This window comes from Diceros bicornis, chromosome 15 (assembly GCF_020826845.1).
Source record: "Diceros bicornis minor isolate mBicDic1 chromosome 15, mDicBic1.mat.cur, whole genome shotgun sequence".
NCBI classification, from domain to species: domain Eukaryota; kingdom Metazoa; phylum Chordata; class Mammalia; order Perissodactyla; family Rhinocerotidae; genus Diceros; species Diceros bicornis.
In genome coordinates, this window is record NC_080754.1 from 20,834,706 (window position 1) to 20,959,302 (window position 124,597).

Below are 124,597 nucleotides of genomic sequence, written 5' to 3' on the forward strand. Positions count from 1 at the left end.
TGAGGCTCAGAGAAGCTAAGCAATTTGTCCAACCAAGGCCATGGGGAAATAAGAGGCAGGAGCAGGCATGGAACCCAGGTCAACCCGAACCCGCTGCCCGTGTGCCCAGAGCTGAGGGGCCTCTGGGGCTCCGAAGCCGCCATCAAGCGCCTCTATAACATCTCCATCTGAGAGAGGACTGAGGAGGAACACCAGGCACATTGAGGAAGGCTGCAACGGACGGGAGGAGAGTGCGGAGGGCATCAAGGCCTAACAACAACTGTGTATTGGGAAAACAATTTTGTTCAAGCGGGCTATTTTTAGGGATGTTTTTCCTCAGCACGCCCTTCCCCCATCTCCTCCCTTTTGTGTTAAAAGGCGCCTGGCAGATTGGTAAAGGGTTACAGGCAATGCACAGGAAACTCGGGAACACAATGAACGGGGCGGGACAGATCCCCACCCACCTAAGAAAAGCACTTGCTCTAGGATTCGGAGACCTTGGGGGAGACGGAGCTCAGAACTGTTCCTGATCCTTTTACCGTCTTCTCGGAGCCAGAAAGAAGGCAACAAGCCCAAAGGGGTGCAGAGCGGAGTAAACCAGGAAGCAGAGGGAGAATAAGAGGCAACCAAACAAAGTTATTGAAATCAAATAGCCAAGTCATCCTCTATCCTGAGGACTCCCATTTTTTATGAGGAATCCAGGATTTTCTAGGCAAAGTATCTTCAGCTTGGGAACTCCAAAGATCCAGGGCAAGGAAAGAAGTGACCCCAAACGCAGCTGTGGAGAGGGACCCCAGAACCTACTGCTAGGTCCTCAGGGCAGACCCGGCCAGGCCTCTGGGGGCTGCCACCTACAGCAACAGCCCTGGGCATCTTTCCCTCTGAGCCACCGGGCAGAGCAGAGGCCTCCAGCCAAATGGATCCAAATTCAGACGTACAGTCCAAGGCCAGACCCTGCAGATTCAGATGTTGGTATAACTGTGATTCAACCCACGGCATTTGGCTCTTCCTCTGGCCTTGTGAAGTCTCTTCCCCACATGTGACTCTGGGAAGGAAGTTCCCCACTGCTGTTTGGCAGCGTCCAGTGCTGTGGCGGAGTGGGACAAGGGGGTCTTGTGCTGCCCGGTTTGTTCGTCGCTTCTGAAATACCGAAGACTCATTTAGCGCTACACTGTGCATTACAGGTCAAACGTCTTTACAGTTTTTAAAACACAGAACACAAAAGATCTACACCTCTTGTTTTTGAACAACATTCAGTGCAAAGAAATTAGAGTATAGCTAAAATATTGGTGGGGAAAAACTTATGTCTCAAATGATTTCAAACACTGTGTGCAAATGTCTCATCTAATCTCTAGTCCTAACCCCTCAACTTCTACTCAGTCTGGCATTTTACACCATCGAAGGACACTTCCTCCTGAAAGCTGAGATGGTCCTTGATGTATAGAGAAATACGTTTTATGTTTCTCCAAAAGATAGGTTTTACCCTTGCCAGCCCCCAATTTTATAAACTGGAGTCATCTTGGACTCGACTGTCTCCTATACCTAGTCTTTTAAATAAACATCTGAGGTTCTGAACTAGCAGGTGGGGGCACCGATCAATGCAATTTTACTATAAAAAGTTACTAAGACTTCATTTTTTATAATCAAGTCTTTGTCTTTCTTTTTCACTATTCCCTCACCTTCCTCCCTTTATATCCCAAAATGCCTCATTGATGTGAAGCAACTGAACCACTGGGGAAGTGAGGCTATCAAGCAATTTCCCAATGCTTTTTTTTTGCCCTGAGTAAGGCAGTTTTGCAACTCTAGGAACTGAACAGGAACTAAAATGTACAATGCTTCAGAGAGAGAGACAGAGAGAGAATATCATGTATAATAATATCCATGTCTGTTCTTCAACTTTTAAGCTGGGAGCGGAACCTTTAAAACCCTCTTCCTTCTCCATTCTTATCACCCCAACGGCTTGCTCTTGGAAGCCCATTTAGAAGAAAAATTGGCTTCCACGGTTGCAGAGGTGGTGGGGCAATGGGAGGTCAGCTGGCATGATTCAGGATGGACCGCGGGCAGGCTAAATGTTATCCCTGCTTCTAGGACTGGGAGACTGAGTCTGGTTCTCGTTTCTTCTCCTCCCATCAAGTTGAGCTCTCCTCCAAATGCTCTGTTTGATTAGAGATCGGTAATGTGGGCCTCCCCCAACCCCACCAAGGATGCTTATCCAATCTCATTTGGACACTTAAAAGCAACAATTTGCAGCATACCTAAATCTGGCAACCCAGCACAGCGAAATGCAATAATGGGGCTGGGGTACATAACTTTCTAGAAGCCCTTTTGCTCTGGCCATATTCATCCTCTACTGGCTTCAGACCCTCAGGGCACTAGGGGCTGGGCTGAGGGCAGGAACACGTCTTCTCTCGTAGAAGAGCCTCACCCAATATATTAGTCTCCTAGAGCTGCGATAACAAAATACCATAGACTGGGTGGCTTAAACAGCAGAAATTTATTTTCTCACAGTTGTGGAGGCTGGAAGTCTAAGATGAAGATTTCAAAGGTTTGATTTCTCCTGAGGCCTCTCTCCTTGCCTTGCAGATGGCCACCTTCTCGATGTGTCCTCACATGGACTTTGCTCTGTGTGCACACATCCCTGGTGTCTCTCTGTGTCCTAATCTCCTCTTCTCACAAGGACACCAGTCAGACTGGATTAGGACCCATTCCAATAGCTTCTTTTTAACCTAATCATCTCTTTAAAGGCCTCACCTCCAAATACAGTCATATTCTGAAGTACTAGGGGTTAGGGCTTCAACATATGAATTGGAGAGGGGCACAACTCAGCCCATAACACCCAAAAAGCAGAGACAAGACTGGCATCTTTAAGCTGGAAGGGGGGAGAGGAGAGGAAGAGAGAAAATGTACTGAGCAGGAGGATAAGCCAACACTCTAGTATCCAGAATGTAGAATTCAGAACATATTCCTCACGGTCCAAGGACAAGGAATCACATAAGACTATTTAATTAGTCAGGCACTAGGAGAGGAGAGAGAACTCTAACGTCGCTGATTGCTAACTCTAGTTTTATGGACAAATCACGTAAAAGAAAAGGCTAGATCACAGGTGACATTTAAGTCTGCCAATACCCACTCTCTGTCTTCTGTATCTGTTTATGGTGGAGAAGATCACTACCATCCTTGGTGAGTAAAGGAAATAGAACACTTTGACAGGCATCTGTCTTAAACAGCTGCAGATAAGATAAATCAAGGCATGTGAGTGAAGTGCTTTTTTCACCACGATAATCCACTAAAGGCATAATTTATATTATCACCAAATATCTTAATTAGTCCTGCTGGTAAAATTCCTACACTATCTCCATATAACCTTGCTTCCTAGGAAATCCACAGCCCAGTGGAAAAACTCTTTGGAACCCAAATCGGAATTTCTTCCACAGACTCAGAAAAATGTACACATCTTAGAGTAAGCAAGGAGAAAGAGAAACAGGGGAAGAGAAAGAGATAAGTAGAAGAAGGAAAGAGAAAGAAAAACAGAAAAAGAGTGTCCAGAACAAGGGTTAGATTCAAGTTTGGCACCTATCACAATGAGAGAGGACAAGGATCAAATGGGCAGGGGACAGCTTTCTAGCTCCCTGGGTCAGGCTGTCACCATGTGTCATTATCCGGCTTGATAAATTGTAAGTTCTTCCCACCATAAGGTGTAGGTAATTGAGTTATCACATAGAGACAAAGAACCCCCATGTACGCATTTCAAACGTTTGTTCAATCAGCACAGACGTAATGGATGCCCTGCCAGGTGCTGAGTCCTACCTCTCCCCTGAACCCTAAACAACTGGAACCCAACTTCTCATGAAGCAGCAACCAAAAGGCCTCAGGCTGTTCCAGGTTGAAAATTCTACAATTGTGGAGTCCCTTTGGGAAACCCTCAGTAAAGTATATAAGAATCTTAGGACTGTGTCAAGGTCACTAGCTTTACTGGTTCATCTAGGCAGCCCTGTTTTGTGACAACCTACTCCTGCTGGGTTTGGTGGTGTTTAGGAGAATCTGGTACATAGCTAATATTATATTGTTAAGTGTTTTGATAATTACTTGTAAATTACTGTTTCCATGTTTAATTGGTGGACTTCATTGTGAGACAGACCACATTTAATAAAAATTTTATGTAATTAAAAATTAATTCAGGGCCGGCCCCGTGGCTTAGTGGTTAAGTGCGCGCGCTGCGCTACTGGCGGCCCGGGTTTGGATCCCGGGTGCACACCGACGCACCACTTCTCCGGCCATGCTGAGGCCGCGTCCCACATACAGCAACTAGAAGGATGTGCAGCTGTGACATACAACTATCTACTGTGGCTTTGGGGGGAAAAAATAAATAAATAAAATCTTTAAAAAAAAAAAAATTAATTCATATAGGCATAAGGTCTGTTAATTAGTTAATATTATTGTATCAATATAAATTTCCCAAGTGTAATAATTGTACTCTGGTTATATAAGATATTAATATTTGGGAATGCTGGGTGAAAGGTATATGGGAATTCTTTGACTTTTGCAAATTTTTTATAAACTGAAATTACTTCAAAATGAAAACTTCAAAGCATGTCTTTAGGGGCTGGCCTGGTGGCGCAAGCGGTTAAGTGCGCGTGCTCCGCTGCAGCGGCCTGGGGTTCGCCGGTTCGGATCCCGGGCACGCACCGACGCACAGCTTGGCAGGCCATGCTGTGGCGGCGTCCCATATAAAGTGGAGGAAGATGGGCACAGATGTTAGCCCAGGGCCAGTCTTCCTCAGAAAAAAAAGAGGAGGATTGGCAGATGTTAGCACAGGGCAGATCTCCTCATAAAAAAAAAAAAAAAAAAGGATGTCTTTAAAGATTTAAAAAGGTAGTTCACAGGGCTTGACAATTTATCCATAATTTGTGCCCTGGGGACCTAGACCCAGGAGAAAAACACCCCTTCAGCCTTTCTCCTTTGCTGCCAGAGTGATGAAATCCCCTGTAGTCAGATGAGATAAGGAATATGAAAGCCCTTGCTAAAGAAAACACCTAAACAAATGTTAACAGTAATAATTACAGTCTCATGTGGAGATGCTTCTCTATAAATAAGGGAGGAATAAGCCATTATACTAAATACCTTCTGAAGGTTCTCCAAGAAGCTTACAAAATGCTTGGAAATTGCTGTCCTGACAGTAAGAAACAGGGAGTAATTGAGCAAAGCAGGCATATAACAACAGCAATACTTCCAGAAGATTCATCGGGCCATTAGTACACAGGATGGGTGAAGTAGGAAGAGATCGGACTCAGCAAACCCCACTAAGAGTTATTCTGATAACCGAGGAGTGAAAATCCTCACTGAATGGGCCTGGAAAGGAAGAAATCCAGAGGAGAGGCATTCTGAAGGATTCATGGGTCTGGGCAGGACCAGCCTGGAGGTGGGGGCGGAAGGAGTGAAATGAGTCAGTGGTTACTTGAAGATGTCTCGCCAAGATGACTGGGGCAATGCTGGTGTCACTGAGAGACAGACGGGAAAATGCAAGGAAGGAGACACCATACACAGAGCATGGGCTGAGAATTCAAGTGGCCCCAGAGGCCAGGCAGGAGCCAAGGGGGAAGACAGGCAGTGGGGGCTTCACACTGGAAGACTCATCTCTCTAAAGTGGGCACCTCCAAGGGGGCTGTCACAATTTGGCACCAGCAGACCTTGCCATGTGGGAATGCACTTTCGGTGTTATCAGATCTTCCATTTTTACAAGAGAAGCCAGAAATCCAGATCTCTGACGTGAAATCTTTTAACTCATTAACGTTGGCAATTAATTTTAAAAAAATTTAAAGCGTGGTGTGTGCCAAACCAAATGCATCTGTGGGCCAGATTTGGCAGGCAGGCTATCTGTGACCTCTGACAAAGAGAGAAGGTCAGGGGTCAAAGTTCATAAACTGTCACAGTGATACATAGGAAATATAATGAATGTAAAGGGATTTGGCAACTAAAATACTGCACACAAAGCTTTTGCCAGCAATCTGAGCTGAATGAATGTCCCTACCCTTCAAGCCTATATATGGATTTGAATTTATACAGGAAGTTTAATCTAATCTTCAAATGGTTAAATCAGAAGAATTTGAGTGCTTACTGTGTGCTGAGTACACAGAAGTCAAGGAATTTCAAATCTAACTGGAGAAGAAAAAACATGCCGTCCCAAAAACTTGAGACAAATTATGAAACAACCTGGGAGATTGTTGTCTCCACATTATGCTAAAATATCAGAGTCACCTTATATCCTGGATTTCCCCCCAAATCGCTTCCAGTTAGCAAACTTTGCAATAATATTTGTGTGTGTGTGTGAACTTGAATCTGTAACCAGAAATCTGATTTCCCGAGCAGTGGTTACAAAGCGGCAGCCCCCATCCTTTGCTCAGCGTGGAGGGGAGTCAGCGGGGTCGGGGTACCTGGGAGAGGAGGATGGGAGTGGCCGGCGCGAAACCGCTCCATGTCGGGTTTCTCCGCTGCAATCCCTCTCTCTGTTTCTGTCGTTACTCTTCAAGTGTTTGTGTAGGAGAAGGCAGGCACCGAAATAGAAAGTGTCCAAGAGAGGATGACAATAAGGATAAAATCGAGGCAGGACTTTTTTTTTCAGTGCCACCTCGCACCCTCGGTCCAGAAAGCCAGCGCGCCGCCTCCCGCCCTCTTCAAAGAGCCGTCGGCGGGGCAGGAAGCGGCGGCTCGGGCCGCGGGTCCCCCTCGGAGAGCGGCGATTTCCTCCCGGGCTGCCCAGTTATCTCTGGAGGCGCAGAGCGGCTCTCCGAAGAGCGCGTTCTCTCCCCCACCCCGTGCTCCTCAACCCACCCACCTACTTCCTCCGGCTCCATACACACACAGGCTCAGAGCTGCCAAAAATTTCCACCCTCCGCCCCCCCTCCCTAGCTAACTTCCTTCCAGCATTTCCTGAGCTGGATGATCCTAGGATTTGTAAGACAGGAAAAAAAGGAAGGCGTGAGGGCGGGCGAGAGAGACAGGATGCTTGTTTTTCGTTTGACCAAAGCCGTCTGAAGGCACGGCGGCGGGCGCAGGGAGGAGGACCCGCGGCAGCCCCTGGGCTGTCTCCTCGCCCCCGGCTGCTGCCCGCTTCCGCGCTCTCGTCGTCTCCCGGGCATCCAGAAGGGCGGAGAGGAGAGCTCGCCCGCGCTCTGAGGCGGAGGAAAACACCCGAAGACACCGCAGGAGCCTGTGAAAGTCCCTGGGACTCCAAGTGAGGAAGTGACACTCCCAAGCTCGCCGGCCCGCCGCTGCCAGCTCTGCACGGCCTCCGGCACCGCGGCCCTGGAGGAGCGCGCCGTGGATCTCAGGCTCCGCGCCCCGCGGGGTCCATGCGCACCGCCCCGGGCCCAGGTTCTTCTGGACGCCCATGCGGCCCCCCAGAGCCGCGCCGCAGCCAGTGAGCTAACCCCGGAGACCGCCTTAGGCGCGGTGCCAAGCAGAGGGGAGGGGGAGACGGAGGGGCAACCTCTTTGGGACTAACTCATGAAGAACAAGGGTGCCAAGCAGAAGCTGAAACGAAAGGGAGCCGCCAGTGCCTTTGGCTGTGACCTGACCGAATATCTGGAAAGCTCAGGACAGGATGGTAACGTGCCTTCGCCTTTTCTTCCCCTTCTTTTTGTTTGAGGGAGAGATGGACTCTCCTGGGGTGTGTGAGATTCAGTCCACAAGTTAATGTATTCCAGGCCTGTGCGCTCATTGTACTTTTTTTTTTCCTAAAGAACATGTATGATTCTTAACGGTGCACAGCGCTGCCACCCGACGTGCAGAGGTTGTGTCAGTCCTTCCGTTTGTCTCACACAAGCCGTTAATGGGCGGTGCTGGTACAAGTTTAACCGGCTACCTCTGGGGGTTGGGGGTGGGAGCTGGAGAGGTCCTGGTCCTAAACTTTGGATATCAGAGGGGAGGGATAAGGGCTGGACATGTGGGATGGTGATGGCTTCTCCTACTACATGGTTGTGATCGCCTTAGGTGTCCCTCCCGGGATCTCCAATTTCATCCGCTCACATCTTTTTTTATTAATGTGCTGGAAGGCAGGGGGTGCGGTGGATCCTGGCTGGGGGAGTGGTTGCGCAAACATTTTCTGAATTTCTGAACCGATGCCAAATACATAGTACCTCCCTCCCTCCCCTTCCCAACCCCCCAGACCCTCTACCTCCTCTTGGCTTTCAGATTAGCATTTGGTGTGTCAGACAAGAAGAGTGTAGTAAAAAGGTCATTTTTAAATAGTTTAGGGTATGTAAAAGAAAAGGGGAACGTCTCTGTTTTCAAGGTCAGATTGAAAAAAAAGAAAGGGAATCCTGCAGAGTAGAGACAATTTAAACATTTGTGGGGGGAGGGGGAAAGAAAACAATCTAGACTACAATAACAGCATTTGAGGTTAGAAGTTTTTAATCATAGGAAAGTTGGGGAAATTGAGCATTAAATGACTCCTTTTGTAAGGTTGACTGGCCCTGCGCTTACCGGTGACAAAAAGGCCTTGTCTTCAGAAACTTCAGTGAGAGAGAAAATAGTCCACTATATGGGCCGTGTGTTTATACATAGATACAACAAAGGGGGAAACTGAAGAGCTGTTTAACTGTGCAGAATAATTCTGCCTCCAGGAAAATAATCTCAAAAACTATTTGATTAGCTCATATCAAATGTGTGTCTCAAAAACAGGGCAATGCTTTTGTTTCAATTCCGTTTTTTCAAAGACTCAGCACCACCTAGTAATTTGCAGTGGTGTGATATTCCTGCGGTATGCTGGAGTTCAGAGTCTGCTATGTCATTAGGACAAATGGCTCAGTATTTTCGAGCTTGGGGGACCACAGGTTTCGAAACTGCCTCTTTTGAAATGGAGACATAACTGAGTCAATTCATTTACTCCTCTCCAACAATCTGCGGAGGTAGATTTGAAATAAAATTGCTTGGATTGAGTTTTTTGACTGTGAGACAACTCCAAGTATGCATCTTAACCACTACCCGCAGAAGTGCAGAATGAAACGTTGCCCTCCACCTGTTTTTTGCAGGGGACTTGAGGTTAAAGTCCGGGTTCACTACAATGCTCCTGGGATGCCACCTTCCCCCATGTGGGTGTCATTCTGAGCCCTCTCTCCAAAGCTGTGCGAGTTGCATAGAGGTGGTTGCCAGTCGTGCCCCGTTCTTACAATGTCATAGATCATAGGATGAACCAGGAATCCCAGGATTCTGTGAAGACACCTCAAAGGCAGCCTTTGGCAGCTTTTCTTTCACCCGCTTTATATTTTGGACTTCCATCTATGTTTCATTTGGAAGATAAGGAAGGGGGCTACTGCTTAAAGAAAAAATTTGAAAACCAGTACCCAGTGCTCCCTGCCCTGAGGAGGAGAGGAGGAGGCCCAGAGAGGTAAATTGACCTGCCTAAGGTCATACAGTCAATCATGAAGGTTGCAGAGGGCCCTGGCCCACTAGGTTTCTCTCCCCTCCCTGGCTTCCTTTTCTAGGCCAACATTCTCATCTAATGATTTTTTTTTCCTAAATTGAAAGCAGACAACCCTGCCACAGAATCAGCAAACATTCAAGACTGACATACCTGAGAGAGTTTAGCTTTGAAACGAAAGGAAACTGACCCATTTAATGATCCACACACCATTATGATGCCACATGGGAATTAGGCACACATAATAAGCAGCTTATATAAATGAGAGTAATTAGAATTTTTTTTTCCTACCTCTAAAACTACTTAGCTAGTTGTCTCTTATTTTTGTTATAGTGTAGCATCAATAAACAAAGTCAGTGCTAATGGTTTTCTCTAAAACAAGGTGTCCTCCTCTTGGACTTTCTGAAACATGCATTAGCTAATCGACAAGGCCTGGACTCTGCTCCCAGGGAGGAAAAGCTGAGCTGGGCACTGCCCCTTTGCCCATCACCTTGGAAGTTCAGACAAGAATCCTGAGGGTGACAAGTCAGTGTGGTAACCAGGAGCCAGAAGGCTAGGGAGGGCCTCACAAGACTAACATCACGGTTACTGAACTTTGGAGGTCAAGGGTAGAGTGACGGACATAGGTAGAGACAGAGAAAAATGGCTTCACATCTGGGAGCACAAGGACGGAAGGGAAGAGCAGAGATGGAGGGAGGCCGGGAGAGCCCTGTGCTTAAGCAGGGAGGGAAAGCCCCGAGCTGGGTGGGGACAAAGCTGGTGACAGTTAGCTGTGCTCGGGTCATCTGAACATGGGGAAGCTACACCCCTGGGGCTGAGCACAGAGGACGAGTGTCATCTGCTTCTGTAGTTTGATGTGGCCCAGCCCTGCTTCCTTCAGTTGGACAAATCCGACAGGGCAGGGTGTGCAGGTGACAATTAGGCGTTCAGCTGACAGTAGACGTTGCTCAGGGCCAGTTGTCATCCTGCATCTTTAGAAAGCTGATGAAAAACAGAAACCCTTTCCCTTAAACAGACACACGCTCAAATTGTGCATACGGTTTCTGCGGGCATCCTTGTAGATGCCAAGCTCAGACCCTGCTGTTGATCATCCCCAGCTGCAGGTCGGCCTCATGAGAAGGACCAGGTTCCCCCTTTGACTGTGTTCTCCAGCCTGGTGAGAACACCCCAGAATGGCGTGAAGCTGCTCCTGGCTGACTTGGCCAGCACCTCTCCTTTCACTTCCCTTCCAGCACAGTGGCTGCTGCCCCAACCCCCAGCTCTCCCCTGGGAACCAGATAACTTTCTCTTCCTGTCTGGAATGGAGGGAGAGGATCATCCCTTCCTCACTGCTGATGCTGAAAATAGTACCATTTTCTTTTTCACCACCGAGTATGAAGGCCCTTGCTTGCAGCTATGTAACAAAAACCACATCATTTTGTCGCCTGTGATTGGGAGGCCCTGGGTGAAGCCCTGTGAGGCCAGAGTGCATCCATGAGCATTTCCTACCTCTCCCCTCCGAGCCGAGTGCTCTGGGGCTTCCCACAGTGCTGGGGGATGCTGGGGCCAGGAGTCTGGGGATGAGTAAGAAAGCGTCATCGGGAAAGCTGTCTTCTGCCTCCATGCTGGCCCCACTCCTACGGCTGAGGACTTTTTCACCCTTCCAAACAATCTTTGTCATGTTACTCACTCCCTGGTAAAAAGCAATATTGCTCTGGCCCCGTGGTTCACATGATGGTGGCACATTAGAATCACCTGGGGAGCTTTAAAAAAAAAGTTGGTGCCCGGGCCCCCTCTCAGACCAATTAAATCAGAATCTTTTGGTGCCCAGGCATGGGCATGTTCTAGATCATTCTGATATGCAGGCAGAGTTGAGAACCATTGCTCACAGTGCAGGAGTTTACAGACCATTTTCCCCCGGGACAAGCAGCCTTCGCAATTCAGAATGCACCCTCTGAATGTTTGATAAGAACTGGGAGCCTTTTTATTCCTGAAGACTTTTTTCTAGTTCTTATCAGATTGAAAAAGAAAAAAATATATATATTTGATTTGAGGGATGACAAAGGTTCATAACAAATAAATACATAAATGCCCATTACAAAATATAATTTTGAGTTTGATGAGAGTAAGATAACCCCAGCATTTCAAAGAACAAGGATGAGGTAATGGGAATTTTTAGATATAGCCGTTCTACATTTCCGAGGCTAAACTATTCTCTCAGTTTGCTTATTCATTTATTTAACAAATATAGATTAAGGCACTGTGGAGGTACTGTGGGAGAGAAAGAAAAACGCACCCCGGACTCAAGAAATTTACAGGCTAAGGGATGTGAACAGATTTTCAGAATCCAATGGCTCAATTAAGCTTTGAAGTTAGCTGTCACGACTGGAGAGAAAACTGAAAGAGAAAATGGGAAGGCTTTTGTCTACAATCAAATAGACAAGATACCCAAACACAAACAAAGTCTTAGCAAGGAAGGTAAATATTTTTCTGTTCAAGATAAGATTTCACACTGCGTGGAGTACCAGCACAAGGGTATTCTCTTTGTTTTAATTGTTTCCTTCCCAGCATCTTGGCTGGCACATCATTATCACACCTTCGCTGGCTAACTCTTCATCCTTTGGGTCTCGGCTGCTTCTAGAAACCATCCTCCCAAGTCAGATGCCCCTGCTGGGAGCTCCCAGTAGGAGTTCTGGGACCTTACTCCCTGGGTTAGAATCCCAACTTTGCCTATTCCCAGCTGAGTGACCCTGGAGCAAGTTACTTACCCACTCTGGGCCTCAGTTTCCTCATTTGTGAAATGGGGATAATAGGACTGATGTGAAGATAAATGAGTTAGTATGGGCAAAGCACTTAGCAGAGGGCAGGCATATGTTGAGCTGTACACGCAGCTATTCTTGTATAACACCCTGGACTGGGCCTAGCATAACCACATGCCATCCATGACTGAATGAATGAGGGCTCCAATGAAATGAGTCAGTGATATGGTCAGGTGGGTTAATCAGTTACCGAGAGGGATGGGATGCAGATTGGTTGCCACACTGAATGGAGAGGCCAGTTCTGCAGGGATTTGCCAGAGCCAGGGGGAGGGGTGGGGCATCAGTGTACAGTGGTGGAAGCACAGAATGTCAGTCTGAAACTGAGAGGGCCTCAGAATGGTCTAAGAAAGACACCCAGCCCCTCCTGGACCCACAGGGAACTGAAAGAAGTCAGGCGCTGAGCTGAAGTTTGTGGAGATAGAACAACAGCCTCATGGGCTTGAGTTTAGAGGGGCACCCCCAAATCTGGGCTCCCAGAGTGAAACAGGAAGAACCAAAAGAGGAGAGTTACAGCTTTAAACCCAGAGCAAATTGACTGATAACATGAAGCCGAACGGTGACTGACCCTGTATAGTCTGGGTATGACAGACACAACCCACACAGAGAATAGAAACAGCCACTTCCACCTACCCACATCCCTCCCTCCTGCCCACTCTCCAGACCTCTGCCAAGAACCCCCCTTGACCACAGGCATAGCCTCACCCTTCCTCCACCCTTACCCACCCCCACTGTAGCCAGTCAGATGTCTTCCAGACCCAGGAGGCCCAGGCGTTGGGCTGCCAAGGAAGCCCACTCCCCTGTCGCCCCAGACCTGCCCTGGAGCCAAGTGGACCATATGTTGGGGCCCCGGGGGAGCTGAAGGCCTGGCCTTATCCTTGGGGCAGAGGGAAATGTGTTGAAACAAGGAAGGCATTTTCCCACAGATGATGCTGTAAGGGGTGGATGAGCTCCCCAATGCCATTAGAGCTGTGGTTTTCAATGCATTCTTTTTATTTTCCCCCTTGATCCATTAGGCATCTGTAGGCTAGCCTGGAAACCTCTTCTGAGGGAGTGGGGAGCAGGGGAGACGCATTCTGAATTCCAGAAGCTGATTGACCAAGGCAGTTCTGAAACACTTGCTGGGAACTGTTTGTCCCCGGGAATCACCTGACTGCAGAAGGTTTCCTGGGATTTTGTGGGTGTGGCTGTGCAGCAGTGGGTGGGAGAAGCGGGCGGGGCTGAAAGATCCAGGACTCAGTCTGGGGATAAGAAGTGCTCTCCACTCCTTTTCCACTAGACATTGTAGCTAAATATTTCTGGACAAAGTAGTAATAGATCCTTCTGGTTGGGGCTACCTGGTGCTCATACCTTCCAGAAGAGACAGATCAAGCTGAGCTGCGGCCCACGCTGGCGTCTGGGTCTCAGGATTCCACTCCCCTCTACATGGTTCCTTCACGCCAGTCTCGAGGCCCAGGAACATGGAGCTACTTGTTTGTTTGGTTTTTTGTTTTGTTTTGTTTTTCACTCACTGCTTACCACATGTTTAAGCCAATGTGGCATTTTCCCACTTATCCCCACCCTTCAAATTAATTTTCTTTTTGCTGATGGGGGCATGTCGCACCCAATTTTCTGAGCTATTTCTCTCTATGCCCCAAAACAAATGCCATGCTTGAGTTTGACTGGTCCTGGTGTCCCCCAGGACAAAGGGCTGGCCCCGAGTCCTGATCGAGGGGGCCCAGCCTGATGGAACTCCAGGAGTCCAGAGAGCACCCTCTGTCCCTCCTCTCTTCCCCCCAGCACTCAATTTTAGCTAAGGCTTGAAATAAAGAACTGCTGGAGGAAATGTGGTGACCGCAATTCAGAAAATAGACACTGTGCTAGATTTTTTCTAATAACAACGTTTGATGGAGAAAGCTGAGAACGTTAGGCTGCTGGCTGGCTAAAGAGAGAAGGGAGAAGAAAAGGTCTCCTGGAAGGAGACAAGGGACCCAGAACTGAAGGCTGAGTCCCAAATCAGACCTGCTTGCTCTTTTTATTAGTAGCTAGTATTACTATCTGCGTTGATTGCTTACATGAGCCAGCGCCCTTATATATGCAAAGTTATATTTTCGACATGGGTAAGAAGTGGGCATTTTTACATTTTACAGAGGAGAAAACTGAGATGGAAGAGGGTAAATCACTTGCCAAGATTTTAGACGTAGGAAAGGCAGGATTTAAATCCAGATCTCTCTGCCTCCCAAGATCACCAACGCAATCTCCCAGAATAACGTATTTCATAATTTGGCATTTACGTTACAGTTTTGTCAAAAAAAGAACCTGTAGAAAGTAGCCTTTTGTCCCTTTGCTTTTTCTTCGCCCAGAGTAGATCATTAATAGTAATAATGACAATTAATATTGGCATGGCCCTTTACTCTCTGCAAGGCGCTTTTCACACACACCTATTCTAAACCCACCGGCTTTCAAGTCCAATCAGACCCCATCTTTTCCTCCCGGGCCCCTCCTTGCTCAGTGCAGCCACAATCCTCCTTCCCTCTTGAACACCTGCTGCCTTCGAGTCAAAGGCACCCAATTTAGTCTTCATTCTACCTGTTATTCTGTTTTCTAACTGGCTTTGTGGATGCAAGTCGATGGTGAGCTCCGCCGAAGGCAGGTGGCATCACGCAGATGTGGTAGCTCCTAGGCCCCTCAGGGTGAGCCTCATGGCCAACACACAGCAGTTGGTTGATGGACCCTATTTCCTGCTCAGGAAGCCAGTATTAGAGCCCTTCTAGGAAGCTCAGGATTAGGGACATGGCTGATATGCTGGAATATCAGGAATCCAAGATTGTTTAAGGCTCCCCACAAGGGTTCATAGCTACTCCCAGAAAGAAACCGACCCAGACTTTGCACAGGATGCCCCAGTGCAACACTGCCTCTTCCTAGGGCCTCACCAGTCACTCCTTGGTATGAACTACATTCTTGGCGGGGCCCCAGAACCAACTGAGTTTCTGGGATCGAGTCTCAGGCACTCTTTGTTCTAGTTCAAGCTTGGCTGATGCATACCAGGCCCTGGTACCACACCCATGGCCTGATGCTGGCCCAGAATGCCTTTGGGGGCCCCCTCCTCACCACCCCCAGAGGGAGAGGGGTGAATGTCACCCCTGCAAAAAAGCAACATATACCAGCTCTTACTGTTTACAGACGCCAGAAAACAGTTTGACATATAAAGTAAGATTCCGGCAAACTATAAATAAATCTATAGCCTTCGTGAAAAGCAATTGAGCTAATTTGTGTAATTATACATATTTCTGTCCCTGGCTTTTTTCATGGTTTTATTCAGAAACCATCTCGTGTGGGGCTTTCAAGTCAATGCAACACGTATTTAATGGGATTCTAATATGCTAGACATTATTGGGTTTACAAAGATGCTCTCAAGCGGCTCTCAGCCTAGTAGGGTCTTAAGATGGGAAAACAGCTAAAGGAAGTACGAAGAAGAATGCAACGAGGGCTCTGGAGGATGTGCAAGCAGGGGCAGCCGAGTGAAAGAGAATCATCAGAGAGAGTGGGTAGTTCGAAAGGCGAAAATCAGCAAGATGAGAAACAGACATCATCTGACTGTGAGGAATGAGGGAGATATGGGAAGATGGGGTGGCTGTGTTTACAGGAAACCACATGGTTTTGCATGACACTTGTAATTGATCACACCCTCTTGTACCCTGGGGGAGAAGATGCTTCAACTCTTCTTAAACTATAAGTCACTCTCAACTTATAGGGGCCAGGCTTGGCCTGACAAGCTGTCTTGAGTGGCAAGAAAGCAAACCTCCCCTCAGGAGAAGGCAGAATAACAAGAGTGGCAATTGGTTTGGCTGTGTCTGTGCCCTGCCCAAGAGCAGAAGAACGGGCGATTCTGTTAAAAGATAAAACTTTTTAAAATGATATTAACTGGCTACCCTAATTATGTTTCTTGATTAAATTTAGCTGTATGGCATAAATGTGCAACCTTGACTGCTCCCCCCTGCATATGGAAAGTTCTGTTTCCTCCCCTATTTTATATATGAAGACCCACTCAGAGAGGTTAAGTAACTTGCCTAATGCCACCCAGCCAGGAAGTGGGAGAAGCAAGACTCCAACCATGCCTGTCTGACATTAAGTTCCCCTTCCATGACTTTGTCTCCTCTGGACCCAAACAGCCAGAGCTTTGCTGGCCGTAAATCAGGGTCTGATAGGCAGAGCTCCATTCTGCCGTGCCTTGCCAAGGTGATAAGTTCAGTAGGATTCAGTTAGACTTTCATAAAGCTTCTGGCAACGGAGTTTCCATCCCCAGTTTTTAAAGTAAAGCATTTAGGTTCCGCAGGGCAGGATTCTAAGCAGAGAGCATGCCCTGTTACCATAAGTAGCCCCTTCCACCACTTCTTTCCCATCTGTTTCCTGCATGCTGAGTATTATTGGGAAACAATGATGTCAACTCTTCCATATAAATCTACACCTCCCTGCTCACCCCTCCCCTACAATGCATATTTTTGTTCCTCTTTCTGGCTTTTGTCTTGCTGTTCTGTTCTTTAAGGACTCACGCTTTTGGCGTCAATTGTTGGCTTTCTTTTTAATAAGTTTTAGCTATTTAAGCTTCACTGTGGCCTTCAAAGTGCACATGTTTTTTTGGGTCCATATTTGGAAAATCCTTTGTTGGGCTAATTGCTAGAACATGGGCCTGGTGTTAACAGAGAGGAGCCATTTTGCTTTCTGGAAAAGCAGAGCTAGATGCAGGGCTCAGAATCAGGCTCAGAGCAGAGGACACAAACCCTCTAGGGGCGTTCAGGGGCTGCATTAAAGCTGTTTGGACCCCGAGCACAGAGTCTGCAGCTGAAGGTTCTGGAAAGTAGACCCATGGAATAATTCATTTCCCCCACCCCAAGCCTGACTTTCAAATGGGACATGGTTTCCTCAGTTCCCCTTTCTTAACCGCCCCTAAAGACAATTTGGTTTCAGAAAGGAAAGAGGGGGTGGTCCTGTTGGGGGATTGTGGAGGAGTATACGTTTTGAATTCTGGCCCCAAGAATTCTGGTCCTCTCTTTTTCAGCCTCAGGTAGTGATACTCAAACTTTACTGGGCATAAGAATGACTAAATATGTAGTTTTTACTTTTAAAATTTAATTTAACTTGGGGCCAGCTGGGTGGTGTAGTGGTTAAGGTCACACACTCCACTTCGGCGGCCCAGGATTCGGAGGTTCAGATCCCGGGTGCGGACCAACGCACTGCTTGTCAAGCCATGCTTTGGCGGTGTCCCGTATAAAGCAGAGGAAGATGGGCACAGATGTTAGCCCAGGGCCAATCTTCCTCTGCAAAAAAAAAGGAGGATTGGCAGCAGATGTTAGCTCAGTGCTAATCTTCCCCACAAAAAAAATTAATTTAACTTAAAGTTTAATTTCAAAAAAATGTTAGTCAAATTTAGTACACTATTAGAAAGACTCCTTAAATTCCACTTTGGACTCCTTGAAACAAAATGGGCATCTAATAAAAGTTTCCAATGGGCATTTGCATGGGTCCTGGAGTATCTGGGTCTGTGGAGAATGTGCAATTCCACTGAAGGAGTTCTACTGCTGATAGGGATACAAGCTGTGGAGTGCATGTCAGGATTCTAAGGTCAGTCCCTCACGGAATCTGCTTTGTAGGTCTGAGGTGGGGCCCAGGAGGCCACAGTTTTAAGATGAACTCCAGGTGATTCTGATGTCTTTGGCCTACTGACCTCACTTTCAGGAACACTGACTTAGCCCACAGTAAGAAGCAGCTAAGTGAAGCCACACGATTTTTATTTTCTTCATTATAATTTTTATATTGCCTGAATTTTCAATAGTCAACATGTATTTTTACTATTTAAATTAGAAAAAGAAATCTTTTAAAATTATTATGGGAATGGCGTGTCTTGAGTTTTTTCATAAAGCCATTTTGTTTCAATCCTTATTTTTAAAAAATCTTCATAAAGTCTGTTTGCTTTCCTGCCTTAATAGACTTAATAGATGCAGTTGAGTGAAATCAGTTAACCTCTCCTCCGAAAAGCAGTGTAGCAAGGTCGTCAGCATGTGGCTTTTTTTTTTTTTTTTGGAGGAAGATGAGCCCTGAGCTAACATCTGTTGCCAATCCTCCTCTTTTTTGCTGAGGCAGACTGGCCCTGGGCTAACATCCGTGCCCATCTTCTTCTACTTTATATGGCACGTGGCCTCAGCTTGGCTTGATAAGCGGTGCGTAGGTCCATGCCCAGGATGCAAACCTATGAACCCTGGGCCGCCAAAGTGGAGCGTGCGAACTTAACCGCTACGCCACCGGGCCGGCCCCAGCTTGTGGCTTTTTTGCTGATAATCTGCCTTGGTTCAAATCCCAGCTCTACCACATGCTAGCTTTGTGACCATAGACAAGCTACCAAATCTCTCTGTGCCTCAGTTTCCTCATCTGTAAAGTGGGGATTATGACAATAATAATACCTATCACATAGGGTCATTATAAGGATTAAATGAACTAGTACACTGCCTGGAATTTAGTAAACCTTCCATGAGTGTTAACTATGGTTATTATTTCCTTGGTGAATGGAAATCTTATCCTGTTTCAGCCTCATTACTCAGAATGTGGTTCCTGAGTAATGCTACAGATGTGGAAGTTTAGAGAGCTGAGAACAAATATTCCAAGTCTCCCCCATATCCCTAGGGGCTTCTTTTTTCAAAAATTCTCTTATATACACACAATTATTTATTTTCTTTGGTTGAATGCATTTAAATGATAGTTTTAAGATTCTTATCTTTTGATAAATATTTCTGGGGTGAGAGTGTGGCAAACTTTCTAAATTTTACATTTCTTTAGTAATCAGAAAAAGAAAATAACCTAAAAACAAAACTGAAAAGAAAAAAAATGAGCGTTATGGCAAAAGGCTATAATCATAGTGACAGCCATCCAACCTTCCAGTTTCCATCTGAATTTCAGGAGAATTATAAATGTGGAAAATGAGCCTGTTTCCATCATTGATGGAACAATGTAAGGCCTGGGTTTTAGCTGAGCCATCTGGCATTTCACATAGGCCAATTTCTTTGCTCCACAATCGCATTTTGACAGTTGACTGAATGAGGTAGATGTGGCTCAATCTTAGGCTGTATGAACAGAATCTTAGGCTATAGAGCGTAAGGTTCGAGGGATCCACACTGCACTCTTCACAGGCTGAATCAAATATGGAGTCTGTGTTCATTTCCCAGTGCTCCATTTGAAGATGGAAGCTTGTACACAGAAGTATATTTAGGAAGGTGATCAGGATGATAAAGTATAGACCTCCATTACCTCTCACCTCCAGCCGCTGCGAGGGTTTCCTAAATTGTCTCCTTCCTTGTGTAGAAGGAAAATGAGCTCCTTGGAGACTGGCACCATTCTCTGTTCATCTGTGGGTTGGGTGTCTGCAGGGCTGGTTCCTTTCTGGAGGCTCTCAAAGAGAATCCATTTCCTTGCCTTTTCCAGCTTCTAGAGGCTGTCCTCATCCTTGGCTCATGGCCCCTCGTCACATTGCCATTGCTCCCTCTGCCCTATCCTCACATGGCCTTCTCTCTGATCTCCTGTCTCTCTTATAAAGACCTTGTGATTACGTCAGATAGTCCAAGGTAATTTCTTCATCTCAAGATCTTTAGCTTGATCACGTCTGCAAAAATCCCTTTAGCCATATAAGGCAGCATTGGCAAACTCCAGGAATAAGGACATGGACCTCTTTGGGGCATTGTTACTCAACCTACCACAATCTGTTTTCCCCATAGCAAATGGTTGGCTCAATAGATATTAATAACGTGAATGAAGGGAATAGGGTGGTGATTATGGGAGGGGAGGAAGAGATGGACATCAACATTTACTCAGCACTTACCATGCACCAGGCACTGGTCAGCTGGGACACAGGGATGAACAAGCATTGTCTGTCTCTGTGGGGGCTCACAATCCCCTGCAGGAGGTGGACACATCCTCAACTGATTCCCACATCAACCACCATAGGGAGTGGATGACATTAATGCTGACTCAGAGGAGCTGGATCTTCTAAGATGAGTGGAATCTGAGTAGTCTCCGCCTCAAGGGAAGATATTCCAGACAGTGGGAACGACATAAGCAAAGACACAGAGGTGTAAAACAGTATGGCAGAATCAGCATTCTCAAAAGAAGGACAAAGAGAGTAGGGTGAAGCATGAGGTACTCACTTGCCTGGACTATGTTTATAGGAACAATCTGCTTATATTAAGTGACTGTTCTAAATCTTCCAGGGAAGCAAGAGTGATGAAGACAAATGTGCTAATTTAAATTCCAGATTGATAAAGAGGAATCTCGAGCCACATTTAAAGCTACTGTGTCCTTTTTGTTGTTTTTGTTGTTGTTAAGAAAAAATTGTGCCCCAGTCTAGGAATAGACTTCCTCCAGGTGGAGGGAAAATGAGGTGCCCAAAGCAGCTGTAACCCAGAGTTTCAGAGTTTATTCCATCTATTTATAATCTTAGGAAATTTCACTTCTGTCTGTCTCGTGGATGATAACCAGAGTGATGTTTAACATTTCAAATCCAAGCTTTATTTGAGGTGAAAATTCTGTAATGTTCCTTCCCACTCGCCTCCTGGTCACACTTCTACTCCACCCCGTCTCTTTCTTCCAGCTTTCTCTTCATCTGTGTCTTTCCTCCAATTTTGAGAAACCATGGAGCAAATATCAGATCCATTCTAGCCGGTTCTACTCCCAGGTGCCATGTTGAGCTTGACTCTGCATGCTCCCATTCCACCGTGGGATGGCTGTCTCCACCTCAGAGCAGTGTTCTCCCCCACCCTCCTAGGTCCCCGGCTCCGAGGAGACCTCGGGATCCCTTGGAGGTGGTCCTCTCTGTCCAGTCCCTGTCTTGCCCCTGCCAGATTCCAGAACTCCAAGAACTAAAAATATTTCAGCCTCTGCTTCTCCCACTGGCAGGTGCTCAAACTGATTTTGTCCCTTGTGACTGAAAAGCAGAGGCCCAGAAGGGAGCGAGACTGGCACGTGGTCAGCCACTGCCTGGGGGGCTTCTCCCAGACTTGTGTTCCCTCCGCACGATGGCCATCTCCATTACCCCCTCAGGGCAATAGCTCCTCTGGCAACGCTCTGCCATCCCTTGGCTCCTGAGTGGAATGGTAGGAGTCATGAAACAATGCAGGATGCGATTTTAATGAGGAATAAACACCTGCCACAGGTGCAAGTCATCCTCTTCTCTTGTAAAATTATAAAAGTAATTGTCAAACAAAATTCAAACAACATGGAGATTTATAAAGTACAGTCTCTTCCTACATCCTTGCAGTCTCATTCGTCAATTAATAGTCTGAGCTAGATTCATCTAGACAAGTTCTGTCTGGCAGAACTTTCTGCAATGAAGGAAATGTGCTGTATCGCCACCGTCCAACATGGCAGCCACTAGCCACATATGGCTGTTAGCACTTGAATGTGGCTAGTGCTACTGGGGAACTGAACTTTAAATTTTAATTAATTTAAGTTTACATAGCTACATGTGGCTAATGGCTACTGTACCAAACCGAATGGAGACTTTCTCTGTGTATATACTAAAAAGACACACATCAAATGATCTTCTTTGTTTTTCTCCCATAAAGATAAGGTTACAACATACATACGTTCTGAAGTATGCTGTTAAATAACAGTAGATCTTGGAGAACTACCCATTTTTGTAATTATAGCTCGATCTCACTCTTTTTAATCACTGCATGGGATTCTGCTGAATGGATGGTTTTTTAAGTTTAATTTTATTTTTTAAATCAGGTATCACATTCTTGTGGTTCAAAATGTAAAAGACTCTAAACGGTATAGCAAAAAATCTCCCTCCTATGCCTGTTCTCAGCCTCCATGTTCCTTACCCCAGAAGCAACTACTGTTAATTTTCCTGGAAATCTTTCCATAGATACTCTGTGGCTATACAGGCAAATATATGTACTTTCTATAAAATACCATAATTTATTTAACCATTTCTTTGTATAGAAATCTTTCCCTTTTTACAAGTTCCTATGAGGCTTCTCTTATTGTGTAAATACTGATCAATTGATTTAGTATTTATTGAATATATTTTATGAGCCATACATCATTTTCATTGACAATTTCTATTATCTATAACTTATTGAATATTAATACTGCTTCCCTTTGATTATGATGCTAGCCCTCATACTTCTAGTTATACTTTAAACTTGTTCTCCAGTATTCCTGGGGGATGTTGGGTGTTAATCCAGATTCTGTTAGCTGGAGTCTAGGCCCTGGGTTAAGGCTGAGGCTGGGAGCAGGGAATGGTTACAAGCTGTGTAGCCCACACACTGGCATATCCACAGCATCTTGATCACAGTGCTCTGGTCATCTGAGCCAACCTGGCATAGACCACAGAGACCCAGCAAGAGTGGCGAAAGCAGGTGACATGGAGGTGGCAGCCTAAACGGGAAAAGTATCCTGAAGTTGAACGTCTATATTTTTGCAGAAACTTTAGCCAGAGTATATCTTAAAGTAGGACTCGAAATCAATTATATCCATAGATTGTTACAATGGGCAAAAGGAGAATGTCTTGATAAGAGCTTGTCACAATGTCATTCACTAAACCCTTCAATGGCTTCCCAATGCCCTCCAGACAAATATCAACTCTACAAATACCAAGTTTACCAGCCCCTCACACTCAGACATCTGCCTCCTCTGCAGCCTCGATGGACACCACCTCCCCACCCGAGCATCACTCCCGGACACACTGTACTGCTCATAGTTCCTCAAAAGTTCCGTGTTCCTCTCTCCTCCAAGTGTTTGTACATGCTCCTCCCTCTGTGTAGAACATCTCCCCATCTCTCTTTTTAGCTCCACTGCAGGTCTTGCCAACTCCAACCCATCTTTCAGGTCTCAGCTTGGATGGCTCATCCTCCAGGATGCCTCCCTGAGCCCTCCAAGGAGGGGTTAAGTGCCCGTCCTATGTGCTCACATTTGACCTGGTACTTCCCCAACACTGCTCTGATCACACTGAATGCACCACTCTCACCCACCCCCCGCCCAATCTCTGCCTCATTCTAGACTCTAGATGACCCTGGGTCAACTCCCAGATCAGGAACCTTGTCTCCTGGTTCATCATTTTATTGCTGGCGCTTAGCATAATACTCATAAATGTGTGTGGAATGAATGGATGGATGCAGGGAAGGGCAATGCTGTCTAGGGTCTGTGTGGTGGTGGGGTGGGGGTGGGAGGTGTGTTCTGCACGAATATTGTGCACATATGTATGCATCTGTCACGCATCTGTACATATCCAGTGTGGAGACTGTGGAGGGGGAGGAGGAATCCACTGGTGCAGCTTAGGGTGAGTCTTCATTTGGCAAATAGTTGTCATCTGGTCTTAAGCAAATCATCACATTCTGAATCTCAATGTCCTCATCTGAAAGACAGGAATGAGAATTAGATGAGATAATGTATGTGCAAAAGTGCTTTTAAAATGGAAAATGGATACCGTAATTATCAGGCAGTTTAGACGCTTGTGCTCAGGAAGGGCTGAATGGCCCCAGAGGCTGTAGTTAGCGATATGCTGTAAATTTGATGCCTCCTTGTAGATATCATGCACTGCCATATTGGAAGGAAATCAGGAGAGCCATTTCCCTAACGTTACCCTCCCACACACCCCTGGGCCTCCCGCAGCCTTGCCAGCTTCAGGCATCCTCGACCAGCAGACGTTCTTCACAGCCTTTCCGTACGTCAGGCAGGTACACAGCTGGGGCTCCCGTGGCAGCCCCTTTCCCTCAGTGCCAGGATCATCCTGTGCCAAGGCAAACACAGAGATACGTGAACTAGAAGCTAATGTCTCATTTTAGAGCTGAAAGAATCTTAGAAAATTGCTATTCAAACTTCTCATTTAACACATGGAGAACCTGGGGTCCTGGAGTACAGTCATTTGCCTCAGAAGATGCAGCTGGCCCAGTGGCGTTTTCTGGCTGCTTGCTGCTGTTGGCCAGAAATAACAGGTCAGTATGTTTCTCAGAACCATCCAGTACCAGGGATCCCTGAGAGGGGAGAAGAGGCCCAGATGATGATGCCTTTAGGAGAGAAGGAAGATTCATAAGACTACCTCACAGCTTGAGAAGAATATCCTTATTTTTGGTTAAAATAAGGTGGTTAAAATGATGACATATATTTACTGGCATAGAAAGATGTTCAACAATATTTAAGTAAAAAAGTTTACAAAGCAGCATATACAGTATAATTCCATTTTGGAAACTATATACGTAAGAAAAAGTCTAGAGGAATATACTCAAAACTTTAACAATGGCTTTCTCTGGATGGATGGTTTTCTCTTTCTTCTGCATACGTTGCTGTGTTGCTCTGTTGTCTGAATGTTTTTTTTAACGATCAACATATATAATGTTTGTACCTTGAAAAAACAATAAGGTATTTTCATTGTATAAAACCATACAGATTCCCTAAATTATTCCAACTTTCTTTACTCTGATTTTGTTTTCATCAAAAAACTTTTGTCACCTGGAACTTGCTCTCCTGAACGAGGTCCCCATCTATACAGAGGCTGGATGCAATTGTGAATCCCTATAAAAAACAGTGAAATTGCCATTTGACTTTACAAAGTTGTCGCCTCAGAACGTGGTTGCAGAGAACAGATCACTCTCAGATGAACTTGCCAAATTCAGGCTCTGGTTTTGCCAAGGAGAAGACAAAGACCTCAGCCTGTGATGACTCCACAGAGGCCCAGCTTCCCCCGTGCACACACCCCTTGAGGCCCTCCCTAAGACATCAGCTGGACCCACAGTCCTTATGGCCACCACTTGGAGTTCAGGGTAGAGCAGTCTTTGATAGTGCATGCCTGATTCGCCAACATGGCGAGAGAGAGAGCTTCAGTTTGAGGTTGTGCAAGAGCATGGCTAGCTGGCTGCTCTGGCCACCAGCTGACATTCATAACAGACTTGAGCAATACCAAGAGAGAGTGTGAGACAAATTTTTTTTGGTTAGTAAAAGTGAGGTCCAAGTTAATAGAAGGACAGAGAACCTGCCAAGATTACGGGGGAGAGGGGGAGTAACTAACCCTTAGATGGCACCTTACAAATGCTTTTGCCAGATCATCTCATTTGTCTTTCACAATCCTGTGAGTTAGGCAAGGCAGGTCGTTATTACACCTGCTGTATAATGAGCACACTGATGTTCCCCAAGGACACAGAACTGGTGTCGCCAAATCTGTGGCCTTTACTTACTACACACTAGGATGCAATGTTGATGTACATAGCATGCATGTTTAAAGCTCGGGATCAGGAATCAGAAAAGCTATGTATTTCTCATGTGACCTTGTGGAATTCCCTTCGTCTTTCTGAGACTTAGCTTCCTCATCTGTAAAATGGGGATTATAATACCTGCCTAGCTTGTCTCATGGGATGGGGATCTGACAAGATAATGGACACAAAAATATTATGTTTTGAAAACAGCTAATTGCTAAAGGAATATAAAGTATGATTAATTTCCCAGTGCGGTACTGAGGGATACGTGTTTGAGAACAACTTTCTCTAAACGGAACTGTTATTTCAGGACTGGATAAACTTAATACAGCCCACAACAATCCAGCAACCCCAGACAGTTCCCTAGGAGCCCAAATCTTCTGTTTTCACACCTCCTGTCCTGCTCCAGGTAGATTCTCAGCTTTGAAGATAAGTAATCAGGTTTCCAGGAAAGAGAGACATGGCTGACCCGCTGCCTCTTCTCTCTGAAACCCCTGGGTTGGAGTGGGCTTGCATTAGGGGCTCTTCCTCAAATAGTTGTTTGGGGGCCCATACTTTAATCCTAAGAAATTGGGCTTGCCTGCTTACTTTGAGGGATATTTAAGTACAGATAACCTTAAATCTGTGCTATGCTTTTCCGATAGCAGGGGCCACTCGAGTGGCCTAGAGGGAGGGCTCTGGGGTCCCCCAATCTGCTTAAGCCAGAGCACTCTGCTTTCTTCAGTGCTATTTGTTTTATGCTTCGCGGTGAAATTTATCTAAACAAAGCACTTCATGCTTAAAAAAATAAGTTTGAAAACCACTGCTGCTTAAATCTGCAAATCAGCAACACTTCTTTTTTGTCTGAGGGTCACCCACCCAGCCAACCATTTATCTCCCATGCCCCCTCCTGACCTCACAAATTCCTCCTTTCTGAGATCTGTTGCCCTTCGGTTTGCCCTGGAACCTTTCCTCTAGGCAGTCCAGGTGTTGGGTTATGTTTTGTTATGTTTGGGGATAAGACATTTCACAAAGAGCCTGCAGAACACTCGGGTAAAGTCAGTTCTTTGGCAAAAAATGGTCAGCACTCAAAATGTGCTGTTTTATGTTTTATATGATATGTGAAGTTTCCATTTTCAATAAAAACAGTAAAGAAAGAAGGCAGAGATGAAGAGCTGGCATTCATGCCAGTTCTCTAGTTTTCTGGAATCATTCTTAGCCTTCTTGCCATTGTGGATATAGTTTCTATGTGAACACTAGCAACATAGAATAATTTCTGGCACTACAGATGCATCCCAATTAATGTGGGAGGAAAGGGAAGAAAGAAGAAAGGAGAGGGGAAAAAGAAAGGAAGGAGGATAGGAAGGAAGAATGGAGTTGGAAGCTGGTACAGAAAAGTAACTTTAGAAATTTTGAAGCGGCCAAGGTAAGTGGAAGTCCTGCCTTTGCTAATGATGTTTAGTGTGACACGGAGTAAGAAGTATCAGTTTCCCTATCTGTAATATGAGGATAAAAATATTTGCCTTATAGACCTCACAGGGACGTTGTGAGGATCAGCTGAAAATGTGAATAGGAAAGGGACTTGTAGATTTCAGTTGAGGTCACTGTTGTTCCCCCAGCTGAAGACTGTCGTCGTTTTTTTTTCACTGTTCTTTGAACAGATGGTTTGAGGGATTAGGATCTTTCTCTCTTTCAATTTAATTTTGGAGCTTTGAAACTAAACCCAGCTGTTTCTACAGAGTTTTCAAATGCTAGGTCTCAATGGTTTTTCACCGGGTAGAATTCAGAATCTATATAAATTCTCTCCATTGGAACTCTGGAATAATAACTCTTGTAATAAGAATAATTTAAAGATAGCACTACTGACAGAAGAGTTGTACTCTAATCTTTTTTAAAAGTGTCATCTAATAATTTGAATTTTGCCTTAAATGTAACTTTTTCACTCTGCAAATGCAGGTCAGCTTGATTTGTCTTGAACCTCACATTATTTAGAAAAATGAGGAGATATTTTACCTACTGATCAACTAATTTAATCCAGTTTCACAGAGCCCAAAGAAATGATAGTTCCCTCTTTTCTTGGCGAAGGTAGTAAATTTCCAAATGATATAGACTATTTACATATTTTACCTAGACTTCCTAAGACAGCCAGAACTTTTTTATTCTTCCATACTCCTAATGGAATACTCTAGAATCACTCTCTCATTTGTGATTATTTTGAGTTAAACATTCAGATCTTTGTCTAAAAATTAAAAAACTAAGTGCAGCTAGTGTGGAATGTAGTAATAATTCAATGAGCAAATATTTCTGGGAAAAAATTTAAGAAGTAGTGAAAACAAGCTAAACTACATTCCAGTATTAGATGGACATCCATCTCTTGGTCCAACGATCTGCCCATTTTTTTTTTTTTTTTTAATGTACAGGTCACATTGCTCCAAAAAAATGCCTTTTCAAAATAAGCAATGCTGCTGATCTATTCTATCTTGGGACTCATTGTTAAAAATTCTTCCATTCTGCTGCCTTCTTTTGGGCGATACCAAACAAACATTAACAACTGTGGAACAGATGTTCCAACTGGAGAAGATTCCAAAGCTGGACTCAAACGTATCCCCAACCAGAACAAGACATCAACCACAAAGATTAATCTTCTGGTATGGGTGTTATGAGATAAAAGCACCTCTGGATTTCATCACATATTTTTATAAAACAGTCTGCAGAGGAGTTGTGTTTTTTTTTTTTTTAAGGACAAGGTCAGAAAGTTCTTCCATTTGTGAGCCCAAGTGTCATACAAATGCTTATGTTTGGTGTTTGGATTTTGGACAAAGTAAACAGAAATGCTTTGTGTTCCGCTATTATAATTTTTAAATAAGATGATTTCTCTGCTGCCTTCTTTGATTTTGATGGAAGGTATTAAGAAACCATGGCACATTGTAGCATAAGATTTTAAGAAGATAACGTTAACATTTTGTTGCATTCCATGAGTTGCAGGATATCAAGCAAGACAGTTCCCACCTTCTATCTAGGCACCAATACAAAATCATATGCAACCCAGACATCCTGTTCCCTATTTCTTCATTGAACCAACAAGTATTTGTAGAAGTCCTAACATTGTCCTAGTGCTGAAACATCCTTTCTCCTGGTGCTAGTTAGCCTTTAATTTTAAAAGTCTGAAAAGAACCATGAGTGGTTCCTCCTGCCCCCTCTGCCCCCTGTAATTTATTCTAGTGACTGGAAAACAGCGATGAAGTTGGGGAGACTGGAGGGTGATGATGTTGCGGAGACTAGAGTGGGGAGACTAGTTGTCAGGGGAAGGCAGTGAATCCAAGAAGGTCCAAGGTCAGCCCTCAACCTAGTGGGTCCTCCCTCCTCATTCCCAGGGAAAGGTGTACAGCTTTCAATAGGTGGGAGAGGGAAAGTAAGAAAAAGTCCACATAGGGTGAGATCAGCAAGAGAGGTGAGATCAGCAAGGCATCTCCCCTGGCAGGGGGAGAATCAAGAGAGGGGAATTGGAACCACCCAAGACATCCTTAAGCCCAGAGAGCTCTCTGCATATGGTTTGGTAAATTCCACACCCACCGCCCAGAGAATCCTAGATTTCCATCCCAGAACAAGAGCTTTGCCTTCTACCAAAACATAAGTTCTTGACATAGTTTATGTTCCATCAGTTGTTTTCATACAGGATCTAGTGTTAGATTACTTGAAGGATACTGGTGTATTCTTCATTCCACCAGATCCTCACACAAGACTGGACAGTTCTCAAACCAAAGGAAACCTGCTTTTATTAGTTAGCATATATTTTCTGCTGCTCCATAAGGATCTCCTGGAACACACAGTATGTAGACACATGGCTTTCTTGATTTTCTCCCCTTCCTTCCCTACAGAAAAGGAATGGGCCCCAAATAAGGGGCCACTTCTTTTTAGGCATTTTCCAACCCAAAATGAGCATACTCATCATCTGCTTGGGTTGAGAAACAAAATACTGGTATCAACAACCTTGAGCCAAACATGAACATGTTAAGTTCCTTTTGTACATCTAATCTTCATGATTAGAAAATACTCTCCTGATAAATAGCTTTATTGTAAAAGAAACTTTTCATGATGCCATTACCTTACCCTTTGCTCCCTTACCTCCTTTCCTAAGTGATTATGAATGTATTCTTTCCTTTGCCATTCAATCTTCTTCCCTTCCGCCCATGAATCAGCGTGTCCTTGCAATCAGGAATCAGCACCGATCTCATCATTTCCTTTCCGTGTATTCTAAAAGTCAGATATTTTTCCCTCCTCTGGCCCACTGTGGCATGCCCTGCCCTTTCATGAATGTCTTGGACATATAGAAACTGCCCCATCCACTTTAACTTCCACATACCTTTTAAATCATGGAAAATCTTTCAATTAAAATTATCTACTTAAGAAAAAATTGCTTAAGTACCTCTTATCTTCTCTCACCCAGGCCTGGTGACTTTCTGTTCAGTAGGGATTTCATATGTATATATACATATACCCACCCACGCGCACACACACACACACATATATGTATGTTATATATATATGAATATATGAACATATATTCATAAAATAGATAACACATGTCAAGTTTTTGAAATAAATTTTTAATATTTTAATTAATAATACACGCTTATCCTCATTGTAGAGAAATTGGAAGAGAAATGTTTCAGAAAGAAAAAAGTACTTAGGTTAATTCTACCACCCAAAAATGTAATTTCCTTCTAATGTTTTTTCCTAGGTATATTTTCTACATAATTGTGATTATATTGTATATATATAATGTTATGTCTCGCTTTCTCACTTAACAATTATAACCTAAGTCTGTTTTGTTTTGTTTTGTTTTTGTTTTTGTTTTTTTGTTGTTGAGGAAGATTCGCCCTGAGCTAACATCTGTGCCAATCTTCCTCTATTTTGTCTACGGGGTCCCACCACAGCATGGCTGACCGGTGGTGTAGGCCCGCCCAGGATCTGAACCACGAACCCAGCCACCAAAGTGGAGTGCAGGAAACTTAAGCACTATGCCCGGGCCGCCCCCTAAGTCTTTATTCAAGTTACCAACCCTACATTTAACATCGTTTTAAGGCCCTGTCATATTTTTATCACATAAATGTACCAGGTTATTTACTCTCCCCCATTACTGGACATTTAGATTGTTTATGATTTTTTGAAATATTGTAAGTAAGGCCACAGTGAGTATTTTGAGGCATATGGCTCTTTTGTTATAATGTTTCTTTAGAATAGATTCCCTGAAGTAAAATTCCTGGATTAAAAGGTGCGTTATTAGTCAGGACTTTTTTGGTTGAGAGTAAAGGAGCTTGGGCCCGCCCGGTGGCTTAGCAGTTAAGTGCACCTGCTCCGCTACTGGCGGCCTGGGTTCGGATCCCGGGCACGCACCGAAGCACCGCTTCTCCGGCCATGCTGAGGCCGCGTCCCACATACAGCAACTAGAAGGAGGTACAACTATCTACTGGGGCTTTGGGGGAAAAAAAAAAAAAAGGAGGAGGATTGGCAATAGATGTTAGCTCAGAGCTGGTCTTCCTCAGCAAAAAGAGGAGGATTAGCATGGATGTTAGCTCAAGGCTGATCTTCCTCACAAAAAAAAAAAAAAAGAGAGAGAGAGAGTAAAGAAGCTCACACTGCATAAGAAGAAAAGAGGCTGGTGGTTGCTGAATCACAGAAGCACACCTTGGCAAACGGGGGAAGGGGTAAGGTTTGCTTTAGGGAGCTGGGACCTGAGACTGGAATTTTAACTTTCTGATTTTTCCTTGTCCCTAGAGTGGGGTAACAGCATTTATCTTACAGGGATAAATGACAATAGAGATAATGCAATTAAAGTGACTAACCTACAGTGACAACCCTGCACCGTCGTACATCTTTTTTAGAGCCAAGATTCGTTGATGAACTTGCCCTGCCTGGCGGTTCAGCTTCCCCCCCATTGCCCTCATGGCACGTTTTCCCGTTGGGCCAGCTTGTGTTCTGGGTGGGTTTGTCTTGATGTCTCTCTTGTGCCGTCCACACAGCCACCCAGCAGCTCTTCTACCCCACACCCCCATCTCGGTTTCCACTCCCACCGCTTTGCCCAACCATCTCCCTCCCCAGCCTCCCACCAGAGTGCCGAGAGGCCAACGTGGAAAACAAAGGAATCTCTCATGGAGAAATGGCTAGTCTGGGAGGACAGGCTGAGCAGGGGAGTGGGCGGGGGTTCTTCTTCGGCGGGGCCCTCACTTCACCCCATTTCCATCTTTGAGCAGGGCCCCTGCGGTCCTGGCCTGCTGCTCTGTCATTTGCTTGCTGACCTGGGCCCACGCTGCGGCAGGCTCCGTGTCGGGGGTGGGGGAGGAGAAGTGTTCACGCCAACTCAGGCCCAGGCGACGGTCCGCGATGCCCTCCCCTTCGCTCTGCCCACTGCCTTCGTCCTCCTCCTCCAGTTCGCACTCCCAGCCCTGCCCCCGCGGCCCCCGCCCAGCAGGGGACACCGAGAACCCTCCCCAGCGGGCCCTGGGCCCCGTGCGCACTGGCCGCTGTGCGGCCCCTCGAGACTCATCTTCAGCTCTAACAACGTCCCTGCCACGTTCCCTGGGATCCCTCTCAAAAGAAACAACGACGCCTGCTTCTGCTCCGTGCGCCGCGGCTTCCTCTCCGGCCACTCCGCCCACGGGTTTCTGATCCCCCTTTCGGCGGCGTGAACCCGGCGCCCTGCGGCTGCGGGGAAAGCCCTGCGCCCCCGCGCCTCCCGCCGCTTCCCGGAACGCCACGGGCCGCTGAGTCACCCGGAGCCCGCCGGCCCGGCGCCCCCACGCAGCTCTCCCAGGACTGGGGGACCCCCGGGGCAACCGGAGGTGGTCCTGACTCCCGGCCAACGCTCGGTTGACCGGGCACTTGGGGAGGGGGGTCCTCACACCCCAGGGTGAAGGTGCCGACCCGGCCTGCCATTGAGCGAGAATAGAGGCGGGGGCGCCCCTGAACATCAAACGGGGGTCTTGTTTGTTTTTTAACCACATCCAGGAAGAAGGGAAACCTGTCTGATAACAGGAAAGGAAGACAGGGAGAGAAGACATCAGAACGTGAGGAAATTGTTTCAATTGCCTCACGTGACATACTATCAACGGAGAGAGCGAAGCTGATGGAAGGACCAGCGGGGGCTGACGCAAGGCCGGGCCTCGCCATCTGGGCGGGGTCTGGGCCCTGGATCCCACCAGCTCGATGGTCTTGGGCGGGTCCTCTGAGCTTCAGGTTCTTAAGCAAAATGGAGCTAATGTTTAACAGAAAATGTTTACATCGTTTTGGTGCCTTACATCCTTACTTTCAAAGGGAGGGATTAGTTTCACCGTGGAAGTCTTCAAGGACAGGGAGAGAGTCCCCTATGTTCTCTTTGCGTCTTATTTACATTCTAGTTTATGTTCGGGCTGTTGATTCTGTTTCCACGTTTCGTCTGCTTCATCCTTGCCCTGCCCTCCAGGGAACTGGGAGGTGGGTCCCCCAAGACCCCCAAGAGAGTGCACTCCTGAATGAAAAAGAAAAGTTGGCACCAGGGCCCCTTTGCCCCTGTGAGCTTTCTTCCTTCAGGCATAATCTGGGCTCCTGCCGTCCCTGCTTTATAACCAAGGGATGAAGTTCCCTTTGGATCCTACGTGGTAGGGCCCTGTTATCTGCACCTGCATGTAATCAGACGCAAAATTATGGTTGTAGAGTTTTCCTCTCTTCTTTCTCTCCGCCATTTTAGAATATGCCATCTTCTTCAGCCCCCACCCATTTCCAGGACACTAAACACTCTCAATTTCCTTCAAGTCCTCCTAGCTGTCTAGAAGAGTAGCTCACAAATGCAGAGCCATAGGAAAAGTAGGGACCATGTAATGTATTTATCTGTATATATCATCACAGTTTTAAGATTACAGCTGGCCTTTCTTGAAAAGAACAGTCATTTATTCTGAGGTTGTGTTCTTCATAACTTTATTTTGAATTGTCCATTCTATTATGAAATGATGATAGTTTTTATTGTTGTTAGTTGTCCTCTCTCAGAAAAATAAAAAATTAGTAATCCTGTGTGAGTCCCCCAAAATCTCTTAAAATTGATGTATGAAATCCAAAAATCCTGGATACCATTGCTCTATTCAACATCTGGTTCACACCAAGGTGCGAGGGCCTTCTTGTTTCCCCTCCCAAGGGCGTTTGTATCTATTCAAAGAAACTGCCAGAGTGAGAACCTCGAAGAATGTCTAAGGAGAGAAGTAGGGAAAATATATTTGGGCAGAAGGGGTTTCTGTACTCTCTCAGCATCTAGCATTTGGTCCAGATGAAGGCAGCATGGTCGTATCTATTCTTAACTTCTGGCATTTAGCATTTAGTGTGATTTTTAATGGACTACTCCTTTTAGTAAAACAGGGAACCTATTTTGAACGAGCCAGGGTCTCTTGGTCTTGCAGCTTGCAGATCAGCAGAATGGCTAAATGAAAATGCTATACTTTTCCTTAAAAGGTGAAAATCAGGTCACAGGGGTAAGTGATAAGTAGCACTCCTCATTTCAATAGTGGTGTAGTGTTATCTTACGTGGGAACATCTTAAATTAGGACTCATTGGTTAATATTTATTGGACACTCAAAGGCTTTTTGGTGCTAATCAAAATATCCTCAAGTCACAGACACATTGCCTTCTGGTAACCGATGGTACAGCGAGGTATAGCCTACCGGCATCAAGACGGACTCTACACAGGCATATTCATTTCTTTTGGATGCTAAGATAAAATTTTGCTTAAAATTCTTGCTTAGATTTGGGAAGTAGGGGAAAGGCAGATTTTTAAGTTTGAAATGAGTGTCCCAGGACTACTGGATAGGAAGCCATGCCAGCTCTCATGCACATTAATACCCTACTATTTTAAAAACACTTTCACATATGACCTCTGTTGATCTTCCCCAAGACCCCGTGACTCTGCGAGGAAGACTAGAGAGATATTGTTGTTCCCGCTATGCACAGAAGGTATTTAAGTGGCTTGCCCAAGGCAGCTTACCATAAGGACACACTACTGGATGAGGAGTCTGCTTGAGTCTGCCTACTCCCTCTGCCCTGCTGCCGCCTCCCTGCTGTCAGTCTTCACTCTATCAAGGACTCTGTGAGACAGAGGGCAGGGCCCTTGAGCCAGGGGACTAAGGATGGAGGGGAAGCCCCTTCTCCTGGTGCCACATGCCTCAGAACCCACCTCAAGAAAAAAATGACGTGGCCTGAGGCAGGCTGTTTGACAGCTAGGGAAAAACAGTGGGGAGAGGAATTTGAGGGAAATGAGAAAGGAGCTACCAGTAATTCTCAAACTTTGCTGCATGTTAAAATCACCTGGGAAGTTTAAAAAAATCTCAGTACCCAGCTCTTGCCCCTTTCTGATTAAATCAGATTCTGAAGGTGGAAGTAGGCATTGGGATTTTTAGAAGCTTCCCAAGGTTTTCAGGGTGCGGCTACATTTGAAGATGAGTAGCTTAGAGCTCCTCAAACTTTAGTGTGTACATGAATCACCTGTGGATCTTGTGAAGATGCAGATTCTGAATCCGCGGGCAGAGGGTGAGGCCGCTGGCTGCTGGGTGGTCAGAAAGGGCTCCGTGAAGGAGGACAAGTTTGGGCTGGGCTTGGCAGGTTGCGTCAGATCTAACGCTGAGGAAGTGTGGGAAGAGCACTCTGGCCTGCGTGGTGGACAGAGAACACGCAAGGTGTGATTTCGGGGACAATGGCTGCTCCAGCATAACTAAAGAGGAGTTTTTCAATGATCTGATCTACACAATTTAGCACCTGGCAGTTGACTGCCTATTGTTTTGGGTCCAGATGTGTTCTTTCCTCTTCAAGATCCTACGTGCAGAGACCTGTGTTTTATTTCTTTCTGTCACACACGATGTAAGTACTCAGCAGCTGTTCAGAACATGACTGAGGGTTTGCATTTGCACCTGCGTTTCCCTCTGCCTGGAATATTCTTCTGATAGATACTTACCCTGCTCACTTGCTCACTTCCTTTGGGACTTTAAATTCAACTGTCATCTTCTTACTGGGGCTCCTGCAATTTAAACAAAATGTAAAGGAACTTCACCACTCTATTTAAATTGAAGCACCCTCTTTCTTTCCCACACCCCCTCCCACATGCTTCTTCCTGCTTTATTCTTATCTTTAGTATGTGTCACCATCTAATATATATTTTGTTGATCTTGCTTACTGTCTGTCTTCGCCATTAAAAGGCAGCTCTACAGGGCAAAGAATTTTGTTGTGTTGTTCACTGCTGTTTCCCCAGTGCCTAGAACAATACTGGACATGCCACACATATTTATTGAATGAATGAATGAATGAACTGAATTGAAAGCGTATACAGTGCTGTTGCCAACACAAGTCAATTCAACATTTAGGGGCAGGAGAAACCAAAGGAATCCACCTTGCTACTGTTGCATAATAGAAGAGGAAATGGTGGCAGGATTTGGTCACGAGGTAGGAAAATTTGGAATAACGTGTTCATAAAAATAAATTGCCCTCCCTGATGGACAAGAGCTTTGCTTTAAATGTCCCATATTAGAAATCTAGGATAAATGTTTGGCTAATCAAAAAGATCAAGTATCTAAAAATAAAACTTCAAGGAAACCTCATAAAATCATCAATGATTAACTTAAATTGAAGTATTTTTAAATGGAATTGATTCAAGTGAAGAGAAAAAGTAAAATCCACCAAGTATAGCGGATTAAATGCAAATGAAATATTAGGAGGGAGAAATATAGAATCTGAGAGGACATTTATGGTGGTAAATTTACCGGTGAATTGTGGGATTTGGAGGTTGGAAGGGACTTTAAAGATCGTGGAGTCCTGATGCTTGACTCTCCCTTATCACATGAACACCAAGTTCTGTCTCTATTTGGATATCTCCAGTGATGGGAGGCTCACTATCTCACAAAGCAGACTATTCGATCTGTGATCAGTTCCACGTATTGGAAAGCCCTTCCTTCTGCTGAGCAGATAGCAACATCCTTATACTAGTTTTATAAGTATATAGAACTGTTCATTACCATCACATTGGAGAATTGCATTCTTCTTCTGGACAGCATTTCAAACTTTGAAGATGTCTATTATATTCCTTCTTCCCCCACCCACCCCAACGCCTACATGTTGCCAGAAACTCCAACTCTTCTCCAAGACAAATAACCTTAGTTCCTCAGTTTTTCTGCATAAGACATTGTTGAGGGTCCACTTGCCTTCAATGTCAGACTCTTCTGAACGTGGCCCAGTTTGCCTGAGCCCCTCTTAAACCGTGTTCCCAAGAACACAGGGACATAATGTTCTAGGTGTCAACTGAGGTGTGCAGAGTGCTGTTCTCCTCCCTCTCTCTAGACACTGTGCTTCTGGTGATGCGGCCTGAGATATTTCAGTGTCCTTGTCAGCCACATCACACTTTGGACATACTGTGCCTCCTGCCCGGGATAATCAGCAGGACAGTGAGTTGTGCGCTCAGAGATGAAAAAGTGATACTCAAAATCAAATGCACATTATATGGCAATAAAACATTTTTAAAATTCTTAAAAATGGAATGCAGTGTTCGCTTACTACTTTCTCATCTGTATCTATTATTTTCAAGAGACAAGCTTTAGGGTCAGACAGACCTAGATTTGAAAGTTATCTCTGCCCCTTCCTAGTTGTGCATCCTGAACCTCTGAACCTTTGTGTTCTCATTTAGTAAAGGGGATAATAATACCTTTTCAGGATTGTCGGGGAGAGGAAATGAAATCATGTAAGTAGATGTCTCGCATAAAGTAGATGCTTTAAGTGATAGCTTCTGGAAAAATAATCATCATTATTATTATTCCAAGAAATATCTACTGGCCAATTAAATTGCCCACAGTGGGATTTCATGACGTGATCATATAGCCACCTCACGTACCTTGGAAGGAGCCTAAAAATCCTACAACAAGGAAGTCTGTCTGAGAATACAAGTGAGTCCAGTGTATAGAGTCCACAAAGGCTACCCCGAGCTAGAGACTTTGGGGGTCCCTGCCATTTCACTGCCTTTTAGATCATGGTGGCAGGTGGTGACCAAGCTCATCTTTCTCTACTGCTTACTCTCGGGAGCCACATGTCAACACAGCCTGAGTCGAGTCACCTAGGGTTGCCTGATGGTGCCAATGCAGGACCAGAACCACAGGCACGTGCCACATAAACACCGCAGGCTCCGGTCCTCCTGTGTAAAGTCCTGGCTGCCTGTGTGAGTGGGAGCAGCTAAAAGGAAACGTTCAAGAGGTGGTGAAGGGAAGCTGGAAAACGTGGAGCACTTACTGCAGCGGATCCGTCCTGGCTGGATCCTCTCTCTGTGGGCCTGCAGCCCTTCTGCTCTCTCTTTCCAGTTCTTTCCCTCTGTCTTTGCCAGGCCCAGAACCCAGCTCTCCACACCCTTCTTCTAAGGAGTCTCCAGGGAAAAACAAAGGCCCCTCACAGGGCCTTCCCACCCCCATCCAGCTGTATCCAAGGTTACGGTGCGGAACTTGGAAACAGGACTTGGCCTGCAGACAGAGGATGCCCTGCGTGCCCGCTCACAGAGCTCGCGCTCATTCCACAGTGGCCAGTGAAAGGACGGACTGTTCCGTGCCTGCACCATGAGCGGCTTGAGAGGCCGGTCCACAGTGTCCCCACCACAGTGTTAGCTGTCTCATTGTGTGGGTTCTCACTGGTGCTGAGAAACCGGTAAATGAAGCCCCTGTCTGGGTAAACAGACAGAGATGCTGAGGAAGTCGCAATGGGGCAGAGAATGAGTCTGTGTCTAAGCAGAGCGGTTTTTCCACTATCATCAGCAAGCCAGCCAGTTGCTTCATAAAACCAACTAGTGTGGTGGATATTTCCATTCAGTTGACTGATTGTTTCAACTGATCTAATCACCCCAGTTAGTACTGTGGTCAGAGCCTTCAGGAAAAGAGCAGACCAGGCTCAAAGGCAAGAGCCACACATTGGGGAAATGTAGGAGATGGGGTTTGTATATTTTCCCATTTGCATCTTCATATCCGTAGTGGATCAAAACAGCAATCACAGGGAACCCAGGTCTGCACAGGGGTGGAGCATGGCATGGCTAGTCCTGCTCTTTCCAAGCAGGGTGATGCCAGCAGCCTGCTGGCTTCATAGGAACAACCAGCCGTCTTGCATTCCATGGCAGCAGCATGACTGTTCCATGACCCAGTGTGAGTACCCAATGGTCTGTGTTGCAGCAGCCAAAAATGGGGCAGGATGTGCCTTTCTTTGCTGGAATGAAAACCAGGGCTCCTGGCCACCAGTGGCTTTGCCTGTTTTTAGAATTGTTTTGTGGTTGACAGAGTGGATATTTTCTCTCCACCATCACATTGTAAACTCTAGCCTTAGAATCAAGAAACCTGGGTCCTAGGCCTAACTTTCTGACAACACTAAAGTCACCTCCCCTCTTGGAATCCCAGTTTCTTCATCTGTCAAGTGAGGGAGATGGAGATGGTCTGGAAGTGTCTGTCAGATAGGGCAGCTATGGTTCTGTGGGGAAGTGTCTTGCCTTTTTTATCTCTTTATCTTTGACCCCACAGCATTTAGGAGAAGCCATGACTAAATGAGCTTTGAAATGCTTTTAAACAGACGGTTGTGTATACACGACACGCATAGAAACAGACCTATGCTCTATACATGCAATACATTTATAAAGTGTGTGCCTTTGAAAACATCAAAAATAATCTCCGCTGTCAGACTCTCGCCTCACCAGGGCACTTTGAAGCTGCTCTGCTTATCAATGGCTCCTTCAGATCCGCCACGCTGCACATTCCTCAGGAGGTGGCAGGGCTGGTGGTGGGAGTGAGGTTGTTTATAATTTTTCAGATTAAAATGTCATTGGGTGCTCCTCTGAAACTGCTGACATGTCTCAAATGTTCACTTCTGATGGTCTGCCTTGGTCAGATGAGTTCAAGGGCTGCTTGGCTAGAACCTTAGGGTCCCCAAATCTCCTTTAGCCCCAGGGTTCTCATGCTGAATAACTGAACATTGTTTGAGCACTGAATCGCATTTCTGTAATGCTCCATGCTTGAGACGAGATAAATGATGTAATTTACATAGTTGTATTTGGAGGAAAAAGAGCATCGAGGGGTAGGCCCTGTGGCTTAGCAGTTAAGTGTGTGCGCTCCGATACTGGCGGCCCAGGTTTGGATTCCAGGTGCGCACCAACGCACCACTTGTCCGGCCATGCTGAGGCAGTGTCCCACATACAGCAACTAGAAGGATGTGCAACTATGACATTCAACAGTCTACTGGGGCTTTGGGGAGAAAAAGAGAAAAAAAAGAGGAGGACTGGGCCGGCCCCGTGGCTTAGCGGTTAGGTGCGCGCGCTCTGCTGCTGGCGGCCCGGGTTCGGATCCAGGGCGCACACCGACGCACGGCTTCTCTGGCCATGCTGAGGCCGCATCCCACATACAGCAACTAAAAGGATGTGCAGCTATGACATACAACTATCTACTGGGGCTTTGGGGGAAAAAATAAATAAATAAAATTATAAAAAAAAAAAAGAGGAGGACTGGCATGGATGTTAGCTCAGGGCTGATCTTCCTCACAAAAAAAAAAAAAGAGGATCAAAATCGGTCCTTTAATCCGTTTCCTTCTACATATGTGTATAGTATTTCTGCACAAATATGTTTTGAACTTTGGAACCATTTGAGAAAAAAGAATAAAAATGGAAGGGGTTAAGGAAAGTGATATTAACTATTTTTAGACTTCCAATTAAGAAATACTTTAACTTTTGGACAAAGCAGTAATAAATGGTACTCTTTGACTCCAGGTTGGATTTTGAGCGGGGGAGGAAGAGTCAGGGAAGGTGCGTACACAGTACCTGGGAACTCTAGTAAATATTCATTTACTGTAGACTGCAGTGAACATCATCAAAAGCGTCCAAATCTAATGACAGAAGGAAAACAGCTCTAGCCTAGTCATAATTTCCTCTGGCTTTTAATATGTCTTCAGGCATAATCACCCTGATCACCATTTTGAAGAATCTGAGATTTATAAAATATGTTTAAATAAGGACCAAAAATTGTAACAGGATTGTAAAAACGAGGGCTGTGTTAAGGATTAATTGACTGAGAAGGGACCTCCCAGCTGATCTCAGCCCAGCCTAGTGCAGGAATCCTGGCCCCTGGGGTTGCCTGTAGTGACTTTCTCCCATGGGAAGACTTCCACTCAATTCACAGTCCTTCCCGCTACTGAACCAAACAGTGCTCCTGTCATTTCTATCTCTGGGTCCTGATTTGCTTTCTAGAGCCATAAAGAGTATGTCTTCACCTGCTTCTACATGGAAACTCTTCAACCACTTGAGAACAGTTTTCGCTTTGTCCTAAGACTTCTCTTTTCGGGGTTAACCGCCTAGCTCCTTCAACTACTCTTCAAATAAGGTAGTGGTATGTGTATCAGGCCCTCCGGCCTCCTCTGGGTTCCTGTATTTTAAGATGAGACTCCACAAGCTGCACCCAGAGCTCCAGATGTGGCCTAACCAGAGCAGAATGCACAGAGATCTCATTCACACACACACACACACACACACACACACACACACACACACTCGAGTTCCAGACCCTGTGCTTCCATACACGAGGCCTGGGCTGGGTCTGCTTTTTCCGCAGCTGTGTCTCACAGCTCGCTCACAGTGACTAGTTGCAACAATTGTCATGGTCTTTGTCCCCCACTTCCTGGCAGTGCAAGGTAGACATCAAGGTGCTTTCGTAGTGACAATGAGAACCTCCACTTACTGGTCCCCTCCTCCAGGCCAGGCACTAAACTTGAGTGTGGCAGATGTTATTTAATTCAGTCCTTACAGCCACTTGATCTTCATTGTCTAGGTGGGAGCACCGAGGCCCAGGGAGGATAAATGACTTCCCTTAAGTCACAGAGAAGCAGTGAGGGCAGGCTTGGAAAGGAGCCCAGGCTCGTCAGATTCCAGAACCCACACTTTTTCTGTAACAGTACGCTGCCTTGATCAAAGGTGCTGTTTGTTCCATCTGTTGGAGATACTGGACCAAAACAGCCTGACTCAGCATTCCGGTTTGAACGAGGAGGAAAAGATTGGAAAAGATTGTCCTTCCTTCTTCAAAAGGGGACTCTGAATTTCCCTTAATATTAATATTCCGTTATGGACCTATCATCCTTGCATCTATCCCAACCTTTTGGGGAGATATTTATATTTTCTAACTGTTGTATGTTTCTGGAGGGAGGTGAGGTTAGCAACTCCGACTAATATTAAATTAAAGGATCACGTAAAAGAGCATTTCTTTTGTGTTTGAAATTGTCCTGATTCTAATATACTAGAACTTGATCATTACATTTACTCCGGGTAGATTATTTTTTAAATATTATGTTATTTTTCTGAGCTTTCTTCTCAATACAAATGATAAATATTTGTTTTAGAAAATACTACTACTTTATTATGAGATTGGACCTACATCTAGCTTATATTTGTTGGCACTCCACAGTCTTCGTAATGCGTCCATAGCCACTCTCTCTCTCTACCTTCACAGCAATTATGATCGTCTTTTCGCCACCCCTTGGTTAGTCAGGCTTTCAATCATTACAGCTCACCTAGGAGAAGTGTTTTTTGACAGTTACTTTGTTAAGTACTTGGGTAAAATTGAAATAAACTGCCACTTCTGTTGATGGGACGTGGCGCGTTGACACAAGCAGGTGGAGGAAGCATTGCCGCAGGAGGTATAAATGGCGCTGCCTCATTATGTTGGGTCCTTGTTGTCACCCACAGTCTTCTCAGAGGCTCTGATCAACCCTGGCACACGAGCCGCATTGCAGAGGGTGCAACCCGGATGTGCCCTAGACGGTGCCTCAACCCCTTTAAAGATGAGGAAGGATGGAGCCAGATGTGGCCGGGGGATTGATGCCCAGGCGCCCCCTCCCATGCACAGTGGGACCCATCGCCCTTCCGGCACCTGCCGACCTCCCCTACTGGTTTCCCTGACACCCCGTCTCCTGGCTCACCCTCACCTCCTGTTTGGCTTGTCGTGTTAGGCCCCTCTCCAGCCCCTCCCTGCCCTTGTGGCCTGGCTCCTTGGCAGTGCTCCTGGCTGACCAGACACTTGCGTGACTGTTGGTTCCTTTGGCTGCGCTCCCTGATCCCTGCAAGCTCTCTTCCTGGCTTCAGACCCTCGGGGGAACCCAGACTCTGCTTCTGGAAACATCCAAACAGTGGCTCTCAGCTCCCTGGTGAGATGCTCTTGACAAAGGCCACATTTCCCTATGATTAGGGAGCTCCGGCCTCGGGGCTGTATGATCCCCTGAAGTCACAATTCCTGGGCCCTGCCGGCCAGCCATCTGCAGGTAGGGCGACCGTATCATTTATCATCCATATTGGGCACCTTAAGAGTGGAAGGGGGTGCTATTAATAATTTCACCTGCTCAATATGATAAACAAGGGCCGTCCCTGGCCCATGGGGATATATTCTGGGTTGTAGTTAGCCTGACACCCCCCCTCCCCCTTGAAACAACATTGCATACACATTTACTGCCTGCGTTATTCTTTTAATTTTTACAATAATCCTACGTGTATAATGTTGTTCTCACTCTACAGAAGGGGAAACTGAAGCTCAAAAAGTTAAATAGCTTTCTTGAGGTCACATCTAGTAAGTGGTATTAGATTTGTTTTTAATCCTCCCTTTGGGTCCTGACCAGTGTAATACTGGACTCAATAAAAATGAAATCTTCAGTAGAGAGAGGATAGAGACGGCCCCCAAATTAAAAAGGAGTATGCTCCTGAGGAACACTTGTATACTGACTGCTTGGAATTTGAAATGCATTTTCCCATGGAAAAAAAAAGTCTAAAATGGTGGTTAGACTCCAAGACCAACCAACAAAAGTCTATGGCGACTGTAATTTCATTGTGGTTTACTCCTCTATGTAATACTGAACTGGAATAGGAAGCAGAAACCATAGGTTTCTATCATAGTTCTTTTACTTAGTGGCTGTGTGACTTGGGGCAAGCTACTTAACCTCTCTGTGCCTCAGTCTTATCATCAGAATTGAGAAAATGTCTAACTTCTAAAAATTGCAAGAATCACAAGCGATAATGTACATAAAAGTCCTTTAAAAATAGCACTTGTGATCCTATAGGAACTGACCACATTCATGACATTGCCAGGAGGCAAGTCAGATTTCCAAGAACCCTAATCCTGACCCCCAAAGTGGAGACAAAAAACTCCTCCAGGCGCGGTAGGGTCGTGGGAGGATGGATGACCAGGCCAGGGCAGGCCTGGCAGCCTCTGGGGAAATGGGTCCTCCTTCGGTGGAGCTGGTGGTACTGCGAGTAGGGGGAAAGGGATACAGGAGGAGAAGGATGTGGGGGGACGAGAACACACAGGCTCCCACAGGGATTCGGGGCTCAGTCAGGAGAGGGGGGTACGTGGCAGCCACGCTGCAGTGGGGACCTGGACTCTGAGGAACAGGGGTTTGGGCCACAGCTGGAGGGTGAGATAAGCTCAAGGCCAGTGTCTCCACAGCCGTGGGAATGGGGGCTCTTACTGCTTTGGGGGCTGGAAAGAGCAACAGACGTTTATATCTCTGGATTGCTCCTGGTTCATCAGCACACGGTGCTCTGTGTTGGTCAAGTGCACAGGGAATCTAGATCCTGGGGTTAATCGAGTTTAAAACCGGTGATTTCGGATTAAAAAGTCTACAGAGGAATCGAACTATACAGAAGTTTTTATTTCATTTTTAATGGCTCTCAACTCCCCCCAAAACAAGAGTGTCACCTCAATTTTTTTATTTAACATTTGTTTTAGGTCCCAAATTAGACTTTTCTGTGCGCATAAGCAATTTATATCAGCCAGTCACCAGGTGGGCCATGGTGTAGGTATACACTGACCGTATCAACAGTGATGTACAGAGATGCAGCAGTGGGAGAGGTCTACCCCGCGTGCCCAAAATAAGGAGTACATTGTCCATAGAGAAGTTAAAAATGACAATGAAACCAACTAAGAGTGGGTCTGCTTTTCTGAATCAGCATGCACTGGTAATTCTAACTATGACAGTGATCAAATATCCCTCTCCCAAAAAGTCTCTTGTTGGTCTGTTATAAACAATTGCTACATTTATTGTTATTTTTAAAAAAATAGTTTTATTGAGGGGCTGGCCCAGTGGCCTAGTGGTTAAATTCAGCGTGCTGTGCCTCAGTGGCCCTGGTTCAGTTCCTGGGCACAGACCTACACCACTCGTCGGCCGTGCTGTGGCAGAGACCCACATACGAAACAGAGATAGATTGGTACAGATGTTAGCTCAGAGCAAATCTTCCTCAAGCAAAAACAAGAGGATTAGAGACAGATGTTAGCTCAGGGCGAATCTTCCTTAGCCAAAAAAAAAAACCAAAAAACAGTTTTATTGAGATATAATCCACACACCATACAATTCACTCATTTAAAGTATAGAAATCAATGGTTTTTAATATAGTCACAGAGTTGTGCAAGCATCATCACAATCAATTTTAGAACATTTTCATCACCCTACAAAGAAACTGTGCCCATTAGCAGTCACTTCCCATTCCCCCACCTCCCTACTCACTCTTCCAGTCAGAGACAACCAACCACTAATCTACTTTCTATCTTTATAGATTTGCCTATTCTGGACATTTCATATGAACAGAATCATACAATATTTGGCTTCTTGTAGCTGGCTTCTTGCACTTAACAAAATGTTTTCAAGGTCCATCCAAGTCATAGCGTGTATCAGTATTTTATTCCTTTTTATTGCTGAATAATATTCCATTGTAAGGATATATCACAGTTTATTTATCTTTTCATCAGTTAATGGACATTTGGGTTGTTTCCACTTTTTGGCTATTATGAATAATGCTGCTATGAACATTTGTGTACAAGTTTGTGTGCCGACCTATGTTTTCATGTCTCTTGGGTATATATACCCGAGAATGGAATAGCTAGATCATATGATAACTCTATGTTTAACATTTTGAGGGACTGTGAGTTTTAATAATATACATGCAAATATATTTAGTATGTTAGTACGTTTCTATTACTTATCCTTTAATAAACATTGTCCTCTACATGGACGTTGACTTGGAGACCTCCTACTTGTACAGCCATCCCCGAACCCATGTGGACTCAGCTACAAGTGTTCATTTTAACAATCAGTTCATACTGGTTTGAATAGTGTGAGTTCATTTCAGATGCAGTTTGTTCTCCAGCCCCTGTCATACTACATATTCCTGCATTTAAACAGTAGATGTGAAATAAACAATGATAGTGCAGTGCTTACAAATGGGAAAACAGAATTTAAGTCATTATATGACCACCTGAGGTTTTTATTTGTGGTTAAACCTTAAAATAGTGAAACAGAGTGTCAACTGCAAGGTACAATATTTTTGTTTTGTAAGTACAAATTTTGGTTTATACATGAAATATTTTAACTGAATTTGAATATCTTTAACATAATATTTTATTTTTCCTTTTCCTTTTTAAGTAAGTTGATTTAAAACTAGGGAAAAAAATAAGAAAATAACAATTATTACCCTATTACAAGTTTATTTTATGCTTATTACTGAAAATAATTCTGTTATATAAAAGGAGATGACATCAAAAATGATCTGCTCTAGGGGCCGGCCCCGTGGCCAAGTGGTTAAAGTTCCATGTGTTCCGCTTCTGTGGCCTGGGTTCACAGGTTCAGATCCTGGGCTCAGACTTACATCACTCACCAGCTGTGCTGTGGCGGTGACCCACATACAAAATAGAGGAAGACTGGCATAGATGTTAGCTCAGGGTGAATCTTCCTCAGCTAAAAAAAAAAAAAAGATCTGCTCTGGATGTCAGATATGCTAGGCATGCCACTGTGTATGAACATGTGCAAGATGACCAGGTTATTTAGGAAATGTTTCTTGCCTGGGGTAAGACTGAATTGGTAGGAAAAAATGGAAACAGATTAGTTTGGCAATGTGGAAGAAATTCTGGGCTAAGTTATAGGAATAGGGAAAGGTCTAGAGTCATGAATTACCTGGGTATATCAAAAATGAATGAGAAGTGGGAGTTTGGGGGGTTTGAAGAAGAGGGTAAACCTGGGCCTGGGTCTGGACTAGAAACCCATTTGAGACTCCCAAACAAGAGCTTTGTGGAGGGAGTTTGAGGTTCGTTACTTCGGCAGCAATACGCAGGATGAATGGGGACAACAGAAGATTGCAATCCAAAGGCAAGTTATAAGGTTGGTCAAGTAATTCAGACAGGAGCTAATGACAGCCTCCTTTGGGTGGTAGTTACTGGGATGGAGAAAGAACAAATCGAAAAGATCTTATTAACTCAACATAGGAAAGATGTTAATTTTCCCCTAAATTGACCTACAGGTTTAATGCAATTCCTATCAAAATCCCAGCAAGGTTTGTTCAGAGATATAGACAAGCTTATTCTAAAATTTATATGGAAAGGTACAGGCTCTAACATAGCTACACCAATCTAGAAAAAGAGGAAAATGGGAGGAATCACTCTACCCAAGGCCTAGTACAGAGCTACAGTATAAAGGCACTGTGGTATTGGCAGAGGGAAAACACATAGACCAACAGAGCAGAATAGAGAACCCAGTAATAGCTCCACACAGCTACACACAACTTATCTGTGACAGAGGTGCAAAAGCAACACAATGGAGGAAGGATAGCCTTTTTGGAAAATGGTGCTGGAGCAATTGAATATCCACAGGCGAAAAGTGAACCTTATACAGAAGTCAATTCAAAATGAATCATGGACTTCAATGTAAAATGCAAAACTAGAAAACTTTTAGAAAAAAAAAATTTTTTAAATCTTTGGGATCTGGGACTAGGCAAAGAGTTCTTACATTTGACTCCAAAAGCATAGTCCCTGAAAGGAAAACTTTATAAATTGGACCTCATCAAAATTAAAAACTTTTGCTCTGCAAAAGACCCTGGTTAAGAAGTAAAAAGATAAGCAACAAAGGGGTAAAAATATTTGCAAACCACATACCTGACAAAGGACTAGTATATGGAATATATAAAGAACTTTCAAACCTCAGCAGTAAAAAATACAAAGAATTCAATTAGAAAGTGGGCCAAAGACATGAGCAGACATTTCATTGAAGAAGATGTACAGATGGATAAGCGCACGAAAAGATGTTCACCATCATTAGCCACTGGGGAAACGCAAATTAAAAACACGATGAGATGCATGTCATGTAGTCATTCCTAATTTTGCTGAGCCACCCATTTATGGCACACATTGAGGGTCTGGTGTGCAGAAACTAATAATCCAGCCAGCAAAGGAGCTTTGCTGACCCCAGTAGCCATCTCTTAAGGTGACTTCTTCTCTTCTCATTTTATCACATAAATTAAGTGCTCTAGTTGTGTTCCCCAATTTGGAAAGCCATAAAGGTCTCCAGAGGTATCTCTCCCAAATAAATGCTTTATATAATTCCAGTAGGATTTAGTGACTAATTAAATATAGGAGTAGCTCTAGTGTCTATGAAAATTGGCACCATTGGACCCCATCAGCAGTTGAATAGCAGTGACTTTGTAAGGTGGACAGAGCCTGGGCCACTTACCAGCTGTGTGATGTGAGTCTTCCTTTGAGACTCAGTTTCCTCCTCTGGAAATGAGAATGATAATTCTTACCTTACAAGGTGTTATGAGGATCAGATCAAAACCCACGGATGTGAGGTGCCCAGCCTAGTTCTCAGCATGGGTCTGGATATTGTTTCCACACACAAGCCATGGCTGCACTCTCCAGGAGGAATTTAAGCAACTGTCTTTCTGGAGCAGTTTCATTTTGTTGACCATATGGCAAGAATATCTGAGACAATCCCATATTTATTATTCCACTTCGCTCTTCTCTTAAGTATGCTAATGCTTGGCGAAGCACATATCTCAATTGAAAAACTCATCACTGATATTGTGTAACAACCAGAAATCTGTGCACAAAACATTCCTGCTACCTCTCAGGGGTTTCCCAGATGTCCTCTCATTTTCTGACCCAAGACTTAGGAGTTCTGGGTACTCCCGGAATGTTGATCTAAACCATACCAGATCGCAGCTTGTACCCAACCTGGTCCCTACCACTGTTTTCTTAAGATAGTGTTTGTTTTACTTTTTCATGTTCATTGTCACATTCCTCAAAGTAAAGTCCATCTATGTTTCACAGACTGATGTCCTGTGACTCAACGTGTGTGTGTGTGTGTGTGTGTGTGTGTGTGTGTGTGTGTGTAACAGAACATGTTTGAAAAAGCAGTTCGATCCTAGGCCAGCAGCTTCAAGGAATTTTCTGTTAATAAGCCCTGCATCTTCATCCAGCTCTGGCAATGCTCTGCTAAAAACAGACCGAGGTCATTCATGTGTAAATGGAAACACACCAAGAAAAAAATTAAGACCAAATGTACATCAAGATCAAAAGAAAAAAATGAATTTCTCAATGGAATACTCAGAGCTATGCAGAGACCATTGGTTACTGCTGGTTCACATAAAATTGAAGGTCAGAGCATGTTTCAGTCAAGTTCTTAAAAAGGCAGGGACCAGCCAGAGGCTATGATTTGTGAATCCCACAAGGGTGATTTCCCAAAAAGCCAGCTGAATCCTGAATTACACAGGGAATATACTCCCCCAAAACACTGTAATAAATGCAAACTATAACTAGGAACATCAAAGTCTATGGAACTCAGGACCTACAACCAAAACATTTTTATTTAAAAACAAATACACAAAATATTGTCATGAAATTATTACCCATGAAATATTCATCACAAATTATACTTTGATGAATTTTTGAAATCAAAAATATATAGACACCTCACGACAAATCATTCTTTGAGGAGCATTGTCCTCCTCAGGTCAAGATACATTGATTTATACATTCAGTCATGCATTCATTCACGAAACAGTGACTGAGCACCTAGTAGGGGCCAGGGTGAATTCTGAAAAAGGAGCAGAGTAGAAGTCTGGTTAAGAGTGGGATTCGGAGTCAGAGAGACTCAGCTGAAATACTGGCTCCACCACTTGCAAACTGGATAGTGTTCAGCAAGAGAGTAAACCTCTCTCAGCCCCTGATTTCTGATCTGTAAAATGAGAATAGTTACACTTGCCTTGCAGCGTTGTTTGGACTGAGTAAAGTCATATATATGAGATACTTAGCCCAGTGCCTGGCACACAATTAATGTTCTAAGGAAAAAAGAGGAGCAGAGGGAGGCGATACTCCAAAAATTTATACTCCCTAAACTCAGAGATACCCTGGTATCTTGCTCCCTACTTTTCTAAAAGAGTGCTGCAAAGATACCCTAACCCATCCACACACTCATGCAATCAAAAATATACTTGGTAGCCAAGGAGAAGGGCCACCAGGAGGTGGGAACATGCAGAGGCAGGCTTAGAAGACAAAGAAACCCATGGGAAGAGAAACCCTGATTAGATATTAGATATGAAGGCGAGCTTCATCCTTGCTCTCCCTTTTCTCCCAGAGATCAGGTGGGGAAATAGCTTCCCCTTATCTCTACAGGGAGGAGAGCCCACAGACCCTTCTGACATCCAGATGGCTCTGACCCAGTGGGAATTCTGGCTCCCTAATGCATCCACACTTGCTGTTGCCCTTTCTCAATTCCTCCTCATGTTGGAGTGAGCTAAATCGTGAGAGGTGTCCCATGGATAGGCCTAGGGTTGGCCACTGGGGCAAATAGGAGTCAGGGAAGATCTGTGGTTGTGGCTTTGTGAGGATGAGGCTTAAAGGGGACACTACTATGGGGCAGGAGGCAGCAAAGAGTGGGAGATGGACTCAGAAATCAGGTTGCCATGTTTAGCAGATAAACATACAAGACACTCAAATAAATTTGAATTTCAGGTAAACAACAAATCATGTTTTAATATATGGCCCATGCAATATTGGGGACATAGATATACTAAAAATTATTCGTTGTTTATCTGAAATTCATATTTAAGTGAGTGTTCTGTATTTTCTCTGGCAACTTTACTCAGAGAGAGAATTAGGAGGACATCCTCCTTTTTCCTGTGCTTCTATCTGAGACCAGGTAGGAAACAGCATCTCTGGACAGCTCTCCAACCCACTCTTCTGCATGTGCATCCTACTGTGGCTAAAGCCCGTGGCCACATCGAGTCAGAATCTCCGTTGTGCAGGGCCTGGTAGTGGGTCCTAGGAATACAGAGTAAAACAGCCCCTGACATAAGGACCCACTTTCTCTAGAGGACCAAAGTCCAATGAGACAATAATCACAATAACAATAACAATGGCAATTGTCAATATTTTTGGGGAGCTTATCAAGAACATTGTTCCAAACACTTTGCAGATTATTACCTCTAAATCTCACAACTCCCCTATTAGGTAGATTTTATTACTAATTCCAGTTTATAAATAAGGATTCTGAACGTCATAAGTAAGATAAAGATATAATTTTTTACCCAAATTGGGAAACATTTCTAAGTGAAAGGGATTACTATCAGAAATTATATAGAACAACAGGCATAAACTGGAACCGACCCAGGACACCAGGATTATAGGATCGGCTTACAGGAAACGTGCAGGTCTCACTGGTAGAAAGTAGCAGAACCCAGGCGGAACAGCTCCGGAACTTGTCCCCTTAACCAGGAACAGTAAAGGAGGAGATTAATTTAGATGAATTCCCTCCCTCTAGGCTCAGATCCCTGAAGATAGGGCCTCTTGTTTTGCTTTCTCTTGTGTCATTGGCACCTGGCACCCAGCACCCAAGCAGAGAGAGGGTGCCAAAAAATACTTAATTGACAAATGAATCTGGGAAGCTTTCATGGAGAGGGTGGGGCATGAGCACAGCTTGAATAATGGAGAGGACTTCCTCTTCCTTGATCTGTCTCTCTTCCCAGATGCTGGAGGGAAGATAAGGGAGGGAGGGCCACTAAGTGAGCCAAGTGGGTGATTCCAAACCAGAATGCTGGGACATGAACAAAGTGAAGTCTGCACTTGAAACTAAGTCATGAAGGGCTCTTTGGGCCCTTGCCCACGTCTTTCATGTGGACACCCAGGTGCCCACTGCCTGCCCTCTCCAGTCTCTTTCAGACCCCATGGATTGAGAATCGATCACATCGCCTGCTCCTGACCAGTCAACTGCCCTCTGCTGAGCCTGTGGCATCAGGGCTGCTCTGTCCTCCACATGGAGCTGATCCTCCCAGTAAGGCCCCCGGAATCCCCATGACCAGCTCAGGCTTGCTTGCTTCCGTGTTCCCCAGAGCCCCTAGCCTGAGGCCACACCACCAAGCCACTCTGAGAGCTCCCACAGAGCCTGCTACTTCCGTCTCTTTTCAGGGAATTTAAGTCACTGAAAGCCTATACCCTCTTTAAACAGGAATCGTGAAGTCTTTAAAACAATAAACAAACCCTCCTCTTTGCTGAGGATCAGCTACTTACTTTTTAAGAAGAGAAAGCAAATTTGTAGAAGGGGAGAGCCGGCCTCTGGCAGCTGACTCCCTTTCCTCTCTCTCCAGAAAGATATCATTAAACCCAACTGACTCCTGCCAGACAACTGTAGAGTGAACTAGAAAGGGCTCTCCTGACATTTTTGTTCTACCCACAATTTAACTGCATGTAGTTGAACTAACTAGACTGTAAGCTGAGATCGTGGGCAGTGTCTTAAAAGTATAAGATATCTCTTTGAATCCCAAAAGTTGGGCACAGTGTTTTACACGTAGGGATCCAGTAAACATATTTAATTTGGTTTGACTGCTCAGGGTCCGCCTGAGCTTAAATACCCTAAATTACTTCTGACACCAAAGTAGTCAGACAGTCTGGGGCAGGGAGAGGCCTATCAGGTCGTTAAACCTTAATCCTCAAAATTGGGAAGAAAGGGATTCCTAATCACTTTTCAACACTCCTGGCCTCTTTTCTCAGTCTCCCTCCAACTCTAGGGCTTTATCACTGTCGAGCTGGGTGACCTTGGATAAGTCCCCGAATTTCCTGGAGCCTCAGTTTCTGGCACTAAACCAAGCAGGCTCAACAAGGTGATCCAAAGGTCCTTTCCAACTCTGACATTCCACAATTCCAAGATTCGGGTTGATCAACCAGCGGAGAGCAGGAATGGGGCATGGAGTAGATCCTTGGGGGTGGGCTTGGGGTAGGGAGGAAGGAGAAATAAACACGGAGTTGGGAAGGACGAAAGCACTAGAGACAAAGGTGCACTTTGCCTCTAATCCGGTCCTTGCTAAGACGATGTCATCTTGCCATGTCCTACGTGGGGTCCAGCGGATGCCCACACAACTGGCCCACCCTTTCCTTTCACTCATTCATCAGGTATTCACGCTGCCCTGTTCTAGGTGCTGCCTGAGGGTGATTAATAGACTGTAAGCTGAGGTCATGGGTAGTGTCTTATGAGTTGAGTAGGATAGACATAGCTCCTCATGGAGTTTACAGAATAGAAAAAGAGTAGATGTTGAAAAACACAAAAACGGGGCCGGCCCCGTGGCTTAGTGGTTGAGTGCGCGCACTCCGCTACTGGCGCCCCGGGTTTGGATCCCGGGCACGCACTGACACACGGCTTCCCTGGCCATGCTGAGGCCGCGTCCCACATACAGCAACTAGAAGGATGTGCAACTATGACATACAACTATCTAAGGAGGAGGATTGGCAATAGATGTTAGCTCAGAGCCGGTCTTCCTCAGCAAAAAGAGGAGGATTAGCATGGATGTTAGCTCAGGGCTGATCTTCCTCACTAAATAAATAAATAATTAAAAGAAAAACACAAAAACCAAAACCACTCAATTAAGTATGAATTGTGTACCGGTTGCTCTAAGACCCTATAACAAGTCCTCCCTCCTTTGGGGGTCAGGGATGGCTTCCCCAGGAAGTGCCCTGGAGGTGAGTCACCCAGTGCCTGGACTATTTCCCAGGAGGTCTCTCTGCCTCTAGTGTCTCCTCGCTATAATTGATCCTGACAGATCTTTTACAACACCAATTTTCTGCCATCATTTCCTTCATGGAAGCCTTACAGTGGCCTCCTTATGTGCAAGGTTGGGTGGAGACTCAGTTTCCATCTGAAGCCTCTTCTAGGCTGTTCCTCCCAGAACTGGCTATTGCCCTCTGGTGCCCAGAGTGCCCCAGAGGCTTCCTTGACCCCTTCCGTGTGCCCAAGGAAAGAGATCAGAACCTGAGCCTTACTGTTTAGAAGCTCCCATCCCTGGGATCCCCTTGGATCCTATCTGACTGCTGACGTTTTCTACTGCGAACAGCAAGCAGCAGGAAATTCCAATTCTGAAGCTGTTAAGAAGGTGAAGAGAACAAAAGGTAGAAGTTAAAAGCAAAGTGATCTGTTTGATATCTACCTTCTCTAACTCTAGATATAAGGGTGTCTGAGTGGTAAGTAGCATTTTCTTTACTAGTTGTCTATGTCCTTTATATATTATTTATGACTGCCTCCTCCTCTAAGAAGGTGCTCAGACATTTGACACTAATCCCCTGTGCCATCTTACTCGTTTAGCCTTAGTCCTAAATATATCTGGTGAAAATGACTTCTGAAGACAGAGCTGAGGGCAGGAGTATTACAGCTGTGAGTGAAGAGAGGCGTGAGCAGATTCTGGTAATTGCAATATCTGGCCTCTGAATGAATGCTGGTTCCTCAGAGGAGACATTCCGAGAATACTAAGTAATTTTTGAGCTGCAAAACCTCAGGATAAAAGCTTGAATATCATCATCCTTTAGTGTTTTAACAAACCGCAGGTAGCTACTATTTTGCCTGATTTTGTGTAAAGAATGATGACTTCCCTGCAGCAGTAAAGATGAAGACTCTGCAAGATCCTATCTTTTTGTTGGGATTCCCAGAGAAAGCTGGGGAAGGGGGAGTGTTTGTCTCCAAAATACTCTACATCATATCCCTCACCCATGTTCCCCGGGGCCACAAAACAGAAACTCACAGAAATTAGGATATCTTGATTTGCATCATGAAATAATGTCTAGAATTCTAGACAATACGGCGGAGTTCTGTGTCCTGTTTGGGGGGATTTATTCTATTTGAGGTTACAAGAAGGGCTCTAGGGAGACCTTTCTCAGCTGGGTTCTGAAGGACACAGGAGCATCTGGGGGGGGCGGTGCATTTCAGTCAGAAGAAGGAGAGTACAAGGGCACGAGGGGTGGTCTTCAGGGAGCTGTGGGGAGTTGGATGTGACTAAAGAGGGTGGTGTTGGGGGAGGGATCTCCAGCATGCCCTGCTATGACCTCAGACTTCACTAGGGACAAACACAATCAGATCTGTGTTTTTGAAAGCTCATTCTGGCAGAGCTGGCAGGGAGGCAGAATGAGGAGACTCTGAACCCTAAAAGTCCGAACAATGTCACTGCTCTGCCACCACCTCAACCCTTTCAGGTTCAATTGCTCCATGAGCTCCTCCCAAGTTCTTGTAACTGACTTTTCCAAGATCTCTTTCAGAGTTTCTCAAAGGGTAGTCCTGAGAATTTATAAGGGAATCTCCTGGAGTTTACACTTTTCTTAAGCTACTGAGAGCCTCTTTTGTATACCACTGTATGAGAACCTCCAAGAGGCTGGTTTCCAGGCAGGCCTCCCTGCCTCCATTTTGACCACTGGGAATGGTTGTCTCTTCAAGCCCTGGGTCCCGTGGTAAATTTTCTGTATGTAGATGCACAGTCTTCAAGCATAAATACCAAAGAGGTTTCACGTGCTAATAGAAGGGGATGAGATTTGGTGACTTTTACTTTTGCTCATCTGTATTTTTAAATTTTTCTACTTGCAGTACTTGTATAATAAGAAAAAAAAGTTAAACAAAATAAATTTAATGAGCACCCAGTATTTGCTGGCACTGAACAAGCTCATGGAAGAAATGAGTTGCCCAAAAAGGGTTACACACTGCAGGGAAGTGCCGTTGTTTTCAGCAGGAAAGAGAGTCCTTGTAACAACAGGAAGCGCGGGGAGGCCACGGTACCCAGGCTTCCAAGCAGAGCAGTTCTGGAAACAATGGCTGCCTGTGGCTCAGGAATATTGGGCAGGAAATGAAAGGTTGCTGGGAGGGGGGTGGTGTGCAGCGAGGAGCTGATAAGCGCTACCTGGCTGGTCTTCGCATAGACTTAGCCGGCCAACGATGGAGTTGTTTTTTCTAAATGCTCCTCATCTTTCATCAACAAAATTGATTTTCGAAAAACACAGAAATGAAAAGAACCCATGGTGCCATAGGTCTGGAAACCATTAGGAAGCTCAGCCTCCTGGGAAACCAGAAGGTACAATAAGCAGAGAAGGTATTTCTTGCTCTCAGAGCATGGTCACATCGGTGGGGGGAGCTTCAGATGAACTCAGCACCATTTAAAGCTAAGTCCTTGGAGGACTCCAGGCTCCCTAGTAATAAAAATAGAATTGGGGTTCATAGGAGTCCAGCCATACCAAAAGAGATACGTATAAACCTTCTGAGATTGAAGTTTATATTTATTTAACACAAATTTCCATTCATATGAGTGGAGTGAGTTGGGGAGTCATTAACAGTACAAATGAGAAACAAAAACAAAAAATAACGCTAACGTTTTGCCTTAAAAGACCTAGATATAAACCAGAATGAGTAGGAGTAAGGACCTGAACATTTGTAGGAGAAGTCAAATTTGCCTTCTTAATTTCTAGCCCAGCTTCTCCTCTCCAGCTCCATCCAGGAAGTTCACAGGTCATGGGATGTGAGACCTGGAAGGAGTGTTAGCAGTCATCTAGATCCAGAAATTGACGCTAGTGCAGATGAAAGTCAGGCTGAGAGGGGCTCGTTTTTGCTGGAGGACACGTAGCTGGTTCATGTTGCTTTAACTACTATGTACCCAGCACCTAGGACCTGTGAGACACCTGGGGAAAGTCAAAAAGGAGAACAGTTACTCTCCTCAGAGGTCTAAAATCTAGTACCTGGAGGTCAGGACTAGAACCCAGGCTTCTTAACTCCTTGTCTTAAGCCCTTCTCCCTCATCAGGTTGCTCTAAGACATGAAATCATTTCTGCTTTCTACTACTTTCTGTGCCTCGGTTTCCCCAGTGTGGAGGTTATGCTTATAAAAACAGATTCAAACAGACTTTGGATTCAAACAGACTCATAACTGCACCCCAGCTTTGCCACTATCTGTCTGACCTTGGACAAGTCATCCAATCACACCAAATCCTAATTTCCCTTCTATAAAATGGGAATAGTAATGCCTGCACCGCAGAGTTGTGAGAATTAAATGAAATAGTGATTGTTAAGCATGGGACTCCACATAGCATTTGGTTAGCGCATCCCATGACCACCCACTAGGCATGCAAAAAAAAAAAAAAATAGTGGCCTGGACACACTCAGATGAGAAAAAAATTTACATTGTCCTCATTCTTCAGATGATTGGTGTTAGTGAAGCATACAGTTCAAGAAGCAGGTTTATTTTCCCTGTTTAGTCTCATTAACCAGCTCAGCTCCCGTCCCTCCTCCCCCTGGGGCTCTCTCTGTAGGCGTACCTGACCATCATTTTTTCCATCACAGAGGGAGCACCTCCATTGGTGGCATCCCAAGGAGCAGGTGGCAAGAGAGAGAGGAGCTGCTGGTCCAGGAGATAAAACTTTGACCAAGTGATATAAGCTAACTGTGGTCTTTATGTAGTTAAATGGAGGATTTAAATGATTTGTTGGCAATGAAAAGGAAATTGATGCTCCCAAGTTGGGCCTGGGAGTAGGCTGGGGCTGACTGAAGAGATCTTTCCATCATCTGTGAGCAGCCCCATGGAGTGAGTGATGTCTGTCCCGCAAATCCCCTGAGAACAAAGTCAGACAGTAGGAAGGACGAGCCAAAAAAAGTCGTCATAAATTATACAAAGCCTAGCAACCTCTGTTTTCAACAACGGGACAAAAGCCTTCTGCACGGTTCCTGTGTACAAGGTGAAAAGGGTGGGCTCTCAGCCCAAGGCCACGTGGGGGCTCCTGGGAGATTTGTTTTCTATGGAGCCTCGTCACACCCTACCCTTTCTCTCTACTCAGCACCGCCCTTCCTCACGGCCACAGCCACCCCCCTCCCCCAAACCAAAAACACACCCCAGAGGCCCCTGTGACAGTCCGTCCTAGGCTGTTTCCACTTGGTCATTAACCCTCTGACGATCCCAGATACTTCACCGCCCTCAACCCGCCTTTTATCTCTGAGTCAGAAAGGCACTTACCTTTCCTAAAGAAATGTCAGGCCACAGCCAAAAAAGAGTGAACCTTCTCCACCGACCTTAAAGGGACACCTTATTTTTTTTTTTGGAGTGATACGTTTGTGGCAAGTCTTTTCCTTCATATCATCCTCTCCCCCAACCACCTTTCCCAAAGGCCTGTTCCCTTGAAGGGAAGATTCCAGGGTTAGCCCTGCTGATACAGCTGAAGGTCTAGCCCTAGAGCTGCCTGGATTGGACATTATTCTACAGGCAATGGGGAGCCACTGAATGTTTTGGAGTGGGGGAGCTTTATCATCAAGGTAGTGTTTTAGAAAGACTGGTCTGGCAGTGGAGATCAAGACAGAACGCAATCTTCCTAGGCCATCATGAAAAACCCCAATTTACCTGAACGCTTCTCTTCCACCAGACTGGTCTAGCCAGCATTCCTGGCATTCACCACATTATTTCTTGTTTTCCCACCTTGTTTACACCATTCCTTGCTCTGGCCCCACCAGAAAGTGGGTCACATTTACTAAGTGTTTATCATATGCCAGGTGCGTCACAAAGCTTTCTCATGTATCATAGCATATATTGCATCACGTCGTACATATCATGTCACATCAGAGCCTCTCAAATCCCCCATCCCCCCGTGAACCAGCATCAGAGTCCTTTTCCACAGCCTTTCTTTGTCCTTTAACCACTTGTCTCACGTTGTGAGCCCCTCTGGGTGAGGGTTCTGTCTCAGCACCCTCTACCATGGTCCCTCTCATACAGTCGGCTCTGTAAATGCACCCAATTTCCTGTTCTTGTTAAACCACTAAAAGCCCTGCCTGACTTCCCCCACCGTTGTGTAATCTTTTTAGAAGAACTTTTACCACATTCTTGGTGCCTCTCTAGGGCTCTTAACATATTTTGCTTGAGATTGTCATACTGGCCAAGTTACTTCATACCTCCAAGCTTCAGTTTCCTCGTTTATAAAACAGGGATAAACATCTCCCTCATAAGGTGGTGGCGAGGACTGCACTGGGTACATATAACGGATGGAAATGTAGAGCTCAGGGATCAGCACGTAGTAGGTGCACAGGAATTGTCCTTTTCCTTCTTGGCTACCTGAGGGCAAAGATCTTACTCACCTTTTTGTCCCCTGGGGATGTATAGGCCCTCAGCCCCTCTGCTGTGGTAGAAGGAGGATCATTGTCACCGGGAAGGAGCGGCTGTGTTGATAGCAGAGACCTGGGGGCCTAGCTGGGAGGAGTCCGGGTCTGGACTGGAGGGAGGACCTGGGCACTTCTACAGGAAAGAGCTGGCTGGACTTGGCGTCTGAGACCCTGAAAGTGAGGAGGGGAGGGGACTCCAGGATGCAATCTGCCGTCAAGAGCCTCACCCCGCAGTGGAGCCCAGCTGGTCCTTGGCCACCCCAGGCCAGCAGGTTAGGCAAATACTTCAATTTAATAAGGAGTAATTACCTCAATAGGGTCATTGGAAAGGACTTCAACAGACGTTTCGAAATTGCCTCACTGACTGCAGAAACCCTCTGGCTTCTTTACTGAAACTTGTTTTTCAAAAACCTATTTCTTTCTTAAAAAAAAAAATATTTGTACCACACCCTCATTACAGAAAATTCAGAAAAGCTAAATTAAATACATAGAAAAGCAAAAATCATTTATTTTCTACCACCTAGAAGTAACTACTATTAACATTTCAGTGTATATCATTTTTATCATTTAAGATATGATAAGGGAAGGGTGGTGTAACAGAGAGACAGTCACTCTGTACTCTTTATATTTTTGTATCGTTTTTTTTAATTCTTTTTTCCAGTTTTATTGAGATATAATTGACATACATCACTGTATAAGTTTAAGGTGTACAGCTTAATGTTTTGATTTACATATATTGTGAAATGATTCCTACGGTAAGTTTAGTTAGCTTCCATCATCTCATATAGATACAATAAAAAGAGAAAGCAAAAAAAGAAAACAAAATTTTTTTCCCTTGTGATGAGAACTCAGAATTTACTCTCTTAACTTTCCTTTATACCATACAGCAGTGTTAGCTATAGTCAGCATGCTGTTTATTACATCCATAGTACTTATTTATCTTGTAGCTGAAAGTTGGTACCTTTTGACAACCTTTCTTCAATTCCCCCTCCCCCCAACCCCCTACCCCATCCTCGCTGCTTTTGGTAATCACAAGTCTGATCTCTTTTTCTATTATTTATTTTTTTGGGGGAGGGTTCCACATATAAATGAGATCATACCATATTTGTCTTTGTCTGTCTGACTTATTTCACTTAGCCTAATACCCTCAAGGTTCATCCATGTTGTTGCAAATGGCAGGATTTCTTCATTTTTTATGGCTGAATAATATTCCTATTGTGTGTATATACCACAACTTCTTTATCTGTTCATCCATTGATGGACATTTAAGTTGTTTCCATGTCTTGACTATTGTAAATAATGCTGTTATGATCAGGGGGTGCAGATGTCTTTTTGTTAGTGTTTTTATTTCCTTCAGATACATTTCCAGAAGTGGAATTGCTGGATCGTATGGTAGTTCTATTTTTAATTTTTCTGAGGATTTTCTATACTGTTTTCCATAGTGGCTGCACCAGTTTACAGTCCCATCAACAGTGCACAAGGGTTCCCTTTTTTCCACATCCCAGCCAACACTTGTTATCTCTTGTCTTTTTGCTAATAACCATTCTAACAGGCATGAGGTGATATCTCATTGTGGTTTTGATTTACATTTCCCTGATGATTAGTGATGTTGAGCATCTTTTCATGTACCTGTTGGCCATTTGTATATCTTCTTTGGAGAAATGCCTGTTCAGGTCTTTTGTCCATATTTATTTATTCATTTTGTTTGTTTGTTTTTGCTGAGGAAGATTGACCCTGGGCTAACGTCTGTGTCCATCTTCCTCTACTTTATATGTGGAATGCTGCCTCAGCATGGCTTGATAAGCGGTGCATAGGTCTGCGCTCGGGATCCGAACCTGTGAACCCCAAGCCACTGAAATAGAGCACACAAACTTAACCACTGTGCCTCTAGGCCAGCCCCTGCTCATTTTTTAATTGGATTATTTGTTTTGTTGCTGTTGAATTGTATGAGTTCTTTATATATTTTGGATATTAACCCCTTATCAGATATATATTTGGTTTGCAAATATTTTTTCCCATTCCTTAGGTTGTGTTTTCACTTTGTTGATTGTTTCTTTTGCGGTGCAGAAGCTTTTTAGTGTGACGTAGTCCCACTTATTTATTTTTTATTTTGTTGCTTGTGCTTTAGGTGTTAGATCCAAAAAATCATTGTAAGACCCACATCAAGGAACTTTTTTCCTGTATGTCCTTCTAGGAGTTTCATGGTTTCGGGTCTTATGTTTACATCCTTAATTCATTTCAAGTTAATCTTTGTGAGTGGCGTTAAGAGAGGGGTCTAGTTTCGTTCTTTTACATGTGAATATCCAATTTTCCCAGCATGATTTATTGAAGAGACTGTCTTTTCTCTACTGAGTATTCTTGGCTCCCTTGTCAAATATTAGTTGACCCTATATACGCTTGGGTTTATTTCTGGGCTCTTGATTCTGTTCCATTGGTCTATTTGTCTGTTTTCATGCCAGTACCATTCTGTTTTGATTACTATAGCTTTATGGTATAGCTTGAAATCAGGATGTGTTTTTCATTTTTTTAATCAATATATATTGCTTGTAACTTTTTCAAAAGGAATTTAAAAATCGATACTAACCACTAGGTGTTGAACACCTAGCAGCCATCACCACATAAGGTAGGGCGTGTAGTGGTGGAATTTCAGGCCTCTGGGTAGTCAAGGGCAAAGACTCAGTCAGCTTTCCTCAGATGGTGTCTCCATGGTCGGCCACCAACTCACGGGACCCGCCCTCCTCATGGGGAGGGTTTGAGTCAAGTAAGTGTAGCTTGGGGCTTTTTATAGTCCTCCTCAATTGTGGGACCATGAAAAAAGCATGGGCTTTGGAGTCAGACAAACCTGAGTTTGGATCCCAACTCTGGCATTTACTAGCTGTGTGATGTTGGGCAAGTTACCTAACTTCCCTGAGAATCAGCTTTCACATTTTCAAAATGGAGATAATTTTACCTGTTCCATGGGTTGGCTATGATTGTAGAATGGAGAATGCTGTTAAAAACTTAAAAAAACACCTAATGACACACAATAAGTGTTTTCTTCTTTGAGGGACCCAGATATCAATGGAGCAGGGAAAACCCAGCTGGAGAAAAATGACCAATTTCCTGTTCAGAAAAACATTTCAAGTGTTTGTGTTTTCAAGGCTATTCTAGATGAATGAGACATAGCACTGTCCTCACTGGCCCCAAGGAGCTCACAGCTTAGTGATGGAGGTAACGTAGGTACAGACAACATGGAGCACCTAGTGCTCTAAAAGAGTAGGCTTGCAGTAAATATTTGTTGAATTGAATTTTTTATGAAAAATTTTTGGAAAAGGTAGTATATTCTTACAGTTCGAAATTCAAAAGTATAAAAGAATATACAACAAGAAGTCTCCCTCTTACCCATAGCCCTGGCCCCGGCCTCCAATTCCTTTTTCTGTAGGCAACCAAAGTTATCAGTTTCTTATGTGTCCTAACATAGATATTTAATACACAAATGAATTGCATATCTGTTCTTTTATTCTCTCTCTTTTCTCTAAACAGATGCTAGCATATCATTACGTTGGTCTGCACCTTGTTCTTTTTGCATAAAAATAGATCTTGGAGACCACTTACTTATTTTTGGAGATTTTGGAGACCATTTACTTATTCTTTTTAATGACTATATAGTATTCCATTATATAGATGTTCCATTATTTATATAAGCATCTTCCTATTGATCGAAGATCTTGCACTACTATAAAAATTGCTGCAATGAACAACCTTGCACATTTGAAAATGTTCTGGAACGTGATGGTTGCTTAACTCTATAAACGTACTGAACCACTTAATTGTATGCTCTCGAAGGGTGAATTTTACAACATTTGAATTATTTCTCAATTTTTAAAAAGGTTAAAAATTTTAAACATGAATAAAATAAGTAAATAAACTTTTCTCCAAGAAGCCCAGGCCAAAGCCTGAACATATTTTTAAAAATTTTCCTCAGAAAATTAGAAAGCAATTAATTTGTTTTTTTTAAAGAACAGAGAACATTATATATTTAAAAACAAATATCACAAATTTTCAAAATTTCCTTTAACTCCACATTAGGCCAGGAGGAAGAGAGTAGAAAGAAGTTAAAATAGGGAGGAGAAAGAATGAAAGGGAAAATTGGGTGGACAGCGACCTCTAGGCAAGCTGAGCCTCACAGACGAGGGAGGAAGGTGGGACAGAAGAGACAGTTGCAGGACAGAGGGAAGATGCAGAGAAATAAAGAGCAGAGCTAGCACAGAGAGAAGTTACCAGGAGCCGCTGTGCAGCTCTTAGACCCTGGGGGAAAGCTAGAAACTTCTCTGCTGACAACCAAGAATAAAGGGAAAGTAATTGAAAGCTTTACTTCATCTCTCGAAAAAATGCCGAAGCACAGGCTCATTCACAGCACAGCAGAGCTTCTTAAATCCTCGCCCTTTCCCCTCAGCACAGCAGCAGATTCTCAAAAGATTTCTTCCCTGTGCGGTGGCTTGTCTCTCTCATCTGTTAACCCTCTCCTGCAAGTATAAGTTCTTTTTCACCTGCCAGTGGCCCATGATCCTTTCTATCATCTCAGTCAAGATGATGAATGTATCCATTACGCCCAAAAGTTTCCTCAACCCGTTCGCAATTCCTATCTCCTGCCACTTCCCTGCTTTCTCTCACTGTAAACTAGTTTGCAATTTCTAGAGTTTTATCTAAATGGGATCATACTGTATGTACTCTTTCATAGTCTGCTTCTATCACCCATATGCTGTATCATTCCTTTTTATTGCTGAGTAGTATTCCATCATGTTTATACACCACCAGAATTTACTTTGAAGGTCAGGAACGCAGGACCCAGAGAGAGGATGAAATCCGACCAGCAAGACTTTAACAAAATCCAGAATGGGGAGGGGGGAGTGCCATATTTCCCTAAAACACAAATGCAATTTGCACTATGAAAGAATGTGGCTGCCGTGACCACATAACTGACCAAATACAATGATGCTTATTCCAATCTCTCTCTCCAGATCTGATCAGGTCCTGGCCCCACAGGCACTGGGGAAGCTTGGCCGACCTATTACTTCTAGAGGGGTCTCAGAGAAATGATTTGGCTGCTGGCCTTTTGGCACTAAACCCTTGAAAATGTTAGGAATTGAGGAAAGAAGGGGCCCACACTATTTATAATATAAAATGTCTTTTAGTTATACCAGGTAGGATCAAACGAGGCAAAGAATTTTGCAGTGTTTTGTAAATTGTAAAGCATAAATCGAAACCACGCTGTTTTTGTTCCATCAGAAACCACCCCAAGATTTATTTTGTGCTCAGATTAAAATTTAACGCTTAAGATCGCTGATGCAGGAAAAACAAAACAAAAAGGGACTTAGAGAGCCATCAGTGAAACAATTCAAAGAAGTTATAATATTATAACATAATCAGCACCTGTGTGTACCTCTGTAGGAGGAGAGGAAGTCCTTTGGGTCCGTGATAAATCCCACAGAACTAGCTCTGTGACCCAGACCCCCAGCATCACTCCTTCCCATGCCTAAATTGACAATGGAAGCTTTCTTTCCATCCATAACTACTCAGCTGTTTTGTATCAGGCTTCTACCCTGTCTGGAATCCTAGGGTGTCCCCAATTTGGTTGGACCCCAGGGATAATAGTCTAAAGAATTCTGAGACTGAGACTAAACTCGTAGTAGCCCCCGCAACACCGCCCACCAGTATTACCTCTAGACTCGGCCACCCTAAATGTGGGCTGCAGATTGGCGGTATCCACATCACCTGGGAATTGGTTAGAAATGCCGGTTCTTGACACTGCCCCCCTCATCGGAATCTGCATGTTAACAGGACCCTGGTGATTTGTATTCGCATTAAAGCATGAGAAGCTCTGGTCTGGACTAGCGATTCTTCAACCGTAGTGTGCATGAGGACCACCTGGAGGCAGCTGCTACTGCTGAACTTGATCTGGGGACCAAAACCTGAGAACCACTGCTCTGGCTGTAGAGCTAGATGATTGCAGAGGTTAAGTGGATCCTTCCCCATTTAGGACTGAGTATGATGGAGAATTCCTATATCCTCCAACTCGGCCCCAGACAAGAATGCAGGAAAGCTAACACTCCTCAGGGACTGGGACCATGGCCTCCTCCCTGGGGTTGTTTTAATATTGCCTCCTGTTTAAACAGAGCCGTGGACGAGAGGTTCTAGGGCCTCTGTACCAAAGCCAGAGTAAATTTATGGCAGAGGCTCCATCCTGGAATGTGTTTTCCCCACCTTTAAAACAAACAGAGCCTGAGGTGCTGCAGCTAGAGCTATGGTACTGGGACGTCCCTATCTGAGAACGGGACAGGACAGGTTGTTGACGCTGTAGTGCCCTCTTTGTGGAGTGCTCTTTATAGAAGCCCTTCAAGTCAAAGCTTTTGTCTTTGAGTCCTCTTTGTGAATGCTCAGGGCTCTTTTTTTTTAATTGAGGTATAATTGACATATAACATTATATTAGTTTCAGGTGTACAACATAATGATTCGATATTTGTATACCCTGTGAAATGATCACCACATGGATGGTCTAGTTACCATCCATCACCATACAAAGTTACAAAATTTTTTTTCTTATGATGAGAACTTTTAAAATTTACTCTCTTAGCTACTTTCAAATATGCAATACAATATTATCAACTATAGTCACCATGCTATACATTACATCCCCATGACTTATTTATTTTATAACTGGAAAATAGAACAAAATCTTGACTCTCTTTACGCATTTCACCCACCCCCCAATTCCTCACCCCTCTGGCAACCACCAATCTGTTCTCTGTTTCTATGAGCTTTATTTCTTTTTTTTTTTTTTTAGATTCCACATATAAGTGAAATCATACAGTATTTTTCTCTCTTGGTCTGACTTATTTCACTTAGTGTAATACCCTCAAAGTCCATCCATGTCATTGCAAATGGCAAGATTTCATTCTTTTTTATGGCTGAGTAGTATTTCATTGTATATATACACCACATCTTTATCCATTCATCTGTTCATGGACACTTAGGTTGTTTCCATATCTTGGCTATTGTAAATAATGCTGCAATGAACATAAAGGTGCATATATCTTTTTGAATTAGTATTCTTGTTTTCTTTGGATAAATACCCAGAAATGGAATTGCTGGATTATATGGTAGTTCTATTTTTAATTTTTGGAGGAAATTCCATACTGTTTTCCACAGTGGCTGCACCGATTTACATTCCCACCAACAGTGTATGAGGATTCCCTTTTCTCTACATCCTTGCCAACACTTGTTATTTCTTGTCTTTTTGATAATAGCCATTCTAACAGGTGCGAAGTGATATCTCATTGTGGTTTTGATTTGCATTTCCCTGATGATTAGTGATGTTGAGCATCTTTTCATGTGCCTGTTGGCCATCTGTGTATTTTCTTTGGAAAAATGTCTATTCAGATCCTCTGCCCATTTTTTAATCAGATTTTTTGTTGTTGTTGTTATTGACTTGAATGAGTTCTTTATATATTTTGGATATTAACCCTTTATCAGATATATGATTTGCAAATATTTTCTCTCATTTCATAGGTTGCCTTTTCATTTTGTTGATGGTTTCCTTTGCTGTGCAGAAGCTTTTTAGTTTGATGTAGTCTCTCGTTTATTTTTGCTTTTGTTGCCTTTGCTTTTGAAGCCAGATCCAAAAATCATCACCAAGACCAAATTCAAGGACCTTACAGCCTATGTTTTTTTCCAGGAATTTTATGGTTTCAGATCTTACATTCAAGTCTCTAATCCATTTTGAGGTAATTTTTGTGTACAGTGTAAGATAGTGGTCTAGTTTCATCGTTTTGCATGTGACTGTCCAGTTTTCCCAACATTATTTATTGAAAAGACTGTTTTTTCCTCATTGTATATCCTTGCCTCCTTTGTTGTAAATTAATTGACCATGTATGTGTGGGCTTTTCTGGGCTCTCTATTCTGTTTCATTGATCTATGTGTTTGTTTTTATGCCAAAGCTATACTTTTTGATTACTATAGCTTTGTAATATATAGTCATGCACGGTATAAAGAGGTTTCAGTCAATGACAGACCACATATACATCAGTGGTCCCATAAGATTAGTACCATATAGCCTAGGTGTGTAGTAATACCATCTAGGTTTGTGTAAGTATACTCTATGATGTTTGCACAACAACAAAGTAACCTAACGACACATTTCCCAGAATGTATCCCTGTCATTAAGTGACCCATGACTGTAGTTTGAAATCAGGGAACATGATGACTCCAGCTTTGTTCTTCTTTCTCTGGATTGCTTTCACTATTTGGGGTCATTTGAGGTTCCATACTAATTTTAGTATTCTTTGTTCTACTTCTGTGAAAAATGCTATTGGAATTTTGATAGGGATTGCATTGAATCTGTACATTGCTTTGGGTAATATGGACATTTTAACAATATTAATTCCTTCAATCCATGAGCATGAAATCTTTCCATTTATTTGTGTCTTCTTCAATTTCATTTATCAATGTCTTAAAGTTTTCAACTTACAGGTTTTTCACCTCCTTGGTTAAATTTATTCCTAGGTATTTTATTCTTTTTGATGCAACTGTAAATTGAATTGTTTTCTTAATTTCTCTTTCTGATAGTTTATTGTTAGTGTACAGAAATGCAATTTTTGTATATTGATTTTGTACCCTGCAACTTTACTGAATTCATTTATTACTTCTAACAGTTTTTTGGTGGAGTCTTTAGGGTTTTCTATAAATAAAATCTTATCATCTGAAAATAATGACAGTTTTACTTCCTCTTTTCCAATTTGGATGCCTTTTATTTCTTTTTCTTGCCTAATTGCTCTGGCTAGGACTTCAAATACTATGTTGAATTAAAGTGGTAAGAGTGGGCATCCTTGTCTTCTTTCTTATCTTAGAGGAAAAGCTTTCAGCTTTTCACCATTGAGTATGATGTTAGCTGTGGGCTTGTCATATATGGCCTTTATTATGTTGAGGTACGTTCCCTTATGCCCACTGTGTTGAGAGTTTTTATAAATGGATGTTGAATTTTGTCAGATGCTTTTTCTGCATCTATTGAGATGATCACGTGATTTTTGTCCTTCATTTTGTTATGCTCAGAGCTTTTAAGTGCACTTGTGCCCTGCACAGCACAACAGCCATATACCTTGGTATAGACACACATTGCGGAACACACCAATGCCAAGCACAGCTCTAGGGCTGCTAACTCGAAATCCATACACTCTAGGATCCTGCTGCCTTTGTGTTATGAAGATACACCTAAATGCATAGAAAAGAGACCTCAGGCAAGCAAAATTACCTTCAAATAGCAACAGTTAACTGAAGAAGGACACAAAAGCCATTCCAAATAGTAGACATGAGTGTTGACTGGTAAGAGGTTGGTCAACTCTACTCCAACTGCCCATTGGATGGGAGGAGGGAAACTGTTTTCACCAAGATTGTGTCTCACAAATTATAAATTTATGTCATAGATAAGCTTCAAATAGAAATAATAACTGTCATTGTAGAATGCTTATTATATGCCAGGGTCTGTGCTAAATGCTTACAGGTATTACTTCAATCCTAGCTGTGAGGTTAATATCACTGTTATCCTCATTTTACAGATGTGGAAACTGATAAACACAATTATTACTTATTTTGCCCAAGGTTACAAAGGCAGTTTGGCATCTAAACCTTTGTTCTCAACCGTAGACCACATGTGGCAGGTTACAGAACAACAGCTTGGTGTGGTGGGGAAAGAGTCGACCATTATTGTGCACAGTGGGGATTTTCAAAAAAGCAAAACGAAACTTTTTTTAAGCATTAGAACACTTTGTTTGCTTGCTAATTTATTTATTTAGAGGCATGAGGATGGGAGACAAAAATCTCACCAAGAACATGATTTCATAAAACAGATCAAAGTATAGCTCTTCTGGCTGAAGCCACGCAGAGGCTCTGGGCCCCTGCCCACTCTCACAGCCCCTCCTCCACCACACCCTGCTCCCGCCCTATGTTCACTCAAAAAGGGAGTGATTTCACCTCTGTATTCCCTGGCCTCAATATTTGCAATCTTAAGTCCACTCCTTGCCCCCTTCTCACTTGAGGTAACCAAGAAGCTTCCCAGTCCAGTTATGAAGGACAGGGGCAAAACGTGGATGTGTCCTGGAAGAGAATGGCTCTGGGGATGCATGGCCTTTGAGAGATGGGGGGAATACTTTTAAGTATGATGAATTTTATTGAGCACCTAAAATTACAGTTAGTAGTTGAAAGAAATGGGGGTGAGGGAATTTGTTTAGAAAGTATTGTAATAGAGAATCCAGGTAGAATGTTGAATCTGAACACCTGGTATCTACCCATGTAAAAGTCTGGTCCAGCTTGGAATTGTGTGTAGGCATGATCATGTGCATAAAGCATTGATGGGTTGGCAATAGTCTAATCTAAAGCATTAATGGATTAGGTATGTTTTGGGGGAGTGAGCACAGTGGTAACCCAAGCACTAGTTCATGGAGTTCGCACACCACCTCTATGCCTGAAGCCTTCAGTGCCCGAGGCTTGGGTTCCATACCAAACCACCATTCACAGCAGCACTCTCACGGAGGGACCTCAGGTAGATCTGCCCAAGGACCAAAGTGGCATGTAATGTGCCATCCAGAAGGCCTGTGGCTGCCATTCTGGGTTACTGACTTGGCAGGGTCAACCCTGAGGAAAGAGCAGCATAGCCGGACTCTTCCCCAGAGGCGCTGAACTTCCAGAGTGGCAGGAATCCAAGAGGCCACGTTGGTCCCTTTTATGTGGTCCATTAAATCAATGACTGGTTTGACCCATTTGGTGGTGGTGGCGGGAGGGTAGTTCTCACCTTTGAAAAAACACTTTAACACCTTACCCTTTAAATCACCTTTAGCGTTCTGGCAGATTTTCTTCCAGTCTTTTTTCCTTTGCTTTTTTTTTTTTTATATATAGCTGAATTCACAATATAAAATTCATTTTGTGTCTTGTTTTTCTTCTACCTACCTATATCATAAGCATTTTCCCATATATTAATTACTTTTCATAAGTAACAAGTAATCTTGAACAAGGTAAGTAAATTGACCTGCACCTTGGTGACTTCATGTGTAGAACAGGCAATGGTTCTCTAATTTTAGCATGTAACAGTCACCTAGCAGGCTTTTTAAAACACGGATTGCTGGGCCCCACCTGCAGAATGTCTGATTCAGTAGGTCTGAATTTGGGCATTTGCATTCCCAACAAGTGCTCAGGAGATGCTGATGCTGCTAGTCAAGAAACCACAGTTGGAGAACCAAGAAACGAGGAGATTGAGTTGTGGGATTTCCAAGGTCACTGCTGGTTTCAAAATCTAAGTTTCTGCATATTTTTCAAATTCTTAAAAAAAAAAAACCTCTTACAACACATGAGTTTCCTAAACTTTAACAAAACTCTATTTTTTTTTTTTTAGTACAAAAGAACGTCATCTACCATTTACAAGTAATTGTTTCCACTTGTAACTCATATGTGTTCCATACTTATTTCTCTTTGAAGTTACCTGGATTTTTGAAAGGATGTCTTTAAAGGACAGTCGGATTTATATCTAATACTTTATTGTTTTTTCTTTTCCTTTACATAGTTCCATATGTATTGAAGAGCTGTGCAGAATTTATAGAGACTCACGGCATCGTGGATGGAATTTATCGGCTCTCCGGAGTCACCTCAAACATACAACGGCTAAGGTAAGAAAAGAGTCGCTCCCAAAAGAATTCTCCCATGATCCTTCCTCTGTCCATACCTCTGTCCGCAGGTGTTGGGAGTATTAAAAACCTGAAGGGACTGAGGGAAGGGTGGCGGGACTGAAGATGAAGCATTGACGTTTTCAGATGCCTAACTCTCCTTACTCTAATCAGGAAGTTCTCTAGTCTGATGTAGTTCTTTGCAACAAAAGCTCCTGAGGATCTTGCACCAGATTTATCCTTCTTAGGTGGGTTTGATTTAACTCAAATTATTTAAATTACAAGTTAGGAAAACATGATTTATTATAACTCACTTGCCTTCTCAAAGCTCAGTCAGATCCCTGTTAGTAGTGTTCAGAACATGGAGAGGGGTGTGAGTTTTCTTCCTGGCACATACTCAACATTTGATATTTCATCTGGTGGAGAAATCAGAAGTCAGCACTATTGAGCATTTCTCTGATGCTGGTATTTTTAAAATTATTGATAGGTGAACTATTTCCAATTTTGTGGATTTATCCTAAACATTTGGAAGAAATTTCTGTCACACTGAATTAAGAGGATAATAACCTTCACACAAAACACAGATATGAGTATGAATACAGTGTATATATGTTATATAGATATACATATATACTGTTCTACAGCTAAAACAATAGTTTTATGTATTTTGCATATTGTTCTTTGAAACCAAAAAGAACATATTTTATTGTGTTATTTTTATATATTTATTATATGTTCTTCAGTTATAAATAAGTAGACTTTTAAAACAATAAAAACATTCTTGTTATAAGATTAATATGTAAAATTTAATAGATTGTGCAGGTAATTCCTTTTTTGTCTTCTCCCTCCTATCTATTTGGTTTTCTGCCCCTGCTGCTCAATCTCAATTGTAATGAAATTATACCAAAGGAATAAGAATCTTTTTTATTCCTGGAGAAATGATGGCTGTTAAAAAATAATTGGCTCATTGCAGCCATAGATTTTAGTGGATCTGTGTGCTTATATAATTTCATTAATTTTACTACTTTTTAGAGTTTCAACAGCAAATACTTTTTAGTAGTTTACTCTTAGCTCTGAAACATATTACACAGTAGTTGGAATCGTGGAAGGACACTTGAGTGACGGCCAATTCTTTTTCATTTATGGACTGACCTTAGCCTTGACAAAGGAAATTTGGGGCTGAATAAATGAATAACCTCTAGATTGTTCTTGTTCTGCCCTTTTAAAAAAACACATGCCTATCAATTTATGAGGCCATTGCATAGTTTTCTTTTCAAGGCCCCACTCAGTTCCTTTCAGGTTCTGTCAGCCTCAGGGATTTCCCTGCCCTTTATTAAAGGGGCAGAACCAGACTGCAGCAGAAGGGGAGAGAGCTGTTCTGAAATACTGGGAGTCCCGTTGACTTTGTCACTACTTGGTTGATCAAGTGAATATTCTCAAGAATCCTAACTTCTCTTCTATATTAAAGCTGAAATTTGTCTTTTTTTTTTAATTTTATTTATTTACTTATTTATTCCCCCAAAGCCCCAGTAGATAGTTGTATGTCATAGCTGCACATCCCTCTAGTTGCTGCATGTGGGACACGGCCTCAGCACGGCCAGAGAAGCGGCGCGTTGGTGCGCGCCCAGGATCCGCGCCCGGGATCCGAACCCGGGCCGCAAGCAGTGGAGCGCATGCACTCAACCGGTTGCTAAGCCACGGGGCCGGCCCTGAAATTTGTCATTTTTTAAAACACATTTTTAACTTGGAAGTATATATTATTTGAGGCAGGATATTCATGTAACCGTGTTAGGAAATGTTTTTTAATTAGAAATGAGGCCTGGAATCTGATGATGTTCCCAGACGCTCCACTATAGATTGTTTAAGAAGGTATTATAGGGCTCATCTATCCTGTAGGAGTCATTATCAGGCAGCCTAGAAGTTTCCATTCAGCATCAAAGAGATAGTTGATTCAAGTTCTCAAACCTTGGGTTTGAGTCTCCAGACAAAACAAGTCTGTTGACATGAATATATGGAGATGAGTGATAACAGTCTGACTCACTCTGGTTTTCGTCTTTCCAAGAGAGAGAATTTCATGTAAAACAATATTTTGGAAAAACTGAAATCTCAACAGGCTTTTTGGCAAATTGTCTTCATACTTCCCCATTGTACATAAGTGAGACTGTGGACGTAATGCCATGAGAAATCCACTTGTAAATGGGCATTATGTCTTTCTAATCACAGCTGCTATTGCAGGGAAGATCCGGACCTGAAGTGGAAGTCTCCGTGGCTTCCTTGTGCCTAAGGTAGAAGGTCTTTTTGACTCAAGGTCAAAAATATAGTCAGAGCAGCAGTTTAGGGTCTTTTTACCCCTTAGCAGCCAAGCAGCTGCTGACGTGAACACATGTTCCTGGGATTGTTATGTCTCTGTCTGTGTTGTTTCAGGCAAGAGTTTGGCTCAGATCAATGTCCAGATCTGACAAGAGAAGTGTACCTCCAGGACATCCACTGTGTGGGCTCACTCTGCAAGCTCTACTTTAGAGAGCTGCCCAATCCCCTCCTGACTTATGAGCTCTATGAGAAATTCACGGTGAGTGTTTGGATTTCCATGATGGTTACTGGGTGGGACGCTTGGGTGGGCCAAGGAGAGTTTCAGTACTAAAATAACAAAAATAATACTCACCAGATAGTCAACATTCTCTTAGTGCGGTGGTGGAGGTAGGATGGTACGGTGAAGAAAGGAGGATAGTGGGACCATTTGCTAAATTTTCCCTTTTGTAAGTTTTTAGAATCATGTTTGTTTGTTTTAAGAGCTGAGCTAAATGATCTCCATGTTTATTTAACCAAGTGTCCCTCATTGTATAGGGAGGAAACTGAGAACCAGAGAGGTGAAGTGACTGGCCCAAGCTCACACAGCAGGACAGGAACCTGAGACTTCAATTGCTATACTCACTGCTAGTTCATTTTTATCAGGCTATTCCTTTTGTGTTTCTTTTAGGGGTTGGGGAAAGAGGTAAGTGGGCATAAAAGAGACAACAAACAGAAGACAAGAGAGAGGTCAGAGAGCTGGGAAGAGAAAAGGATCTGGTAAAGACATCCAGGAGAGAGTACAGGATAGACCAATGAGCTGGGTTGGCGAAGGATGAATGGGCAAGAGCAAAACACCTAAATAGCAGCTGCATGGTCACCAAATAGGGCACCCATAGGTAAAGAGGAAGGAGAATAAATGCTTAAAAGACATCTGTAGAGATAGCATTAAAAATAGGTCTTGAACATTGGGCTGCATGAGTGGAGGTCCAGAGTAGGTGGAGAGTTGAGTTTAACCAAGGTTGAGGTTCAGCTGGCAAAAGAGGGACGAGGGAGATGAGGATGTATGCGAGAGAATGATGGAAATAATTGACCATGGAATTTTACATGGATAAGAAAGGAAATGAGGGCATAAGGCAGGTAAGTAACAGTAAAAAAGTAGATCAATGGAGTGTTCATGCCAGTGAGGTCGATAGTGTTGGAGTGGGGTGGTCAGAGGGGATGTTTGAAGTTAAGATCATGGAGGGGTTGCAATTATTGGTGAGGACCAGATCTAGGCTCTAGCCATGGGAAGGAATCTTTCTCATGGCTCCTGTAATAAACTTATTTTGACCATATAAAAGGTCCTTCAACTTGAAATGATATAGGGATAAGTGAATGCTACTTTTAAAAAATTGGGCTTGATGGGGCTGGCATAGTGGTTAGGTTCACACGCTCTGCTTCGGTGGCCCGGGGTTCACGGGTTTGGATCCCAGGTGCGGACCTATGCACCACTTGTTGAGCCATGTTGTGGCAGGCATCCCACATATAAAAAGTGGAGGAAGATGGGCACAGATGTTAGCTCAGGGGTAATCTTCCTCACCAAAAAAAATTGGGCTTGGGCCATTAAAAATATATTTAAGAGTTTTCAGTGATACAAGAAAATACTCATAATGATAATTGGAAAAAACTGATACACAATTGTATACTGACATGATTAAAAAGAAAGACGTTCAAAAGATTAACCGCCATTTATTTCAATGATGCAATTATAGATAATTTCCCCTGCTTCTTTATACTTTAACTTTCAAAATCTTACCCACTAAAAATACATTCGTTTTTAATGAAAAAAATTGGGGCCAAAATGCACAAAAAACTTGGGCATAAATGTTGACCACTAGAGAAACCAACATATACCAGCTGATGTGGAGGTGTCAGTGATTAGAGGACCCCTCCCCTTGAGATCTACGGCAGAAGGCAAATGAGCCTCCACTCTGAGTGGCTAACGCATAAATAATGGCAGCCTCTGACCGTGGAACCACAAAGGAGTTTTTTCAGGGGACCAGGAGGAAAGCTTGTGGGCCTCAGGTGGGTCTGCCAGATTATAATCACTGTCACCATATGAGTGACACTCACCATATATGAGTATTTCCTTATTTTAAAAGCAATCAGACTCAATAAAAGACAATTTGGAAAATGGAGGAAAGTAGAAAGGATCACTGGGTCTCTCCTCTTCAAGACCAAAGACAATTACAGTTAACATGTGGGTATTTCCTTTAGTCTTTTATTCTTCACATAGTGTTTTTGTTGCATTTTGTTTTTCCAAATAACGATAAAATTTTATTGCAAAAATTAAAGCAATACACATAAGTATAAAGGAGAAAATATAAATCACCTGAAATCTCACACCCCAGCATATCTGCTATTAACGTTTTAAGGGACATCCTTCCAGATCTCTCTCTCTCTTTCTCTTTGTCTCTCTCTCTCTCAAACTCTCTCTCAATGTCCCTCTCTCCCCAGTTTCACTCCTCAGTACTATATATTGCTGTTTTGGAACATTTTTAATTCAACAATATGACTATTTCCCCATGTTAACAAATAGAGAGAGACGCTATGTTTACAGAATATTCTCGCATAGGTGCCATGATTTCTGAAACCAGTTTCCTACTGACGCACATTTGGAATTTTTGTTTCTCAACACTCTGCTTTCATAAACAACATTATAATAAACATTTGTGTACATGTGTCTTTATACTTTTGTCCATTTATATACTTAGGAAAAAAATTATAGAAGTTGATTTACTGAGTAAAGAGTTCTTATTTAAAACTTTGTTACCTGCAGCCTCACCAACACTGGGTATTTTCAATTTGGTAAATTATTTGCCAATTTGAATCAACTAAAAATATATCTTGTTGTTTTAATCTGTGCTTAAGACTTTATTATTTGTTTTTTGCTTAGTTGTAATCCTCGTATCAGTACAATAGTATCATCTTTGAATATGACAGAATAGAATATCATCATGGTAAAGAACCGAATGAGTCGAATTTATTTTAACTAAATTTCAGTATACCGGGGGGTAGATAGGAATTTTTATCTAGAAACTTCAGATATATATTTCTTCATAGATCTTGTTTACAGTCTCAGAACAAAACCTGTATTTATCTCTCCCCTCTCCTGATCGCTGACTTTGCTAATCATTCTATTCTCCCACAGCAATAGGAAAATACCAAAGTGATGTTATCATCAACTTGTCATCAAACTTCAAGGAAATCTAACATTGTATTCAAACACAGTTAATTAACACTAGTAAATAAAATAAGTATGTTTTGTTGTGACAACTGATTTCTACATAGGTAGACCTAGTATAGTTAACTATGTTGAAGAATTTACCATTGAATAGATTTCTTTGATCACAATAATGAATTATAATATAAGCAAACCTTCTTCAGGGACATGGAAATAGCTCTCTTACATTGTCACACATTCTTACAATGATTTATTTAAACCCACTTGCACAGCTGAAGTAGAATAATATCTCAATGGAATAATAGAATTAGCAAAATATTATTGGAATATTATTAATGATAACTGTCATTTATTGAGTGCTTACTATATGATAAACTTATTAAAAATATTATTTCATTTAACCCTCAAAATAACTCTAGTAGGTTTCATTTTCTTTTTTATAGATGAGTGAGTTGAGGCTCAGAGAGACTCTCGCCTGGGCTTGTACAGCCGGTAAATAGAATTAGAGAATTGAAATTCTGCTCAGAACTACCACACTATTTTAAAATAGAGTTAACAGCTCTTAAATAGGCTCAGGTATTAAATAACTTAGTATAAGATAAAGAAAGCATCCCAAACTAGGGAAGGAACAATTCAATAAAGAGTGTTAGGAAAATTGGCTCATTATTCGGGGGGGTGGGGAGGGAGTCGAGTTACATCCTTACCCACTAGCAGATTTCAGGATGGAGAAGGGCTTTCTAACAATAAAAGCAAAGGAAAAAAATCACCAAAGACAAATTTAACAAACTAAACTACATGTAAATTATATTTTCTATATAAAAAAATACATTAACAAAATTAAAAAGCAAATGACCAGCTACAAAAAACATTAACAATAAAGATGACAGGAGATTAATACCCTTTCATTATATAGAACTCCTACCTATCAATAAAAAGAAAAAAAACACACAACACCCCGTGAAACAAATGAGCGAAGAACCTCAAAAGACAATTCATAGGAAAAGAAATGTAATTATTTAAAAATTATAGAGCCAGCCCTGATTGTCTAGTGGTTCAAGTTCGGCACTCTTGCTGCTTTGGCAGCCCGGTTTCAGTTCCCAGTCTTGCAACCACACCGCCCGCCTGTCAGTTGCCATGCTGTGGTGGCAGCTCACATAGAAGAACTAGAACGACTTAAACTAGAATATACAACCATGCACTGGGGCTTTGGGGAGGAAAAAAAAAAAAAGAGGAAGATTGGCAACAGATGTTAGCTCAGAGCGAATCTTCCTCAGCAAAAAAAATAAATACATAAAAATTATAAATGTATTAGAATAATATATTTCCATATTAAAGAAATAATTTTTGGGGGCCGGCCCTGTGGCATAGTGGTTAAGTGCGTGCACTCCGATGCTGGTGGCCCGGGTTTTGATCCCGGGTGTGCACTGATGCACCACTTATCAGGCCATGCTGTGGCAGTGTCCCACATAAAGTGGAGGAAGATCGACCGGATGTTAACTCAGGGCTAGTATTCCTCAGCAAAAAGAGGAGGATTGGCATGGATGTTAGCTCAGAGCTGATCTTCCTCACAAAAAAAAAAAAAAAGAAAGAATTTTTTAATGTTACTATTTCATGCTGGTGAGCTTGTGGTGAGACTGGCTCTTTTATAGTTTTCTTTTCTTTTTTTTTTTTTTTTGAGGAAGATTGGCCCTGAGCTAACATCTGTTGCCAATCTTCCTCCTTTTTTCCTTTTTTTCCCCAAAGCCCCAGTAGATAGTTGTATGTCATAGTTGTACATCCTTCTAGTTGCTCAATGTGGAACACCTCCTCAAGCATGACTTGATGAGCAGTACGTAGGTCCACGCCCAGGATCCAAAGCGGCTGAAGCAGAGTGCACGCACTTAACTGTAAAGCTACTCGGCCGGCCCCATCTTTTATAGTCTGCTATGGGAAGTATAAATTGGCTGGACATCCCAGAAAGTCATTTGAAATTACTATCAAGAGTCCTAAATGCTCATATTCTTTAACATAATAGTATCTCTATTTCTAGGATTTCATGCTAAGGTAATAATCAGATGTGCACAGAAATAATTGATCTACAAGTATTTCATTGCAATATTATCGATAATATCAAAATTTTGGGAGTATCTACGTGTCTAACAAGGGATAGGTTAAATAAATGATAAATCTGTTGTTTTCAATCCTGTGTAGTCATGAAAGTCACATTTTTGAAGAGTATTTACTGGCCACGATATAAAGTTAAATGGAAAAAAGTATATGCAACTACATAGGAAATGATGCCAGTGTTCATATGTGGTGCTGGGAACCCTGGGCAGATAGCTTCTTATGCTTCACGTGTGAGTAGGTTAATAGTGGTTATGTCTGGGTGGTCGGATAGCAGGTGATTTTTATTTCCTTCAGATTTCTTTTTTTTTCTTTTTTTTGCTGAGGAAGAGTAGCCCTGAGCTAACATCTGTTGCCATTCTTCCTTGTTTTTTTTTAGCTTGAGGAAGATTAGCCCTGAGCTAACATCTGTGCCAATCTTCCTCTACTTTATATGTGGGTCACCGCCACAGCATGGCTGATGAGCAGTGTAGGTCCACGCCTGGGATCCAAACCTGCGAACCCAGGCCGCCAAAGCAGACCGCACCAAACTTCACCACTACACCACGGGGCTGGCCCCAGATTTCATATTTTAATTTTGAGTACATGCATTAGTCTCATGTGGCTGCTGTAACAAATTACCACAAACTTGGTGGCGTAAACAACAGAAATTTATTCTCTCACAGTTCTAGAGTCCAAAAGTCTGAAATCACTTTCACTGGGCTGAAATCAAGGGTGCTCCTTGCAGAGGCTCTAGGGGAAAACCCATGTCTTGCCTCTTCCAGCTTCTGGTGGCTGCTGGCATTCCTTGGCTTGTGGCCGCATCACTCTCATTTCTGCTTCTGTGGTCACATTGCCTTCTTCTCTTCTGTCTGTGTCAAATCTCCTTCTGCCTCCCTCTTTTAAGGATACTTGTGACCGAATTTAGGGCCCACCAGGATAATCTCCTCATCTCAAAATCCTAAATTTAATCACATCTGCAAAGACTCTTTTTCCAAATAATGTAACATTTACAGGTTCTTGGGATGAGGACCCGCTATCTTTGGGAGCACTTATTTAACATACTGTATTACATTTTATTTTTGTCAGGGAAAAAACTTCATTTTAGGAAAAATTCCATTTTGGTCAGCTAAAATTATTATACCCAAGATAGAGAAAAGTTGCTGATTTGGGATTTTTAAAGAAGGCAATTTAGTGAGGTGTTAAATTTTTTCTTTTTAAGATCTACCTCAGAGTATTCTTTTTTTTTTTTTTTTTTTGCTGGTAAAGATTCACCCTAAGCTAACATCTGTTGCCAATCTTCCTCTCTTTCTTTTGTTTTGTTTTGTCTTTTTTCCTCCCCAAAGCCCCAGTACATAGTTGTATATTCTAGTTGTAAGTCATTCTAGTTCTTGTATGTGAGCTGCCACTACAGCATGGCTACTGACAGAGGAGTGGTGTGGTTCACGCCCGGGAACTGAACCCAGGCTGCCAAAGCGGAGCATGCAGAACTTTTAACCACTAGGGCTGGTTCTAAAGTTAAATTTTATATTGAATTTATGTTGAAATCATTTCCTTGTGTATCAGTCTCCCTCATTAAATTATAAGCTCCTGAGGACAGGAACTGTGTTTATTTTATTCATTATTTTGTTTCCTTTCCCTGCTCTCCAGCTACTGGAAAATGTGTGACTATTACCTAGTAGACGTCTGCTGACAGGTTGTTGACCCACACACATCACTGGAAATGTCACTTGGGGTGGATTACTAGTGCATGGCAACAGGCTGGCTGTGATCCCAAGATGACCACAGAGGAGGGCAGCGGCCAACTGTTCTGGTTTGCCAGAGATGCCCCCGGTTTTAACACTGAAAGTCCTGTGTCCTGGGAAACCCCCCATCTCAGACAAACCAGGATGATTGGTCACTCTGCCAGGATCCCAAGGTTGAGGGGACTTGCCTCAGCGATGCTGTTGTTCCCCATGATGGGGAATACTCGGGGGGTACTGTCCTGGAATTATGGCCAGAACGTGGCTGTTTGGCATTTTAAAACATGGACTCGTTCACTTACTCATTTCATTCAACAAAGGTCTGTTGGGCACTGTGTTAGGAAAACTCAGTCTTTCCCTCCAGTTGTGTCTCCTCTGCTACTCACACAGAACACCATACGCACAACACTTCTGACACCAGATGTGTGGGGGTTTTCCCACACCACACAATTCTCTGTGACGACAACTGGGGGTCCTAGAATTTAACTCAGTTCTGACACTATCTACCTTGAGATTGCATCAGATCCCACAGGTTAAGGGCTCAGTCCTGAAAGACTGCCCCCACCCCACTTCAGATGCCCATCACAAGCAGTAGGTCCCCAGATTACCCACAACTTCTGTTGACTTGGCTACAAATCGGAAGTTTCCATGACCTCCTACTCCTTTGGGTTTGATTAATTTGCTAGAGCGCCTCACAGAATTCAGGGAAACACTTACTTACGTCTATCAGTTAACAGCCAGGTGAAGAGATACCAGCTAGCCAGAGAGGGCAAGGTCTGGGAGGGTCCCGAGCGCAGGAGCTTCTGTCGCCATGGAGTTAGAGTGTGTCACCCTCCCAGTATGGATGTGTTCACCCACCTGGAAGCTCTCTGAACCTCACAATTTGGGGATTTATGGAGGATTCATCACGTGGGCGTGATCGATCATTAACTCCATTTCCAGCCCTTCTCCTTTCTCAAGAGAATGGGGAGAGGGGGCTGAAAATTTCAAGCTTCTCATTAGAACTTAGCCAGCCCTGGTGCTCTAGTGGCTGAGATTCGGTGCTCTCACCGCCACAGCCTGGGTTTGTTTCCTGGTCAGGGAACCACACCACCCGTCTGTCATCCTGTGGAGTGGAGTCACAGTCGACTCCACGGCACTAACAACAGTCATGACTTGGTCTTTCTGGTGACCAGCCTTCATCCAGGAGCCCACCGAGTTGCCTCATTAGAACAAAGACACTCCTATCATCCAGGAAATTACAAGGGTTTCAGGAGCCCTGTGGTGCTAGGAACCGGGGGCAGAGACTAATGTCTGTTTTCTATCATCTCAGGCACCTACTGTGTAGACCTGGCAGGCACAGTTCAAGGTGCTAGGGATTTAATGGAGAGCAAGACAGATAAAATCCTTGCTTTCATGGAACTTACATTTTAATGAAGGAGATAGATAGTAAACAAATTTAAAGCACAACTCTATAATGAGAACTGTTGATAAGTACTATGAGGAAAATGAATGCAGGGTACAGGGAAGAGGATGATGGGAACCACTGTTTTTGGTAGGATAATCAGAGGTCTCTCTCTGTGAGGCAATATCTGAACAGAGACAAGGGTGAAGTGAGGGAACAAATTGTGCAAACGTCTGGGGGAAGAGGGTGCCAAGAAGAAACAGCAGGTGCAAAGGCCCTGATGGAGGACACGCCGAGCTTTCTTGAGGAAATATGCAGAGGCCAGCATGGCCGGCGCAGAGCAAGCAAGGAGGAAAGTGATGGGAGACAGGGGATTGACAGATGGGCCTGGTCTCGTAGTCGTGCTTGTTTCCATGGGTGTGACAGAGACCGATGGGTATAAAGACTGTCTGGAAGGACACACAGTGGTTGCCTCTGGAGGCTGAGGGCCTCCAGTTGGAAGGAAGACTAACTTTCTTCTGTGTATTCCTTTGAATGCTTTGCATTTTAAAAATCATGTGCATGAATTACTTTTTAGCCTAACGTAATAGAAATGGATTTATAATAATTTTTAACTAATTAATACAAAATAAAGGGCGAAAACTGAGTGGCAGCTGGGTGCAGAAGGAAGGGAGAGCCATGGGTTGTTTGTCCACCCTGGTGACAGGGCTGCCAGAGCAGCAGGACTTGAGCTGCGGGGTGGGAGGGGAGGAGCAGGCAGTGGTGTTTGGGCAACAGAGAAAACAAGAATGAGGGGCATTTGCCAGAGTCCTCAAAGGGCAGGAAGCTGGGCTTATTGATACTGATTGGAAGAGAACAAATAGTCACAGACTCATCCTAGATCTTTTAAGATTTAACCATTAGCCAGATTGGCTTGGCTAATGTTGAGTGAAATTCTGTTTCAGGCAAAAAATTGGAATGGGCAAAGTTTCAACTCCCCTCCCCCAATTCCCCAATGATGCATTCCACCATCCTGATGAGGGAAGAGAAAGAGAGCTAAAAATAAGTTTGCAGTGACCGGACCCCTCCAGGAGAAAAACGGGGATCTAGAGAGCTTCTGACTAGGATTGGGGTGCCATGGGGAGAGGCTGTGAATAATGAAATAAACGCCAATCCCAAATGGGGCCTGCAGGCATCCGGGGCGAGCCCGTCGCCTCTCAGCACAAAGACGACTCACAGCTTCCTAAAATATTAAAGGAACGTTCCATGAGGGCTGTTAAATCGACCTACACCTTTATTCCTCAGACACATTTCTAGAAAGGGCAGCGAGGGTGGGTGGTTGGGGTGCTGTGCAAACCTTTTTGCGGAGGGAGGTAGAGAGGCCTCGCACCCCTTCCCCTTTGCAGGCTAGTATGTGGGAGGGTCCACCCCACATTCCACGGCTTCTCCTTCCCCTGGAGCTGCTCTCACTCAGCTCCCCTGATGAGGCTCTCCCCGCCTTGGGAGTCCGGGTCCTCTCCACAAATCTGTTTTCTAGATGACAGTTCCCAAGAAGAGAGCAGAAGTGTCAGGGTGCTTACTCCAGGCCCCATTCTTGTCCCCGCCCCTCTATCCTGCATATCTCAAGAAGAGAGGCGGGCGCCAGAGATCTCACTTAGGCTGGCTCTGTTCTCAGGCTTGCAAACCCACTAGAAGATTGGGACACCTGTGACTGTGACCCTCCTAGTCCTGCCTTTCTCCCCACTTCTGCTTAGGAAACAAAATCTCAAGTTTTCCCATGTAGAGAGTTTTGGTTGTCTTTAGAAATAGTTGGCTTCTGTGTATGTTTTACTTCAATTAATTAAAAAAAAGGAAAAACAGAAAAAACTTGGCATGGTGTCCACTTAGGGACATAGAATAAATATAGTCATTTAACCAATCCAGAAGGAGCACCTACTGTGTGCCAGGTACCATTCTAGGCCCTGGGACTCATCCCATCCCCGCACTTACAGAGCTCACATCTAGCGAGGGAGTCAGACAGTAAGCAATAAACTTAATAGATAAGTACACTATCTAGTATAAGTAATGGTGGTCAATGCTGGGGAAACAAACAGAGACAAGTGAGGGGGGTTGGGAGCTGCAGGCTGGGGCAGCGCCTTGGAGTTCTCCTTGAAGTTAGAACAGACACAGCATGTGCGGCCTGCAGCAGGGCCTGGCACACAGCAAAGTTAACTTCCTTCCACTTTTCTTTGCCTAAAAATTCTCGTCACTGAGAGTTGAACTTCAGCCTTTTCATACAAGCAAGAAATGACAGCTAAAGACCGAACAGAAGTGAACAATACAAGAAAACCACACCACAGCTAGAATCTTATTTTGGGTTGTATTGCTGGGGGCAGTATTTACCAAATTAGAGAGTCTATTTTCTGATTATACTTTTCATTATATACAAATGTAAAGCAAGTTTCCAGCACCAGGAGGAAAGACAAGACTGTGGAAGTCACATATGCCTGTGAATTCAGGATCATAAGGATTGAACTGAGCTCAGGAGCCCCGTTTAAAGTGTTTCTTGGTCTGGGTGGGGTTACATGGGTATAGGCGTATGAAAGAATTCATGCAGCTCTAGCTTAAGATTTGTACATTTTAAATATGTTTAAACTACATCTCGATAAAAAAGGGAAGATGTATTCCCATTGACCTTGAATTTAAGAAGTACCGCTCCCATGGTGGCAGTTCTCAAGCACTCAGCCCCTGCACTGGGAGGGGCCCCTGGGCACAGGTGGGACAGATTCTCAGGACAGGGCACAAGGGACTCTGCCCAGGGACGCCTGCGTTGTGCAGAAGCCCCAGGAAGCCTGTGATCACACTGCCTTTACTGACGTCCTTGCCTCTCCTTGAGGGCTCTGAGCTGAGGGGGGAACAAAATCCCCACACAGGAAACAACCAGAGAGCGGAGTCCGGGCAAGGCCACCGGGTCTCAGGGCCAAAGCTCTTATCCTGCTGAGAAGGCATGTCTTCCCGCTTCCCGGCATCTGTGACAGGCAGCCGCTGAGTGGCGAGGTCATGGCATAGTCTCAGGCTGTGGGGAGTGGCTGTTGGCACCCAAGAAGACAGCTGGATGAGTGAAGATGGAGCCACCCTGTCATCTCCATCTCACAGTCTCCCTCTGCCTCTGTCTCTTTATCTCTCCCACTGCGAGTCTCCGTGACTCTCTGCCACATGGACACACCCAAGATACTACACCTTCTTTACTGGATACCTGACAACCATCTGAGGATGCACAGAGACCTCAGCAATCCACACGTGCCTGTGTGCACACATTATTAGACACTTCACATTATGAAGCCTCAGAGATTTTGGTTGTTTTGACTAGAAAAGCATGCCTCGTGGGAAGCTGATCTCTAGGTGTGGTTGAGAGGCTGGAGTATGAGGGGCTTAAATAACACCCGCAGACACAGGCGGGTGCCCACCCTCTCCACCACTCACTGGGCTGCTTCATGTTCTTCCCCACAGGAGGCAGTGTCGCATTGCCCGGAAGAAGGCCAATTGGCCCGAATCCAAAATGTTATCCAGGAGCTTCCCCCGTCCCATTATAGGTAAGAATCCTTGGTAAATGAAATTTGTAGCCTCTCAATGTGAGGTAACACCAAAGAGGCCGGCTGGCATCATAAAAGGGAGCAAATTCAGTGGACAGTGGCTTTCCTGGGGCAATTTGAGGTGAGTGAATGGTCCCTTTTATCAAAGTGAGTTGGTGCCTGACCAGGGACATTGGTGGGAAGGGGCAGCCCACGTCCAGGTCACCCCTCAGGGTCCCACAGGAAGTCATTCCTATCACGCAAGCCAGCCTCACGGTGACAACCTAGGTTCTTACCCAGATTCATAGCACATCTAAATCTATGGAAACCAGGATGGCTTTGAAACAGAGTTTGATCATAGCTCTTGAGCATTTGGCTGACTGATGCCTCTATTTGCTCATCAGTACCGTGCCTTACATCATCCCATCCTTTCATTTCCTTCTCACAATTTAGCCCCTAATTTTACCACCTTTCCCAGTGTTCTCTATGCCTGCCCATCTTTCACAAGGGGCAGACTTTGGTATGGTGTAAGAAAGCACTTCCTAGCAATAATAGGTGTTATTCACCCATGAAATGAGCTCCCTAACAAGTACCATGTTACCTGTAGCTAGAAGAATTACAGAAAGAGCCAGGATAAGAGCTGGTTTCAAGACAGTGTGGAGGCCTTTCTGCCCCAGGTGAAAGGAGGAACAGGGAGCCACTAAGAAACCAGGCTCTGGAGTGCTGTGACTCCCCACTTCTGTCTCTGGCTGGTGCTCCGAGGGCCTCGGCTGACTTCTGACAAGACCGTCTCCCTTCCCCACCCCGGACCAGCATGCCTAGTGCCTAGAAAATTACTTCCATCAATCTTAATATCTTCCTGATATTCTTCCAAAGTTCATAAGATAGAAATATTTAGAGTCTCTTAAATCCAAACTTAGAAATTATCTCCAGATGTCAGGCTTCACACAGGCACTGAAGTTTCTTACTTTGTTAAAAAGAAAAAAAATGAACCATTACAGGACCTTGGAATACCTGATTCGACACCTGGCCCACATCGCTTCCTTCAGCAGCAAGACCAACATGCACGCCAGGAACCTGGCCCTGGTGTGGGCGCCCAACCTCCTCAGGTAACCACCCCACCCTCACCTTCTCACCACCCCAGTGGGCTCAAAGCAGCCGCCTGATTGAAACAGAGACTGGATTCTTCAGAATTGAAGCCCCTTGAAGACAAACCTGTAGCTAAGTGGTCACTTGTAGCACATATGAATTAAAGGTGATTTTCAAAGCCTTCGCTCTTTGCCTGCCAACCTAGAAATTCTGGGTTCCAAAGGTGTTTTCTGGCTACAAGCAGGATGTGACTGAAGTTATGGGTCTGTATGTTATAATTTCTTGAAAAGGCCTTTCTTGTCTTTGGGGCTTATTGTCTTCTGTTGGTTTTGGTGGGGTCACAGCTGTCTGTAACCTGAATCAACTGCTTCATATGGCTTCATAAATGATGACCTGCCCCGTGGAACAATGGGGTGGTGGTGGAAGGAGATCCTACGAAGGAAAAAAATCAATTCCTGTATATTCACTATTATAGTGTTTATAGTCTTGCAATGTGTAATACCTGGTAACTGATTTAAAATAGTTCAGTGTGTTGGGCTTCACAACCTTCGGAGGGTCCCTTTAGGTGGTCTTAAATTGTTAAAATATTCTATGGATTAACAAGCCGTATACCTCTAGGAGATGGGGCTTGTACAAAAGACCCACTCACTCCCCCTTATGCTTCAGTATCTAGAGCAGATTCGCTCACTGAATGTGTTTCTTCTACAATTTAGGTCCAAAGACATTGAAGCCACTGGTTGCAATGGAGACGCAGCCTTCCTTGCAGTCCGAGTCCAGCAGGTGGTGATTGAGTTCATATTGAATCATGTGGATCAAATCTTTAACAACGGTGCACCTGGGTCTCTGGAGAATGATGGTAACGGCACCTCCTGGCGTACACCCCACCAGCCCATCCTTTCCTGCCTTAGTCAGGCAGCCCAAGAATACGTCAGAGTGGGCTTGATTCCTGCTCTGAGTGTTGGCCGTGTGTGTGTGTGTGCTGATCACTCTGTGTGTCAGTGTCTGGAGATCGCCCTTATAGACATCTGTATGTGTGCAGCAAAGGTACGGTGTGTTGGTGTGTGGCTGTAGCGTGTTTCTGCTCAGTTGCATACATGGCCTATTCGGTGAATGTAGTGTGGTGAACTGGAGTTCTACTGGTTTTAGTGAGTTTTTAAACTCTTCGAGTTATTATCTAGAGGCACTGGCAATGTTCCTCCCTTTAGCTGTTAGATTTCATCTTTACTTTCAGTATGATATTTCAGAAGATGCTATGCCTTCATCTTGAAGTCTTAAGCGGAGGAGTTAAGGGGTAGCACGTTCATACTCACAAGTGTATTCGGAATGCATTCTCTTCACAAGCATGTCTTGAGTGCTTACTTTGTTCTGCCCTGCACCAGACACTGGGCGTACAAAAAGGAGTGTGTGCATGTGGACATGCGTATGCAGAGACTGGTGTTAGCATTGAAACCCACTGTGTCATATGGGTGAGGAAGATATAGCTATTTCAGGCTGGATGTTATGGGATGCAGAATATGATATTTTAGTGCTGTAGCTTTTATAATGGCATAACGAACCCTAGGAGTGAATTGGCTAATGCTGCTTGAACTCATATGAGCCTAATTTGTAAAAACCAGAAATCCAGTTGATTAAGAATTCTTGCCTGGTAACTACCATTTGTGTGAGAGTGGTTTTCCAACTTTAGCACACATCAGAACCAGATGAAGGGCTTGTTAGAACACAGATTACTGGGCCTCATCCCCAGGGTTTCTGATTCAGCAGGTCTGGAGTGCTGATGAGAATTTGTATTTCTAACAAGTTTCCAGGTGATTCTGCTGGTGCTGGTCAGGGTTTACATTTGGACAACCAGTGGTGTATGAGAACCGTGTCTGCAAAACATTTGTGTTAGCTGATCAAAGCATTCTTTTACAGTTCAGCTAATACATTTGGAAAAACCAAGTATAATCATCAGAAATAATTAATTGCAATTAGCATCAAATTTTTATTTCTGGTATAATTGTTCCCACCCTTACTCTGTCTTCTATCTGGCTTATGACCTTTCTTTTTAATTTTTTTTGTTGAGGTAAAATTTACATAACTTAAAAGTCACCATTTTAATCATTTTAAAGGGTACCATTCAGTGGTTTTGGGTATATTCACGGAATTGTGCAACCATCACCACTATCTAATTCCAGAACAGTTTCATCACTCCAAAAAAAAAAACCCATACTCTTTAAGCAGTCATTCCACGTTTTCCCCTCCCCATAGACCCTGGCAACCACTAATCTACATTCTGTCTCTGTGGATTTGCCTCTCATTTCATATAACTGGGATCATACAATATGTGGTCTTTTGTGATTGACTGCTTTCACTTAACATATGTTTTCAAGGTTCATCCATATTGTAACATGTATCAGTACTTCATTCCTTTTTATGATTGAATAATATTCTATTGTATGCATATACCACATTTTGTTTATCCATTCATCAGTTGATGGACATGTGGGTTGTTTCTACTTTTCGGCTATTATGAATAATGCTGCTGTGAGCATTCATGTACAAGTTTTTGTGTGAACATATGTTTTCAATTCTCTTGGTTGTATACCTAGGAGTGGCTGACCTTTCTTTTATCTTTATTTTAACTCTCCCATTATAGATGTATATTTTATCGTAAGCTATATAAATCCTTTATGAAAGTGAGAAGTAATATGCATTCATTCATTCATCCTTTTGAGTCAACCAATAATTTATTGGCAACTTATTCTATGCCAGAAACTCTTGCAGGCACTCCACATACATCATCTCATTGACTTACCACAACTATCATGAAGTCATTATCAACCTTATTTTATACAAGAAGAACCAGAGAATCAGAAAAGCTTAGTAACTGCCCAAAGCCACACAGCTAGTAACTGGAGGCATTGAACATTGAACCTAAAGCTTTCCACCCATGCTCTTTCCTTAACTCTATGCTGCCTCTGTGAGGAAAAAGTAGGAAAATAGTTAAATAAACCATTGTGGAGAATTATTGCCTTTTGGGAAATGTTCTTCTAGACAGCAACTCCTATCCATGACTGTTATTGTTAAGGTCATTCCTAATTCCAACCCGGAGATGCCTGTTCTCTTTATGACCATTGCCTTAATCATCTTTCATCCTGCACATTGAAATCCAATTTATTCTTGAGCCTTTAACTCTTGATTGCCTCCAATACTTATTATTCAGTGAATTTCATTTAAAGGTTCTTGTTATGAATTCATATTGACTTTGGTAAGGTACCATACTTAGTGTTTACACAAAATAGAATAAGTCAGACCCTCCGGAATATTAGATTTGGAAATAGGGTTCTATTTTAAACTAGACAGATTTTAGAAGTCATAGAATCCAATTGATAAGTGAGAGCAATGAGGCCAGAGAGATTGTGATATACCCAAGACTCATGAAAACATAAATATATATTGAGCACCCTGGGTGCCAGGCCCTGTTCTAGACACTGGGGACGGTGTCAGTGCACAAAACAGCAAAGACCCTGCCCTGCCTAGAGCTATGCACTGGTTGGAAAGACAGGCAGTAAATAAGTTTACAAATAAATACATTATCCCTTCAGAGACAATGAAGCCCTGAAAAAGCACAGCAGGATCGTGTGAGGGTCAGGGACGTGGGGGTGTTATTTTGGTACAGAGTGGCCGTGGTCTCTGAGGATGTGATCTTTGAACTGAGACCTGAGTGACAAGAGGAACCAGTCATGTGAGGATCTGGGGACAGACGTTCCAAACCCAGAGAACAGGGAGTGTAAAGGCTCTGAGGTGGAAAGGGACTCATAGTGTTGCAGAATGTCAGCCAGGGCGGCCAGAGCCAGTGTGGTCTCCAGAGTGGCTGCCCCACCCTAGCAGGAGCCAAAGACCAAAGTACCGAAGTATGGGTGTTGCAAGAAACTATGAGAATTTCTTTTTCATTTATTTTTATTGTATCCTTTGTAATTTCTATGATTTTGTATGTTTTCAATTACACATAATATAAGTACAGTGATATATATGTATAATTTACAAATATATACACGTATATAATGGGAGTATACATTCAAAAATTTTTACTGTATATTTTTGTAGACCACTGGGTCAGTGGGCAAAGAGGAGAGGGAAAGCCGATGGAAGGTCCTGGTCGGTCATGCTAGGAGTTTGTTCTCAGTGCCATGGGAAAGAATTGGAGGATTCTGAGCAGGGAGTGCAGGATCAGAGCATTCTGGCTGCTGTGTGGAGAGACTGGAAGGCAGCAAGGCTGGAAGCAGGGAGACCAGTTAAGGAGCTGTGGAAAGAGCTCAAGAAATCCAGTGGGAAACCATGGCAGCCTGGACTACACGTCGGCAGTGGAAAGGAGAAAGCGGCTGGATGCAGGATATGTATTGGAGGTAGAGTTACAGGACTTGCTTATAGGCTGGATCGGGGGGCGGTGCATCGAAGAAAGGAATGAACAAAAAATAGCTACTCCAGGTTTTGGCTTAATGCAACTGGGTGATCCATGGTGTCATTGACCAACTTGGAGAAGATGGGAGCAGATACTAGAGGTGAGGAGCAGAAATCACCAGCTCTGTTACGAAATGTAAAGTCAGAGATTCTTATTAAACATCGAAGCAGAGGCGCTGAGTAGGCCTTAGGATACCGGAGCCTGGAACTCAGGGGAGAGGTGGGTGCTAACCCAAGGCCTCTGAGCCTGCAGTCTGTTCTTCCCATTGTTCCAGTTGCTCCAGAATGATTTCATTGTTTAAGTAAATAAATAATTAACAAAATCATAAATAATCTAGATCTATGAACAAACACTGAGAGTAAATTACATTTAAATATTTTAACTTACTTTAGATTAAGTTGGAAAACTGGGTTAAAGTCAGAAACTTCACTGAGAAGTTTTCTGGACTGCATATCTACTGAATGGCATCCTGCTGAAAGACGGCCACGCTGTCCTCCCGGGAAACACACAGTGTCACCTACTGTCTCCATTTTCTGCAAGGCCCCTTTTTCAGTGGTTTTATTTCCCTCCGAAATAAGAGCCAGGGTCATGCTCTGCAAAGAGAAGCAGTGCCCTCAAGGTGCTTTTTGAAAATTAGGTGAGTTCTGGACCAAAAATGACTTCTTAGTCTCAGTTGACCCCCGTTGTCCTTGAGGCTCTTCACACCTTCTGAAGTTACAGAAAACTGGCAAGGTTGCCGAAAGACTAAATAGAGGCAAACTTAGGCCTCTTTTTTTTTAGTTTAGATCAGGGTTTCTCAGCCTTGGTACTATTGGTATTTGTGCTGGATGATTCTTGTTGTGGGGGCTGTTTGTAGGATGTTTAGCAGCATCCTTGGCCTCTACCCGCTAGATGCCAGTAGCACTCCCACACACACTTGTGACAACCAAAACTGTCTCCAGACATTGCCAAATGTCCCTGGCTGGAGGGAAGGGGTACAAAAATCACCCCAAGTTGAGAACCACTGACTCAGAGAAAAGAAATAACCCTGGACACCATTGATCTGTCATCATCACTTCTATTTCTAAAAAAAAAGCCATATAAGGAAAGGATTAGCTTGCATACACTTGAAGACAACTGGGTAGTGATTAAAAAGCCACTTATCTTTTAGGGATTAGTATAGGCTGTAAAATGTCTTTTTATTGCAGAGATATAAGGCTAGGTGGTCAAGGGAAAGTACAGGCTCTAACCTTAAATTGCCTTGATCCTGTGTTCCCCAGCTGTGGAGAGGAGGGGCAGTCTCCTGCCTTACCCTGGCTAAGTGAGGGTACCTCTATGGCTGGACATACATTCCCTCCTGGGCAAACCACTAGGCAGTTCCCAGGGGCAAAGACCCACTGCTGCTACTCTGGCCCACAGTGTGTGCTCAATAAGTGTTTGTCATATGAGTGAATGAATGAATGAATGAATGGTCTCTCTCTGCAAAGTCCAGGAAGTACAGGTTACCTCCTGAAGCCGTGGTGTGCTCTCTGGCTAGTCTGGCAAGGAGGTTTGTCGGTTTCCTACGTGCGGCCTCTGCCTCAGACCCCACCACACCCAAGAGAAGCCTCCTATCAAGAGATCAAGAATGGGGGAGGCTGTGGATGGGGAATCTGGCTGGACCCCATGCGCAGGCCTTCTCCCAGGAGGTCTATGAGCTCTTCCCTTTTCTTTATAGAAAACCGGCCCATCATGAAGAGCCTGACCTTGCCAGCCCTCTCTCTGCCCATGAAGTTGGTGAGCCTGGAAGAAGCTCAGGCTCGGAGCCTGGCTACTAACCATCCTGCTCGGAAGGAAAGGAGAGAGAATAGTCTGCCTGAGATTGTCCCTCCCATGGGCACCCTCTTCCACACCGTCCTTGAGTTACCGGACAACAAGTAAGTGGCATTCTTTTGAATTCTGAGAGATATTTGTGTGGAGGGGGACAGAGGAGGAAGGTATATAGTTTCAGGGCCATGATGGCAGCGTGGGTTGTGGGTGTCATTCCAGAAGAGAAGGGAGCTGTCTCCACCACTCTCTCTCACCAGTGGCTGATGCCTTCACACACTGCCCCAAATTTATCAAGATCCCCAATTGGGGTCCTTGACCAGAGATCCCTAGTACCATGACGGGGGTGGGCTCATAGGGGTCAAGAGTCATGACTGAAATCCTTCACTCCTTAGTTTAGACAAAACAGGCTGGATGTTTTCAAAAGGAAGTTTGCTAAAAACAAAAACTTGACCCTCTCCCCTCGTCCTCCACCTCCAAGAAACATTACAAAAGCTCTATATAGAGATGAATGGAGGACAAGTTGACAAATAGTGCCACTCTAGCCTGAGCTGTGGGTGTGCAGCACTTGGAGATGTGCATCCTTGGCTTCCGTTCCCCCTCTCATGCCTATTAGAGCCCTCCCTCTCTTCCAAACACAAACCAAACATCGTTCTCATTCATAGCATACTTTCTTTCCTTATTTCTCCCTCTCGCTTCCTCTGTTGTAACTCTGGTCTCCACTCATCCCTCCTCCCCGCCTCGCCCTCACTGTAAAAGGAGGCAGTAATTGAAGCAGGAGTCCTAAATTCTAGGCAGACAGTAGGTGGAGGGGCCGAAAGGCCATCTTTTCACTGCAGAGTGTCATCCCTGCTGTTTGGTCAGTGAAAAGAGGAGTGAAAACAGACACATCAGACCTCTTGTCAGTGCCCTCCCCATGATGGCAGGGCTGTTTCCCTTAGAGGGGGAGAAAGAGCGCTGCCACATCGCACAACTCTAGGGGGCGCCTGTCACACTGCATGTTATGGGAACTCAGCGGGCAAGAAACCCTCCATTTCCTGGAGTGCTCGAGACTGAGCCCCAGTGCTCCTTCCCCTTAATCCCTGGAGAATAAGACTTTCACCCTGGGATCAGGAAGAAAGTACCTCGGAAGGACCATCAAGTGCACTTTCTCTGTGCCTTCAACCATACCTGGGGTGCACTATACCCCAAGGTATGCAACCCTGTAAAATACACCCCAAGGCCAAGTACTTGAAAAAACTAGGCCAGATCCAGAGAAACCACCACGCACTACAGATCGCTGATTGATCATAAACACGCTGGGCTTGAGATCTGGCACGTTCTTTGCAGGGTTTCATCCTGGCACTCTCTGAAGTCCCATGGCCTGGCTGAGCCAGAGCAGGGCAAGGCCTCTGTGGTGACCCCTGGTGGCGCTGGGCTCTCGGACCCAGTCTAGCACTCTCCTTCCCCTGCCCCCTACTGAGGCATCAGGGAAATGAGAGACAGAGCCAGAGACACGCTCACTGCCCTCTGCATTTCTCTGCAGTGACCACTGACCACACCCAGCAGCCTGCAGCTCTCCCAGGCCAGACCCTTTTCCAAGTTGCTTTCTCATGCACCCCCTTTTCAGTCCATGAAAGTCTTCACCAGCCCTTTCCTCACCTGTGGATGTCCCACCTGTGTGGCCACAGTGCAGGGAGCATAGCAGGACTGAGGTCTGTGGTCTGTAGTGTTTACTCCTGTTAAAAAGAGGTATCTTTGAAAACCCAGACTAAAGTACTTGCCAGAATTCCCAGAGCTGTGTGGTTGCTCTTGACCTTTGAGTCCCCCTCCATCCCTGCCTCTGCTTGCCCCACCCCTGCCACTAATAGCATGACCTTTGCCTCTTCTCTGGGAAATGTGGTCCTTGGCTCTGACTCAGGAAAGCCTAGCTTGGTCATCTAGGGCATCCCCAGACAGGGTGAGAGTCAGGCTCAACTTGGATTTTAGAGAGGAATTTCCTGACATGTCAGAGCCATCCATAACTAAGAACACGACTGGGGTATTCCTTCTCAATTTAAATGCCCCACTGAAATGACTAGTTACCAAACTAACCCCTTATGGCTTGACTCTTTTAGAAGAAAGCTCTCCAGTAAATCAAAGAAGTGGAAATCAATATTTAACCTGGGACGTTCTGGATCAGACTCCAAATCAAAGCTGAGTAGAAACGGGAGTGTTTTCGTGAGAGGACAGAGGCTCTCAGGTAAGAATCAACAGCAGTTATGTTTATGAGATATATATATTTTTTTCCTAGTTCTGCTTCTTAAGTGTTTGGCTTGATCACGTCAAACTCCCCAGCCCTGAAAGAGAAACTTATAAATTAACTAGGGAGTCTTTTTTTTTTTTAGATAATTTTAGATTTGCAAAAATAGTACATGGAGAACCCATATCCCCTTCATACAATTTCCCCAAATGTTAACGTATTACATAACCATAATACAATGATCAAAGCCAGAAAATTAGTATCAATGTAATACTATTAAATAATATACTGACTTTATTCATATTTGGCCAATTGTCCTGGGAATGTCCTTTTTCAGGTCAAAGATCCAGTCCAGGAACCCATATTGCATTTAGTTGTTATGCCTCCTTAATCTCCTCAATCTAAGACAGCTCCTCGGTCTTTCTGACCTTGACACTGGAGGAGCATTGGCCCTTCATTTTGTAGAATATACCTCAGTTTGGGTTTGTCTGATGTTTTCTCATGATTAGACTGAGGTTTTGAATGTTGTGTCTGTCTCTGTGTGTCATATCAGGAGGTACATGATGCCAAGATCTTATGGCTGGTGATATTAACTTTGATCACTCGGTTAAGCTGTATACAAGGTTTTGCCTCTGTAAAGTTACTATTTTTCCTTTGCAATTGATAAGTATCTTACAGGAGATATTTTGAGATTATGCAAATATCCTGTTTCTTATCATACTTTCATCCATGAATGTTAGCATCCATCAGTGGTTCTTGCCTGCAACAGTTATGACTGTGGTGTTTTCCAAATGGTCATTTTCTATTTCCATCATTCCTTCTACGTTTATTAATTGAACTCTACTGTAAGGAAGATCTGTCCCTTCTCCCCCAGGGTCGGGTCATGAATTTTACATGGGGATGCTGCCCTGTGGGAATTATATCTGAGTGGTGAATAGGAATTGATGCAGGAAAGAACTGAGGGAACCACTATACCGTGGGGAATATAACCAATCCAGCTGAATATTGTGTCACAATGGGAAGACCAAAGAAATTTCCCTCAAAGACCTTTAGTATTATAGATTGAAAATGTGATTTTTAAAAATGGGGGCAATAGTGGTCAAAACAAGTTGTAAAAGGTAAATGTACAAATGCAATGAGCAAACCTTGGTTTGTAGATCCCAGTTTGGAAAAAAAAGGAGGCTACAAAAGATAATTTGGGGGACAAATATATTGGATATTAGAATTGTAAATTTTCATCATGTGAGAATGGTTCTTAGGAGACATCTGCTAAAGTTGAAATATTAAAGGATGAAGTGTCAAAATATTGAATCACACTTGCAAATGATTCAGCAAAATATAGATGGGTAGATATAGGTAAAGCAAATATACGGCAAAATGTCAACTTAGGTGATAGGTTTAGAGGTCTTCACCTTTTCTGACTGCTTGAAATTTTTAATAATAAAGACTTGGGGGGATAATTAATGCCTATGGGAAGAATGAGAGATAATATTTTTAAGGACTTTCCTTGAGCCCAGTGATAATTGTATGCTAAGGATCATAAAGCACAGATGTTAGAAATCTTCACGTTTGCCTATTGGAGTAATGAGGGACGTCACAGGGTATAGCCAGTACAATGATTCAGGCTGTAAATAATAGCAAATCCAACTCAACTATGTCCAGAAGGAGAAGGAACATCATTTCTGGTAGCTTGATCCTAAGAGCAGGGCCCCTTCTTTCCCAGAAGCCCCCATAAGCTCCCCTGCTGTCTTGGTTGCCTTCACTGAGTCATGAGGATCAATCCCTATGGCCAAGGGAGTGCCTTATGCTGATTGGCTTGGACCTGGGTTCCTGAACCAATCACTGGCATGAGGAATGGGATTGCAGCCAGATGTACCCAAGAAATGCAAGGGCTCTGTGAGAAAGAGGAAGGGAAATGGATTCTGGCTAGGCATTGACAGTATTCATTATATGGGGAACCATGTCTTTCACAAAATGGAAAGGCAGCCCAGCTGAAGAGGGCAAGTTGCCACATGTCTGGTGGATCAGATATAAATCAGAAATTAGGATTCTCAAAGGAGAATTTCAGGGGAGGAGTACCTGGCAAGAAACTCCTGATCTAATAATAAGAGATTTGCTTAAGCACATCAAAGAGAGAATTTCAGTTACAGAATCAGGGATACAATGAAAGAGGTTCACCAAGTAACGAAAAATCAAAAACAATAGAATAAAACAAACAAGCAAAACTGAAATAAATGATTTGCCTTGATCTTGACTTAGGAAGATTTCCACCCACATCTGCTTTTCAAAAGGAGGAAGTCCAAGGTGCTGGATCAAAGGGTGGTAAATGCACAGAAGGCGCAGGATGTCCTGGCCAGGGCCTCTCAGCATGGCTGCACCTCAGAATCACCCACGGGGTGGTTCACCCCCACAGCAGCTCTGCCTCAGGAGGTCTGTGGTGAAGTCAGGGTGTCAGTAACGTTTAAAAAGCTCCCCAGGTGACTCTGATATGGAGCCAGGGTTGAAGGCCACCAGTCTAACATCTCATGAACCAACTAATCAGAGATAGATCACCAAACTAGCTGAATTTTGATGGGATGCAGGGGTGAAATTAAAGACCCATCGGTGTGACCCATCAGTAATCAGTGAAATTAAAGACCCAATACAAGTGGCTCTCTGTGACCTTGACTATTGCCTGATCGGGTCACTTTTCCCCAGAAGAGTGTTGTTGCTAGAACCCTAGAAACTAAAGACTTGGGGGGTCTTTTATGGTCATAATCCACCAGTGTGGTCTCTAAGTGGCACATGGGCTCAATATTTGTTGAAATATATATGTGAAAAAAGTGAATCAGTGGATTAAGATATTTAAATAATTTTTAAAATCTTTTTAAAAACTCCATAACTAAGAGCATTTAAAAACTTGACATACCAGGGCCGGCCCAGGGGCGTAGCGGTTGAGTGCGCGCGTTCCACTTCAGCGGCCCGGGTTCGCAGGTTCGGATCCCTGGCGCACACCAACTCACCGCTTGTCAAGCCGTGCTGTGGTGGAGTCCCATATAAAGTAGAGGAAGATGCACACGGATGTTAGCCCAGGGCCAGTCTTCTTCAGCAAAAAGAGGAGGATTGGCATCAGATGTTAGCTCAGGGCTAATCTTCCTCATGAAAAAAAAAAAATTGACACACCATGAGTAGTATTGGGGTTTTTTTTCGGGGGGGCGCGGGTGAAGAAGTGTTGAACCATATTTAGAAAATGGAACAGAAATGGGAAATAAAGGATAAGAAAAACTGGAGTATTCGCTGAATGAAGATGCATCCTCTCTGGAGTCTCCCAGACACCAGTGTCCTGGAATTTGTATATTATCAAACAGGCAGACGCCAGGGAACCCTCCAGAGTGAACTCCTTTGAGCTGGAAATCCCCAAGCCATAGGGATAATCTAAGAGCAGGGCCTCAAGACCTCAAGGCTGCCAGAAAACTCGTGGAAGCACTTCCGTGAGCCCGGGCCAAGATCCCAGACAGAAAAATATGATCTAAATATGGTCATGGGCCAAGGAGCCCTGTGCACTTAGTTACCATCCAGAAAAGGGGCCAGCAAATCTTTGGGGACTGTTCCCAAAAGCCACAGCTCTGATGTGCTGCTGTGGCCACCAAGGCAACATGGAGATGCATCTTCAGAAAGAGAGTCCAACGTGGCAGGTGAACACTGATGGCGCTGCAGACAGAACTGTTGCCCATCCTCCATGACACTCAGCGTCACCTGGTCACTGCCTCTAAAGGCCGACACATGAAAACCAGAGGAAGCCCAGAAATGCAGCCCCAGGAAAATAAAGGCAAAAGCTTGTCTCAGAACACACAAAGGAAGGGGCGCCAGCGAGGCAGTTTTAGGATAATAAGTCAGTTTGTAAACTTGTGGAAATAGCAGATCTTCAAAGGATAAGAATTCTGGCTTACTATTAGAAGGAAGGAGGGTTCAATCTCTGCCATTGGAGGGTTTGAGTGAAGATGGCTGTGTCCTCCCACAGCACTATGGGCCCCAGTGGGAGAGAAGCCCCAAGCTGGGGAGGCCCAGGGGCTAATTCAGAACCTCTCAGAAGGAGCAGGATTTGGAACAAAAAGGAACAAAGGGAAAACTTTAAAAGAGGGAAAAACAAGCATGAGTTAGGGCCCTATTTGGGTTAGGGCCAACTCTGAGTACTTCTAGAACCATCTCCTGGGTTCCCCTTTGTTACTGAGCCCTGGTCTATACTGAATAACATTGACAACAACAGTAACAATAGTAACTTTTTATTGAGCATTTATTCTATTCTCGGTTGGTACAACCTAACTGTTTTATGTGCATTACTCATTTAACCCTCACAACAGCTCTATTTTTCCTCATTTTACATGTGAGAAAACTGAAGTTTAGAAAAGACAAGTGCTTATTTGAAGTTATACAGCCCAAAGGTGGCAGAGTTGGGATTCAAAGCCAGATCTGTCCGAATCCAGAGTTAGTGGAAAGGCTACCAGCTCTGGGCCTCCTGCTTGGCTTCCAAACTACCCTCTTTCCCCTCCCAGCAAGCTTGACCTGGAAGGAAGTACCTTCCAGCCAATACAGCAAACTGAAAAGAAATGATGTTTATGAAAGTGCCTCATCCTGTGCCTGGAATAATTTTTTACTTATTGAAACCACACTCTTCCAAAAACCTGCTTAGGTGGCTTACAAAGATGCATAGAGTACACCAGGCACCTAGCGGATGCTCAAAAAAGGGTGAGGTTGTTGGGTGAGACCAGTGGGGGAGCAAGCAGTCTGCAGACCCAGGAACAGAGCTGCACATGGGGAGAAAGGTGTCTTCAGCTCTCCTGGGCCCTCTCACTGGTTGTACCAAATTCCTGGGTGCTGAGAGATGTGGCTGCCGCCGAGAAGCCTACTCTCCTGCCTGACAAATAGGAAGGGTTGCCTGGATTCTACCCCATGGATTAATCTTTGAATCCTTTTTGTACAATAAAATTGGATTCAGGACTCCTCATTTGCTAATAGCTATTTGACAAAATTGTAATTTACTTTTATCTGTAAAATGTTATTGAAACTTTGATCTACAAATGCCCTGTTTTTATAAGGTCAGTCCCATTAAGATGTAGGAACATCTAGGGTGGAGTAGGGGAATGTTTTCCGAAGGGGAAAACGATAAATACTTGAAAAACTTTCCTGAAGAAAGTTCTCGTGTACTCACAGCCTGACCTATTGTTCTGACTGCTTCCTCTTCACATGCATTCATCAGGGATATTTTTTCTTTTGTCTTTAGTGGAAAAGGCTACTATCCGACCAGCTAAAAGCATGGACTCGCTGTGCTCGGTGCCGGTGGAAGGTGAGGTTTTACACTCAGACTCGGAACTGGGCTTTACAACCGGGAGACCGGAGCTCCCACACCAGACTCGCGTTCGTAAGCTGCCGGGCCTGCTCGACTCCAGTCACGATCATACAAGATCCTCAGCCCCGAATCCCTTCCTGACCCTTTCTGAACCCAAAGCGTTCACATAGCCCTTGCATGAACCTCCCCTACTCTACCTACCACACAGTGAGGCCTCAAGAGGTGTCCTCTCTCCCCAGCCTTCCTCTGACCACAGCTGGAGATGACAGACAGCTATTTTACATTCAAACCTGAACTAGGTCAAAGGTCAACACCTTTTGATGGGAGAACAGTTTTTGTTTAGTTTTTTAGTTTAGTTTATTTTTTTAGTTTAAATAAATTTGAATTTTATAAAAAAAGATCAAGCCCTGAAAACCAAGGCAGAGGAGGCTTCCCCCTTGGGCATAAAGAAGAGCCAACCACTGGTCTATATCTCAGAGCTTTGTGCCTCGATGCTTATGTGTCTTGAATTTGCATGTTTCCATAGGCTTTAGCTTCACCATGCTTGTCAAGTCATGATTTTGAGTTGGTAGATTCATTCATTCATTCATTCATTCATCAATAAACATTGATGGGCGTCAACTTCATGCCAGGCATGCATGCACGGTGACATCCCTTGTTGTAGTAGATGTGTGTGTAGAGTTGCATGCCAGGTGACACTGTCACCAAAGCATCACCTCCCCACGTTGGTTCTCACAGCTCCGGCCTGAAGGGCTGACCTGCCTGTGCCTCTTGCTTCTGTTTTTGTGAAGCGGCCAATAAGCACGGTGACAAGTCACAAGGCACAGGGCTCGCCTAGCAGCTGACTGTTCAAACTCTCCCACATTTATCCCATGACTTTCCAACCTCTTCAATACAAGACATTTTTCTCTTTGATAAACGAGGCAACCTGAAACAATACAGAAAATCTCTGGAACAACTTCCAAAAAATACTTCTAAACTTGTAAAATACTCAGTGAGGTCTTTTTAAGCTGACTCAATACGTTTAGCATTTTCCCACCTTTACATTCCTCCATTTGCTTTGGTTTTGAAACCTCTTGGGGCAGTTCTTGCCCAATTTTTTTTTTTCTTTTTTGCTGAGGAAGATTTGCCCTGAGCTAACATCTGTTGCCAATCTTCCTCCATTTTGTATGTGAGCCGCCGTCACAGCACGGCTGCTGATAGAGAAGTGGTGTAGGTCCATGCACAGGAACCGAACCCGGGCCACCAAAGTGGAGCATGCCAAACTTAACCAGTAGGCCACCGGGGTTGGCCCTTGCCCAATTTTATAGAATTTAATATTTCAAAATCTCAGTCACCACATCTGCGGGCCTTGGGCAGGTTATCTATCCTCTCTGGGTCTCAGTTTCTTCATGTGTTAAAGATTGTTACACTTCCCCCACCGAGTGGTTGTAAGAATTTTAAGCCCAACGTTGCATAAGATGTCCAGCATAGCACTTACTATCTAGTTGGGAATTATTTCCAGATCGCTGGCAACTCACTTGTCATCTCCCAGCTTATTTATTTCCCATACAGATTTTTCTCTCCTTTGCTTTCACTTCCACGTCAGTCAGGAGCTTGCTGCTCACAGCGGTGCTTTCTAGCATTGAGTTAATTTACTTCTCTAGTTTCTCATCCTCTGGTGGAGGAAGCCTGGGAAAAGGCAGACAGGTCTAGCCGGGAACAGCCTTCGTTTCCTTGCTGGGAAATCAAAGCCCTGTTTGGGTCCATCTGCCAGAGAAGACTTAAAACAATAATTTTAAAGCTTTAAAATGAAACAAGATTCTGTTAATTTGCCGCTTTTGTCTTCTCCTTCATTTTGAGCAAACATCATTCTAGCATCTCCCATCAATCTTTTTATTTTTTCGTGATCTACATTTAATGCTTGGTGGATGGCTGCTCTGTTTGGCAATCTTAGCGGTGGCCTTATGTTGGAAACTGTTCTACCTGCCAAGTTTGAAAGGGATACATATGATACAACAGCGGACGGTTCTATTTGAGCATCATGAGATGCTCCAAATTCTGTGAGCGTGAGAAGATGCTTCCTCTTGTCAACCACATGTTGTGCACCTGTCTTTATTAGGAAGGCTGTGCCCTTTATTGTGTACCTGCCTTTATGCAAGGCTGTGCAGTTGTGTGTGTGCCCAGCCTGCTGACCAAGTGTTTGTTTTTTCATTAGGAAAAGAAACCAAAGGAAATTTCAATCGAACAGTCACCACTGGTGGATTTTTCATTCCAGCAGCGAAAATTCACTCAACCAGCACCGGCAGCTCCTGTGACCTCAGCAAGCAGGAGGGCGAATGGGGCCAGGAGGGGATGCCCGCAGGGGCGGAGGGGGGCTTTGACATGAGCAGTGACCGAAGCCAACTCCAGGGCACTCAGGCCCGGCCCCCACCTGAGCAACTGAAGGTGTTCCGGCCTATCGAGGATCCTGAGAGTGAGCAGACAGCACCCAAGATGCTGGGCATGTTCTACACCTCGAATGACAGCCCTGGCAAATCTGTCTTCACCAGCAGCCTCTTCCAGATGGAGCCGTCGCCCCGGCACCAGCGCAAGGCCCTGAACATCTCTGAGCCCTTCGCCGTGTCCGTGCCACTCCGCGTGTCCGCCGTCATCAGCACCAACAGCACCCCGTGCAGAACACCCCCCAAGGAGCTGCAGTCTCTTTCCAGCCTGGAAGAGTTTTCTTTCCAGGGATCAGAGAGTGGAGGTTGGCCTGATGAGGAGAAGCCAGTGGGAGCTGAGACTTCTACAGGTAAAGCAGGAGAGAGGGTCTCTTTCCTTTGCAAGAGATAAAAACCAGATTTAAATGTGCTCTCACAGAGTTTGCAAGACAATGTAGTGAAGTAGTTAAGATTGTGCGCTTTGGAGGCAGACAGCCTGGGTACAAGCCCAGGCTCAGCCATTTCACCGTACAATCTTCAGCGAGTTAACATAACCACTCTGTGCCTCAGCTTCTGGATCTGTGAAACGGGAACCATGTTGATAATCGTACCTTCTTCATAAGTTTGTTATGAATATTAAATTATTTAATACATATAAAGCTCTCAGGACAGTGTCTAATACATAGTAAGTACTCAGTAAATGTTATCGTACCTGTTAGTGTTATTTTATTCACTCACATAGTAAGAAGACAGGAGGAAAAGCTCACAGAGTGGAATGCAGAGCTGGAATCGGGGATTCAACTCTTCTAGACTCAATCTCTGTCCATCCCTCCAACCCACATTTCTGCCTCATATCTGCAGAGAACATGGCTAGCAACCTTAGCAATGAGAAGGAGCATCTTTCTCCCAGTTTCCTTATATCAAACACAGGGAAGACTCTGATTGGGCCTGCTTGGGTCATATGCCCAGCCTTGGGCCAATCACTGTTGCTGGGCTAATAGAGTTGGTTCTAAGATTGGCTAAGTTTGAGTCCCTGGGCCATCTCTGGAGTGGGCAGGGGTTCTTTGGTCAACAGCCAAACATGAGCCACATAAAATGGAGATAGTGAGAACCTCAGAGGAAAGGATGGCTGAGAGACAAACCAACAAATGCTCATTGTGGTTTGTTTGTTTTTTTTAATTTCTTTTTTTTTTTTAATTTTACTTATTTATTTATTTCCCCCACAAAGCCCCAGTAGATAGTTGTATGTCATAGCTGCACATCCTTCTAGTTGCTGTATATGGCTCACGGCCTCAGCATGGCCAGAGAAGCGGTTCCTCGGTGCGCGCCAGGGATCCGAACCCGGGCCACCAGCAGCAGAGCGCACTTAACCGCTAAGCCACGGGGCCGGCCTGCTCATTGTGGTTTAAGAATATTTCTATTTCAGTTAATATGAGCTGACTTTTTTGGAGCACCGACTGTGGTGTCAGGCACTGTCCCAAGTGTTCTACATGCATTATCTCATTTCTCCTCACAACCACCCCAAGAGGTACAGGTAATTACTCTTATCCCCATTTGCTTAGAGAGGCATCGGGTAACTTGCCCAATGACTCATAGCAAGGAAGTAGGAAAACCAGGACTTTAATCCAGACTAAAAAATTCATGCTTTTAAGCACTCCACCAGGCTCCCTCACATGTTTGCTCTGAGCTGTGAGTTACAAAGGTTGTTAAGACATGATCCCTTCACCCAGCAAGCTCACAAACTAGGAAAGGAAACTGAAACTCTGCACCAAAGCAGCCCAGGATCGGCCTGTGGAAGTAGCAGGAGAGTGTCCTTGGGCTTTTTGAACGAGGGAGGGCCTAGGTACTTGATGTATCATGAAAAAATGTTTCAGAAAGGACTGCAAGAGCACCAAGACGAGCCAGTCCCCTCAGGAGGACTCCAGGAAGGCTTCTCAGAAGAGGTGACATTTGGGCTGGCCTTGATAAATGAGTAGGATTTCTCCATACAGAAAAGATGGGAAAGGACATCCAAGGCCGAGAAGCAGCTGAATATTGTGGGAAGTTCATAGGTTTTGGACCTCGACTGGGCTGATTCAGATTCCAGCTTTGCCACTTTTTGGCAATATGCCAGTGGGCAGTTGGTTGACATCTCTGAGCCTGTTTCTCATCTGCAAAGCAGGGGTGGCTCCTGTCTCAAGGGCCGGGGTGAGGTCTGAATGGGAGAATGTCCATAAAATGCCTACTCATGGTGTGGCTCACAGAAGATGCTTGATAAATATTAGTCCTTTTCTCCTCCCCCTTCTCTTGAAGATGGGGGCACAAGATGAGCAGAAGCTCAGGGGCGTCAAGTGATACCCTGTCTGGAGAATGCTCCATGGGCTGGTGTGTGTGTGGAGCAGGGTGAGGGCCAGCAGAGGAAGTGAAGTCTTTGAGGATGAAAGTGTTTCCAAAGCTTTTTGTGTGAATGATTATCCTCTCCAAGGAGAGGGTCCCTGGGCCCAAGGGGTCTTTTGCAGACAGCCTGTTATCTTTTTTTCCCTGTCTCCTTCCTTCTCTCTGTAAAGAACAGAGTTTATATTAAATTGGTCTGGGAAAGACACTAGTGGAGCCTCCAGCTGCCTCCCTGCCTGTGCCCAGTGGCAGTCAGGGCAGAACGAGGGACCTTGTGGGAGGCAGTTATGCAGATCTAGGACCAAGGGCCAGAGGGAGATGCCCAAAGGTTCAGGGCCAGTAGGCCCCTCACCCTTCTCTCTGATGGGGTTAGGTTAACTTAAGTGTCTCATCGCCTTCCATAATTATTTCAAATGGAGAACTTCACCTTCCTTAATAAAATATTTTTTCTTTCTTTTGTGCAGTAGCAGTGGGTAAGAAAAAAAATTAAAGATCATTTTTTAGGTTACCTAATTAAAATTTTTCGACACTCTAGTCAAACCAATTCTTCCACTTTTGGCCAATCTAGGTGAAATTCCAATGCAACTCAAAAAGTAAGAGATGTCAAGTAAGTATTGCACTTTAACTAAAGTGTTCACAATGAAAAAATTAATAGCTCCAAATGAAAAAAATAAAGGAGTATTCAATCATTATTATTAATGATTATAAATTATTAATCATCATAATTTTTTTTTTCTTACCTAATTCAAGGCTATGTCTTGCTAACCTCAATCCTTGGAGTTAGGGGGAGAAGGACCACAAACTGGATCTTTCTGAACGTGAAAGAAGAGCTTATGGGCTGACTTAACAGCTACAACTAACACTTTCTGCTTCCCCTTGCAGAAATTATTAAAGGGAGTTCAGAGTAAGCATATAGCTTTAAGGAAACCTGATAAATGAAAATGCAGAGCTACCCTTAGAGATGTTAGGAGTTGCTTCATTCTTCTACTGAAGAATTTACAAAAGAATTCTTTTAAATAGTTATATTATAGTGCATCTGAAATATGAGTTACCTATAAAAATTTGTTTTGCCCAATTATTTTTTTAACCAGAAGCAGCCTATCTCATAAACCCACGGTTCTACCAGTTAAGGTAGAGGCCAAGTTGCTCTAACATAGAGAACCAAAACCACAGTGGCTCAAACAAGATAGAAGTTGAGTTCTATGTTATACGCCAGGGGTAGGTGGCTGTGCTCCAGGAGATCCTGTGGGGTCCCAGGTGTCTTCAGGCATCCCAGGGGTGCTGTCCCTGCCTGCATGGTCAAGGTGGGCTCAACACTCCTCACCTACATTCCCACCTGTGGGAAGGGACTCAGGAGAGGCAGCCAAGCAGCTTCCACTTAGGAATGGACCCAGAAGTTGCACCCATCACTACCACTTCCATTCCACCTGCCGAAACTGACATGGCCACATCTACCTGCAGGGGAGGCTGAGGAAAGTTGTCACTAGCTAGAAAGCCACGTGCCCAGCTAATACCTTGCAGGTAGGGAAGGTTCTGTTTCTAACTAAAGAAGAAGAGAATGGATATTAGGTGACAATTAGCAGTCTCTGCCCCCATGGTCACCCACTTTGTGCATAGCGTGGCCTGTGCTGGGAACCCGACAATGCCCTTCCCTTGTGAGCTATAGAGATTCTTTTATAGCTTAGAAGTATCCTGCAAATCGTCAATCAGCAAAAGTTTATTGGACTTATAGGCTCCTAGCAGATAATTTCTAGAAACAGATACCGCCTCTGTCCTGAGGCACTTAACCTAGGGTGGAAGCTATGTAGACGTAAAAAGAAAATGGTAGCCTGATGACTTGGCACCACATGGCTAACAACAGTGAGGGCTGCAGGAAGTGGAGGAAGGAGAGAGTGGTCTGGGAAGGCTCCAAAGAGGGGTTATGAGGTTTATGTTTTGAAGAATGGATTGGGGTGGCCGGCCCCGTGGTGTAGTGGTTCAGTTCACGCACTCAGCTTCAGCGGCCCAGGTTTGTGGGTTCAGATCCTAGGCACAGACCCACACCACTCATCAAGCCATGCTGTGGCGGTGACCCACATACAAAACAGAGGAAGACTGGCAACAGATGTTAGCTCAGGGCCAATCTTCCTCACCAAAAAAAAAACAATGGAGTAGGTTCAAATCACAGGGAGGACCAGAACAAAGAAGTATAAGGCCTGGCAGGAGTAGTAGGAGAAGATGTGGCTGGGCCAGAGTGAGCAGGGCTTTGAGCAGGAGAATGAGTGATCTGAACAAGCTCACAGGACAGGCCCTTCGTCCATGCCTCACTTTAAGAGTCCATATTCATGGTCATGGTCAATGGACAGAAGACCCTGAGGTCTACAAAAAGAGACACTGGCCAACATGTTCAACTAAGAGATCTTAGTAGAATCCTAAAAAGATATTTTTTAAAAATTGCTGATGCATTAGCCTTTTACCCAGAAGTTTCACTTCCGAAAATTTATCCTAAATAAATAGCTTCACAAGTACAAAATGTGTATGCATATCATGGCATTATTTGTAATAGCAAAAGATTGGAAACAACGCAAATATCCATCTTAAGGAGACGAGTTTAGTAAGGAGGGTGCATCTGCACAGCTGAGTCCTGTGGAGTCCGTAGCTTTGGGGGCTCTGCCCCACGTTTCGTCAAGCTCCTGTGCATCTGTGGGGGACAGTTTCTGTGCACACCGAAGGCATCCTATCTCAGGTATCTGCCTTGTGTTTCTGGTTCTCTGCCTCAGGACTTTTCTAAAGATAGGATCTCGCCCAGCCCTTGCTCTAGATGGTCCAGAAGTATGGAGAATTAACTGGGGCAGTCCTTAACCAATAGGAGACAGGAATCGGTGGATTAATGACCCAGCCTGCCACCCTTTGGAGGAATAACTGTGGGGCACATTCCTCTTGGTTCCCCGGAGGGTCACCAGGGATTGAGTCCTGGCTGCTCACTGTTGAGGAGCTAACCAGCTCAATAACATCCTCTTTATTGACTTTTCCTCCATCACTGTCTCACCTCCTCACTCCTGCTTCCTGGGACCACCTTCCAAGTAAGCTACCTGCTGCCAGGACCTTGGCTCAGGCTTCACTTTGAGAGGAACTCAAACGAGGCCACATCCTAAAGAACAATGAATCTCATATACAATATGGCATAGATTTCAAGATATGTTTATAAGGAAAAAAATATGAAGTGTAGAACAGTATACATTATATGCTTCATTTTGTGTAATAAAGGTGGAAAATAAAATATATACAGTACAAGTATCTGCTTATATATGCAAAAATGAACTATGGCGGAATAAACCAGAAATAATAAAAATGGTTATCCCCAAGGAACAGTGGAGGTGTAGAACAGAGTGGAAGCAAAAGGATGAAAGCAAAACTTTTCTTTTCTTTTCTTTTCTTTTTTTGACGAAGATTGGCCCTGTGCTAACATCTGTTGCCAATCTTCCTCTTTTTCTTTTTTCTCCCCAGAGCCCCAGTACATAGTTGTATATCACAGTTGTAGAGTTGTAGCTCTTCTATATGAGACGCTGCCTCAGCATGGCTTGATGAGCACTGAGTAGGTCCACACCTAGGATCCGAACCAGCGAACCCCGGGCCACCGAAGCAGAATGCACAAACCCAACTGCCACACCACCAGGCCAGCCCCCAAAGCAAAACTTTTCTGAGAATACCTTTTTATATAGTTTTAACTTTTGAACTCTGTAGATGTTTTACATATTCAATAATTAAATTAAATTTCAAAAAATAAGCCCACTAAGTGGTGGGCAGAGGAAAAGGGCACTATTGTCAATTCTGAAGCATTGTTAGTTCAGACGTCAGGAAGCTGTCTCCAGGTCTGACTGAGTTTCAAGCTGGCACTGTGGTGAGACACCTTGAGTTAAGTCACCAGTGTAACCAGTAGCAATGAGCTTAGTTTGTTCTTAACCAATAAACCTTGAGCGTGTGCTGTATGTTAGACACTAATAGGTGCTTTGCCTCCATCATCTACTTTATCCTCACACAGCCCTGCAATGTATTATTATGTATTATTAAGCCGTTGTACCAAGATTACAAGATTCGTTGAGAAACTAGAATGTGAACTCAGATTTCTTTAATTCCAATGTAAATAATAATAACATTATTGAGGATCTGCTATGTACCCAGCACTGTCCTAGGTACTTAGTCTTTACTCTACACTGTGAAAACAGCCTTATACAATGAAATGGGACCTTCACCATGCAATGCAGTACAGGCCAAAATTGAGGTCTGTACCCTCTCCCCTGCCTTGGTAGATGTTTAAGCCAGAGCTTAATCACTTTAGATATGTCCAAATCGATGCACAGATAACCCCTGGGAAGAGTCACACAGGAATCTGTCAATCATAATCATAATACATCTTTAGGGCTTGGTGTAAATAACAGATTCCTGTGACCTTAGGCAAGAAGCCTGACTTCTCAGGGTCTGAATTGACTAATCTCTGAAATGGAAGATTGGATTAGAGCAGGATTTCTCAACCTTGGCACTATTGACATTTTGGGCTGGGTAATTCTTTGTTGTGGGGGCTGTCCTATGTTTTGTAGGATATTTAGTAGCATCCCTGGCTTCTACTCACTAGATGCCAGTAGCCACTCCCCCTACCCAGTTGTGACAACCAAAAATGTCTCCAGACATTGCCAAATGTGCTTTGGGAAGGGGAGGAGCAAAATCATCCCCAGTTGAGAACCTCTGGACTAGATGATCTTTGAGGTCCCTCCCATCTCTGACAGTCTGTGACTCCGAGATCTGAGGACAGGGCATTGCTAGGAGAAAAGGGTAAAGAATGTGATGGGCCAGTGAGCTGGGAGAATTCCCTCCATCCTTGTGAAGCAGGACTAGTCCAGGACAGTGAATGTGCTGGGAATGGCCTCTCTTGAAATGAATCTCCTTCAGCTGATAACTCTCATCCTCATTGCAGCTTCTGGACCTAAGAAGGTGGTTCTCGAGGATGCCAAGCCAGCACCTGAAGCCATGAGGACAGTGGAATGCAGCAAAGGCCCTTCCCTGGAGCCAGGTGCCCAACTGGAGGAGAAGAAAACCTCAGAAGTCTCCCTGGGCTCTCAGCATTCAAGTGAATTAGAGAAGAGGCTGGATCCAGACAAGGCGGTGGAGGAGAGTCGAGAGGCTGGCCAGATGGAGTCCAGTGCTCTGCAGGAGAGCCCCCGGGCCAGAGCCGAAGCAGTGTTTCTCCATGAGATGGTAAGGTGGACTCACTGCCTGGTCCATCCAGTAGAGTCCTCTTTTTCCCGAGGTCTCTTGGTACAGCTTAAAGTAGATTTATTTACTTATTTTGGGGGGAAGAACCAGTTTCTACCAAAGGGACTTTAGGAGATAATCTTTTAATCAGGTCTAGGATTTTGTGCAGTGGACTTTTCAGAGGTCCTATGGTAATGGGAAGGAACCATCCAGCTCAGATTCTCTAGGTCAGACTCAACTCTATTTCTGACCAAACGTCACCATAAACCAGTAACATGTCTTTAGGATGTAATCACATTCAATCCTGAAAGCAGCACAAAACCTACTTGTCATATCCTGGTCTCACATATGGTGACCATTCTTGGGTCCAGCTCTCTTCTTCCAGACATCCCAGATGGACAGTTGTCTATGCTCGTTTGTAAAATCTTCTGAAAGATTTCCAGGATCCATTTCTTCCCCCTATGGCTTCTGGAGAAGTTATAACATGATGCCAGAGCTTACTAAACCTCTTTCACTTTTTAGAGGTGAATTTTCCAAGGTTTTATGGGATGTCCTAGCATAAGATGAAGGTACGAGGAGGTTTTCCAGTGACATCCAAGGAGGAGTCCTGCATTTGGGGGGCAGCTCTGTGACCTGGAGGAGTGCGCTAAAGGGGAAAAGGAAACTCTTTGCCCTTAACTTGCTTCCAGGAACGTGGTTTCTGGGGGATGCACAGAAGGCCCACGTACTAGGAGTTAGGGCAGTGCAGGGCACCATAGTGGCCTCATGAGGGCTGAATCAGGGTCCTTGTAAGACGTGTTTGCATTTGCAGAAGGAGAAGGATGCACAGATTATTATGGGGATTGAATTCTGGTAGGGATCAAGTGTAAATTGCTTTGAGAAGCAGATACACTTAGTGCTGGAAGGAGGACCAGCTGGATTCATGGGAACAAGTAAAGGTATCAGTTCATTCATTCATTTAAAAACATGTATTAAACACCTACTTTGTGGCAGGCACTCTGTAGAGCACTGGGATGACTGCAGTGTGCCAGATGCTCACCGTCCCTGCCTTCTTGGAGCTGACAGCTTAGTAGGTGAAAGGTCATTAAACAAGTGATTTCTAGAGTGATATGGAAGTACAGAGTTCTGTAAGAGCATATAACAGGAGGACCCAACCTAGTTGGAGGGACAAGGGGAGTCACAAGGGTCCGGGAAGCCTTCTCTGAAGAATAGACATTTAGACTGAGAACTTAGCTAGAAGAAAGGGGCAGGGGGCCAAAAAGGAAGAGAGAGACTCCCAGGTAGAAAGAACAATGTGCCATGAATCTGAGGTAGGAAAAAGCACAAAACAGTCAAGGAACGAGAACCAAGCCGGAGAACGGGCAAGTGGACAAGAGAAAGTGAGGTTCAGAGGGAACAGGAGCCACGTCAGGCAGGGCAGCTTGGAAGGATTTGGAGATTAACCTAAGGGCAATGGAAACTCTTTTGATTTGTTCAGAATTTTATGTTTTAAAAGTCACTCTATTCTGTGAGGAGAAGAGCAAAGAGGAGGCAAAGAGCAAAAGAGGAGAATACCAATTAAGAGGCTAGTATGTGGCAGACCAAGTGAGAAAAGATGGTGGCTTAGACTAGGGTGGGGACAATGGAGATAGAAACGGAAGGCTTTAAGAGCTATTTGGAAGGTAGAGGGAACAGGACCTGGTGAAGGATGGAATAGCGAGTGAGGGAGAAGGAAGAGTCAAGGACGCCCCATAGGTTTCTGACCTGAACAGAGATGAACTATGGTCCACTTACCGAGATGGCAGAGAGTGGGGTGCAGGGGAGTTTAGATGTTCATTTATTCATCTAAGTGTATTAATTTCTTAGGAAGAGATCAATAATGTAGGTGCTGAGGAGACTAAAGAGATGAGTAAAAGGCTGCCCCTGCCCTGAAGGAGGGCAGAGCCTAGTAGACAAAATAGACATGTACACAAATCAATGCAATACAGTAGAGTCAGATCTCAAAAATATCCCGGCCTTCTGACCGAGTAATCTGACACCTGGAGAGTTATCTGAAGGAAATAACTCAAAAAAAACCCCAATGAATTCATTTCAATTCAACAGTCTCTTTATTGAGCAACTAGTCACAGTATGCCAGGCACCATTCAGTCTTGAGGAATCAAAGATGAATGAGCACAGTCCCTGACCTCAAGGAGCTCACAGTCCATTGGGAAAGCTAAGACAAGCATCGAATTCACTGTAATATGAAAACACATGTCATCAGAGCCAGGTGAGAAGTGATGTCAGGCTGGCAGCTGGTCAGACTTCTCAGAGAGGCCCTCACCCCCACAGGATGGAAATGCCTCCCCAGACTGCTTCTCCTTTGGACCAGAAATGAAAGGAACTGAAATTTATTTCCTTGGCCCCAACCAGAGCTCCCTTCATCCCCTTCCTGACTGCAGCTTTGGGCTTTGTGTAGAGAAAGCGAGGAGTTGAGAAGAACAAAGAGAAGCTGGACTTGAGGGGAAAAAAGGATAGCAAACAAGATGGAGGAGGAGGCAGCCCGTCACATTCACGGCGGTTACCTGTGGGTAGTAGAAATACAAGATTTTGCTGTTTTTGTATTCTCCTTTCTTTTAATATGTATTAATTTTTTCCGCGTGGAATATTTTCTTTGGTAAAAAGAAAAAAAACTATATTTATTTATTTGGAAAGTAGGTGTCAGGGCGAGTTAACATTTTCATTCCACCGGGAGGATCTCGTTCTTGTGCGCCAACCAGTAAACCTGAGGTGAAATGAGTCCAGGGTTGGTAAGACAGCAGCACAGAGGGATGGATCGCTTATGTTCTGGTGTAGACAGAGCTGGATTTCACCCCCGTCCTGCTGCTGTGTGACTGAGGTAAATTATTTAATCTACGTGAACGTAAGTCTCCTCATCTCTAAAATGGGAGTAAATTATAGTGGTAGTTAGCTCTTAGGGTTGTTGGGAAAATTAAACAAGAAAATACAGTTAAAGCATGTTGTGGCACATGGTAATAAGCCCTGAATAAACACCCACAGTTATTACTCATGCTGTGTCCTTTATTTGCTGAGGTAGCAGAGCCTCACACTGCTCCAGCCCCTTCTGTCTCACTAGGAAACAGTGGGGATCTCAGCGCCGAGAGTTCTTGGTTCTAAGATAATCAGTTTCTTGATGTTTTTCAGGATGAAGATGATCTGGCCAACGCCCTGATGTGGCCCGAGATTCAACAGGAGCTGAAAATTATTGAATCTGAGGAAGAACTCTCTGTTTTGCCACCTCCTGTTCTAAAGATCAGCCCCACTCAGCCAATTCTGGAGTCCAGTCCAGGGCCTTTTGCTTCCCTGGAGCCTCTTGGGAGCTTGTCTTGTGGCTCCGCCCCAGCTCCAGGCCCCATCCCCCTGGAGGAGTGGACTAGGGATCCAACCAATCAGAGCACACAGGGGGCGTCCACAGCAGCCAATAGAGAAAAGCCCGAGACAAGCAGCAGCCTCCACAGATCCGAGCCGGAGAAGGGCCAGCGCCCAGACCCCACCAGCCTGGCTCCTCTGGAAATAGTGCCCTTTGAGACGGTTTCTCCACAAGCGAAGGTGGAGGTGGGAGGCCGAGGGAATCTGTCTCCTGTGCTCCCGCCTGCTCCTCCCCCTCCAACTCCTATGGAGGAGTTGCCTCGAGTCCAGCTATCAGAGGGCAGCCCTGAGGGAGAAGATTCATCCAGGAATTTGAAGACAAATCCGTATACAGACCAGCTGAAGTCCAACGGCAGCCCTGGGGTCCCCAGTCTTTGTCAGGGAGAAGAGCCCTCTCCAGGACAAAGTGAAAAGCAAAATTCAAAGGATGCTGCTCCTGAGAGAAAAGGCTCTGGTTTTCCAAGCCCCGCAAGGGAGGTTGAGATCTCCCCACAAGGAGAGGGGGATGTCACCCATTCAGTACAGGAGCCCTCAGACTGTGACGAAGACGACACTGTGACAGATATTGCCCAGCATGGCCTGGAGATGGTGGAGCCCTGGGAGGAGCCCCAGTGGGTGACGAGTCCTCTTCACTCCCCAACTCTGAAAGATGTGCAAGAGGCCCAGATGCAGGGCCCCCAGGGCCACCGATTGGAGAAGAGGGTTTCCCACAGGCCCAGCCTTCGCCAGAGCCATTCTCTAGATAGCAAAACCACAGTTAAGAGCCAGTGGACTCTTAAGGGTCCCTCCTCCAGCAGCTGTGCTAATCTTGAAGCAGAGAGGAATTCTGACCCTCTGCAGCCCCTGGCATCCAGGAAAGAGATTACTGGATGGGATGAGAAAGCCCTGAGGTCCTTCGGAGAGTTCTCTGGCCTGCAAGAGACAGAAGTTCTTCCCAACCGGAAGGGATCAGGTGGTTTGCAGCCCAAACCAGCGGAAACCAGCCCTGTCAGCCTAGCAGAGGGAAAGGAACTGGGGACACACCTGGAGCACTGCAACCCTCAGATTGAGCAAGGTGGTGTTCCTGGGCCAGAGAGCAGCAAGGAGAGTTCCCCTAGCGTGCAGGACAGTACCTCACCTGGAGAGCATCCCCCAAAGATACAGCTAAAGAGCACTGAGTGTGGGCCCCCAAGAGGGAAAAATAGGCCTTCTTCCCTCAACTTGGACTCTGCCATTCCCGTCACTGACCTCTTCCGGTTTGAGAATGTGGCCTCATTTGGTTCACCTGGAATGCAGCTCTCTGAGCCAGGAGACCTGAAGTTCACATGGATGACCTCATCTCACTGTAAAGTAGACCCCTGTAGGGTTTACTCCCAGGACCCTCAGGACCCGGACATTGTGGCTCATGCCCTGACAGGCCGCCGTAACTCAGCTCCCGTGAGTGTGTCAGCTGTGAGAACCTCCTTCATGGTCAAAATGTGCCAGGCCAGGGCAGTCCCAGTCATCCCACCCAAGATTCAGTACACACAGATCCCACAGCCCCTGCCCTCTCAGAGCTCAGGGGAGAATGGGACTCAGCCTCTGGAAAGGAACCAAGAGGAACCCGGCTCAACTGGTGGGACCTCTCAGAAACCTGCCGAAGGTGATTCCCTCTCGTCCTTGGAAAGCCCAAAGGAAGAGAAACCAAAGCAAGATACAGGAGCTGTTGAGTCCTTGCCAATGGATGCCACTGCATCCTGCATGTGCGAGGGACCCACCCTTTCTCCAGAACCAGGTTTGGCTAACCTGCTCTCCAGCCAGGATGCGGTAGTGCAATGCAGAAAGCGCACATCAGAGACAGAGCCATCTGGGGACAACCTTCTTTCTTCAAAAATAGAGCGACCATCAGGGAGTTCTAAGCCTTTCCACAGGTCAAGGCCAGGAAGACCTCAGAGCCTAATCTTATTCAGTCCTCCTTTCCCCATTATGGACCACCCACCCCCCTCATCCACAGTGACAGATTCCAAGGTCCTGCTGTCCCCTATCAGAAGTCCCACCCAGACAGTTTCTCCTGGTCTTCTTTGTGGGGAGTTGGCAGAAAACACGTGGGTCACACCAGAAGGGGTTACACTTAGGAATAAAATGACCATCCCTAAGAATGGCCAGAGACTGGAGACCTCAACCAGCTGTTTTTACCAGCCCCAGCGGAGATCAGTGATTCTGGATGGAAGAAGTGGGAGGCAAATAGAATGACATCAGTTCACATGCTGGTGTCTGAAAAAATGTCATGATTCGTCTGGAAGTTATTACAGGGGCAACTTGCCATTATTCCAGGCACGGGTTATCCAAGTTTGGGCTTATTTTGGCCTCTTCTCTTTCTTTAGTCTTTTGACCATTTGTTAATTAGTCCATTTGCCAGAAGAGAAGTCAAGAGAAGGACCAAAAGATGAAATTTAAACAAGTCTGTATGAGCAGGCAGGGAAAGGTCAGGTGAGGGAAGAGGATGTCCTCCAATGAGGTTTGAAACTTGTGAGTTGCATTACTCCCCCATCGCCATTATCTGTTGCCATGGAGAGCTGGGTGTGATTATGTCTTTTGAAAGAAAGAGAAGTCTTTTGCCTGTGTTGGAAAATGTTGCTATTGAGGTTTGAAGGCCTCCTATTTACTTCATGCTTTTTAATGCTCTTTAAAGCATGTGTTCTTTTAGACCAGTGTTCTGATAAGCTTTGTAAAAGTATACTATCCAGAATAGAAAAGTATACTATCCAGAAAAGTATACTATCCAGAATAGAAAAGTATACTATACAGAAAAGTATACTATCCAGAATAGAAAAGTATACTATGCAGATTCGGAAATGCAAACTAACATACACTTAGTGAGTGAATTTACCCGTACTCTTTCCCTGGAACGCTTGCAGATCTGTCCAAGATGGCTCCACACTCCAGCATAGAAAATCAGAATCTATACTCAAGAGCAAACTCGGAGACTGGCACAGTCCAAGAAGACTTTCTGGCTCTGGCTTTTATTAATTTGGGACTCCAACTGCCGCTACGCTGACCTCTGATTTATAAATCCAGTAGCTGGGCAGGGTGGGGGCTGAGCTGAGGCTCACCTCAACGAAATGTGCTGAATCTTCATTTAGGTATGCAATAGTGAAGTGATCTGCTTTCTTCCCAATATCAGAGTCCAAGAACAAGATGTCTTCATAGAGAAAAGCCTCACACATAGGCAGCAAACACCTCTAGCTCAGCTTTACTCTCCTTCCACACTAGGCTGGGACCAGCAGTACAGGAGGGGGTAAGGGAGGAGCCCTAGCAGGCTAGCCATCGGTACTGCTTGGTGACAGCTGCCCATCTTGACAATGTGTTTCATTTTAGCCAGTGGGTACATCCCTTTCTCCCTCTCCTTCCATTGCTCAGAGCAGATTTGAGGGACCCCTCTCCCTTCCATAATCCCCCTCATCCACCACCCACCCCAGGCACTCAGACTTGTTCCTCTCCTGTCTATATGCAAGCAGAAGCAATAAACTAATCTGATTTTATTTGTTATTTAGAATTTCAAATGGTTCTTTCCTTTTCAGCTGGAGAGAGGAAGGAAAACTAATATACCCTGCTGGCAGATTTTTGGTGCTATCCTACGAAGGCCTTCACAGGAGCCCTTCTCATGGCAAAACCCTTCAGGGTATCAACACTTTCAGACCTTCTAAGACAACTATGTTGTATGAGAAACAAAGATAAATAAGACCTATTTTTAGCCCTATGCACCTCTTCTCAGGTTCAAGTCTGGCTAAATTCTGTCCAGAAGCTCAGTCATTGCAGAAATTTCTCTAAGGGCTGGCAGTACCTCTGGGAAGACCTCACAACCAAGACTGGTGCTGGGCTGGGTAGGGGCTGAGCTGAAGTTACCTCCTCCAGTGAGAAATTGGATGCTGATGCCTGCAACGGATACATACATATTCCTCTCTCCCTTCTTCCTGATAAGCCTTACAGTTTTGAAATCTTGTCCCATACCTTTTAAGCCAGTGTCCCTGGCAGAGATAACTGGTGGGCCAGCTGATAAGTTCTGCTTTCAGAGGGCACTGAGATGAGCGAGCAAGGGGAGCGGTGAATAGGCCTTTGGTCAGTGTTTTTCCATTCTCATTGGGAACAAGACATTATACCAACAGCCAATGAGATGTCAACCCATAAGAAAAGTCCTAGGGTATAGCATTTCTCCCTCCTGGGCAGGCAAAGTGAAGAAATACAGTGGTGACAGATGAGGAAGACCATGTTCAGGAGGTGTGAAAAGTACATTCCTGCCTTATCAGAAAATGTAGCAGACAGGCTTTGTGTCAATCTCAGTGCACTGTGGTGTCTACGCTCTGATAAGGACTGTGTTCCAGTTAGAATGTGAGAAGGGGAAGGAGCCGCGCTTTGCTTCACCATCAGAACTCTGAGCCGAGTAATGAAATATTTAAACTATTTTATGATTATTTTAAATTTTTGTTTGTAACACTTAGAGGATATATTTTTATTTGGGGATAGACTGAGAAGCTACCATTTACATATTAACAAGTGAGTTCAATTTGAGGCGCCTACGTAGATTTATTAAATGGCTGCCATGTTCCTTAGACTCCGACATCTTTCATTTGTAGCATCTTCTTCAGGAGTGTGGGTGTGTGGATGTCATCATGAGACACAGTGACAACTGTCTAGAGATATTCGATACTCTGAGCTTTCCTAGTCAGTCAATCCAGAAGGCCTTGGAATCTGACTCATCTTCTCAGTCAGTGTCTGGCTGCTAAAGTGTGGATCTCTCCTTTGACTATTTTCCAGCCTATCAACTGTAACAAACATTCATAAACTTCCTATGGACCAGGGCTAGCCTGGGGCTGATGAAATTCCATTCTGTGACAAAAGTCATTACATTTTTCCCCTGAAATTGTTCCCCAAAATGACCTTAGATTACCAATTTGGTCACCCACTTGGGACTGAAAAATGAAACCCCCTCAGAATGGCTGGATGGGAATCAGATTGCCTGCTTACATCCAGGGGAGGGACAGAATGGGTGCTGCTGTTTTTAGGAGGATCTACACAGTGCCCTAGAAAGGGCTGCAAAATCAGATTCTCAAAGGGCGCCTTCAAGTCAACCATCAGTCCTCTAAATGGGGGTGGCTGATTTAAAACGTTGAATTTGAAGTGAAATGCATGCATGTTCTAATGTTTTCTTTCAGTGTTAATGATTGCTTAAGAAGATAATAACCTATATTTATTGGCTAAATGGCCCTCCCAGGCCAACTATGTTTTTCTTCTTTTTTGCCAAAATGGACCAGATAGAGGGAATTTGGTTTTTATCCTCTGCTTCACATAGAATATGAAGAAACTTGACCAAGAACCACATTAAGACACTGATAGCCTAATCTAAGCTCTAAAATTCAAAATATTGGCCAAGTCAAAATTCTGGATCCTGGGGAAATTAAAAATGTAAACATCATCATCCTCAACAAATCATATTAAGAGCTTAGTAATATTGCACGGGGTACCTTAGAACTCTGAAATCCTTGAAGATTCTAATGAAAAAAGGGAGAGAGGGATGGTAGCAAATGAAACAGCCTATAAACAACCAGGAACAAGATTTAGAACCATTTAGTTATGAAATGAAAGCGAAGTGGAAAAAATGTTGCAACCAGCATCTTCAAATAGGATTGTTAATAGTGTTCAAGTTACCTATTGACTTTAGTCAAATTAAACACAATTGCAAGTCCAATAAAAGGTGATAGGGAGACACTCAGGCATTGAGAATTTTGCTTTGATCATTTAAAAAATTAGAGATTGGTAACTAAGAATAAATAGTTCTGAGGTTTTCCGTGGTCTTAATTGGTTTGGTTGTGAAGTCCTGTTGGATCTCTGCTAAAGAGCCAGGTAATATCAGCGTTCCATACTCCTTGAGAGGGGCTTTGAGAGACTGCCATCATCACAAAATGGGTGTACTCCTGTTGATGATGAAGTCACAGGTCCAAGACAAACTGTTACTTTCCTGTCTAATGTTTAGCACATGATAATCACATTTGACTAAAATTGGGTGGGAGAGTTATTTGTCTACACAGGCCTTGTGTTCTTGCCTGGAGAGGGGTACTGGAGAACGCGAGATTCGTTTGTCCAGGATTGGAATGGAGAGGTCAAGGGAAGGTCCAATTCTCACCAGGATTGATTAGGGCCATATTCTACCATGGCCTGTCCTATCTGATGACAACATGAATCTTGGGGTTAAGTGTCGCCAGGAGTATGATTTTACACACTTCCAGCAGGAGGGTCAGCTCAAAATGTGGGATGATAAAGAATGTGTCCTCCTCTGTCAACACTGTTTCTAGTAAAGTCAGGCCAGAAGAGGGCGCAAGCACCTTTCCAAGCATGGAGAGGAATGGGAGATGGTATAAGGGTGATCGCCTGAGATCAGTGTCAGTCTAGATAGTATAAAATTGGGGGCCACCACTGATTGACTGGCACACAGTAGATCATTTAGTAGCCTTGTGGTTCATGAGCAATGCAGGGATCACTTCTCTATGAGGATGAAGGAGGATGTAGCTAAACATAAGAAACCCACGAAGTACGTAGCCATGTGTTTTACTGGATGAATCGCAATGCTTTGCAATAACTTAATGCCATAGTACTTCCTGGCTAATAATTCCGCAAGGTAAAGCACTTTTTCAAAGGAGTCTATTAGAAAGCCACATGATCTCAGCTGTTTGTTGAGCTTGACAAGTATGTTTCCAAAGATATAATCAAAATGTTTTTCTATTGATTAAAAAATATATAAATATTAAACTTATCCATAGAGACATTTAAGTGTAATTAAAACAGATTGTTATGCTTTAAAAAATGTACTCTAATAAATGATATAAAATATAATGCTTATGATGGCACTATGAACTAGAGGAGGACATGGGGTCATCAAAATCAATAATAGGAAAAGTAGATTATATGCATCAGGCTCATTGTTCTAGTTTGTTCTGTTTGACATCATTTTTTATTACTTCAAGGTTTGGTCTCACAGCAAAAGTCCTGATGATTTGTTTCTGTAAATTTTTCTTATTTTTGTTATTTTACATCTTAATAATGGTCAGATATTTACAACTTCAAGCTTACTGTTGCAATCAGATGTCACCCAAGATACCCAGTATAAATCAGTGGATATTGTAATGAAAAATGAGAAGGAAAAAAAAGCAATTGCTTCTCAAAATACCACAGCTTAAGGAGTTATGTGGGCCCATTTACACAGATGTGAACCCAATTTTTCCATTACTTGAATCAATCAAGGGGGGACTATTCTTTGAGTGATTATGCTAATGATGCTCTGGGGAAAAAAGCAAAAGTTTGCTATCCTGGTATATATTGTCACACAAAAGGGGGACGGGAGGGGGCCAGCCTGGTGGCATAGTGGTTAAGTTTGTGCACTCTGCTTTGGCGGCCTGGGGCTTGCAGGTTCGGATCCCGGGCGTGGACCTACACACCGCTCATCAAGCCATGCTGTGGCAGGCATCCCACGTATAGGGTAGAGGAAGATGGGCACGGATGTTAGCCCAGGGCCAATCTTCCTCAGCAAAAAGAAAAAGGTGGGGGGAGGGAATGTTCAGTGGGTTGAAATGACAGACCCTTACAAAAACTATCATGCAACCCAGGCTCACAACCTGGTGATATTTGCAGTGAAAAATACCATTGCCGAGGGGATACAAATACTAGCATTTTGGCAACAATATTCTATTTAGAACTTGACACTACTCAGGCCTGCTCCTGTGACCCTTCACTACTGCCCTAAATGTCTTTTTCTCCTATATACTCCCAGATGCCCTCTCCTCTGTTTCTCTCTCCTGAATCCTGTGCCCACTGCCCTCAACTGGCAACACACAGTCCCCCTCACTCCTAATCTTTCCCACAATTCCTCTGGAGTCCTTCTCTCCTTACAGCCTCCTCACTGAATGCTGCCTCCACTTCCTAGGCTTCAATAAAACTTGACACTCCCTTGAGGACACTTCTTTCTTGGCACAAAAGGCTGCACATTTTCTTCCATGTTGCACAGACTGCAAAGAGCCAAGAAAACGTCCTCCAGTTTCCCACTTGCAGTTCTGCAGCATTGCATCTTTCCATCTTGTACAAAAATCTCTTATTACCAAAATGTATGGCATCCAGCTATTTTAACTTTTACCCTTCTTTGTGGCCACGATGTAGTCCATGTCCCAGACTTCCCAGTCTTGGCACCAGGCTCCCTGTTTCCTCTCTACCTCATGTCCTACCATCATTCTGGATGACTTCAATGTTCCTGAGGAAAACCCATCCAACACCCTTGCCACAAGTGCTTACAGCTTATACTTCTACTCAATTTTGGCCATTTTCTTCCAGGGTTACACATCAGGCTGTTTCACAACCCAAAACTCTGTGATCCTAAACTCCCATATTCCATTCTCAGTACTTCTATCCTTACTCCTGTATTCCCTCTACTTGCTCAGATTACTAATGCCTGGCCTACGCCTACTCTTTCTAACAGACAATACCCCCACTAGACTTCATTCTTCCTTTCCTGGCCCTGCCAGACCCCAAGGTGCATCATCTCAGCTATTCTCACCAGCACCCTTAACTCCCTTGACCTCTAGACCTTTAGCCATACCTGCTTGGCAAACATCCAAACGAGGACTCTATCCACCCATCTTCTCTATCCTTTTACTGTGTCTACTGAGTTAGACCAGATAAAATCATAAAACCATGGTATGAGAGCCTTGGAAATTTATGGCTTACCACCTCGTCAGCGGCCTCATTCCGAAATTCACAAAGGATATTCCACTATTCTAAGACCCTCCTAGATGCCTCCCACCCCCAAAAATGATAATTGCTTCTTAACTTTACCACAAGTTTATGCTATCAGATGTGTTTCCTCCACTTCCTGCTGCTACTTCCCCTTATCCATCTATGTGTGTACCTAACCTCCCTCCTAGCTCAGAGGAAGTGCTATTCCTCTTCCCAAGGGCTCCCAAGAACCCCTCTTTCCAATTCAGTACTTCTTCACTCCAATTCACTACTCTGGACCAACTGCAACTGACCTCCATCCCCGTTGCTCCATTGAAATTTCTCTTACTAAAGTCACAGTGATCTAATAACCAAATTCAACAGTCAGTTCTCAGTCTCTCGAATATTTGATACTGTTGATCATTCCTTTCTTGAAACTCTAGTTCACCTCATCGTTTGGAATTCCATTTTCTTAATCTTGTTCATTTGAATGCTTCCTCTTCCTCTACGCTTAACTGTTGTTCTTCACCAGAATTCTGTCCTTCCTTCTCTTTTCACTCTACAGTCTGTCCCTATATTACCTTATTCATGCCCATGACTTTTTCTATCACCCAGACAGTAGTGACACCCCATCCCTGCTCCCATTTTCTATTGCATGGACTTTTTAAAATGGTTGGCTAACTGGTCTCCCTGCTTTAAGTCTCATTGACATCCACCCATTCTCCAAACCTGTCCTACATATTGCTGCCAAAGTTGTCTAAACTAGGGTAGTGGTTCTCTTCAAAATCACCTTCAGAGTGTGTTAAAACAGACTTCTGGGCTCCATCCAGAGTTTCGGACTCGGTAGGTTTGGGGTTAGGCTTGAAATTTTCCATTTCTAAAACGTTCCCAGTTAGTGGTGCTGATGCTGCTTGTCCACAGATTACACTTTGAGATCCCTTGACCTGAGAACTCTTCGGGTCATAAGTCCTCAGCTTAAAATCTTTCATTAGCCGTCTTCTGTCTACAAAAGTTTCCAGACTTCCCTCTACTTAAGAATTACCTGAATTGCTTGTGAAAGGTGCATATTATTGGGCCTCACACTAGAAGTTCTGATGCAGTGTCCAAGGATCACCCCTTTGAGAACCTGTGACCTACAAGGTAATAAAGATCCAAACCCCTTAGTGTGGAATTCAAGTCCCTCTGGAATCTCTTCCTTGCACGGCTCTCTAGCATTATTGAACTAGTTATTTTAAAACCTAGTACCAATCCTTGCCTGAGTTTTTGTATATCCTGTTCCCACGGCATGAACCGCCCCCCCATCTACATGGTAAACTCCTAGTCCTCCTTTAAAATGCATCTCGTGTGTTACTGCTGCAGTGAAGCCTTCCCTGACACTGCAGCCTCCAAGCAAAGTTGGTCACTCTCTTTGCTGCATCATCTCTGTATCACGTATGTACTTCCTTTACTCAACACCTTTGTGTTACAATTATTAATTTACTTGTCTGCCTTCTATTAGTTAATGAACTCTGAACATCACATTCTTTGGCAGCCAGCAGCGTCTGGCACATAGTAATTGCTCAGTAAATAGAAATGGAGGAGGAGTGGTGGTGGAGGTAAGATTGACAGGGAGGGGAGGGGAAGAAGCCTACAGAATACAACATGGAATCAGAGTAAATAGGATACTGAAAAACATTTCTATCATGCTCATACCTGTGAACTACCCTCCTCTACTCTGACACTTTTACCCACCTTAAGCCACCCAGACAACTGGTCAAGCTTATCTTTCCTTTTCCAGTATCCCAAGTTCACCTGACTGATCTTTTGCCATACCATTCTTTCCACACACCATTTAATTTCCCAACATATAAACAATTATAAAAAAGGCCCTTCTTTAATGTGTATGCATCTCCTGCTATCACTAAGCAAAGATGGTGTCCTTTCTTTCACATGATCTGTAAGTAATCAAATATACAGGTAACTAGTCATTTTTCTCTCCCCCATCTGAATGTGGCTTCTACAAAGGACAGCTGAAATGAGCAGCAGCGTGTTGAACTGAATAAAGTGTTTTATCTCCCTGACGCTGTCATATCTGGAAGGAGAGGGGGCACTTTGCAGTTCCATTAGTCAAAATTAACTTTTATGTATTTCTCACATTCACTCGTTTGGCCAGCCTGGCATCTGGTCCTCCTGTGCTGCTCCTTTAGGCTACGACCAAGACAGGTCAAACCAGAGGGGGAATCAAGCCAGCTTACAAAGCTAGTCTATAATCCCTAATCAGTTATCAGGGCTACTTTTCAATGATAGAACTAACTTGGGGCCATCTCTTGATGAGACATCTTTGTGCCCAGGCCACCCATTTTGCTCTCAGCTATCACGTACTCTCATCAAAATGATTACTAGTCAGGGGCCGGCCTGGTGGCGTAGTGGTTAAGTTTGCGCACTCCACTTTGGCGGACCGAGGTTCACGGGTTCGCATCCTGGGCGCAGACCTACACACCACTCATCAAGCCATGCTGAGGCAATGTCCCACATACAAAATAAAGGAAGATTGGCACAGATATTAGCTCAGCAACAATCTTCCTCAAGCAAAAAGAGGAAGATTGGCAACAAATGTTAGCTCAGGGACAATCTTCCTCACCAAAAAAAAAAAAAAAGTTTACTAGTCAAAAGAAGCATATCTTCAAGATCCTAAGGAAAGAATATTGAAATGGCAGCTTTCCCAATCTCCCCTTCTCCAAGAACCACCCTATTTGAGCTGAACCACTTTACGAAAAACCACCAATACACTGGTTATCTTGCTGTTTCCAAATACCAAAATTGTTCCCATCTCAGGGGACTGTCTTTGCTGTTACTTTAACATAGAATTCTCCCCAAAGCTATTTATATGGCTCAGTCTTGTTTCATCGTCTTTGCTCAAAAATCATCTCCTCAAAGATGCCTTTTAGCAATGCCATTCCTAGCACTATTTCCGTGCCCTGATTTATTTTCTCTTTACCACATTTATTACTACTACTAGGAGACATTATATTATATATAAACTTATTTACAGCACATTTTGCATCTCCCACCTGCTACACTGT

General features: G+C 44.2%; 1 protein-coding gene across 3 annotated transcripts; it reads left to right on the forward strand.

Annotated features, from left to right (window-relative positions):
* Positions 1-6,687: 6,687 nt before the first annotated feature.
* ARHGAP31 (Rho GTPase activating protein 31) lies at positions 6,688-119,870 on the forward strand. Of its 3 annotated transcripts, XR_009222225.1 has the most exons (13): positions 6,688-7,582; positions 70,218-70,320; positions 72,742-72,886; positions 84,506-84,588; positions 85,569-85,676; positions 86,370-86,512; positions 91,794-91,992; positions 93,979-94,103; positions 99,364-99,426; positions 101,627-102,202; positions 109,156-109,436; positions 112,596-115,921; positions 116,360-119,870. XR_009222225.1 is itself a non-coding variant. In XM_058555838.1 (12 exons), exons 1-12 carry the CDS (start codon positions 7,483-7,485, stop codon positions 115,029-115,031), a joined length of 4,362 nt encoding a protein of 1,453 aa, XP_058411821.1. In that variant the 5' UTR covers positions 6,688-7,482; the 3' UTR covers positions 115,032-119,870. The 3 variants fall into 3 exon arrangements, 2 of the variants coding, with proteins under 2 accessions (XP_058411821.1, XP_058411822.1); XM_058555838.1 differs by having other exon boundaries at positions 112,596-119,870; XM_058555839.1 differs by lacking the exons at positions 6,688-7,582; positions 70,218-70,320; positions 84,506-84,588 and having other exon boundaries at positions 72,836-72,886; positions 112,596-119,870.
* The last annotated feature ends 4,727 nt before the right edge of the window (positions 119,871-124,597 follow it).

Bases quoted from the DNA above. Each gene is read 5' to 3' on its own strand.
- ARHGAP31 (XM_058555838.1), top strand. From the start codon at position 7,483: ATGAAGAACAAGGGTGCCAAGCAGAAGCTGAAACGAAAGGGAGCCGCC. The intron at 72,887-84,505 runs GTGAGTGTTTGG...TCTTCCCCACAG, and splicing joins AGCTCTATGAGAAATTCACG to GAGGCAGTGTCGCATTGCCC. The intron at 91,993-93,978 runs GTAAGTGGCATT...TGACTCTTTTAG, and splicing joins CTTGAGTTACCGGACAACAA to AAGAAAGCTCTCCAGTAAAT.